The sequence below is a fragment of the Anoplopoma fimbria genome, chromosome 20 (assembly GCF_027596085.1).
Source record: "Anoplopoma fimbria isolate UVic2021 breed Golden Eagle Sablefish chromosome 20, Afim_UVic_2022, whole genome shotgun sequence".
Lineage (NCBI taxonomy): Eukaryota > Metazoa > Chordata > Actinopteri > Perciformes > Anoplopomatidae > Anoplopoma > Anoplopoma fimbria.
This window is the reverse complement of record NC_072468.1, coordinates 3455619-3599797: the sequence shown is the minus strand read 5'-3', so window position 1 is coordinate 3599797 and position 144179 is coordinate 3455619. Positions and strand designations below refer to the sequence as shown.

General features: G+C 39.0%; 7 protein-coding genes and 1 long non-coding RNA gene across 12 annotated transcripts in view; 2 read left to right on the top strand and 6 right to left on the bottom strand.

The window, feature by feature from the left end:
- LOC129109784 (transcription factor E2F3-like) overlaps positions 1 to 6153 on the bottom strand; it is a 13379-nt gene extending 7226 nt beyond the window's left edge. Inside the window, exons 1-4 of one of the 2 annotated variants that reach the window (XM_054621915.1) lie at positions 5628 to 6153; positions 3197 to 3314; positions 1602 to 1732; positions 1264 to 1352 (exon numbers count right to left, since the gene is read on the bottom strand). In XM_054621915.1, the coding sequence (XP_054477890.1) occupies positions 1264 to 1352; positions 1602 to 1732; positions 3197 to 3314; positions 5628 to 5909 (620 nt within the window). In that variant the 5' untranslated portion in view covers positions 5910 to 6153. The other variant, XM_054621916.1, reaches the window with a different exon arrangement.
- A 4403-nt stretch (positions 6154 to 10556) lies between these two features.
- Positions 10557 to 20649, top strand: mboat1 (membrane bound O-acyltransferase domain containing 1). Its single transcript, XM_054622170.1, has 13 exons — positions 10557 to 10652; positions 11104 to 11249; positions 11701 to 11778; positions 13492 to 13587; positions 15943 to 15998; positions 16215 to 16269; positions 17164 to 17356; positions 18393 to 18585; positions 18715 to 18818; positions 18960 to 19024; positions 19138 to 19270; positions 19585 to 19736; positions 20459 to 20649. Exons 1-13 carry the CDS (start codon positions 10557 to 10559, stop codon positions 20634 to 20636), a joined length of 1545 nt encoding a protein of 514 aa, XP_054478145.1. The 3' UTR covers positions 20637 to 20649.
- Positions 20650 to 26349: 5700 nt separating this feature from the next.
- LOC129109823 (transmembrane protein 65-like) lies at positions 26350 to 56472 on the bottom strand. The gene is made up of 8 exons (XM_054621964.1): positions 56334 to 56472; positions 55788 to 56087; positions 42906 to 42950; positions 39370 to 39437; positions 38149 to 38203; positions 34469 to 34511; positions 29165 to 29270; positions 26350 to 28503 (listed from the first exon to the last, which is right to left on the bottom strand). Exons 2-8 carry the CDS (start codon positions 56065 to 56067, stop codon positions 28354 to 28356), a joined length of 747 nt encoding a protein of 248 aa, XP_054477939.1. The 5' UTR covers positions 56068 to 56087; positions 56334 to 56472; the 3' UTR covers positions 26350 to 28353.
- Positions 56473 to 58746: 2274 nt separating this feature from the next.
- LOC129109120 (protein MTSS 1-like) lies at positions 58747 to 112308 on the bottom strand. 4 transcript variants are annotated; one of them, XM_054621090.1, is made up of 17 exons: positions 111893 to 112308; positions 109305 to 109366; positions 104031 to 104104; positions 77753 to 77837; positions 76260 to 76351; positions 75899 to 75973; positions 74855 to 74866; positions 69607 to 69764; positions 69217 to 69324; positions 68941 to 69038; positions 67230 to 67494; positions 65435 to 65548; positions 64764 to 65018; positions 64327 to 64551; positions 63439 to 63598; positions 63088 to 63345; positions 58747 to 62761 (listed from the first exon to the last, which is right to left on the bottom strand). In XM_054621090.1, exons 1-17 carry the CDS (start codon positions 111962 to 111964, stop codon positions 62217 to 62219), a joined length of 2658 nt encoding a protein of 885 aa, XP_054477065.1. In that variant the 5' UTR covers positions 111965 to 112308; the 3' UTR covers positions 58747 to 62216. The 4 variants fall into 4 exon arrangements, with proteins under 4 accessions (XP_054477065.1, XP_054477068.1, XP_054477067.1 ...); XM_054621093.1 differs by having other exon boundaries at positions 67230 to 67359; XM_054621092.1 differs by lacking the exon at positions 74855 to 74866.
- Positions 112309 to 115841: 3533 nt separating this feature from the next.
- Positions 115842 to 121920, bottom strand: mal2 (mal, T cell differentiation protein 2). Its single transcript, XM_054621191.1, has 4 exons — positions 121572 to 121920; positions 119329 to 119499; positions 117385 to 117585; positions 115842 to 116767 (listed from the first exon to the last, which is right to left on the bottom strand). The coding sequence occupies exons 1-4, from the start codon at positions 121905 to 121907 to the stop codon at positions 116696 to 116698; spliced, it is 780 nt and encodes a 259-aa protein (XP_054477166.1). The 5' UTR covers positions 121908 to 121920; the 3' UTR covers positions 115842 to 116695.
- LOC129109186 (uncharacterized) lies at positions 121841 to 131770 on the top strand. Its single transcript, XR_008531971.1, has 3 exons — positions 121841 to 121925; positions 130840 to 130934; positions 131692 to 131770. It is a non-coding gene; the product is annotated as an uncharacterized LOC129109186 (long non-coding RNA).
- Positions 123614 to 125890, bottom strand: LOC129109185 (CD209 antigen-like protein C). The gene is made up of 4 exons (XM_054621192.1): positions 125765 to 125890; positions 125473 to 125547; positions 125101 to 125319; positions 123614 to 124357 (listed from the first exon to the last, which is right to left on the bottom strand). Exons 1-4 carry the CDS (start codon positions 125868 to 125870, stop codon positions 123981 to 123983), a joined length of 777 nt encoding a protein of 258 aa, XP_054477167.1. The 5' UTR covers positions 125871 to 125890; the 3' UTR covers positions 123614 to 123980.
- colec10 (collectin sub-family member 10 (C-type lectin)) lies at positions 126795 to 139749 on the bottom strand. Its single transcript, XM_054621190.1, has 7 exons — positions 139494 to 139749; positions 137489 to 137560; positions 131677 to 131748; positions 129852 to 129905; positions 128842 to 128937; positions 127778 to 127989; positions 126795 to 127626 (listed from the first exon to the last, which is right to left on the bottom strand). The coding sequence occupies exons 1-7, from the start codon at positions 139591 to 139593 to the stop codon at positions 127411 to 127413; spliced, it is 822 nt and encodes a 273-aa protein (XP_054477165.1). The 5' UTR covers positions 139594 to 139749; the 3' UTR covers positions 126795 to 127410.
- Positions 139750 to 144179: the final 4430 nt, after the last annotated feature.

Here is a 144179-nt window from a genome sequence, read left to right as displayed (position 1 = left end):
CTCAGGCGGTTCACTTGCCCGTATATTAATGAATAGTATTGTGTATAATCAGATTTTTCTTTAATCGTTATCTTTGATGGAGTCAGGATACCACAGATTTGTGTTTCAAAGATATCTTCCCTGTGAGCAGATATTGCAGAGGATATTATTTACAAGTAGAGGTTTGTATTTTCCACAGGGAAAAATATCACAGCAATGAAGAATGTCATAGTTAAATAGCAGCAAATTAAACTTTTAGAGAAGCCCTGATAATTTTTTTTGTTAATTAGCCATATATAGCAGGTGGTGTAGACTATTGGGATATTTGTTCATTGGGTAGGAGCTTGTTTTTCTGTTTTGGTACCTTTTGGGAAATGCTTCTCATTCGATAACAAATAAAAATACAAACAATACAGAAGAATAACGGAATCCTTACTAAATGAATTCCTTTGATTAAACTGATAGACAAGTGTGGCAGCGATGTGCCGTCCATGTCAGCTGAGAACAGAGCAGCGTCTGGCTGAGTCCTTCCCGAGCCATGGCGTTGACGCGAGCCGTCCCAGAGCCCTCGCCGCCGTTGCTCGAGTCGGAGCACAACCCATGTGGGGCCCCAGGCAAAGTGCTGAGTGGAAGCCTCTGGAGGCTGCACTACGCACAGGCTTGCAGCCGGGCACTGACGATGAGCGCAATGCCAGAGACAGCAGCCTCAAAACTACACATTTTATGGATACGGTGTGTAAAACGTTCAAGTACTTCTACATTGGCAAACACAGAGGGGCAAGGAGTGGAGACACTGAACGCAGGTATAACATGAGGCGTAAAAAAAACATCATAGAGTCATCATGACAAAATCTTGTTCAAAAGACATGAGTGGGGTAAGACTCTTGAGTGAGTGACAGGAAATATACTGCTTCAATGAGTCTGTGCTGCCTACTACGGAGAGGTCAAAGCGCTCCTTCGGTCACGGCTGTTAGAGTCAGTGCTGCCAACAATCCTAGCTCCTTCTTGCCAATTTCAACACAGATTTGTTGTTCACAACGAAGCATTATCAGGGATCGGTGACTAGAAAGCAGTAATGCCAATATCCTGATGTACATTTTAACTGAATATTGGCAGATAATCAGCAGTAAAACTTGATTTCATAATATGTTGGTTAGACTGTGCAATTAATCTTTAGTAAACATGCATGCGGAACCGATGAGTTTGCGCCTCAGGTCAAAACGTTCTCTTAAAAAATATGAAAACCAATTATTTGAATGATAAAGTGGCAAAGTGAGCACTTACATCCACTGAATGTTGTTCTTTGATTTCTTCTTGATGAGGTGAATGCCTTCTAGTACATTGGTGATATCATACAGCCGCCTTTTCTGTACCTGAATGTAGAGGATACAGGTCTCAGTTACCCATTTACTGGTTAATTTAACTGCGTAAATTTCAAATCATAGCAAAAAAACAATCCCTAACACAAACATCCAAAACGTTTTCAATGATTTATTTTTGGCTTAGAATTGTTCAACAGTATCAGAAGCATCACTAAAAAGCTTGAAATACGACTATAAAGTAAGTTTTCGGTATTTTTCTTACTGTCTTATACGCCTTTTTCTGTTAGGATCAGAAATTACCTGTAAGGTTTCAGCAGCGAGGTTGAGGTCCAAGACACCATCAGAAGACTGAGCAAGAAGGTCCACAAACTTCTTTGTCAATAAGCCCAGAGAGGTGTCGTACCGAGTCTTCTCTGGTGGAGACTTGGGTGCTATGGTAGAGAAAAAGTAAGGGAAAAGGACAATGTATATCATTATTTGGCTCGACGTTGAATATTTGCAGGAAAGTAAAACACAAAACTTCCTAACAACGGTTAAACTTGGTAGAACAAAGCCCAAGTAAATTGTGTGTTCATCATAATGTGAAAAAAAAGGCAGTTGAAAAGTGTGATCGTTTTGGGAAACTGGTGCGTTTTGTACTGGACTACATCATTGGTTTAATTTAGGTGCAATGCAATAATGTGAGAACTGAAACGGAGTTGAATTTTTTCCCAGGCAGGAAATGCTGGAAGCAAATGACTCAATCAGTCATAATCAGCTGGGAATGGGAGATTTACATGAAGAGGGAGTCATGAGCTACACTACAGGCCACGGAACAAGTTTAAGTTTACTTGAACTTTAATAAATCAGCAGCTGGAAACGTTTATGAAAAGCACAGAGTTAGATATTTGCCAGCTGGACTTGAATATCAATATCAACGGCTCTGTGTTGATAGCATCAGTTCCACTCATCAGAGGGTTTCAGCATCTAAAGAGCACAGGGCCACAACGTGTCATCTCTCTCACCCTCCAACACATCCTGTGGCTGGAATCAACAAGATAGTACACCGAAGCAGTGGAAGTAAAACAACAACTGAGATACAGATTTTTGTTACTTTGAAAGCTCCAATTATATTACAGTCCAGTAGGCGTTACAGGACACACAGGCAGGGACTTAACAGAAAATCGAGGGCCATAATGAGAGGGTATCTTATTGTATTTTTTCCAAAGATAAAGCCCAGTCATATCATATTATTACTAATTGAAAAAGACAGGTAGCAATAGGACTAAAGTAAGGTTTTGTAGTGTTTGTATGCAGGACACACATGCAAAGAACTAAAGCAACGTCTTCGTGTTTTTAATGTTTGTGCATTCTGCATTTCAACTCCACTATGTTTTTCAGTGAAACTCAAGGGATCACAATTAAAATGATTTTGTGGTATGACATGTCACTTAGACAACACAGTGGCAATAAATCTACATACGATATAATTCATTTAAAATCTACTATTAAACCAAAACATTATGAACCACAAGGTTTTCCTAAAAACAGTAAGTGTTGATGCTGCTACAAAGAAGTGCAGAGTGCTATGGCATTTAGATGGATTTGGATGTTGTGTGAAATGAAAATGAAAATTGAATACTTTTGAATTATGTTGAGTGCCTGTTATTCCAATACATCAACTGTGAAATGATCCTGGTCAAGGGCTGGGTTCAAATCTATTGCACTTAGAGGGAGAATTGTGTGATATTTTTAAACCGTTGATGAGAATGTCTAGAGCATCAGTGTACAATGTGTCTGACAGCTGCATGAACTAGCTGGATAGAGGCTGTTCCTGTATTAAACTTGGTGTGGACGACCTCTCACGCAGAACCTATGTACTGTCAAATTCTAGGTAACATGTTTAAGCTTCTTACTTCTGGGTGTCTTTAGCCGTGCCCCATTGGCCACCGATGCCGCTCTGCCTCTTGGAGTCCTGGCTGGTTCCGACTGGTACTGGTGGTCAGAGTCATCGAGCGCCAACCGCCTTTTTGCCTAGGGGGACAAAAGTATACTGTTAAGAGCACATAAGACTGTTTTGGATATTCGGCAGGCATCTCAGCTTTGAAGCCACCAGAAGTTACTAGCCGGGATGCTAAATGCATCATTACTTTTATCTCATGTGACTTCAGCGTCAGAGTTCTAAACCATTTAAAATGTTAATTAACAAAAGTAATGACAAAGTTTATAGATTTCAAAGTTTAGATTCTTTTTGGTCATTGAATCTGTGAGGTCATCATTATTCTGCCTGTTTTTCCATTTAACTTTTGACAAAAAGAGCCTGCTCTATTTCATAATTGTTGTGGTGGAGAAGTCAAACATCAGTCATTTCATAGTGATGATGCCAAGATGTTTTATTGTAAAAAAAAATTCCAGCATATCATGTTGGAACTACGAAGTTTCGCAAATTCAGTGTGATTTCTTCTTTTCTGAATGCATTGGCCACGACAAACCCGAATAGCTGAGTGAGTCACACCTATGAGTTTAATCACATTGCTGCACAGTAATGCCAGAGAAATGTGGTATACTTACAGAGACCAGAAAGGCCCATAAATTAACCCAGGCACTTTAAATATTTCAAATAGGATATCCCAACCTACTGTCCAAAATTTTAAATAAATCAAATAATTTCCTGTACCCTTTACACAATTATTCTAATCCAAATTTGAATGGCCTCCCCAAACAGCAGTTTTGGGAGAATATTGTCCATTTAGATATAGTCCAGCATTTTCAGCACCTATGTTCACATTCATCTTAACGCCAAAGTTGCAGTTTGTCAACGTCCAATCTGTCAATCAATTGATTATATAGTAGTGCTGGTGTATCTCGAGAAAGGTGAGGCATGTTCGTTATATATGGTGGCAGCAATAGTAGGCATCTTAAATGTCGGCCTGATGTACTGGACATGTTAAAGTTTTCAACATCCCAGGTCATTTTAAACACCAAAAGTTTAATTGTGTGTGTGCCTAATAACCATATCTGAAATACAATTTACTGTTTCTTCAGTGAAAGACTAATTACTTTTTCTTTCACCAGCCTAAACTAGCTTTTGGGTCATCACTACGGTTAAACTTGGCATGGTGGATAAGTGAAAAGTCCCTTCAACCTGGGGACCCTTGTAACTTCTGTGTTGGCCAGAATTATACCCATTTTAGTGTATGAGCAACACACCAGTACCAGGGTGCTGGTGTGTTGCATTTCCCTCTAAACCCCATGTAGGGGGATTATGTCCATTAGCCTTCACTAGATACATAACATATTTTAAGTAAAGTAAACCCCATAACTTATACTTTCTTGCTTTAACAAGCCCAAGTCTGAGAAAGAATAATTGCCCTCTGTTGACAGTCAAAATGTCAGCCATTTTATATCAGCAAGCAGCTCCCCTCACCCCCTGCCTGGTCATGGCTACAGCCTGAGATAGAGAAGCTGGTTTAGTTTAGTTCATGAAAGACTAAATAGCCATGAACAAACCAACACCCTGAATGCTGCTCTAACTATTTGGTGTGGTTTGTGCACGTTGAGAACACAGGAAACGTGCAATCAAACTCCAGTTTCACTTTACTTGTCATGAAAGGCATCATAACGTTACACTTTATTTAAAAAAACACAAAAAGAGGACATTAAAAACACTGAGATTAAGACCGAGGCCGCCAACGAGTAACGTTGCCCCTCAATCAACACTGCTAACGTTACTAGCCTTGAAAGCTAACACATTGTCGAGCTTTCATCCAAGTTGGTTTGCATCTTCAGAAATGTCTGTCGAGTAGTTTCACAACTGAAGTGCAGCTTCAGCTACGTGTGCATTTGCAGGTTTAGCCACTCTTGTGTGTGTTAGAAAGCTAAAAAAAAAAAAAAAGACAACTTAAGAGACAAGAAGCTCAACAACCCCCCTCTCCACCACCCCCAAATTTGGGCACCAAAAGCAGCCACTAGGCCACCGCTAACGATACTCATCTCTCACCAATACTTCCATCTGAGGGTGAAGCAGACTCAAAAAGCACCGAGAAGTTAGCATAGCACGTTGTTAGATGTCATATCTACGTTCCTGTGAAAGCAAAACTAACTTAAACTCGACGTGTGGGCCCCTCACAGACAGCATGTCACCCCAACCAGCCCACTTGGGTAACTCAGCTAGCGGTGGGTAGTTAGCCGCCGAGCTAGGTTGAGGTATTGCCCGGGCTAAGCAGCTAGCATTAGCTGCCCGAACAACAAGCTCGGCTAGCCTAGCAAGCTAACATTTTGTTGTCGTGTTTGAGGCTAGTTGTAGCCGAGCCAAAACATGTTCAAACTATCTGTGTGGGTTATTACCGGCGGTCTCCCCAGTGTGGGTCGTTGTCCGGCTCCGTTTGCAGCAGCTTGTTGTGGAGTTGTGTAAATGTTGTTTATCTGCGGCTCAGACAGACACACATTTGATGTCTGTGTAACGTTGCAAGGCGGTGGGGTGGTTATTATTTGGAAATACGTAGCGTTGGTTTGACCCGGGTTTAACCGATCCGTGAGAGTGGTTAGGATGATATTGTTGTCCAGAGGAGAGCCCCCGACCCCTGCTAAAATGACTTTGTCCGGAGCCGAGGAGATCCCTCTTCTCATCTTGCGTATTCGGGGTAACCCCTTTCTCGTCTCTGTACTTTCGAGCCCGTATGGCTGCTAATCCGCCGCAATAATTACACAAATAATCAAACCGAAGTAAAGATGACAGTCTGATGCATCGACTTCGGTAAAGTATTTGTCCTTAAGAAAGCGCATTTAGGCAGATGCAACGGATTAAAAAGTAGCGCAACTCTCGTTTCCCCCGTCTAGAAATGGCTTCAGGAAACGGCCTGATGAATGAAGGGATACGGTTTACGCGCTCAAGAGCCCTCCCGCGAAACTCAGATTTCCCGGGAAATTTTCAAATGGAATCTACATACCGCACGCCATTGGTCGCTCGGTGACGAGTCCCCGCCTCTATTTCAGCCGTGTCAGCCAATGACAGTCCACGATTTGGGGCGACACGTGTTCATTGGCAGTTGTAAACAGGACGCTAAGCGGCGCAAAGTGACTGATTACTGGAGATAAATGTTCAGCCCTCCAGTTTATGTTTCTGTATATCAGAATGACAAAATGATGTTCATCATTCTTTACAATGGGTTGCTGTGATTGCAGATTTAGTGGGTAGATGCTGTCAGCAGACCACATGACAATAATAACATGACAATAAAAACCTGTGCAATACATTACACATTACACTGTGCAATAATAGTTAGAATAGTTAAAAAAGTTAAAAATAGTTGTTTTTTTCTCTGTCTGTAAATATAATATTTCAGTTATTGTTGTTTTTTCTACTGTTTTTTTTTTATTGCTTATTTATAATACTTGTCTTATTTTATTTTTATTTTTCATTTTTTATTTTTTATTTTTAGCTTGTCTTCTTCTACTATGTCTCTTGTGTGCACTTTACTCTACGCTGTTGTAAGTCTGCAAATTTCCCCGCTGCGGGACTAATAATAATAATAATTATATTATTATTATTATTATTATTATTAATTATATTATTCTTATTCTGCAAATTTCTAGGGACTAATAAAGGATTATCTTATCTTATCTTATCTTATCTTATCTTATCTTATCTTAGATCCAGTTGAGTGAAAAATGGTGATACTAACAACTTTAAAAATACATAAATTAATCCTCCACTCTTTTCCTCCTGAAATATGGTTTAATTTGAAAGTTTAAATAGTCTCACATTATGGGTTTTTTTTGCACAGCTCCCTTGGGGGTTCTGTGTATTCCTTTGCCACTTTCTTGCAGAGCATGTTTTTTTTAAACATTTGAATTTTTTAATGTTCTTTATTGTTTCTAGTCAGTGCTTCTAATTTTCAATATCTGTGCATTGATGACATCAAAGAAAGTCTAACCTGTGCTGTGCCTGAGCATAATGCTAGAAATTAACTAATCAGAAGGGCAGCTTAACCATTGTGTTTAAATCAAATATATGTTTTACATTGCAAGAGTATGCCTCCAGTGACCAGGTCAAACTGCAGAGCAGCCCCACGGATGGCAAAATACATGAGCATCTGCATTTCCATCAACTAAAAGCTGAATATGTTTGCTTAGATATGTCATTGTATTTACCCACCTCCACATGTTTTAAAGCTTTTCCAAAGTTAGCATACATGCAGCTGACATAACATATTCTATAATATCCATCGATTGCATACAGTCGGCCTGTTTAGGCATGTATGCCTGTATCTTTACAAATAAAGGTTTTCATTCAGTGGTGGATAGGCATAACTTAGTGCATTCTATACAGCACTGTGAAGTGGCAATCATTAAAAAGTCAGTCCTGGTTGATTAAGAATTCATATTTGAATAAAAGCGATGGAATAATTGTGCTCAGTGATTAGCAGTTTGGAGTCTTGGGAATCTTGAAATTTCGTATCAACATGCCCTTTTTCCAAATTGCTTGCATAGCTCCATTTATTTTGTGTGCAATTCTGGAATTCTGATGTATTTTTACTCGATTTGATTATTTCCATTTTATGCTACTTTATACTTCCACTCCACTGAATTTCAGAGGGAAATATTATACTTTTTACGTCATAACATTTATTTGACAGTTTTATAGTTGAGAAAAGCTTACATTTTAGCTTTAATTATGCAACAGTATTGCTTAAAAGAATAACCGTAACATTAAATGTGGTGGACGCATAAATACATATATATTAGGCTAATAATAAAAGGCTAATAATAATAATTAGAAGAACAATAATGACAATACAAATACATTCTGTGTAACAAGTTACTTTACTTTTGATACCTGCTAGTAATACCACTTGGCATGTTGCATATCAGTAACTCACATGACCAATAGGTCAGAATGCACTGTATACCCTCTAAATAGATTCTGAATGTTAGAAGTATTATGACACACAGATTGAACAGACATCCTTTCAGTTTAAGGATCCTTGAGCTCCAACATGGACCTTTGACCTGAAAGACTTTCCTATCAAAAGATACTTAATCTCTATCAGGCTGTTATTGTGTAGCTGTTCCTGACCTCACCCAACCACAGAGTGTCTTAAAAGAGTGAAGAAAGTTCCCTCGCCGGAATCTGTTATATATCACATTAATTGTTTATTGTAAGGAAAGTCCAACATTCTCAGCCGAATTCATAGCCAGTGCCTCATTTTAAATATCCCCCTTGGACTCACACTGTGCCAAAAAAATTCTCATATTTCCAGGGAATCACTGACAAAACCTGACATCTGGGCCTTAATTATAACAAGGAGTAATAACCGCACAATAATTAACAAATAATGATTCCCATATGTCTCTCAGCCATGCAAGTCATTCATGACTTTTCTTCACACACTCTGCAACACATACACTACGCAGGAGGCGTTATCATTTTTCATTCACAAATTGACAGTGTCACCTGTGGTAATCACCCTTACACTACTATGTTTATATAGTTTATATTTATGTTTGTATAGTATGTGTATTTATTGTCTGTGTAGTTGTATAGTATGTGTATTTATTGTCTGTGTAGTTGTATAGTATGTGTATTTATTGTCTGTGTATGTGTAGTATAGTATGTGTATTTATTGTCTGTGTGTGTATTGTATTTATTGTCTGTGTAGTTGTATAGTATGTGTATTTATTGTCTGTGTAGTTGTATAGTATGTGTATTTATTGTCTGTGTAGTTGTATAGTATGTGTATTTATTGTCTGTGTAGTTGTATAGTATGTGTATTTATTGTCTGTGTAGTTGTATAGTATGTGTATTTATTGTCTGTGTAGTTGTATAGTATGTGTATTTATTGTCTGTGTAGTTTGTCTGTGTAGTTGTATTGTATAGTATGTGTATTTATTGTCTGTGTAGTTGTATAGTATGTGTATTTATTGTCTGTGTAGTTGTATAGTATGTGTATTTATTGTCTGTGTAGTTGTATAGTATGTGTATTTATTGTCTGTGTCTGTGTAGTTGAGCTGCTGCAACACTTGAATTTCCCCCATGGGGATCAATAAAAGGAATATAATATAATGTTTACACAGGATACCACACACACCAACTGTGATTGCTTTGGTCTTAACCTATTCAAACACATTCTGTTCATATTTTTTTGATCTGTTTAATGTGTGTAGAGTATTTTTGATAAAACACTCAAACAGGAGCAGGGTAAAAGCCAGTGGTCCCAGTTTGTCATCAGATTTTCCGCCAAGTTTGCTAGAGTGTACTAATTACACCGGAAGCAACATGAAATGGCTTTCATATGTTTTTTTTTTAAATATATGTCGTAGTTACACTTTCCAGACACTCGTACGTTTCTCCTTAACAGTTAACTTCACTCTTGCTGCAGTTTAATTGTTTTTCACATACAAGCACAAGCTACACCACCACTTTTGAAAGCGAGGTATATGTACATAAAATCAAAATGTGTGAATGATTGTAGGCCAAACTAAAACACGGTGGAAGGCTTGTGAGGTGGGAAGTAAAAAAAAAAGTCTGCAGAACAGGTTACTTCTTACATATAGAACACAATATCATGATTTGCTTTCTTTTTAGTACAGTACTATAAGATCTAATATAGCAGACAAGAAGAAACTCAACAAGCTTGTCAGGAAGCAGACCACATGACCACATGACAATAATAACATGACAATAAAAACCTGTGCAATACATTACACATTACACTGTGCAATAATAGTTAAAAAAGTTAAAAATAGTTAAAATAGTTGTTTTTTTCTCTGTCTGTAAATATAATATTTCAGTTATTGTTGTTTTTTCTACTGTTTTTTTTATTGCTTATTTATTACTTGTTTTATAATTTTTACTTTTTTTTTTATTTTTATTTTTTTTCTTCTTCTACTATGTCTCTTGTGTGCACTTTACTCTACGCTGTTGTAAGTCTGCAAAAGACTAATAAAGGATTATCTTATCTTATCTTATCTTATAGCGCCTTCGTCTTTTATTTTGAAAGCAATAACCAGAAACGCTATGTATTTTCTTTCTGACTTGACTGGTGCTGAGTCTGAGGAGCATAGAGGAGGAGAGAGAGAGAGAGAGAGAGAGAGAGAGAGAGAGAGAGAGAGAGAGAGAGAGAGAGACATGCCTATTTTGACATTCCCTGGACTGGCTTGACTTGTCATGAGTCTTTCGCCCTAACAATGTTTTACCGTCTCAGTTAAAAAAAATACAAAATAAACAAGGATAAACTCGGGAAGACTCGTCACCACAGAAAAAACAAACGCAGGATGGGTGAGCCGGTGGACGCGGCGTTCAGCGTTAAAACCACTGGATCCGAGTGGCTGCTGCCTGTCAGTGAATACCTGGGCTTTCCTCTGGATCAGGTAGGAGTAGCTTATCCCACCATGAATCATAAGACAACCATCATATTTCAGAGTACAGCATTTCCTAAACTACGTTGACTGTCACTTGCAGTTCTTCCCTCATCGGTCATCGACGCCCACAGTGTAGTTCCTCATCTTAATGGTGTAGTAAGATTAAAAGATTTCAGTGATTATGTCTTTCCCAAATTTGCAACTGAAGACTTGTACTGCGAAGTTGTAAAACTATGCTTTTTAACGTTTATTCTACTTTTCAAATATCACAGCAAGACTAAACATCCTATTATAATATATGATATAACATCACTGAGGATGATTGATGAAACAAGTGGGGAAATCAATTATAATCCCACATCATGCTTTCACAATATTTCCCCTCAGGAGTTGTTGTTTTTTCATGTGATAAAAAGCAGATATTGTGTAAACACTCCTCATCTCTAACTGTCCCACACAGGTGAATTTTTTGGCGTGCCAGCTGTTTGGCCTGGCTGCGGCCTTCTGGTTTCGTCTCTACCTCAGTCCTAGCCATGCCAATCCCCTGGTCAGGCACGCTGTGGCCGCCCTCCTTGGCGTTGCCTTTCTCATCTTCTGCTTCGGATGGTACTGTACAACACTGTCAGAGATAAGCTCCCACAGTACTTCATTAAATCCCCCTCTAATATGCTGCACATCCTCATGTTCTCTTCGCTGAGTCAGTAACACGCCTTGATTACCAATATCATTTTGAGTGAAAATATGTGGTAGTTCTACTAACTGTCTTTCTGACAAATAAACAGTGCTGATGCTCGGTGTGCAGGGCCACAGGCGAATACTAGTAGGAGGACAATGAGGCTGTAGGCAACAAAGAGAAAGAAAAGGAGATGCACAGGAGAAATGTTTATGATGGCATTTGATCATGAGTAAGAAGTTTCAGGGAAACTAGGCCGCACTGACACACACTGCATCATATCACAGACATACAGCTCAAACCCATTTTAAACAAAGAACGCTGTATTATTCAAATAGCAGAAATGATGCACATGTTTCAGATTGTGTTTGTCCTTGTCTGCAGGTACTCAGCTCACATCCTGACAGTGGTGCTCGCAAGCTACTTGATCATCATCAATGCTGACATCAACAATGTACACAGGTTAGTGTTGTTATTTATACTTCAAAGGGAAATCCAAACAAAAGTCCATTATAAAGCTAAGTTATGGAGACAAAATGTTGGACATGAAATGTTGTAACATGTAAACATATCAAATATTAGGTGTAATTAGGTAAAGCCGTTACTATATACTTTTGGCCATAGCAACCGTTTGGTTGCCTGGTTGGTTTGGTTATGGACAAACATCAATCTGTTCTGATGTAAAGAAGTAGCTACAAGTGTTGTTTCTTGACCAAACTGACCTGCATGTCTGTCACCATGCCGACAGGTGGATGACGGAACTGCTACACCTCATTTCTAAGATAACGTTGCAATGCTACTTGCTGTTGTCTTCTAGGAAGACTAGTCAGACCAGATCAGCCTGGAGACTTTACGTCATAGGAGTATGTTTGGTGGAGTAGGCAAAATTGCTAAATCTGGATTATGGTTATTGTACTGATAATTGATTCGTTGTAGTAAGGTCGTTTTTGACATTTCAATTTGAAGAAAAAAAAGATTTACTTTTGTAATCTACTCCTTCCCACAAATTCCAACACAGACTATAGTGCAGTGCATCCAATGTGGCCTGACCTAAAATACTGTTGTTGAAAGGAACTAATGTAAACTACATCAGATAAAAGGCACCCAGACATGCCAGCTGGACAAGTCTGTTTGGAGACATCCAGACTGTGCTTGTGGGTGTATATTTAAACACATATTTCTCTCTTTGCAGTTTATATTATATTTGTGTATGTTTCATCATGTGTGGTTGTGTCTTATTTTTAAAACAACTTTGCTCAAGTGTGTTCAGGTTTTTTTTTTCTTTGTATGAATAGAACGACATAAAATAGATTTGGTTATGTGGCCCCAGTATTCACGTGTGGAGGCATTACCTACAGGGACATGTTGATCAAACTGGTATCATTCGTTACATCTACAAGCAAAATAAATCAGTCTCTCCACGGCTTGTTAAACAAACATACCATAATACACACCTCTTTATCACTGGCACAGGGTGATAGGAGGTAACTTTGAACGAATCAAGGCATTTGTGAACATTTACCAGTACAGATACATATTCAATATGTAAAAAATGTTCTGTGTTGTCACTCACACATTTTAAAGTCACCTATTTCCCTTTTAACAAATACATTTCTTCATTCTGACCCATTTCTAATTTGCAAGTGCACACCAACAAGGTTTGCAAACACAGCAAATAATAAGTAAAATTATGTTCTGATGAAGACATAGTTAAGGACAATTGATAACAGGTAATAACTTGGTACTATTCCTAGCATCTTACTTTTGAAGAAAAGTTGTTACTCGATCATATACAATTAACATCCATGAATTGATTCAATCCGAGCTCATCTGAATTTCACCACACGTTTGTCTCGTGTTTGTCTATGCAAAGAAAACATCAATAGCCCTTCAATTACTCTAGATGTTACATTAGCATAACAATTAGTAACTGGATGTGAAAACTAATTGAAAAATTTGGCAAATCCTGCCAATGTGCGACAAATTGCGTAATCTCTTCTAATAGCTAGAGTAGTAAAAAAAAAAAAAATCTTTATCAGCCAACACTTTAACTGATTAGTAATTTACCAAGAGGTGGCAGCTCTGCTTTTAAATATTTACATGTACTGCATTTGTCACCAGAACATCCCAATTATCCTTTGTCTGATTTAGTTTTGCTCATTGCTCCACATGCAGGTATTCCATGTTGACGGCTATGGGCTACCTGACAGCGTGCCAAGTGAGCAGAGTCTTCATCTATAACTATGGAGTTCCGTCCACTGACTTCTCTGGGTGAGGAAAAAACGTGGTAGTCTCGCCTCTTTTCTTCTTCTCTCTTTGCCGCACCCTCTGGGTAGAGCACATTAGTCACTTCAGTTCTCATGTTATCAGTTTCCCAAACTGTGTTGTACCTGCTTGCACATTCGCCAGTGCCACAACCTTGTGTAAATACAACACCACTGATTAACAATCAGAAGTGTGGATTGTTCACTGTTCACAGTTGACGTTGTTGGGCCAGGTAGAGTTAAGACACTTGCTGCCTCCTGGCAACTGGGACTTTGTTGCTTTTAAAGCTGTGGGCAGTTAACTCTTTAGCGTGTTTCTCTTTATGAGAAGGTTTTCTTTTCAATTCAACATTACATTTGGATTTTATAAGAATCTTAAAGAAGTGCTAAAAGGGGGGAACTTAACAAAGCAAAGAGGGGATTTCCTTTGAAACAAGATGGGCGGGGACTCTTTTGTCATTGCTCATTATTTCATAAATGAAGGATTGCATCATCACAAATTATTGTTTTGAAATCGAAACTCTTCCCACATGTACTAACTGCAACCATAGCTACTTTCACAATGATAGCATGTGCTTGCTTTGATAAAGAGGGTTATGATCCATTCAAAAAATGTCTATTGGGCCTCTCCCTTTCACAAAAAGACAGACAAATATTTAATTAAACATGGTGCTGCAAATACATGTGCTTTGTCACGATACTGCCTGAGGTGGTACCTGTTATTTTGCTGGAACAGTTCCTACCAGATAAAACAAGTACTATAGTTTTATCGGTGCAGTTGTTCATTAAAACGTGAGTGATGAATTTGCTAGTTCCTGTATTCAGCAACTGTTTTGCCCGGTTCTGGGGTGGATGGATTTGCTGGCAGCCTCACTTGAACTCCGCGTGACGTTGGCAATGATCAGCCGGGCCTGTGAGTCAGCCTTTGTTAGGGTCATATATTGAATTAGAGATGCAGCTTCTTTAAGCTTTCATATTGGTAATATGAATGGTTGGGAATCACAGATGGTGTCCATATGTGTAGCTACTTACACAGGACGAGGTGCTACAATCCTGGGCCAAAGCTAATCCTTCAAAATTTAAGGTTATCTGACTCAGTGTTTTGTTTTTTTTGCTAGTACAACACCATTCATTTAACTCTCTGTGTTCTACTGTTGTCCTCATAATCACCTTGATGTGTTGTGTTGCTTTCTCTGTTGGAAGATGCCAATGTCTCTAAAGTCTGGTTGATATTCTCCCATTTTTCATTGAGCATTTCCATAAGCAGTTTTTTCCTGATTTTGTCAAAGCAGCAGAAATTAAATTGAACTTGGTCAAAACAAAATCTTGTTCACGTTGCCAACTTTAGAGTCTATGTGGAAAAACAGAGTGTGTGTGCTGCAGTGGTGGAGAGTTGCACACACTGGCTGGCACCCTGAAAATGTTTCTCTCAAGCCAACTAGCTGGCACTGCCAGCCGCTCCGTCCCTCTCTGCCTCAGTTTTCCATGCTGTCCACACAATGCAGCCGACTCACACACGGGAACCAGTGTGTGTATGTGTGAGCCAGAGGGAGTTTATGTGTGCATTTGTGCACACACATTCACATTCTTGGGTCAGAGAGGTCTCTATCTGTGACTAAAACTAGGAGAGGGGGTGTGAAACTAGACTTTTCAGACCAACTGTACAGAACCACCGTCGCCTCACTTCCAGCACTATTTGGTATCCATAAGTGGCGAATTTACTGACACTAAACTTAAGCTACGTAAAGGAAACGTGACACTGCCATGAGTTATTGTTCACATAAGATATGTTCTCAAGTCCCTGTTTACATTGTTATGCTGCATCTTGTATTGTTGTTCTCGACGACAGCGTATCAATCTTAAAAGTGCAAGCAAATTCTAACATTTGACTGTTAATCGCATTGCAAATAAGTGTAAAAACCTACAGATGGATGAAATCTTCATACTAACATTATTGTTTTGTCGTAAGCATCTTTATAAAACATCCATTTCTTTGGATCACTGTGAACTTGAGCTTATATGCCTACTGGTTTGTGATAGTTAAGAGAGTTGAATGAATTGCATTGGATTGATACATGAACTGACACTGACACTGCTTAAATCTGACAACTGACACTGCTTAAATCAATTAAGTGATTCACAGAGGTAATTACATTCTGTAGCCTCCTCCAGATGTTCAGGCATTTGCTTTGTTCCAAGTCAGTCATTTAATAAATTAACAAACATGCTGCGTATGACTTTTAAATCATTTAAAAACAGGATGACTGTATTCTTTTTCGGATATATTTATTTTTTCCCCTCAGAATCTCCACAAAGTCAGTATCTAACATTAGTTACCATTATTTCTTTTTTTTCTGCACAGGCCTTTGATGATAGTAACCCAGAAGATAACCATACTGGCTTTCCAGCTCCATGACGGTAAGGCAGAGGAGGAGATGTGGGGCAAGCACAGGTTTAACATTAACAACGGCTCCCATCTATTCAAATGCATTGTGAACCATGATGACAGTGCGACAGTGAAACCTAAGCACCTAAATGTTATTCATCCATCATTCATTTTATTATTTGGTAAAAAAAGTGGCAAAATGAAAGTTTCCAGAAAGGTAATTGATGACATCATTCGTTGTTTTTCAGGTATGTGTAAGAAATCCGAACAACTGACTTCTGAGCAGAAGCCTCTGGCTATGAAGTAAGTTTATACTGAGCTAATTACTCACAACTTCAATCTGTTTTATACAGAGGTAATTCTATGGTGCAGTGTGAAACATCAGGGGATAGACTTTTTCAGAACACTGTGTCTTGTAAATAACGATACTCTTCTTTTTTACCTCCTGAATTTAGCTGATGTTCTTTTATATCTGACCTTTGAGGTGCGCATAGTTTACACTGTTGGGTTGATATGGATCTGGACCCAATGTCGTTGTTAAAGTATGTTTGCACAAAAGGTTTCATCTGGATTAACACCGTATTTAAATAATTAATAACTTTTTCTTTTCCTTTAGCCACAAAGGACAATGACAAGGAGATGCAATCATGGTGAATAGCTTGTCTATGTAAAAAGCATGCTGGGAACTTAGAAAAAGAGGCGTCATTTTGCATGAAAAATACATATTTTTTATGCATGCGAATCAAATAAAACCACAGTCATCTTAAAAACAAAAATGAAGTACAGTTTAACAATGTAAGAAAAAAAGTGAAAAGTATGCAGCTTTAAATTCAGTTATTGTCTCATGTTTGTTAGCTTACTTTACTGGGCTCCCTGGGCTGCTGTAATCTGTGAACTAAAGGACCCATATCATAAATTGATCAGTAACATTTGGATTGTCTTGTGTGATGTTTTAAAAAGTCACTTTTTGTCATCCACAGAATGTTTACTTTTATGTAACATTTCATCTATCTAAGCAATAATACAGCTTTACAGAGCTTAAAATACACGGCGTGCTATTTTTTCCAACCAACTTGGACGAACAAATAGCAATATCACTGTTACATTTCACATGAAGTGATCATTGTTCCATCATACTGAAAATAAAGGGGTGATCTGTTTTGTTTAAAATGATTTACCCTACTGTTCTTTCTGCAGTGTGAGGCCTTCTCTCATCGAGTACCTGAGTTACAATCTGAACTTCCTGAGTGTCTTCGTGGGACCATGCAGTAACTATAAAGAATACATAGACTTCATAGAGGGCAGACACATCAGCGGGAGGCTTAGGCAGCACACTGGGACGTGTAACGGTCAGAACGGCTATGATAAGACACCGGACCCATCACCTCTGGTAAAGTCATGATGCATACCTGGTTGCTACCTCTTATGATTTTACTTAATGACATAGCATAACCCTGGACTGTAGTATAAGGCAGTAGGACTAGTTTTTCCACCTAGTTGTACTGCCAAACATTGTCTTTGTTTCTGATTTTGGTGTGACTTAATTAATTGGTCATCGTGTCCTTTCGTGATCTGTGTTTCCATCACTTCTCAGCAGTTATTTTATTATCATATGTGGATGATGTACTTTTACTTGGTGAACAGTAAAAAGATCTGCAGATTATGCTGAACATTGCTGCGTAGTGGTGCAAGAAATGGAGACTAGTGGTAAATCAAGACAAAATAGGAATAGAAAATTTTAGACAAAAATCATTAGAGATAAGTTTTTTTAAAACTGGTTCAACAGTGCTATCATACTCTGAACAGTAAAAATATCATGGCATTACTCTCGACAAGCACATGACATTTAAAGAAGCTGTGAATGTCCTAGCTCAGTCAGTGGGAAGATTGCTGGGATCGGTACTAAACAAACCAACAATGTGGTAATCTAGGATTCTATACTTATACACAACTGTGAGATGCACAACGAGGTGCTGTTTTACTGTCCTAAGTCATAAGTCAAAGTCATAAGGGATGTCCTCTTTAGTAAAGTGACTTCCATTTATGTTGATTTCTTTTGGCTGGATGACTATGACAAACTTGAGTTGTGCTTCAGGAAATGAACCTTTTTTTCTGGCAGATTATATATTTCCCAGGCCTGGGAGAGAAGGTAGAATTTTTTGTTGAAGATCAAGCAGTCTAGTAACCTGTACTTTTGTTATTGAATAAAACTTAATGAAATTTGTGTCTCATGAGGGTTGGGCACGTTATGTGCATGACATGAAAATAAAGATATCTATCTATCTATCTATCTATCTATCTATCTATCTATCTATCTATCTATCTATCTATCTATCTATCTATCTATCTATCTATCTATCTATCTATCTATCTATCTATCTATCTATCTATCTATCTATCTATCTATCTATCTGTTTTATCTGCAGAATGCTGTCTGTCAGAAATTGCTGGTCTGCAGCGGATGTATGCTGTTCTTCCTCACTGTGACTCGGTCCTTGCCGGTAATTTACAACGTGGACCCTCATTTCGTCAGCCAAGCCCCCTTCCTCACAAGGCTCACCTACGCCTTCTTCTCTATACAAGCAGCAAGGCCCAAATTCTACTTTGCCTGGACACTAGGTGAACAGTGTGTGTGTGTACGTTTTAGTTGTAGATTGGGCCAGTTGTCAGGAGGGAATATGATAAGACCATGAGCTACATCATTATTGCCATGGAAGTCATGTGATTTTAATCTTTCTGTCCTGCCAGCTGATGCAGTCAACAACGCTGCTGGTTATGGTTTCTTGGGAATGGATAAAAATGGAAAGCCATGTTGGGACCTCATGTGCAACCTCAACATCTTAAAAATTGAGGTATCCTCAATGTTTCATAGGTTTTAAAACAAAGAACAACTCTATACTGTGGGAAGTTCAATGCTTGTACATGTTGATCAAATTACTTTCTTAACAAAGTTACTATTAAGTGGTCATTTTATTTCATTTATCTTTTTTCAGACCGCAACCAGCTTCAAGACATTCATAGACAATTGGAATATTCAAACAGGAATTTGGCTCAAAGCGTAAGTGCTGCCAATGTGAACTTCAAAACTCATGCATGTAGTCAGAAAACATTTACTCAGCTTTCCATTTCACAAACTCCTCTGAATATGTTTGATTCCTCTCATCTCCTCAGGGTGTGTTATGACCGAGCCCCTAAGCACCGGTTGGCGTTGACCTTTATCCTGTCTGCACTGTGGCACGGTGTTTATCCGGGGTACTATTTCACCTTCATCACTGCCATCCCCATCACCATGGCAGCACGAGCTGTGAGTACTCAACCACCTGGAAATTCAAATTAATACTCCAGTGGTCAACTGAAAGAACATTTTGCAATTTTGATAGCTTTATTAATTTTCATAACAACTGTTGGCGGACCTTTCAATTGAATATTGTGACGTACTAAGATGATGGAGCAAGTCGTAAGAGAGAAGATAGTGAAGCTCTGGGTAGTAATAAATTCTTGTCATGTAACTTAATTGGGTTAGTTTACTTACGTCAACAGCATAGCTTAAATACACCGAACCTATCATAAAAAAATAGCTATATATCCCTTTCTGTTCATCTGTCTATTCTCCACCAGGTACGTAGGTCTGTTCGCCACTACTTTCTGGGCTTCAGAGGCTTGAAGCTGGGTTACGACATCTTAACTTGGGCAGCCACCCAGCTGGCCATCTGCTACACTGTTATGCCTTTTCTTCTTCTTGCAGTAGAGCCCACTTTGGTTTATTACAGGTATGTAATACTTTCTAAAACTACTTTTCCTCTTAAGCCCAATCCATGCTTGCTGCATTTGTATAATCGGTAAGTGTTAGACAGAAACTTGTCATCTTCTTGCCATCATGTTGTACAGTATGCCTGAAAAGAGTGTGTTTACAAATGCAGACGCCCGGTTGTAGAGTGTATAGAAGTGCATACGCATCAACCGTGCACATGGAAGACCGCAGCAAAACAGTATTTTTAGCAAAGTTTAAACAAACCTTTACGTAAGCAGATAGAAACAGTGAGATGTGGAAATAAGAAATGAGTACCAGTGCACCTGCGTTCAGTTAATCTCTGAACCAACTTTTCTAACTATTTAGCGTTAAACATGAGTGTACAGGTGGATTGCCAAATTTGTCTGCGGCATTTTTCTGTGGATCCATCCAACAAACTACAAAATTGTCATACTTACAATTTTTTCCACCACAGAGTTTAAGTCTAAATGATTAAAGAGAAAGGGTATGTTAATTACGGCTGCAACTGACACTTAATTTCATTCTCAAATTGTCAATTATTTTCACGACTGATAAATCTGAATGTCAGAAAATTGGGGAATTAACCAATACAATTTCCGAAACACCACAACATCATTTTTGTGGCCTGCTTTATTTTGTTAAATCATTTTTCCCTACTGATCAATATCTCCACTTAACAGTACATTAATGACAAAAGTTATTCTCTCTTTTTCTTTCTAGTTCCATGTACTTCTACGTTCACATCATCAGCATTCTGGCTGCGATCGCCCTGCATTGGAAACACAAACCCATTGAACCCTCTGTCAGTACCAAAACGTTTTCCTCCTCCTCCTCCTCGTCTCTGTGCTCAGCACAGTGCCAGCCTGTTCACTCCAACAACAATGACAAAGTAGACTGAAAATCCCCTCTTCACGCTCTTTTACCAGGCTCTCAGTCGAGGGTTTTCTCTCAAGTGAATATCACTAAAGGGGACTCAACCAGTTCAAAACGAGTAAACATTATTTATTTTTTTGGGACAATACAGATACACATCCGATGGCAGTTGATGTACATGGGGAGAGCTTTTCTGCCATAGTATAAGATTAACACGATCAGAACCTGATTCTGATTCTGAAGACAACACATCAAACATAAGCACAGCGTGCACTCTGGCAAGACAAACATTAGTTGAGGGAACATCTGCGCTACCACCAACAGGACGCCGGCCTCCACCTGCCCCCACTCTCATCCACTTTCCTCCCTCCAGGCCCATCACAACACCAGTCTGCCTGCTCCAACAACAATGCAACAGTGTGAAGAGAGAAAGGAGGCTCACTTTATTTCTTGTCCCCTATCTACGCTGCCCTGCCGATTGGTGGGATCTTAGCCAGCACAGTGGGAGAGCAGCTCATAAACAGGGCACAAATACCAGGACACACACAAACAAACAGAGACTAGGACACAAATATGCTCATAGTCTCTCTTAGACTCACTCGTACTTGGTCACACTCTACATACAAAGGCTGCTCTTGTGTCGCCACCACAAAAGAGCATACCAAGAGGAGAGAGAGCCCTGGTTCGTATGTGTGTGTAATGGTTTTACTCTGTGTTATGTCCCACTAACCTTTGTCACTGACCCTGTGTGAGTGTGTGTGTGTGTGTGTGTGTGTGTGTGTGTGTGTGTGTGTGTGTGTGTGTGTGTGTGTGTGTGTGTGTGTGTGTGTGTGTGTGTGTGTGTGTGGACCCTGTGATAAAAAAATGTGGACTGTGTTGGGGCTTCTCCAACTGTTAGTTTGTACCGACTGAGTGGATTGACACTTGAAATACCAATTAGACCATGCAGCTCTCAAACTGTCCTGTGAAACTACTACTAATGAAGTATTTTAAGGGCAGGCTTGCAGCTCCTCCAGGTGAGGAGACCAGTTAATTCTTTAGAACAAAGAAACACGTTGTTATAGTTTCTATGGATAATCCCAGGCTTTAGGGATACCATTTTAGACATAAAAGGAAAAGCTAGCAAATATGTTTAAATAATTATAAGTGTGCCATCACAACAGAAAGCTTCTGCATATGTTGTTTTGCATTGCAAAATTGTAAAAAAGTGGTGAAATGGTGAACAAATTGATGTTAACAGTTGAAAGCAAAAGCATACGATGTTCAATGATTTAATGAGCGTCCTCACTCCACTTTCCCTCAGAGATCTCTTTTGTGCTGAAGCAGTAGGGAATTTAACAGTGACATAGCTCTTAATGTGTTAGTACTTTACCATGTGAACGGTGCTGGTTACCTGTTATCATGATGTCGGGTATCTAAACAAAAAACTGTTGAAACTGAGATGAAATACTATTTTATTTTTATTTTTGTGAGGTAAATTTTGCAAACATTTTATTTTGTGAGGTAAAAATTGCATACTCTTAAATAGAAATTTAAAAATCAAATGTATTTCTTCTCAGTAAGAGCAAGGTGCTGTTTCAGTTATGTGGTTCTTTGTGAGAAAGGCCACATTTGAAGACTGTAGGTTTACCAGAGCCTATCAGCAGCTGCAAGCTGATTTAACAGAGACATCTGCTGGCTGTTTGTTCTCTCTGAACTATGCTGAATTAAGCAATGAAAGGTAAGCCTGACTGCCATGCTGCAGCATCTCCCAATGCATCTTCATACAACTCTGAGCAGAACGCTTTTTTTTTTTTAATATTATAATTTCTCATTCACAATTCTTGCCTTCAGTTTCTTTTACTTTAGCACAATCAAAGTTGATGAATCAGAAGGGGATGTTTAGGATTCGAGAGGAGCTCAGCATGGTGAAAATAAAGTTTCATTCACTTTTGGCACAATGACTTAAAGGTGCTACCTGCTGTGAGCTAAAATGTTAGCTTCTGGCTACATTTATGGGTCGGTTATAATTAATTATAAGGATGCTAACAAATTGCAATGCAAGAATTTTATTCGGGGTTGTGTAAGAAAACATTTCACTTGAAATACCAGGCTATCCATTTAATTGCATTATATGATTAGGCTAATGAAAATGCTATTTATTTATTTGAGTATAGCATGTTAACAGCACGTTTATCGGTTTAATCATGTTGGAAACACAATCTTTATTAGCTGCTTTGGAATTTAGTCTTAACCTTTTGACTACAGAAAAAAATTGTATTTCGGATTTGCCTTTTTTGGCACAGTTTACATATTGACTCAGCCATCTGATTTTAATATATATAAAGCCTCAGAGTAGAGCATGTTTATAAAATAAATAAATATAAAAAAAGATGTTTATACCAGGACAGAAATGACTTATGTGTCACATGAAAATCACACTTCTTAGCTTTGCTGTGACAAGAAGGACCCAGTTCACAGTTAAGTGTTGACATAAGAGGGGTAGCATGCATTGAATTTACATTAATTATTAAATAAATACCAAATTCTTCAAGATTTTAAAGGAAAGAAGAAGTGAAGAACTCCCAAATTCAACTAATGGTAACTGGCTTATTAGAACAATCTCTTTCCAATTAGGTCATTCATATCTGGAGTCATTTTTTATAAAGATGGCAAAAAATGTTTTTGTTGTTGATTATTTTAATGTTTAACTGCACATTAGTACCTCTCAGAGTTAGTTAAGTGTCAGTTATTACTGCTATGGGGACCTGTAGACTTTAAAAGAAGCCTACAGCTATAATCATTTAGATCTGTAAAAACCACACCTAAATGATGACGGTAATAAAGTTCATCCTCATGAGAGCCACTGTCAAAGGCTGACTGCACCTAAACTCCTCAAGAGGTGTGTAGTCTAAACACTCTTCACAAGTATGGCTTCACTATGACATAAAATAGACTTTCTGAAAAAAAAAAAAGCCTTTATTAACTGATATGGAATTAGCTGCAACCTTTAACTGTTTTTTGTTAATCATTAAAATGTTCACGCCACTGTATAGTTTGCATGTTTGTAATGTGTTTTTAGTGCAGGAAAATGAGCGACAAGTGGCACAAATAATGGCTGTGTTGTCAGAATGAGCAGCTATTTGAATGACTTAATACTGATTATGAAGATATGTTTTGTATGTTTTTTTTGCAGATGTATTCATGATGAAATATACTGACTGTGAGAGTGTGTGTTACTCCATTTTAGTATTGTTTGTATGGAAGAAAGAGTGAGTGATATAGAAAAGATTTGAGTAACAAATAAAGCTTCAGTGAAACACATTTTTACTTATCAAAGTTTTAATTGAATAAGTTGGTATATAGTAATGTGGAATTCTAAACCATTATGAGGACAAACGATTCATTTTTTTTATTCTGACTGTCTTTTAGGAGCAAGTACAATCTTTATTTAATAACTCCAGTGAGTCCCATTTGTTTTTTATCTGTTAGTGTGAACACTAACTACTCTGCCTTTCAGGTACAGCCTCATATCAAACCCTCTCTATGAGGATCTAAATTCAGCTCACAGACAGCCAATAACAACCAGGGGGAAGAAAAAGATGGGACTAAGATGACAACAAGCAACAACAAATATACTTAAATCCCCGCAATGTTAACGTGTTTCATTCTAGATCTTCAGTGTTCATCTAAAATATTTTTTTCTCATTATGAGACTCGTTGTCCTGTCTATGCATAAAATAATATAAATAAAAAACTATGTTAAGAAATACCAGAGGTCATAAAGCCCTCAGAATAGTTTCTACACAACCAATTGAACTTTGTGTGAAATAACTTAAAACCTAATTTGTGATGCTGGAAGCTCACCCACATTTCATCCCAATAGGTCTTTTCACTTAATCTGCCTAATTAGACTTCCTCCCAGTGTGTGTGTGTGTGTACATACTGCGCTTGATTGACTCTCCTGATGCACCTGTTCAGGTGGGATAATTTCATGCCCTCGCACAATTCACAGGTCTGGTAAACTTCAACCTGTGCAAAAACAAATGTCCAGGGAGCCATGAGATGGATACTGAATAATTAGACATTTTGCATCACCAGGTCCAAGCAAATATCAAATCAGTTTGGTTCAAAACCGATGTATCCAATGTGACACAGTATTCAATACAGATGTGTGGAATATCTCAACTGCCTCAGTCTGTATAGTAAGTTGTTGTTCAAGCATTTATTTGACGTAAAAGATCCATTGTTACTACTTTGAATCAAGCTTACACATAAACAGATAAACAAACAAATCCATTTAAAAAGATAAATTGCATGGGCCATAAATTAAAATGTATAATGTGATAATGCAGAATGCACTGGTAAAGTCTTCACCAGGCAAGATGTTTGCAGCCAGCTGATAAATAAAATGAAAACTTCACAGCAAAAGAGACTCTTATTCCCACTTTCAAGCTTTAAAACCAGTCCAACACCCAGTGAGTAAACTCAAATGAAAAACAAGACCTTATTTCTTAGTTCCTGCAAAGTTGAAGCTTGGAGGTTTTGATGCAACAGCAGCTGTTCATTGCTCTATAGAAGCGGCAAAGGAAATTTTGGCCACTACAGATGCTGCTCACACCACACTAGAGGAAAATGCCATAGGAGATCACCAATGTCGGTGGGCTTCATCCATCCAAGGCAATCCATCTTATAATTGTCCAGGACCCACCCGTAAAATAAATTAAAATTCTCGGCTAAATAAAAATTAAATAGATCAAATATGCAATAGTTATATATAGAGATATTTAAGTCTGGACCAAAGTTGATCAGCTGATCACCAACATACAAGCATGTATACAAATACAATATACACAATACACTGTGTCAACTAAGATGGACAATATTGTATCCAAATACTTAGGGCAGTAATATCTACATAATGTAGACTGAAATGCCTCTAGTTTATGACTCCTGCTTGCCAAATCTTCAACTAGTAAAGCCTCGAAATCTTCTGAAACCAAAGCTGCATGCAAACAAGGAAAGCACACCTGATTTCAAAATAAGTTCAATTTTCATCACTTGCATTTGTGTCAACTAAATGAATATAGGCAGCAAGCTTAAAAAGTACAAAAGTTTTAGCGGATAAATAAGGTCCTTAACTCCAGACCTATATAGGCTACTGTATTTCACACACCAAGGAGGCAACCCATGAAGAATAACTTTATGTAATTTTCCAGTCATCTATAATTTAACATTCCCCCATTTAAAAAAAAATAAAATACATAAATTCAAGATAATATATCAGCTCTGAGCTTTCATAAACTGTAGATCTTTTTTGTTTTCCTCCCAGTAACACTAATAAGTTCAGTGATGCAGTGCAAAGTGAAGATAATAGCCCCCAAATTAGTGTTTTGACAGTGAGATTATATTTTCTTACCATGACGCTAAAGCACTGAGACAGGCAATTTAAATTGCTTCTATTACTGGAAACTATTACTGTCATCACATGTTGCCCACCAAGCAGTTTTCTCATAATACTCTGCTCCATACACTGTCCAAATCTCCAAACTCTTAAATTCCCTGCACACAAAAACAGACCTAGTTTTAATTGTCCTATTTTGAACTATGGCTTTGTAACTGTTTAGACAGCCATAACATACATATTTTTATATGCAGTCAAAACATTTTTAATTTGCATGTTAATCAAGTCTCTTGTTTTTTATCAGCTTCATCATTTTGTTATGATTCTTACACAGTAAACATGTACAATAGGGTTCGTTTTATTAGCAGTGCATGCAAGGTGGAAATCAAGCAATCAGATCAAAAATCCTAACTACATAAATATGTTCAATTATTTCCTTCATTGTTATCACTGTTACCCAAATAATAAATAATTAGAACAACCTCATACAGGGTAAGTCTTCAGCGCATGTTTAGTATAAGTTTAGTCATAGGCTGTAACAGAGCGATCGGTTGCAAAGTCATTCCTGTTGGAAAAAGGTGTTTTGGTGCTCACAAATATGTTTTACTGTCCTTGGAGATAAAGAGAATAAACAGTGAGAACATACATGAACAAATCTGTATATCATAACAAAAATAAATACATTTTCTGCAAAAAATTCCATTCAGTGACACACGGCTGCTTATTTTCATTTCAACTTCTAAACAGTTTCAACGGCATAAACAACAGTCCTCAGTTCTGCTGATGAGATGAGAAAAACTCTTCAAAAGACAAATTAGGAAATCAGTGACGGCTGAATTAAGACTTAAATGGACTGGATGGGTGGATAGACCTGGCCTTCATGTTTAATGGTTGACTTATGCTGCAGATTACTTTGTTTTAAAAAAAATTAAATAAGAAAAATGGTTAAGAACAATAATTACAGTGATAAAGGGGGGTTTGAATACTAAAAAGTAAAAGTAGATGGCTGATGATTTACACTGAAAGAAACTTGCAACTTCCTCTGAATATCAGCCAGCAGAGGGCAGTAGAGCAGAGGCAATATAATATACAAATGGTTATAGGAGAAAAATGTAGTAGTGTGTTAGTGTTAAAAAGCTGTAACATGTTTTTTTTACAGAATGGAAACAATAGGTAACAAGTCAAATTGAAACCATCCACTTGGCTGTAGTTGTAAGTAAGGCTCCATAACAGAAACTGGACTAGAGTCCTGGTCTCAGGTCTCTCAGTGTTGCTGTTGCTTAACTATGACCCACAGCTCCTTCCTCCCTCTTCTTTACTTTACCTCTCTGTAATTCTCTCCTTCCTGCTCAATACTTCAGTAAAAAGTAACAAACTTCTCTTTAAAACATTAGATTTCTTAAACTGTGCATACCTGGTTACATCCAGTATACATGGGAGACATTGGGGGCATGATACCACTTTGGCTGATCATCACGCAGCATATTATTCTAAGTGAACTCACCAACAAAAAACAAACAAACATAAAAATCTAAAGAAGTAAAGAAGCAGCTAGCAGGTGTTACATATTTAACAGCCTGCATTATCACCAACAGCGGCTGACTGGTTGTCATGAAATGTGAATAAGACTAAGTGGGACTTTTTAAGACTTTGACATCATCAAAAAGCGACGTGCTCGTAAATCTTAAGGGTAATGTACTCGATGTGGAAGGGTGCTTCTTAATATGCAAAAGTGACCATCTTTCCTTGGCTCACCCCTCAAAACAAAAAAAAAGAATTAGTTTAACACTGATGAATCAAGCTTTTAGATTGCCTCTTTGTTCAGTCGTCCTCCATTAATTACCAGGATTTTCTGACTGTTTTTTTTTCTCTTGCATTGGTACTTAAGTTTGTTGTTATTTAAGAGAGACCTCAGACTGTTTATTACCCTTACCTGCTCCCATCTAACCATCTGGAGTCAGACATTTATATATTCTACAAACTTCGGAGCAGAGGAGAGAAAGAGGCCACTGCAGTGTGTTTTAGATAAATGAGTTTCAGCTCGTGTTACTCAGTCAAGACAAAGTGAGGTTACGGTGCAATAGTTGGAGTAGCAGCAGTCGAATGAGTCAACCATTTCTTGTCACTTCAAGAGACGGTCAGGTCCCTGTGCTTAAGTTCAAAGTCTACAATCAAATAATATTTAAAATCCTCTTCAGAATACCTTTGATAGTTTGACTGGGCCACCAGACGATGACTAGATTGTAACAGGTTCAGTAACATTTCCATACACTCCAGTCCACCAGACAACCCAATCAGTTCCAGTTTAAGGTATTCTAATTGACTCCAAATAGACTTTGTGTCTGACGGGATGAAAGTTTCAGTTTTCGCTGCTCTCTGTTGGAGCAGGTGGTGGTTGTGTTTTCTCCTTGTCCTCCATCTGGCCTTCTTTCTTCTCATCATCGTCCTTGATGAAAAAAAGAGGAAACATGCCGAGGATACAGCCGATGCCAACACCAATGGCTTTGCCCTGCAAAGAGGAAAATGGAAGCAAGAAGATATTACTGATAAGATACATCTTGAAATAATCCATACAAAAACATTAAATGAACCTCTTACATTTGATTTACATTTTTTATTTTATTATATTTTGGTTTGTTTTGTATCAAGTATTATAACAAGTTTGGTCTAAATATATCAATAAACCAAGGAAGATTTATCATCATTTTATTGCACATTTTATTCATGGCAAAACCTGGACTGTAAGATTGAGCATGAAAATATGACAGGCATTCCCCAACATGCGAGGACAATTGCCATGACCTTTCATTCACTATCAGCAAAGAGCCTTTCAGAGCTTGACTAATCACTCAACCTAATTACAGATAATTACATTTCACACTTTGGCGGACACGGCGTATTAAAAATCAGTCGGGATTAACGCACAATGAAAGAGTGATTGAAGGGGCACATAACAGAGACTTGTGTTCCTGTTGTCACTGTACAAACACCTTGACCTGGTTTGATGTTTACCATTAATTACACAACAAATGTAATCCCTCAAATGCTGATTGGGACATATTCATTAATATTTACTCTAAGGACTGTTTATGTTGGGTGTTTATTAGTCTGATAGGCTCTTGTTTTTCCTTCACACACACACACACACAGTAAAAGGTGATGATACTTACTGCGTGAGAGCTGACTCTGGTCTGCCACATGTCAGCCTGTTTTGGGCTTAAGTCAGGAATCTGCATTCCCAGCCGATACGCCAAGGCCTCCACGTAACCTGCCAGCCTAAAGAGAGGAAGAGACAGACAGAAGAGAGGGGACTCTGATCAGTGACCCATGAAGGTGCTCTGATAATGAAATATCCTATCATTTTGTCAAATGAACAATTTGGACCCGTCACAAGATGGAAAGCCTGCGCAGAGACGTAGTAGACATAAAGGTCAGTAAAAGAATCATGTGAATCAGTTTGAGCTTTGAGAGACTCAAAATCTTAGTCAGTGTGTCAAGGCATGTGCACAATGCAAAATATAAACACTGTATACATACAGTAGTTAAGTCCATGGCTCTAAGCTTCATGTTTTATTCAAAAGTGGATAAAAAGAGAGTCAAAAGACACGTTATTAACATGCTGTTAACGTTGACAGCAATTACTACGATAATAACGAAAAAAACTAAGTAAATCAGCTGATGATTGTCCCAGACTAAGCCTTGTGGATTCCATCTGTCACAAAACCAGCAAGATGTCAACTATCATCTCTAAACTCCAGTGTGTATAAATGAAAGAAGTGCTATACACAGATGACGGAACAAAGACAGATTGCAGCAGATAAACAATAGTGTTCACCAAGCAACAGAGATAGGAACTCATCAATCATGCAAACATTTTATATTTCAATTGTAAAGTTGTCAGTTTTGTCTGATATGGGACCCTGACACGGTATAGATGTTAAAATGGTGAGTTCAGTGTAACTGAATAATAGTCACTGAGCCACAATTACATTTAAGTCCCTTATACAGTTTTCACACAAACTCTTGCCCACTTAACACAGCACCAGTGTTGTGACCGTAATAATAACTGAAACTGAAAGTGTTTGGAGCTCTGCTGTACCTTACTGTCATATGTCCAGTGGGAGCAAAGAAAAATAAGAGAGCATGTCAAGCAGTTACAGCGTGAGAAAATAAATTCAAGTCAATATTTTGAGCCAGGTCTGGTTCAATCACTGGCACTAATGGATCCTCAGTTCACTGCACACCACAAATAAGCTGCAGCTGGAACTGCCGGGTCCGGGGAGAGATATGTAGCAAGTAGCATATTTGAGAGAGAGACAAGGAGAGGAAGCCGGTGTGTGTGTGTGTGTGTGTGTGTGTGTGTGTGTGTGTGTGTGTGTGTGTGTGTGTGTGTGTGTGTGTGTGTGTGTGTGTGTGTGTGTGTGTGTGTGTGTGTGTGTGTGTGTTGAGGTGCATATGTGTGTGCCTGATGGTAATAGCCTTTCATCAGTAAAACAGACATTTTAAAAGTTATTTAGGAGAGATATTTTAAATTTTTATCATTAAAGGTAAATCTAAACAAATCAGGCGGACATAATATACAGACAATCATATCATAGAATTATTGCATGTTATTCTTCTAATCATCAATCCAAACACTGACTCTCATATTCATACGAAAAATTTAAATTTGTCATACCTTGATGAAACAATAATACAGACACCTCCCATTGAGACAGAACCAGTCCAAATATTTCACATATTTGCAACAGAAGACGGCAAAATAATAACCGGCAGCATCAGAAAAAAAGTTTTCAAAACACTGTAATGATTAAATTTACTTTTATCGAGGGTCTTGGATCATTTCTGAGCCCCAGACTCAGTGTGTGAGAAGCAGGCATAGGGCTGAAACTCAGCCTGGCTGCACCAGAAGCAATAAAAAACCTTCCCGGCACAACAAGAGAATCTATTAACATCATCAGGGGGCAATAACAAACCGTGTTGGATTTAAATAGTTGATGCTCTCATATTTCGGAGTTTTCTAGGAAACAGTTGGATTCAGAGAGCAGTGGTGCCATCGGTAGGCATGTGAATTTAAATGAGTGAGGAAGAACTATCAGGAGCAAAACAGTTACAATGAGAAATGAGCTACAATAAATGATAAATATGGTGTGTTTCCAAATAGGTGGTTAGATTGTTACTGGAGTGTCATTACAGGAATCCTCCTTCGACATTAAACTATGGGAATGCCACCATTTAAACAAGTATCTGCCCTACTGAGCAATCCTGGAGAAGTCCCTTCTTCTGCAACAAATACTGGGCTTGAAACCTCCTTGGAGAAAGGCAAACAAACTAGGCGTTCCCTAAGGAGATGGATGAAGTAGCACCCTCTGTTAATCCTCCTGGCACACTTATAAGGAAAAAAAACTAACACATTTAACTATCAATCATCCATTCATTCATTAATTGCCTTTATCTGCTTTTTTATGATACAAGGTCGTGGAGTATGCTATAACCCAACACGCTATTGTTATAAGACAGAAATATAGATATGACATCAGGGGGTTACGCGTGACAGTTAAGTACGACCATTCAAATTTGGGACCCCATTTTTTTATATTTCCTAGAGCCCACTTCTATATGCTCTCTAAGTTTTTTGTCCTGTTTTCTAACTTGGCTGTATGAATGCTTTATTGCCTGTCTTGTCTGCCCCGGAAAGCCAATAATGCATTATGTCCATAAGGAACAAAAACAGAAGCTCAGACTAAGCTGTGCAGGAGGAGCGTCCGCAGGCTGAATGGTCAGAATGACTCATGAGCTAAATTATGGAAAATCAACGAGGTTGAGCTGGTTCATCTGTCAAAACACACACATACACACACACACGGAGGAAAATCTTACAAATCCACCCTACCCATGAAAAATATACACACTTAAACGCATATGTGGATACAGTTGCACAGATTGCTCACCACAGGCACCGACTCTCACACTGGATATTTTATACAAGAGCAGGGAATCAGAGCAGCAGAGCTCAGCCACTGTCTCTTAAGGTTAAGGAAGACAGACGTTGAGTGGGTGGTTTACAAACGATCATTGCAATGTAATCACTGCAATGGTGACCCAAGAGACTCCAGAGGAACAAGCTGTATTGACAGCTACATTTATTAGTGCTGTTTGACTACCTGACTGAGAAAATCACTCTAGCGGAGAAGCTGGTTCCTTTGACTTTCACTGGGAGCCCTTGAGGATCAGCTGGCTAATGTGCTAATGAACCTGTCCTACATCCTCTCCTACTAGTCATCCCTACACTCACCATTTCTTTGAATCTTTCCAGCAAATGTGAACCAAAGGAAGCTGAGCACATTTCATTTGAATCAATCTCTAGAGCTAGAGCTTTTAATTTGGCTCGTTTAGTGGGACGGGAACAATTTTAACTGCACATAATTTCACCCAGACTGCCTGTAAATGTTGATCCTCTTCCAAGTGAATTGACGTGTGTTTTGTTAGGAGTGTAAACCAAGCCAACTGCAGGAAACAAAATAATGCTAATTTATGGTACATGGACAGACTCATAATTCTATTTTTATTTTTTATTATTACATGTGCTGTTAGCAAAGACACTGAAAAGGTTGAGCTGCAATGTCTAGTCTATTAATGGAAATGTCCATCATCAGAAAACATTCAAAGAAATCAGAAAACATTTTAATAATCTGTTATTTGATAAATTGTTTTTTTAAACAAAAAGGCCAAGAATTAGCTGGCTTCACCGTATCAAAATGTTAAATTAGCTTGTCCTCCTATTGCATATCTTTGGGGTTTGGACTGTTGCTGCAATAATAATAAGTTGCAGCAACAGCTCATTTGCTCAAGCCATTCATGCTGAGCAAAACTTAACTGTATCTATGCTCGGGGAGTAACAGTCAGGTCCAAAAAGCCATTCAGTGTTGAAATGGTTCACTTGCAAATGGGCACTGTGGATCCGAGCAAAGCAAAAGAAAATGCAACAAGTTTACAGTAAAGAGGCATCCGGAGTCTCCTCATCTGTCAGCTTCTGACAAAAGTCCCTACAGTCTACTGCGCCTCCTCTTCAGCTCTCAACTGCTACTAAAGTGCCACTGACTCTGACAATGAAATAAACATGAACTGTGATGCAAATGTTGCAGTGATGCGAGGACTCCTTCAGGAGCAGACAAACAGCCTTCACACTCAATGGTTTAAATCCATCAAAATAGAAAAAAGCATCTCTTGTCTGGTCTAATCGTGCCTTACCTTGACAAACTGGCCACAGGGGCTCTACTTCCTCATCATGATTGAGTGGCTCACACAGATGCTCACACAGAGCCACAGCTGCATGTGTGTAAGTGTCCACTGAGAGCGTTTGCAAAGGCCAGAACAACTTAGCTAATCTATCACAGTAAAACAGTGCAAAGGCAACAGCACAGTCTCTATAGATGTCTTTCTACTGTCGGCCTATTTATTACCTCGTCTGTTTTGCTGACTTTCTCTGTATTTTTAAATGAGAGAGTACTATTTTCTGTTATACCCCTAATAATCATTAAAATATAACCAATAGGTTGTGGTGACACGTGGTTGGAGGCCTCTCTATTACTGTTGGCACTCTTGACTGCTTACAGACCTTAAATAAATAATGTTAAATATTTCCCACTCTTTGTACAACAACATCAAATGCAATCCCAGTATGATTAAGTAAATGAGCAACTTAGTGCACATTAAATGTTATTTAATGAATGTATACATTTTTTATAGATTCAAATTACTTTATTGAACAATTTTTTTCATGACTGCTTTTAAGTGCATCAAACTGAAGTAAGTGTCCTCAACATTGGTCGATTTTATATTAGTATAGTCTACTGTACTTCTTTTTGTGCAGCTGTAAACTCACATGATTCACTGTTAAGTGGAGTTGCTTACTCCTCTCCTCATTTACACATTTATTAGACTGTCTGATACATTTAAATTAATTGGCTTTGCTTATTCATAGTAATAACTCTATTTGTTGCTGTCCTCAGAGGGACTCAAACCTCTGTTGACTGTGATTCTTTTTCTCCCTTGCTGCTTGTGATTATCTTCCTCTGGGCTTATTCAATAATTAATGTTTAATGTTGAGCACTTTAATGACTTAGCCTTCACCAAAGGGAGTGGAGTGAGATGGTAAACCTTCATTCTCTCTGTATATCATAATTTGTGTATGACTGGGTGGATCAAAAACACAGTGTTGGTGTAATAATCTGTGTAATGGGATATCACACAGCATAGCACCATAGCTTTTCTTAACATTTCATCATCTGAGTGAATGAGGGTAATGACTCTAAATCCTCCTTCAACTTTCCATGATTTGCAGAAACTTTAAGGGTAAAAGCTGCCTGTCTGTGTGATGCGTGTGTGTGTGTGTGTGTGTGTGTGTGTGTGTGTGTGTGTGTGTGTGTGTGTGTGTGTGTGTGTGTGTGTGTGTGACTGTGTGCAATTCTCACCCTAGTCCTGCCAGATCAGACACCAGGTTGCCGAGGGCAGCAGCTGTAGAAAAAGCGAGAAAAGGAAGAGACACGTTAATAAAATGAGGAAATTGAGGTTTGTATGGAGGACAGCTAAAAGGCACATGAACACAGAATCCAATCATCTGCAGTTTTACAGCATATAAAACACAAAAAGGAACACACTTTTCCCTGCACCACTCAGAGGCATGTACCTGGAGTCATCTGGTAAATTCATTCCCCTCATTAGCAATATAAATAAGGCTTTATGTTAGGCGGAAGGTGTGCTTAATATAATAGTGTAGTAACATCACATTTGCATTAGAAACACAAATAGAGTATGCACAGTATTTAGCCCCATAATTACCCATAAAGCCTCATCATCTTTTCTAAATATAAAACACTGAAAAAATATGGGTCATAATGTTTTTTTCTAAAACCCACACTGCTTATTTTGACCATGTTGGGTTTTTGCACAGGATATGATGGACAACCCCATTGCATTCTGGGCTCATTAAGGAGGCAGTTGCATTGCTGAAGCCCACAGCGCTGAGCCTAATAACTTCCCATGAATAATCGAAGCAGTGTCGGAGGATGATGGCATGCTGACATGACTAATGAGCAAGTGTGTGTCATTATCCTTGAGTGGGGAGATGTTGCGTTAAAGAATCTGCTTGACTGTAGCCTGAACGTTACTGCAGTAGAGGCTCCTAAAAGAGAATTTAGTCTGTGCTTGGCTCAGGTGCTCTCTGTTGTCCATGACCCTGAGTTCAGAGTATTGCTATAGCTGTCGGAGCAACACGGACATCCTCAGGGGAATAGAAACGAAGCATCAGTAGTGCCATTTCTGCTAAGGAATAATCTCCATCCAACTCTGGGAGGAGGTCTTGAGTGCTTCAACCCAATGCAGTGACTCTCTTCCTACTAACAATCTGTAGTTGTACATCTGAACAAATTACCCGCAGGACCTGCATCCACATCAATAGGCACAGAGGAATTCAGATAAAACTTTAAAGAGCCACAGTCTAATTAGTGAAGTCATTATGTGATGAGATTTAGGAGAGAGTTGTTTGCTGTGAGTCTCAGCAGGCTGATGACCCTGACCTTGTTGAAAAGGGACTCGCCTGCCTGCTGGTACAAAGCATCAGCTGTTAATACGCTGCTCCAATTTGGCTCCAATCAAGCATGTTAGCTTGTTGCTCTTTGAGACGCTCTTTGGATGATTTTATCACTACTTCAGAGTTAAAGGAGGAGGGCAGAGCAAGAGGAGGGAAAATGTTAAAGTTTCTTATCAGACAAAAGACACACAAAGTAAGTCGGTGCTAAATGGGGAGATTGTTCTGGCAATTTCAACAGAAAAGATGGTTTGCACTGGGCACAATCCCAGTTTGAGTGTAACTCATTGCAGCGAATAAGAACGCAATAAATAGTCTCTGTGAAGTTTTTTTAGAATATAGGATTTTGTTGAAATTAAAGATGAAGTCTAGTTCATGTCTTATTGCTCCTTAAATATTGATTTAAGAGCGATACTTTTTTATTATAATGTCCTTTATTTTAATGACTTCTTCAGATGGTGATATTAAAAAAAACTGAGCTGTGTTTTAGAAAGTTCATCTTTTTTGTGCCATATTATATTTGTAAAGCTGTGTATTTAGTTATATTCATATCCAACAAATGTTGCATCACTGTAACAGTATTATTTGCCAAACTATATAATGAACTATCCACCAGTGGATTAAATGGGCTGTGAAACAATGTGAAACAAAAGTGGGAGGCTGTGGTGATGTCTTATTGTTGTCTCCTGCTTTTACCTGCAAGGCTCACTCACCAGCTGTAGGTCACGATGAAAGCTGCATATGAGCAACACCTATCTAAAGCTGGAGGCTTTCTACAGCAACAATAACACACACCTACACATACACAACTGTCATCACCCGAAGGTGGGTGTGTATTTATTGTACGTGTGCCTACAAGTGTGTTTGTATGCGGTTCAAGCTATTGATAGGTTTCAGGTAAGGCAGGTGAGTGTGGAAGTTGGTCTTAGAACAAACCAGTTAACCAGAAATGAAAAAGACAGATGTGAAGAAAACACAGTCTGTTATGTTAATGCAGGATGTTATTAAAAGCTGTATTAAAATCACATTCATGCACTATAAATATGATTTCCTAAACATGTTCCAACTAGTTGTAATTTGTAATACATTTTGTGATGAAGGTTTTTTCACATTATTATCTCTGTTTTAAGTATGTAACTATGACCCAAATCAGCAGAAAACCACTTTGAAATGGTGATTCAGCGTCCGTCTTCATTGAGCCAACAGAGCCACATTTGCCTCCTGTAGAAAATGTGAGATTAGTGGAACTGACTGCAGACTTGACACTAGCATTTAATCACCCTGGAATGGGTTCGACTGCAGCCTCTTGATTTGCAGACCGCCACATGTTCCAAATCTAGCAAGAACGAGAAACACTGCCACTGCTGTGATAAAGAAGTCTGAGTGATAGAAACGAGGTTGAGGCTGTGCTTGTGGAAAGAACAGAAGCTATTTCTGTTCTTTCTTTCTTTTAGTCTTTATGCAGCTGTGTGGTAGCAAACTGTTGTCACCAACATCAGCAACAAAAGAAGCAGAAGAGGAAGGCAGAGTAGATGCGGGACTGCCAGCTGACTTTATAATATATTTTTTGTTATTATAGACAAAAACAAAGAAATAGGAATAAATAAATTGGGATTTCGCTGGGTTCATTAGCTTAGCGCCAATGCTGACTGAGTGATGCCGGTTGTTATGTTTTGCCAGCAGCTATTCATAATGGTTGTTTGTTCATCACTATTAAAAATGTTAATAGGGACAGTCCTTCTGCTTCAGTTACATCTCCTCTTCTCAAAGCTGCGGTCTGCATGCGAAAAAGATTTATGTGACTTAACCTCAGAGTCTCTCCCAGATGCGCTGAATAGAAACAAGTGATAACATTGAAATGTACCTCTTGGAGCTAAATTGATATTACACCCATTCAATCTGCTCACGCAGTATCATCATATGTATTATAGTCTCTCTCTCTCTCTGTTTCCTTTCTCTAATGTTATCTCACTTCCTTTTTTGGGATTAATGTCACAGCAGTGTTCAAATTGTGACTTCATCATTAAAACTTCATTATAGGACTGAAATTGAAAATGCCTCCTTCTATCTTTATTTTAAAGAGTTGGAGTCTGTTATGATTTGGAACACCATCACTCTAATTAGGAAGCAGACAGGGAGTATGACTCGCAGTCTGGGTCGGCGAAATGTATATGTACCAAGTCCAAGGAAATTGTTCGTTTTACCAAAATCTTGCTGAAACGTGAGCAATTAAATTATAAATGTTATATTAATGATTGTGTATGCATATATTCTAGAAAGAAAACCAGATGGATTATTAAAAGGTTTGTTCAATAAACTGATCAAAGTTGGCTTTGCAGCAAGCAACATTTATGTTTCTCTTGTTGTCAGTGCAGGTATGACTTTGTATAATGAAAACCATTCATAAATTATAATCACAGATTTTTTTAAAAGCTTAGATAAAAACAGAATAGTGAAATATACTGCTTCATTGGTTGCAGGGAAGAAAAAAACGTCAACATCTCTCTGCCTCAGACACAAGCTTTTAAAAGCCTTCTGGACTGTAGGATCATGAGATTCTCTTACCAGCCATAGTTGAAATCCCGAGGACCACGCCGATGGATAACTCAATATGTGTGCCCTGGGAGAAACACACACACACGCACACGCACACACGCACACACACACACACACACACACACACACACACACACACACACACACAAACATTATGGTTAATTTGTAAGACAGGGAAGCTTTCAATTTATTTCTGTCATTCTATAATGTAAACCATCAGTGCAAGCTAATGTATGACATGAAATGCATGTTTATGTTCTTTCCCAATGATATTCAGGGAGGAATACAGATATTATTTATCTAACGGAGGCGCACTTTGTGTCATCATAAGAGGCTAATACAGGTCCATGATGCCAGTATGTTTTTTTTTTTTTTTTAACCTCTAGAAGGGACAACTTCCTCGGTTTTTTTCAAAATGGCTGCTATAGCATTTAAGCTTTTAGAAAATCGTAAAAACCTACTTTATTGGAAGCTACCATTGGCCATTTAAAAGGTCAAAATGGCCACGGATAGCTTCCAATATAAGTCTTCTTGAAGCTTTTCAGATTTTCTAGAAGCTTTTCGTTTTTCAGTTCATTGTCTCCTGGCTTTAGTGCAGAGCTCTTATGGAAATCAGCCTGAGATCTCCAGGCAGGGTGTATCAGGTTATCTCACAGTTTGTCAGACCTCTACACTCACTTCCATTAAAAAATACCATTTATCAAAAGCACATTTCACAGGCAAATCGAATCAAGACCAAAAATGGGATTACTTATTGATGTCAGTTTTCATACTTTTGCAGTGTACTTTATGAAGAGAGAAAGCAAAAAAAACAAAATATAGTTTGTATAATACCTGCATCTTCTTAGTTTACTTTTTGTAAAATGTTATTATGCTCAATTTATTATTTCGGTTTATCTCTTTTGTTTTATTTTATTATATTTTTTCACTGTCCTTTTGTGTTTCCATGTCTTTGTAGAGGCCTCCAATAATTCATTGTCTCTGTGTTAAAAGAAACTTGCTGTGAAGGAAATATACAGAGATATAAATACAGCAGTGTCAAACAAAACAATATTTATTTAACTCCTTTTCCCCCGATGTTTCCATCTAAAGAAAGCTTCGGTAACATATTCTGTGTGCACAGGTTCCCACAGGTTCCCCCTGTGGAAACCAAACTCCCAACACTGAGTAAATCTTTATACCCACTGAGCTGCAGCAGAGCACAAAGCTGCATGCCGCTGACAGACTTACAGCAACAATCATGATGCAGTTGTCCAGGAATCCAAATCCAACGAATGGGATTGCATTGTGCAGCAGAACTGTAAAATAACAAACAAACAATCAATCAATCACTAATAGACAAAACAGAAAGTATGCAGATTGTGTTTATGTCTGCATTAATAAATAACATAATTGAGCCTTGCGGAGCAGAACTGTAACCAAATGAACACATAGAAGATACAATAAAATTTTATTACTAGATACAAGATAATTCTGTGCTGAAAAGAAAATTAAAACTATCAAGCTCCTGTGGAGAGATGCTCCAAATAAACTGAAGATGAACCAGAAATCTAGTTATTTATTCATGAATGTTTTTAATATGTTGCTGTTACAGATTGAATTGTGGAAGAAAACTACAAAAACAGATCCAGTGTGCAGAGCTGTTTTAATCCATATTCTATATACATGTGACAGAAAAGGTATTATTAACCCCTTGATATTATTGAAAGTGGGCATATCGTCTTATCTGATTACTGTTGCATAGTCATGGCCATTGGTAGCATTGGCCATCTCACAGTACAGCAGCAAAACAATAAAGTATTTTTCTAAACTGGAATAGGTTTCATCTTTAAAAAGAACCTTCATTCAACCTTGACCTTTTGTGCAAATAGAGTCATAAATATCAAGCAGCTCCACTTCCAGACCAAAAAGGTTATCAGAATGTACATATTTATACAGAGAATAATGTATTCGTTCCTTTACATGCACAAACAGATTCAGTGTGTGTGTGTTGTGTGTGTAGATGAGATATACCGTCTAATATACAGTTGGTGCAGTGAAAGTAAATTTGAATGTCACCAACTGCCTTAGGAAGGTTTAGTCTATTCTAGTGAAGTGTCTTGTCTGAGTTGTTCAAGTGAAGTTCAGTCTAGTTCAAGTCGTTGATCTGCAGATAAGTGTTTGCTTAAAGCACTATTGCTGCTGAATACCAGTCATTTCTTTTCATATCTTAAACACAGACTCTACTTTTAATGCAACACCAGTGGCAACTTTTGACTGAATTTTGACGAGCACTGCATCAAAAAACAAACTAAGAGTGAAGTCTTTTAAACAGCAGAGGGTGAGCTCTGTGCAGAGAAATAAGACATTTTGCCTCGTGGCTTTCTAGTATCCTTTCATATAAAGATTAATTGACTATACAATTGATTGACGACAGGTCACATGACTGCGTTTCAAACATCCAGCACAGATTTGCGAGCTGACCATGAATTAAACTTCAAACTAACCACACAGCGGTGATGACGACAGGGCTCTCCACGGTCTCAAAATTCAAATTTTCCAATGAGAACCTCTTATCTACCCCGGACTTATCTGGAAATGAAAAGTGGACTCCACTGGCTATAGTAGTTCCAGTTACTGCACTTTTTTGTTGTACTTGGGAATAAATTATGCAGAGCTGTTGAGGAACATGTTTCAGTATTGGTGCAGAAATTGTGACCAAATAAGAGAACCTATAACAGATATTGTTAGTTTTTGTTTTGTAGGAAAACTAGGCCTGCTTTTACCTTTTTATGATGCTTCACAACTGATTTTAGTCCACTGGTGATCTTTACCCTGATGCTTTACCCTCAGGCCAGATTTTGCTAATGTGGTATAGATATTCTGTCCTTTGCTGTACAGCTGCCTTGCCAGAGGTCAGCTCCCTGTGCTCTCCTGTTAATTTAACATTTCGATCACATCACATCCAGCCGACTGTACCTAATCTTATTTAATGGCAAAGGAAAATTCGGAGCTCTAGAGATCGAAGTCTAAAAGCTGCAGATGCACTTATCGAACTTCAGAGGTCTCGAACTTAAAAGGGGTATCATTTTATACCAATATAGGCATTAAAATGTATGTGAAGTAAAAACTGCAATCATAATCTTTTTTTAATTCGGTGGAACAAATGGGACCAATTTCCTTGGCCATCTTCAGCTCCAAATAGTATTCACACTCACTGAGTCTGCAGAACGGAAAAAGCTTTACAGCAGGTCACAGTTATCCGGTTTATTTCATGATTTTTAGGTCTGAGTGACTGACTAAATGGTAAATGGATCAGTCTTTATAGTTATAGTTACTCTCAAAACACTCAAAGCAGCAGAAAAGCAAAGCAACAATACACACACCACTAATGAGTTACTGTCTCGAGGAAAATCTCGAGTGCTGTGTTCGATGCTGACAGTCGGCTTAGTTGATGCTTCTTTAAAAGCTTCGCTCGGCTGTGTTATCTTTGGTGTAGAGCCAAAGAAGGAAAAACAGCAATTCAGCACCAGAGAAACACCGAGCTTTAGAGGAGAGATTTCTCACATGATGTCTCTGTTTTTGCTGGTACTGTAATATATTTTTTTCAAACAAAAGCGAACATGAACTATATTTGGTTAACCAGCAGGCTTTTCCAACCTCTCAGCGAGAGGAGAGAAATCTGAGGTCAGGGCAGTATAAAGTATGCCTGCATAAGCTTTTAGTAGTGTGTGCAGGTGGATAACCTATGTGTGAGTGTCATGAGAAATACATTCTATGGATCATAACCAACTCACACCAAATACAAAGAGCTTCATATTGCAAGTGAAATTCATTTTTGGAATTATGGCCGGAATTAAATATCTAAGATGGATATATCTTCTTTTGGGCGTGTCTTTCATTCCCTCTCTCTGCTATCAGTCGTGTTGGAAACTAACTTATGTAGTTTTCTTTTTTCAGCATTTTTACATTTTGCATTTTCCTTTTAAAAAATCTGTTAATGTTCTTTTATGAGCGTTTCACTGACCCAAACAAGACTTTCAGTGGAAGCAAATGGGGATCTTATATACGATAAACATGACTCAATAAATGTACTATATATAAAAGGCCATTAGCTGTCTAGACAGTGCATGTTACTGTGCAGCATTTCGAGTACAAGGTATTTGTTTAAAGTCAGGAGTTAATGTCTGGCCTGTTTGTTGTCTTGCTTTTCTTTAACAGTAAGTGTTTGTGCTGTGCTCTGCTAACTGTGGTGGAAACAGTAAGCACACGGCCCAGCATTACACAGCAGCTAAATAATGTGTCCTTTTAAGTGTCAGCACTATAATTTTGCAGCTTGTCATCTTCTCTCATTTTTCTCTGCATCAAAAAACTTTGTCTCCCCTTACATTCAGATTAAACCATTTTCTGTTACTGATATCCTCAGGTACCAATTTGTTTGGGACATCAGGGGCGATAGCTAATGTGTAATCTGTTTAACAAATAACCCTATTAGCCAGGTTCAGCCAGGAGTATGATTTTCCTTTCCTTTGGGGAGACCATGGAAGCAAAGTACGAACCACAATAAACTGCTCATTAATAAAGACTGATCTTCATTAATCTTCCTGGTTGATTGACGGTGAGGGATGTTAATTCAGGAGGTCATGCTACAAGATTGATCATCATTTTTCACACCAGTGTACTCCTTCATGGTCCTGGTACATGAAAAAAATGGTAAAATACACAGAGAAACACATAAAGAGTCACTGAAAACATCCACCAGGATAAGGAAAAATGAAACTGCTTACCGTATCTTAACTCTGCTGAAGTAGGTGGTGCAACTTCCAGCTGCCCTGAAAAAGAAGAGAAGAGAAGAAAAAAAATAAGTATTACAAAGCATTTGCATCTCCTGTGGCCTGCTTTTCTATTGGGGGGGTGAAGGTCAGGATAAATGTCAGCAGTTCTTAAATGGCAAGGCCTATCAGTCAGGACCTTTTAGACACAGAGGGAACAAGTAGGGAGATGGGAGAGAGAGGGGGACATTTTAGCAATGTGTCAGAGGAGATGAAAGGGAGCGAGGGAGAGGAGCAAAGAGCACCTCCCTCGTCGCCAGAATCCGATGAGGGCAAAAGTGACGTCAGCGAGTGATAATTCTGCTGCCAATCAGGCCTCACTGGAGGCTCGCTGGCACACTGATGATAATTGGTGTGTGTTTGATTTTGTGTGTGGTGACTGAACAGACACAGAAAAAGGGAGAAAGAGGCTGAATGTGTAAGAGACCTTTGTTTCCTGCCTTCATGTCTACAGATTTAAACTGTGACATCATCCGACACAAGCTGGATGAAAATAAAATCACAAGTGAGATCTGACCACTTTTTTTCTACATTTTGACACTAAAGTCAAAGGAGAACCGTGGAGGTAAAGAGCTGTAACATCCATCGAGTTGTCGAGAGTTTGTAGAATAAAATAAGTGTCACAGCGGATGTGTCACATTAACACTGAACTGTGATGTAAAAAAAAGACCTGCTGTAAAACAAGAGATAATTACTTACGAGATAATCAGTTACGAACCTGAAGACAGGGAAGCTAATTTCATTAGCAGGTTCTGTGAAATTGGATTTGTTTTACTGAATGACTCAACATAAGAAGTCTGTTCCATCTCTTGCAGGCGTTATTGCACCACTTCAAGGTACACCAGTCTGGAACAGATTTTGCCAAACACAATCTGTCTCCAACACCCAGAAATACAAACATGCACACTTGCAATCCCCTTTAAACTAATCCCACTGAGTTGCTGCAAGTGAAAGTACTGACTTTGGGAAATGACCAACTATTAAAAATGCCTTGTTTCCCTTTTTTAATCTTTTTTACACTACAAGGAACTCTTATTTTGTGTTAAATGTGTGGCCCCTGTGGATGAAAGTGAAAGTGTGTCCGAGCACCAGCATCTCTTCAGAAAACCTTATCTTCTACTGCAACAGGGGTCTGACAGTCTAGCCTGCTCAGTCCTGGTTCTCTTTCTCCCATGCATCTCTTCAGTCCAGCAGGCCCAGCAATAATGCCCTCACAGTACACTTTACCGGTAAATTTGTGTTGAAAACGGGCAAAATTATCTACCTTATAATATTAAAATGTCAAAGAACAAAAAACAATAACATCTGCCTGCATCCTGTTCCCACCCATTTCCATCTCCTTCTCACTTCCTCCTTTCCTTTCAGGACTCAGTGTCGCATTACAAGCTTCGCTACAGTCTTCAGTTCAACCCTCCTCTCATATTGCTGCCGGTCAACTGCTCAGCCCTTTCATCAGCAAGAGAGTAAAAACACTGATGAGAATGATGCTTCACAATGATGCACACAAACATATGCTCACCATCAGTGCTTACACATAGCCTCCAGCCTATCTTATTTCACAGGTTTAGGAAAATCTCTCAGCCACAAAAGCATAAACTATCAAACTACAAGACAGGAAAAACCTGCTATAGAGGAATATCTTACCCGCAGAAGATGGATGGCTTCTGCAATTCATTACCAGAGCACATTTATTTCCATTTATTACTCATCCACGGGTTGTTCTACGATTTAATTAGAGGCTTTCAATGATCCTCCTGTGCTTATCTGTGAGCAGACACTGGCAGTGTACTGCTGCATTAACCCCAACACTCACTAAAACCTGATGCAGAATTGTTCTCAGCAGTTTTATGATGTAACCCTTCATAAACAGGATTTTTTGTCATTAAAAGGAATCATTTTACTCATCTTGACTCTCTTTTTCTTCTTGTGTGGTCTGCTGTGAATATTAGCCTGATAAACCACAACCAGTCTTTAAGTTTTGGCTAAGGTGTTTAACAGCTGTAGAACAATCCTAAAATACAGGCCTGTGATCAGTCTAATACATTGTTCTAATCTGTCCCATCTTGATATGATAGAAATAATGCAATACATCATTGTGGCCCAAGTCAGAAGCCTGTTCCTGCTACATTTTCAATCCCTTAAAAAGAATGAGGTCAAATGGAAATGCAGCTGTGTCACCGACTCATCACTAGTCACATGAAACTTCCCATTATCGAGATTTCGAATCGCTTGAAGATTTTTCTCTCCCAGTCCACTGGGCTCCATCCAGCTTTATATTAGAACTGCGATAGCTTCCATGGCTGTCTATATCCACCAAAACTCCTCTGGTATAAAGTATTGATTGCATGGTACCTTTAATCCCCCAGCGCTGCTGTCTCCAGTGAATTCAATTCCAGCAGACACGAGCGGTGAAAACATCTAATGGGCTGTGATAAGCAGCTAACCAAGAGGAAGATTAAATACCAAAGCAGCCATGTTTCATTCTTATCTTGTATCCTCTGCAGGATCACCTGTGTTGCCAGAATTATGCTCATTTCAAAGTGTTGCTGTGGGGTGAATTATATGTCCGCTGGTTGGGTGGAACTATTTTGAATGCAAATTATATGAATATTAAAATATCAAAATAAAAATCAATATTTTAAATTAAACAATTTTTTATCAAATCCTAAGAAACTGACTCCAGATCAGCATGCCTATCGACACGTCACAAACAATGGGCCTAATATTTTCTGCCCGCCTCTCGATTGTATGTATATTATTAAAATGTTCTGAATTAACAGGATAAAGTGTATCCGTTTAAATACGGTAACCAAAAATGCTAACAAGATACATAAGCTATCAAGACATAAGCAAATGATAAAACTAAATTTAAGCAACATGATGAGGTCTTTCAGTAGAAATAAGTTACTACTATAAATACAGTAAATGCCTATGAAGTAAAACAGTCATGTTGTCCAGGGGGAAGTGGGAAAAAGTTAGTTTGTGTGTCAGTGAATTGGTCTACATGGTCACAGAGATATATTTTATTAATGATAATATGCTGTATCTAATTACACAAAGCCATTAAGGACCTCTGTGAAAGAACTGTTTCGGGAAAACTGCTTTTATTGCTGGCACACTAAACATTTATGGTGTTACTTTGTAGATATTACAATACATTTGGCAATTATAGCGATGCTGCTGGACTTTAAAAAGCACTGTATATGGGTCGGCAGGGAGATATTTTTGAATTCTGTTTTTGGGCTAGTTTTATTGGCTGTTGTCATTCGGCTACTCTGCCAGTACAGCGCACATCTGGCATCTGATATAGACTGTGTGTACAGAAAACAGAAAACACAATATCTGGGCTCAGATCTTAACTGTTCATTGCCAAGTCAAATACAGCAGTTCTCTGAAGCATTAAATATGCACAGGCTATGAATTATTTATGACTATAAAAAGACTTAACTGATAATCAAATGTCTTTTAACAAGCTGATGATGAAGGAAAAACATTCAAAACAGTCTATCGACAGCATTTTCACATAAATGAACCTGAGGCTACAGCGTGCTAGCAGCTCTGTCAGGCTCTACAGTGGTGTGTTGAGCTTAATGCTAGCGTCAACGTGCTAACATGCTCACAATGACAATGCTAACATGCTAGTGTTAAGCAAGTGTTTAACATATTGACCATGTTAGCATGCTAACTAACGTATTCAGCACTTAACACTGATGGGAACCTCAATAGTTTTGCAGGTATTTGGACATAAACCAAAATATTGTACTAATTAAAATAAGATGATGGCGCTAGATGAAAAGTCAGGGGATCACCAAATCTATCATTAATGTGCATTCAGTATGTTACATTCCTACTGGTGAAACTCCTATTCAGCCAGCCAGATGGCATTAACTCTAAAGGGCTCACATTGAGGTGCTCACATCCATCTCCCAACATTTATATATTTGTGTGGTGGTTTTGCCGCAGGACTTTTAGTTTTCACTTGGATTTTTTTTATTGCTTCCTCAGCTGCTTGCTGCTCAGAAATGTCTGTTGGCAGCAGCAAACACAAGCACCTAAGTCCTCTTTAGCTGTGATTGTTTAAAGGCGAGGTAAAAGTCACACTTTCCTGTCTTTGTTTTGCCATGACAAATGGCTTATGCCACACTTTGTCTCTTGGTGCCAGTACAGCATGGAATTGAAGTGTGAACAAAGTTTTGGAAATTGGAGATAAGTCTGTAACAGAACTGAAAAGACAAGTTCTCTCTTATGATGAATAAATGTCTGTCGGTCCATTCAGTCGCCCCAATGGAAGTGATATATAGAGGCAATAAGATTTTCTGCAAATTCAGGTGTTGGTATTACAGTGGTAGGAATAAGAATATTTACAGGGACATTTTTCATCACTGTTCAGCAGTACAATGCAGTTTGTGTGTAGGTGTGTGTGGTGTGTGTGTGTGTGTGTGTGTGTGTGTGTGTGTGTGTGTGTGTGTGTGTGTGTGTGTGTGTGTGTGTGTGTGTGTGTGTGTCTTGGGCTTTTTCTAGCAAATGTAGACTAAGAAACCTCATTGTTTTCCCCTGAGGATTGTATTGATTTTTGAGTTGCACTCACACGGAGAAGGGATTCTCATGATCAGAGTGTGGTTTGATACAACACCGACTGTTGTGTGAAAAATAGAAGGCTATAGCTATTCATCAACTGCACTGCACCATGCTATTCTCCTATGATTTATGAGTTAGGAAGGAGCAAATGTCACAACACACAGGATATGGGTCAAGATGACAGGGACAGTCATTAATATTGAAATGGGAAATTGTGCGGGGATTTCTTTCTTTTTTCGTAGCAGCAATTTTTGAAAGTTCGAGGTCGAAATTCATTTGTTCTAGAATGGGTGAAAAATCTCTCAGAAATATTCAAGAAATTAATTTAATAAGCAGTCAATGAAATGTTTCTGTATCTAACTTTCTTAGTAAGGTAATGTAGCTTAGACAAAATGACTAAGTTTACCTTAAGCTTGTGATTTGCATATAAACGCTGATTTTGAGGAAAGCCTATTTTATTTCTGTTTGTTTGCTGACCTTTACCAACCACATACATACTACTGCTACTGGAGGACACATCACAACCTAAAATACTCTTTCTGCTGAGGGGAAAATAATAAGTATGCTCCCAATAAATGCAGAATTAACCAGTCAGTATATACTGTACCTGTGAGTGGAAAATACACAGCATTGGGGCATGAAACCACACAAACTGAAGCCTTAAGTACTTTTTTCCCCCCTTTGAGTTCAGTGAACTCTATATGGCAGGTTGACAAATATATACACACACATCTATTCCCCCAGTGCCAATTAAAGCAGCTGTGGAGGCCTGAAACAAAACACATAAAACAGACCACGGATCCTTGAAAATATCCCCCTGACAACTGGCAAACCACAGGCCCTAGGAGTAAAAGAAGAAAATATCTTAATTTCCTCTCCATCTCTAAGTCGGCACCCAGCCAGAAGGAGCAAAGGACAAAGCAAAGACGACAATAAGAGCAACATTTTTAATTGAGCAATGGGCTGCCTAAAATACCTCACACTAAAAGGTAGCTTACAATGACGTCCCCTGCGGTTTCTGGTAACACACACAGATATAGTTCCTGGGAGACCATGCATTTTACATCCCATGATGATGGTGACACAGAACGACAGATTCCACCTATATTACAGTAAATGCTCACCACATTTGTGTTGCGAGTGGACCCAAATCCCACCGCAGCCTTCTTGTTCACAGTAATGATCTCAATTCTGGCAACAAAAGCCAATCTGGTTTTCTATCATGCATGTAAGTTGCAGTTAACTGCATACACCTGGCCTCATAGATGTTTATTAATCTTTGATCAGATTGCTAGAATTAAAACCCCTACTCACCAACGGTACAAACAGACACATGCACAGGTGTTTTCACTTATTTTTGCAAATGAGAAGCACTGCGTAAGTGTGTACAGACATCTTCCGGACTCTTTCTATTGCTTCGGTTTAGTGTGGGACAACTATACATTTTTATGATCCATTTGGCCGTTCCGGCATGCTGCATGTTACTTCATATCAGCAAGTGCAAGGGAAATGTCTTAAACAGTGCGACATTGACACAAATATATTGATTTACAAACTATTTGAGAAAGCTGCTTATTGATGGCCAGTTTTACAAAATTAAGCTACATCTTTCAGCTTATGCTCAATAAAACAGTAATATTTCCATCTCCATTGTTTACCATTCTGCTGGTAAACTACACGTTGTACTGTACTTGCTGCATTTATAAGTTCAGTTGGAGCCAACTTACTCTTATATGGAGTTGACCACAGCAAACTCTAAGCACGACTCCCCTACATTCAAACCTGAAAATGGTCGGATCAGCATTATAAAAAAAGGACTGTACACTTCATCCCCAGCATCAAACTGCAAAGACAAAAGGTTAGTAGCTAACTTGTAAACAAAATGGAGCATTTCATTTTGGCAAATAGTGGAGAGCAAACCGGAGCAGCAGTAGAGTGATATTTGACTCAGTAACTGCTGGTTGTGTAAATAAGAATCTGTTTGCAGTTACATGCTGCTAACAAGAAAAAACATGTACTATTATAAATCCTTCCTATGCAACTTTAATATCTCTGAGGCAGGCCGGTCAAAGAAGCAGCAAGAAAAGTAAATTCAGCAGCAAGGCAAGCCACTTAGTATTTTCCTGAGTTAAACCTACAAAGCAGTAAATGCAGGCCTTGAAAGGAATATAGACCTTAATATCTTCTATAAAGTGCTTACTTAAGTCTTGTGGGACCGCAGTGAAATCAGCAGCCATGGCGACTGCGTTGCAAGGTCAGTTACAGAGAGCCTCTGGGGGGCCCAGGTACAAACCAAGGTGCACAATGATGTGGTAGTGTGTTCTGGTACATCTCATAGAAGTGTGAAAGGGAGGGACAGAATAAGAGCGGGCGAGAGAAGAGGAATAAGCCAGGGAGTGAGGAGGCGACAGAGCAAAAGAAATGTAAGAAACAACTGTTTGGAGGTAACAAAAAAGTGAATGTGTATGTGGCTTTAGAGGTCACATTGTCTCATGAAAAAAGCAAAAAGTGATCCATCCCTGTCTTTTACGCTCTCAAGATCATGACCTCGTGATTGAATGGACAGGATGACAAAAACAAACACCACCTTGAATATCAAACACATCCTGCTGTGCATAATATTATTACCTTGGCTTCTGTGGTGCCTGTGTAATTTTATTCATGTCTTGATCCATCTGTCTAGGTTTCACAAGAAAGAAGAGCCATATGCTACTGTTTCATTCTATATCTTTCTTCTATCATAAAAGTCTAATTGTAGCCAGATGGACAACTAGAGGACAATCTCACATAGAGATGCAATGTAGTCGCGCCCACTCCGGAGAGGAAAACACTTCATCACTCTCCATTGACTTTGCATTGCGTGAAGTTGCCTCCTTGTCACTTTCATCTGCTAGCAAACAAAAGAAAAAATCCTAAAAACTGCTGTATGGTGATACACAAACAGGGTAGAGAACCCACAACTAAGCTTTTCTAAGCTGCCAAAATGAAAAAACAGAGCCTTCAAGAAGACAATACTGAGGCGTCAACAGGACGACGGTGAAAACTTGGGAATCTCAGCATGCCTATATTTTTTTTTATATACTTTATGTCTGTAAATTAATCTAAAGCCTTTTGACAGTATGCAATTTGTGTTGATAAATCAGAAAGCTACGCAGTATTATGTTTGCGAGTGCCTTAGCTAACTACAGGAGCTTGCTAACGCATAGCATTAGCTCGCTAACAAATGACATGTCCCATCATTATTAGATTTTTTCACATGCACCTCTGGTAGTGCTAAAATAGTCTTTTGACATGCTAATATGTAATGTTTTTTGCTAGCTATAGGCATTTTGTTACTATTCAGTTCTCGGTTGCACATGGAGTGCTGCAGTGGTGATCAATTTGACAAATGACGTTTATGTTTTGTCTGTCCCAATCCCGGCTCAGCTCATTACTACACCTGCCAGTCATCTGCTCATCAGCTTGCAGTATATCTACCCAGCTTTTCAACCGCTCCTCGCCAGATTGTTGTTTCAACTTTAGTGGTAGCTACGCTTCAAGGCCAACTCAGTAGATATTCTTAGTGATTCTGCTTCATCGTCTTTCGTATAACTACCCTGTTTCTCCCGTGTCTGTGTCTAGCTGTCTGTCCTCCTGCCAGCTATCAACTAGCTTCAAAGCTACCCCTGCTTGCCACGCTTCTCCTCATTCCCGCTCACGCCATCATCTCTGTTCCTTCCCGCTGGCAACGGACTCCAGTTCCCAGTCATCAGGCTTTTATCCAGATCCTCTGTTACAATAAAAAACTCTCTTCTTTCCGCTGTCACTCTATCCATGTCCTGGGTCCAACGTGTGTTCATAACAAAGTATCCTTGAAAGTAAAAAAACCTACTCATCAACATCACTTCAAGCATCAGCGACTGCAGGTATCGCTTAATGTTTTGGGGTTTACCACCCACTGCAGTTGAGGTAAGTTTCCAATGAAGAACCACTCAATCTGAATCTCCTTGGCACACTTTGACTGATTAGTTATTAATGGCTGACACTCTGTTGTTGGCAGTGGATGTCACTGAGTCACTCAGTAGCTGATGATCACAGAGGGCCAGATGGAACAGAAGGATCTCTGGTTGTTCATTCATTCATGAATCTGCTGCATCTCCATCTCCCCTTTCCTTTTCCCCTTAATCTTTGCTTTTTTTCTCTTTAAGGATTACTCCTGTATTTTTGTAAATTGAACAAGATACTTTAATATACAATAATAGCCTACTTTATGTGCCTGGTGTGAGAGGTCTGTGAGAAATAGGTTTTCCTGTTTCCACAAAAACACCAGTATAGATCAGCATTTACTACTGGTTCTAGATCAATTATGCCTCAAAATGTAAAAGAAAAATAAATTTTTTGACCAGGTTTATAGGTTTCATGATAAAGTTGGTCCTTCAGGCATTCTTATCATTCAAACTAATAATGAATAAATAATGAGGTAAATATGTTAACTAAATAAATATATTCAGGTGAATATGATTTATTTAGGGGTTTATGAAGGAATCTGGATATAAGATCCTCATCGTCATAGCTACAGGGAGGGCCTTTTATTCAATGTCTCTATCTCTATCATTATTATATCCTCACAATGACAATCACTAGAGCATTTTCTGATGTCTCCTAAGTTAAAAAATAATAACATCTTAGTTTTATATGAATATCCCAGTCCCAATATGAGTTGGTTAGTTATTTCAAATATTTTTTATTTCAGCGCCATGTAAAGACCTGTGGAATAATCACTTAGAAAAAACTGTCCTAGAAGAATAAAAATTGGTATCGACGTATGAGTCACTTATTTAGTCGAGGACTGCCCAGTACAAAGACATGTCAGGGAGCTTAATTCTCAGGCAGACATCCAGTTTTCCTCACCATTCAGTAAACCTGCATATAAACATCAGGAAAATAAGGGCTTGGCTTCAGGTGTCTTGCAGCCTCTGGCTAGAATGATGATGGATGTTGAAGAGCCTGTCTTACAAAATCAATCTCTCAGCCTGCACGTCAGTGAGAGAGTGAGTCGACCGGTCCAGCAATCCCTGATTCAGCGGGTCTGCAGCCCGGCACATACAGTAGGTAAGACAATCCCCGAGGGTTTTCATAGCGTGAAGGTGAGGATGTCAGCAAGCTCCAGCCATGCAGGCCCCATAGTTGAGAACCGAGGGAAGGAGCTGTCCTCTATACTCACCTTAGTCCACTGGCAAACATTATTCTCTAAAATGCAGTTGAGAATATATGATGGTTTTTGAATACTACAAAATATGAAGTTGTGCGTCAATCTGGCTGGGGTTGACACAAAAACCTCACTTACTGTGAGGCCTCTGGTGCATTTCACAGGAGGGGAGGGAAGCTCAAAATCTGGCTAAAGATTACGTAACATCTCTCCATTTTCATGCCACGCTATCTGCTTTTTAAAGAAGCATAACTTTTTCCAATATTTCACAAGAATATCATGCTCTTGAGGGATTTAGCGCTGTTGATATTGCACAAGGAAGGCTCCCAGCATGTTGTCAGGATGCAATCGTCCACATCCGACAGGAAAATAATAATGTACTATTAGGAGCACGGGGCATGGATAATCTTATTGAAATGTCTCGTAATGATGGCCGGCTGCAGTTCTCTCTGTCACTTCCCCAGAGTCTAGATAAACAGTGGAAATGAGGCTGTTTTTCTTTTTTTCTTGACAAGTTAATATCCTGCAATGGGGGAAAGAATTTAGTTTCAATCGAACAGGGTTCAAATCTCATCGGCAATAATTATCACTAAAGGTGTGAACGCTAGACAACATATGATGGTCTGTCAATAAAATGGCTGTGTTTATCTGTTTAGCGATATGACCTTCCAAGCTCCACAATCGTGGAATCGTTGTTTTCACTGCCATCTCAATTACCCAATCAATCATGATTAGAATCAATACCTTCACAAACTGTAGCAGACAGCAGCATGCATCCCCCCCCTCAGTTATTATTATGTTTTTCAGGCAGGATCGTATACAGTGAATTATGAGACTCACACAAAAAATGTAGGAGCATTTCTTTGTGTTTTTCCTCCCAAAATCCTCCTTTGGTAAAGTAAAATAGTGACATAGCAGAACAACTAAATCTGAATCCTTATATAATCAAAGACACTTTAGGCTGCGTGTCATTGCAGATTCGTATTCAGATCTGGGGAGAAACCACACACACATGACATATTCATAGCAACTGATGCATGTACGTTCAACATTCAGCAGTCTGATGCTATATGGTTTAATGGGGCCTAGTATACAATGTACTGAGAGTCCAGCAGTACGTTATCTTAGTCAAGTAACAGGAAGAAGAGTACTCATACAATAAGAACAACCACATTGCTGGCGCATTGTAGGGATTATTCTGATTTATAATCTTGTGATGCCAGAGATATATGAGGCTACCCTGCAGGGTGTTCTACAAGATAGGAATCATTTGTCCATCATGAGACACTACAGTAAACAAAGCCCCACTGAAAACTCCTCCAACTCCCCAGAATCTCTACAGGAATTTATCCACAGTTCTAGAGCTCTGATATCAATATCATTTTTTTCACTGACAAAGTCAAAGGAGCATTGACTGTGTTTCCAGGATATATATATATATATATATTTCAATAGCTGCTGAGTTGTATTATACATTCAAATCCAATATCAAACAATTTGGCATGAAACTTAGAGTCATTATAAAAATTTACGGGAGTCTATTTTTAGGCTGCGATGACGTGAGCTCCGTGCACCAGAGAGAACCTCGTGTTCGCAGAGCATCTCCATCATCACTCATGTCTTTCCTCTTTCCCTCCCTCTATTATCTGCTCTCCCTATGTATTGATCGTCCCACTTCCTTCTTTTACTCTGCGTAAGTGGGACATCCTCCATGAACCTCCACTAGTCTAATAATGTCATTCTTATGTTTCATGAAACCAAACAAATTCTTTACTTTTGTAAAAAAATTACTGTGTTTTAACATCTGAATGTCCATACAAGTCATCTGAAAGCCACAACCACAGGCTTAGGTACTGAGTGGTACTGTAGTCGACTCCCTACTGACATACTGTGTGAGTGACACTTGATGTGGAAATAAGAGTTACAGATATGGCGACACACTCTATTGATCCCTGCCAATAGATTGTCTTTTCTCTCAGGGAGGTCAGAGGTCAGAGATCAGGGTCAGGCTGCATATCAGCACACAGGGATTAGCTGTCCGTGTCCGTGGAACTATGGTGTGATGTTTTAGAAAAAATAGCCTTCACCCGGAGTCTTCCAACTTCTTTAGACTTCCATTCCCCATCAGGAAATTAAAAACAAATGTTGATGTTATCAACATTATACTCTTAACTACACTACAGGTTACTTCACCGTATTACAGCCTGTCCCCTGATACTGGAGCCTGGAGCTGTAGCTCAAGTCAATATTGATTACACTGTCTGTGAATATCTACCCAAAAGTTAACAGCTTGTCATTACATGCAGTGTCCAGTGGTTAACACTAGTTTTAACTAGGACTTCCATTTGATGACTGTGATGCAAAAAACATCATCCATCAGTAATACACTATTTCAATAAGGCACATTATGCTCGAGAATATGATGTCCTATGTTTTATATTAACCTTGTGTGCCTTAAAAACTGAAAATCTGTATTGCATGGAAATTACAAGTCGATAATATACGTTTTAGACAGGTGGACGGCCAAAAAAACAAAGAAAAATATTAACATCAACAAGCTCAAAAACTTAATTCTGGGTTTCCAGTAACATCTAGGAAGTATTGTCATCTTTGCTCTGTGGAAATCTGTTCGCAGGACGTTTGTGGTGCATCCCCCTGTATACACTATGGTTTTAAGTCACGCCGAGATGATACGTTTGTTTTTTTACATCCCTCATCATCCCTTCTTTTGCTGCCATTTATCCTATTGAACCTTTGTATTACACTAAATATAAAGGAAACCCGTTTAAAATATCTATATAAAAAATGGATTTCTATGCTAAAATGACTTTGGAAACCCCAGGTCAGATTAGTCCAGACTAGTTTTAACTAGGACTTCCATTTGATGACTGTGATGCAAAAAACATCATCCATCAGTAATACACTATTTCAATAAGGCCTATTATGCTCGAGAATATGATGTCCTATGTTTTATATTAACCTTGTGTGCCTTAAAAACTGAAAATCTGTATTGCCATTGATCTTCCTCCAATATGCCAGTAAATATGAAAACATATTGGCACATCACTTACCTTGAGCTATGGCTATGGACTCGAACTTGTGCAGTTCTCGCAGCAGACAGGTCCTCTCAGTGGGATGGAGAGTGTAGATGAACTCCTTGGCTCCCCGGGGAGAGTTGAGGGGCTCTACGGGCTCCTTCAGAGGGTGTGTGCCCAGGTGACACCGCTGCACCACCAGCATGGAGGGAGGAGGCTGAGAAGCTTGGTGGTTGCCGAGTCCGGCTTTGGCCAACCCTGTCCCGGCTCTCAGAGAGAGGGCGGGCCGCAGGACTCTCCGCAGGCAGGGCAGCATCGCTGGGATACACCGGGGACCTGGTGGAGGACAATGGAGGACAGTACAGGCCTAGTTAGTCACTTTGAACCAGCACTCAAAGCTCATTTCTGAAATAGTTTGCTCCATAACACCCTCCACATCCCCAAACGGGCCTCAAAATGACTATTACTCATTCATTTAACAACATAATAATCCAAGACTTTTCTCACAAGCCTTTAAAGTAGGAGAAGCTTTCCACAGCTTTCAGAATAATCAAACTGAAACTTGACTTTTATCGGACGCACCTCAGTCGATGCTCCGGCTGTCCCGTCCAACAACCAACAACCTCCCCGAGAAAAGACGCGAAAAACACGGACGCTGCTCCGGCTGCTCCGGTGTCTTGAATCCACCAGAGCTGTGAAACTGTCACGATAGTCGCACGAAAACGTCCAAACAGATACCTGAACGATGTATTTGTATATATATAAAAAGAAAAATGTATATTACATATTTGCGAGCGTCATCCCGGCTGTTGTAACCTCTGGCTGACAGGATGGAGTGAGGCGGATGGGAGTATCATCCAATAGCAGCGCTGCTTTCCTCCGTGCGTAACTCTGACGGCACCGTACGTCGATGCCGCACACAGGGACGACGATGCATAACAGTGGGTTGTATTCGTGTAATACTACAGTACGTCTGCCATTAGACAAAAAGAAAGAATAAGAATGTGGTGATGACATGAGCTCCGTGCACCAGAGAGAACCTCCTGTTCGGCAGAGCATCTCCATCTCCATCTCCATCATCACTCATGTCTCTCCTCTTTCCCTCCCTCTATTATCTGCTCTCCCTATGTATTGATCGTCCCACATCCTCCATGAACCTCCACTAGTCTAATAATGTCATTCTTATGTTTCATGAAACCAAACAAATTCTTTACTTTTGTAAAAAAAAAATACTGTGTTTTAACATCTGAATGTCCATACAAGTCATCTGAAAGCCACATTACATTACATTACATTACATTACAGTCATTTAGCAGACGCTTTTATCCAAAGCGACTTACAGGAAGTGTATTCAACATAGGTATTCAAGAGAACTACTAGTCACCAGAAGTCATAAGTGCATCTCCTTTCTTAAACAAGCATCTCAAAGCATAAACCAGAGCAAAAGTATAGTGCAGAGGCAAATTACTACGAAAACAATAATTGCAACAGACTAATCCGAATATAGTAAGTGCTACAAACTACTACGAATAGGATAAGTGCAGTAAACAAATACAAATTCAATAAGTGCCACAACCACAGGCTTAGGTACTGAGTGGTACTGTAGTCGACTCCCTACTGACATACTGTGTGAGTGGAAATAAGAGTTACAGATATGGCGACACACTCTATTGATGCCAATATATTGTATTTTCTCTCAGGGAGGTCAGAGGTCAGAGATCAGGGTCAGGCTGCATATCAGCACACAGGGATTAGCTGTCCGTGTCCGTGGAACTATGGTGTGATGTTTTAGAAAAAATAGCCTTCACCCGGAGTCTTCCAACTTCTTTAGACTTCCATTCCCCATCAGGAGGACGACGATGCATAACAGTCGGTTGTATTCGTGTAATACTACAGCACGTCTGCCATTAGAAAAAGAAAAGAATAAGAATGTGGTCCTGCATATTTAAGTTGGTGAAATGAATGGTCTCGGTTATATTTATATCAGCAGAGACTGATCCATAATAGTTTTAATCCAGTACTAAAGGCGGTTCTTTTAGTAAAAGGGCTTATTGTCTGTTGGGTGTGTGCACATCTCTCCCTCTCTTATTATGCATGTGGGGAATGTGAGACTACAGTCCACACCCAAGGAAAACATGACACCATGTGGAAGTTATTTGTGTCAGGAAGGAAACCTGGACTTGAGGAGAAGAGGAAAAAGCGTTTGACATACTCAAAATCTTATTCTTTGTTAATGCATGATTTATTTTAAGGCCCTATTTGCAAATATGGTAGATTGGTTGTTTGACTGACTGTCCTTTTTATTTATTAGACGAGTGTTTCCAGGCCGCTATGGTTGGGAGGAGTGATGCTTTGTCCAAGTAGAAGCTATAAACCAGGTTTGGTTGTTAAAAGAAGTTCAGACAATAGCGCCCCCTGGTGGCCAGAACCAAGCACATCATCTGTTTACAACCTACTCGGAGGTAGTGACGGCTTTATCAGGTAAATCCGTTTGATCCTGCTGTTCAGTTACTTTTGCACCTGTACATGAGAATATTTCACAAACACTATCCAAGTTTACAGACTGGCTAGAGCTCTGTCACAAGGAGCAAAACGGGTACACAGCTCAATGTATTTAGTTACTACATGAGAGATCAATGTGCAAAAAAACTATTTTCAATTGCTGCTTTTAAGGTTAGAAATGAACTGTCAATCTGAACTTTCAAATCAAAACAGATTTAAAGTCCTAGATGTGCTCCGAAAGATTGATCATAGATTTTCATGGCAACCAAGCTAATGCAATCTGCAGATAAAGGCGGTGTGATCCAGTAGAAAACTCCAGAACAGCTAATAAATGGACGTTGTAGTGTGATTATCTTAAAGTTCAGGAATATCCATGAGATTAAATTGATCCGTTTAAGATGTTTTAGGCCTTTTCGGTCTATTGTTGATACTCTTGATCCACACAGAGGTTGCCCGCTTGCACATTCAAGAAGTCAGTGAGACAAAGCAAAATTTATATTTTATTATATTGCTAAAGCTGTCATTACACAAAAATAACAACCTTTTACTTCCTGAAACAAACTGCATTATAGCCTGTTGAACTGTACAGGGAGAGACAGAGAGCTCAACTCTCCTCGGGGGGAATAATAAGCTAAAAACTAAACTAGAAACAGGGATTATTGTACTTTCTAACCCTCACAAACTATAAACGTCTTAATCACAGGATATACTGGCATTTGGCAACTCTGATATAATATATATTTATGCTAGCAATTTAAATATGGAAATTACAAGTCGATAATATACGTTTTAGACAGGTGGACGGCCAAAAAAACAAAGAAAAATATTAACATCATCAACAAGCTCAAAAACTTAATTCTGGGTTTCCAGTAACATCTAGGAAGTATTGTCATCTTTGCTCTGTGGAAATCTGTTCGCAGGACGTTTGTGGTGCATCCCCCTGTATACACTATGGTTTTAATTCACGCCGAGATGATACGTTTGTTTTTTTACATCCCTCATCATCCCTTCTTTTGCTGCCATTTATCCTATTGAACCTTTGTATTACACTAAATATAAAGGAAACCCGTTTAAAATATCTATATAAAAAATGGATTTCTATGCTAAAATGACTTTGGAAACCCCAGGTCAGATTAGTCCAGACATTGTAGACAGTGTGTCATTTGTTTAAACCTAATTATATTTGATGCCAATCAGATTAACAGTTCAATAACATTGTGCATGAAATCAATTGTAAATAACTGGGGTACACACACATTTAAATCATCTTTAGGGAACAGTTAAACATTTGCATGTCACCGTGTGTTCAAGCAAACTTCATATCAGGGCTGTTATCAGTGAGCTCTTAGCTCAGTTGCTCCAAAATATGTGTTAAACAGAAACATATTCATTCTTGACTTAACTCAAACTGGTCTGGAATCAGCTCTCCATCATGCAAATAACATTTGTCCCAAAAATGTGAACCCATAATACTGATGCAGGCGTCACCATTATAAAACAAAAACTATTTTAAAACATGTTTCTGACTTCTGGAAGTCAGAGGAACACTCTTTGTTGTAGCTACTGTTCATTTTGAAACCAGCCGGCATTCATGACATTTTCAAAATGAAGTGCAATTATGCATGTGTGAAATATGGGACTTCAAAGAATCGTAGTAGGACGCATGGACATTTTCATTGATGGAACAATACCTCATCAGATAGTACATGCACGGATAAAGGAAACAACTCATTACTCTGATATTTTATATACGTATAAAAATAGGTTGAGAAAAAAAAAAAAAAGACTGAGCGGAAGAAAATAAATAATGTGAGTTCTTGGACTAACCTGTAAAGCTCAAATGGCATTTACAGTTTCATACATCTTGTAGTAGCAATGAGTTCACAGTGCTTGAACTGAAATGCAAATCAAAATACAGGCTATGACTCAGGGATACTAACTGGTTTCAGCCTATAGTCTTACAACGCTGCAGTCGGAGGACAGGCCTCATATCTCCCAAACATCTTATTGTACCTATAGTGATGGATTTCTCACATTGCACAATGCATTTTGATGTGATCACCTAGTTTTTAGTGTAACAAAATCTATACATATGTACTTGCCACCTTAGATGCTACTGTAAAAAAAATCATAACACTAGAATTGGAGTTGACAGATGCAAAAGTAAAAACCTAATGAATCAAAAGGACATGAGCATGCACGCCGCATGAGTTTCAAAGCAGACAACAAACAGTTTGATATAACAGCAACTAGACAGAGCAGTAAAACTGGTACGGCATTACCAATTATAGCTTTCTACCCATAACTTTCAAAACATCCCAAAATATTTGTCCTGAAAAAAAAAAATGTCCTATAAAATGTGTAATAATATATACAAATTTGATTTAATGTTGAGTTTTGACATGCCACATCTGTACTTTGACATTTATTAGTTATGTTATGAGCAATCAATGGGCAGTGGGTAGTAATATGGCTAAAAACTGCTACAAAAAACAAGGGGCTAATATATAAGGGCTAATATATAAACACAAACTACTGAGGAGTTCTACAAAGCTCAGCATGTAGATATTGCAGATTAAATGAGATTCATACTAGATTCTTAAATGCTCAAAATAAAATGAATTCCTGCCCAAAGGTAGCAAGGTTTGATGAAAATTATATGGAACCAATAACTAACCTGTTTAAAGATTTGAAACTTATTGATTGTGACACTGTGGAGGAGCAGAAGGAAATACACAGAGTAAGAAGCACCAACACACTCCTTAGCAACAGAGACATGCAAAACTATTTACAAATCATGTAAATACTCAAACAACTAAAACAAGGACGTAACTCGTAGTGTCTATTTATGTCAAGGCATCAAACCATGTGACGCCTTAGTCACACTGTAGTCTCTCCCAACTTTGACTTGGAAGTTCCTTTGCTTCTCGAGGAGCTCTCCGTGTTGCTCATACCTCTGTTCCTTGTTGGCTATGTGGATATCTCAAGTATTAACTGTTCGAACAGTGAGTGGACGACAACGCAGCAGCTTCCTACAGCCATCAGGGAGCGTCCCTCCAAGTATTCAGTCAATGCAATACAGAAGATGTCAAATGGTTGAATCCAAAGCCGACCACTGGAGCCTCTACTTTCTAGGTCATCTGAATATCGCTCTTATGATGCTGGGAAGTGCTTGCATTGGTTATTTGGCTCCTTCTGCCAGGTCACGAGGCAGTTAGAATGATTATCTGTCCCACGATGGTACAATGCTCCCAAACCAATGAGAGTTCATACAGATTATACACAGTGGTTTTTTTTACACTGAGAAGAAGCAGACATATTGTCCTTGTCCAACCCTCTGCTTCAGGAGGAATACTGGATGCATGTGGGTAAAATATGCCTTTACTGTCTTCTTAACGAAATGAACATACTGTAGTGTAATGCTACTCTGTCCTTCTCTAGACATTCATCAACAAAGATCATCCTCATACAGTTTTACACTGTCATCAGACAACTGTTGGCTCGGATTTGCAAAAACATTTTAGTGCTTGGGTCAAAGTCCTTTATTAGAGGACCTAATGTTTAGGTCCTATCCTTGTGCTTGTATAATTACTTGACTAACGAGGACTAACAAGGACTTACCAAAAGTGGGCCTGTGTTCCACTTTAGGTCCAAACCAATATTTTAACAAACTTGGCTTTACATTATTTCTGAGGCATCACATTCAGAAAACATGAATCTGAACAATAGCATATCTATGTATTTTCTATATTGAATCATAGAGGGCTTCTGCAGTGAGAGACTCTCACAGGGGAAAATTTACAGAATGAGACACGTTACATGTCGGACAGGTGTAACACATTTCTCATACTAGCAAAAGAAGCCTTTTGATTCTGCACATTTTTTTTTTCCAAAAGCCTTTCACCTCATTTACATCCACAATGAGGCAGGAGCCTGAGCTCACGCGGTTCTTGTGTTGTGTCATCATGGGATTCGTGGTGCGGAGCGGTCGTTGGTGAGGGTTCTCTTGAGCTTGACCCCCTTACGGATGGCCACCAGCATGTTACCTTCTAACTCTTCTCCCGCCTCCTCACCTCCTCCTTCCTGCCTTATCTCACTGTGTAGGTGCTGCTGGTTGGGCAGGGGTACAGTGGGAGGATTGGTTGTAGCCTGACCACTCCAGGACATCACAGGCAGCGTGCCAGCATCCTCCCTTCCTGCAAATGTTGGAGAATCTAGGTTTACTTCTCCTCTTCCTCCTCCCGCCTCCTCTACACTCCTGCTCCCATTAACCGCTCCGGACATATTGGGTACTGTAGGGATTTTTACTGGGATGACAGGCGTACGGATAGGAATGGGGCCTGTGCCCCCGACTGAGCCTGACCGGCGGGCGGAGGGTTTTGAAGAGGGGGTGCGGCGGATGGTGGCAACCCCAGGGGTGACAATAACAGGACCGTGGCCGGTAGAATACGAGCCAGAGGCACTATGGGAGCTGGATCCAGAAAAATATCCCTGACCTGAAGATGTTCCTGCAATGATAAACACAAATGATAATTTTACCATTACCAAAATGCACTTAAATAATATTTAAGTATGTTTCAGTATATTATACAGAAGCATTTTATAATTTAAGTTAACAAGAATGAGAATATAATGAAGGACATGAAGAGCAAGAAGGAAAAAAAACAGACATGAACTATCCTTCTGATGAAGTATTACATTTAGTAAGTATGTCTAAAAGGGAGTTATTGACATAAACCAACACAACACCTTACACACATACAACATCAAGCAAGTGAAAATGGAAAGATTGGAGTGTACTCATCCAATTGTGGCACTATTAGTGCCTCTGTACCTGTAGGGGTTGAAGGATAAGCCCCAGTGTGGACAGGTGTGGGGGGGTAGGGCCCTGCATGGTAGGCCCCCTGTCCATGGTACGGAGTGTGTGTGCTGGGCAGGCCGGCTGTGGAGGCCGGCCGTTTGCTCTGGAACATGAGTCTGTAGGACTGACTGATGTCACTGTTTCTGGGGATGGTGGAGGACTTGTCAAAGTCAGAATGCTGCTGCTCAGGCTCCTGATCCCCGGCCATTGAGAAATAGTCATAGTCTGACACTAGAAAGAACAAATAGAGATGTTAACAATGAACTGATCCAATATATTGTATGTTATGGTTGACCATCTGATTCTAGATTCAAGACCTGTTACCTTGGGAAGGTATTGTGTCTTCAGAGCAGCAGGGTGTGTTGGTCTGCGTGCTGTAGCCGCTGGAACACTGGATGGAGTCCCTACTGGACCTCTGGGTGTCTAGCTCCAGACCTCTGGATAAGGCCAGAGCCAATTCCTCATGGGCCTCAATGTCAACAGCCTGGAAAAGAAAAAAAATTGGTAGTGCCTGAGAGTCTTACTGTTTGGATACAGCCAGACACAATTATTTTAAGTCATTAAAAGCAAAAGGTACATGAAAGTCATTAAATGGAAACATTAAATGGTGAGAGGTCCATTTATGTGCTCTAAATGCAATGACTGCAGACACATCAGCCTGCTGGAAATTGAATGTAAGGTCGGAAACTTAAGCAACACAGATCGCATTAAATGTAGACTGAACTATGTTAATGTGCTTCTCTCAGTACTGGCAGAATTATGAGGTAATTGCAGCACTGAACTAATGCTATATTTTAGTGGCAAAATACTACTGTTTTCAAGCACAAAGACATGAGACTGTCTGATATCATAAAGAGCTCTTTCCATCTAACAACAGAAACCAGCAAAATATATGTCAGAATAATCAAAAATGAATGGAGGCCATGTAGTTGTACTATGGTTGACAGCAAATTTCTCAAAAGGGGGTATTAAGAATAGTGACTTATGAACAATACCAAAGTCTATGTTTGGCTCTAGAGCCTGAATGGAGAATAGAAAGGTAATAATACAGACAAAGTTAAAAAAAAAAAAAAAAAAGAAAAAAACTGTAAATGAGTAGGCACAACACAAAAGTCAATATGTGCAATAAATAACAGGGAAATTAATACCTGGCAGAAAACGAGATTGGCTTACTGAAGGCTGTATTAGTACGACACGGGGACTAAAACTGACCTTGAGAGGTGCAGCCACAGTTCTGTTCTTCTCCTCCAATGATGCCGGTGTTTGTAGTGCAGCCAGAGCTTGTGCTGAGGCCGACATTAAGGCCGGGCCTGAGGAACGGCTGCTATCATTACTGGCACTACCATTACTGTCCACTAAAGCTGGGGTCTCCTTGCCTTTCTTCCTCCTCAGTGTGTTGACCATGGGCTGGTCATAGGGGCCTGGCTTAGCCCAGTCCTGTAAAGAAAGACACGTCAGTGTTTCTCTGATGGGCTTTTGACGAGCATCTAAAAATATTTCTCACTTACTTCCAGCTGCAAATTTAACCAAAATATAAAAGAAGCAAAACGATGAACCACAACAACAACAGTAAAGAATTAGCAAGGCTTGCATGTGGACATAGGGGGATGGGAATAAGTGGAACATCGAGACTGAGGTGATGAACAAACCTTCCAGCTGGGAACTCGTGATGAAGGCACCATGGGGGAGCCCAGCGTGCAGTTGGGAGGTTGTTCTGGCAGCAAGGCCGAGGCAGGACGTGACCATGAACGAGTGGGGCACGAGGAGGAGGTGGTGGTGGAGTAGGATGGGGAGGAAGGAGGGAAGAAGGGAAAGGCAGTGCCTGACCCTGAGCCCAAACTGCCCCCGTTGCTATGCATATAAGGGGAATTGGCAGGACTGTAGTGGTCAAAGCCATTGGACAACTGGATGTGTGTGCGTCGTTGGGAGGAGGGATGAGAACAGAAACGGAAAAAATAGAACAAACACACAATGGGGTAAATTATTGAAATGATAAACAGTTGAAAATAAAAACAAAGCAGACCACATAACTGAGGAGAAATCACACAAATGAACACAAAATAATAAGGAATCAATATTCATCACATCAACACAGAACAAAGGAAATGGTCACGAATGCTGAACTGAATGAAAACTGGAGAAACTGAGGCACATGCCTCGGGAGTTTGGAGGATCCTTTAACATTTCTGTGATAAAGTCGATGCAATGTACAGCCACGTTTAAAGTTAAGTGTGACGAAGTTGTGGCCGTGTAATGCCGGTACCACACAGACATTAATGTGAAAGAGGAGTAAGGTTTATGGTGGATGAGTGTGCTTCACCTGGTCAGTAGCGTGCTGAGGTGCACTAGCAGCAGCTAGAGGAGAGGGGGGGCTGCAGTCACTGTGGAGCTGCCCAGTCTCTGATACCTCAGAGGAACTGGAACTGGGACACGGCTGGGACAGCGAGAGCAGCAGCAAGAAAGCAGTGGGGTCGAGACCAGAGGGAGAGAGGGTGAGCAGGAGGGGGAGGGGGGAGAAATTGAGACAGACAGTGGGGAAGAATTGCAAAGACGGACATGTCAGCAGGTAGACGGAGAGAAGCAGAGAGAAGCAGTTTTTTGTTTTTAGACAGCACAGGCAACTTTCCACAGTTCTCAGCAGTTAGTGAGGAGTACAGCCAAGTGACAACCGTAGGGAAGGTGCACTGGGAGTTATACCAGAATTAATTGCATGGACATCAGCGGTGTTGCAGCTTTGTTAAAGGGAAGCACAGGCAGAGTTGTTCTTCTTCAGGACATTGAAAGTATCCCCACAAACTCAACACGTGGGACATCTATTAGCCCTGGTTATTTTATTAACGCTAAAAAGGCACAATGAGTAGGATTTGTCAGTTGCGGGTTTGTAAACACAACTTCAAAGTTGGCCCCTTCTCCTCGGCTCAAAGAGGGTTGAATTCTTACCAGCAGGTGAAAGCCAACCCCGGATTTACTCTTGTTCTGGAGTGAGCTTTGTCTGCTTGGATTTTCGGCAGGCTAGATTTTTTCAGAGATGTCTACCATTTTAGTCGAAACCTCCTGGATGCACACTGTTTTTTTTAAAGGAAAATCCTACTCATTATGCCTTTCATAATATGTCTATAGGGAAAAAATCTTTTATATGCTGCCCTCCATAAAAGCATAAGGAGTTTGGGCCAGTTACAGAACTACACCCTCCATAGAAGTCAGTGCTGAAAATGGATGGAAATGAAAGAGATCCACGTTAAGTGTTAGCCATGGCCCGTCCCTATTGACCCTTGTTTAAGGAGTAAGCCCATGTAAGCCCTGTTTAGCCATTAGACTGTTCTCTTTCAAACATAAACTACTGTAACTACACCAAGAGTGAGGCAACAAAGAGGGCTGATTCCTAGGATTGTACAGTAAATGGGTCAGGTATGGACTTGCCAAACCACCTTCTTTACATCATAAAAAGTTGGAGTCTAACTATACCAATGTGTTCTGGACAGGGGAACTCTGGTTGCTGGCGTGCAGACAGAATGTCAACTTGTGCAGCCGCTTCTCATGGTTGATCTCAAACCTCAAACCCCAAGCAGATAATCCTCTGGATGACCACACTGATGATTATCTGAACCCTTGTGTCAGATGGTTGGATAAAACTGACAGAATGAGACCTGCTGATAGAGACACACTCTCGAGGACTTTGAAATATACCGTTGACACTGTAACATGTTATTTTACTGTGATATATTTAATGAAAATACAACACACAGTATGCTAAAGCCAAACCACAGTCTGTCACAGCAGTCAGCTCTTTAATAGCAGGATGAGGCTGACCTGTTTTGCCCTGGGATAGAATGGAGGCAGACTAATTTCCTTGGCATTTATGCTATAATAATAGCAGTAAAATGACTTCACCATGATCACATACACGTACTGCTGCCAGCTAACAGCCTCACATAGCGGCTAGGAAGATGTGTGAGAACAGAGTTGTGTGGATTGCTGGTTTGGGGTTCTTTCTCTGTCTCTGACTACAGTGACTTGAAAATCATAGGTCATATGTGGTTTTATAGTCTCAACTATGTGTTGATTCTTAAAGGCAAAATGATGAAAAAGTGTGGATATCTGAGGGTTTTTCTTACCTTTGTTTCAGCTGCCATGGGCGAGGATGATTTGGACGTTGTGTATTGGTCGTGTGATGAGGAAATGAAGCCCGAGTCATGGGAGGAGATGCTGGAGAGCCGGGCTGGGGCCTGCTGGGGTAGCGTGGAGCTACGGTACCGATTGCGGGGTTGATGGTGGTGGAAGAGGCGGTGTGAGGAAGAGGAGGAAGAAGAGGAGGAAGGAGAATGAGAGTGAGAGCCACTGGATCCCCTGGAGTCACTACTGTTAACGCTGTTCAGACTACTGTGAAAGGGGAAGGAGTGATGGAGGACCAGAGAAGGAGAAGTTTGGCAGTGACAGGCGGGGTAAAGAGAATCAAGTGCACCCAAAGACATGGATTGAAGAAGGAAGGTTGGATAAGAAAGATAAAAGGAATAAAAAAAAGAGGGGGATGAAGGCAGGGGATTGGGGAGAGACAGGGTGGGAAACAATTAACACAGCACACCAAGATGCAGCAGGCAGTGACTGAGGCCGAGCCAGTCAAAACAACAAACCAACATAAGAGGCGTGAAACCATAATGACGATAATTACAGGCAGGAAATCACAGGATTTCGTGCCTTTGAGAATAATCACACAGAGCACTTGTGAAAAGCAAAAACAGCATAAACACTGGGTCTAATTACTGCGTGTGAATTGTGACTTGAAAGTAACTATTTGAATATCTGAAGCAGATGGTATATTAAAATGTGTGTATTATAAAAATACATACAATATGTACCAATATGTGTCATGATGTTATGTGAATTCCAAAGTCACCCTAAGTCATCAAGAAAAAAATGACTTGTGGTGGACAGTAACTATTAAATTGATCCTCTACAGCGGGTTTAAAATGTTTTAAGAGCCTTAGAGGCCTTGAAACATTCCCATCACGACATAACAGGTAATCCAAGTTTTGATTAAATCACAGAAATTCCACAACCCCAAGATTGACAATAGCAAAGCAATACACAACCTGGGATTAACATAACATTTCTTTCTTTAGAGCAGGACAGTTCAGGAAAATATATCATTGGGAGACACACAAAAAGCAGGGAAGACAGACGGTAGTAGACACGGTCTGAACAGCTAGTAAACAAAAGTATGTTTTTTTGTCAATTCTTTTAAAGTTCTCTAACCATTTTTCCTTAGTTTTTAATTAATTTATCTGTGTGCCTTTCCTTTGACAAAGTAGGTAAATTAATTAATTCAGAATTAATTTACAACTATCACTAACAAAGAGGAGAGGAAGCAGAGATATACAAAGAAACCTGGATTATATTTTGCAAACTGTTCCATATTGACCACTGGGTGGCAGACAGAGATTGGACAACAAAAAAAGAGTTTCTTTATGTCCATGTTCCTGACTGTATCACACTGATGTAAACTGTCTCTATACCAATTTATTGGGTCTACAGGACAGATTAGCAGATTTCAGTGGTAGGAGTAGTAGTGTGTATACATGTCACGCTATCATATAATCTCTAACATGACCTCATAATACTTTGTATGCTGGTTCATCTCCTCATTCCACTGTTTTGGAAAATTGGTAATCAAAATAACTTCAGTGAATTCATTTTCTATTCAACATCATTTTGACACACTGGATCACCAAAAGCTTTTATGGGTACAGTAGGTAAATGTGTACTTGAAAAAAGTTGAGATTCAGTTATTCATGACTACGAGTCTTGTGATCGGCTGTAGCAGCCTACCTGCACATGCTAGACTTCCGGGACATAGTGGTGCTGGGGGATGAGGGCGGTGTTTGATATGACCACCCGTAGTCTGAGCCTTTGAGGTCCATGATCACCTGAGAGGGAGGGAAATATTAGTCACACGTCATACTTGTGAAGAGGAACAGCTCTAAACACAGCTATATTTAATCCCAGAGTCGTAACCAATGACGAATCAAACAGGACCAAAAGGGATGGCATTGTGACTGTGAGAGGACGGTTGGTTGTGTAACCAAGGACTGCTTCATGCCTCACCTGTTCACTAGCAGGGGGAAGCTTGTGCGGGTCAGAAGTCAGAGCTTTGAGGTCATCAGAGATAGCCTGAAGATGGGTGACTTCTCCCAACATAGAAATCTCCTCATCCTAAAAGAATAAAACAGCAGAAAGAGAGCAGAGTGGTATAAAAGAGCTCTCATTCTACAGTTTACATAACAGAGGGAAAAAAAATCCTCTTTAGAGCAGTGGTTGTTAAAAAAAGGCCAGAAATGATGGCCTGGAGAAAGAATATACATGTATCAGTAAAGGACATGAAAATGCACCTTTCCAGTTGGTGGGATTAACACAAAAAACGAAAACACTGGAGTGAGGTGACTTTTTTGTGCTTTCTGGAGGCCGATTTCTCTCTCTCTGCCCCACTGTACTCACCACTACAGGCCGCAGCATGGCTACGAAACAGCAGAACCTCTGCCTGTCCTCTATAAGAGCCTTCCTCAGGGCCTGTTTCTCTGTCTCTTCCAGCAGAATGTATTTATCACTGACATCCTGCATGGCACTGTCCAACTGGGGCTGGATATCACCACGACCTAGGAAACAAAATAGACACACAGAAATAATATATACATCACTACAGGAATAATAAAGTTAACAACTCACATGAAACACCCGATTGGTCTGTTTACTATTTCACAATGTTTAAAAATCAAGTAACTGAGATACAATAACCACTAAACCGGAGGGATCACATCTTTTTAGTGTTGGCTGAGACGGTTACTACTGCTCTACTTGTTAATCATTTCATTGTGGACACTGATATCTTCAGTGCTACTATTTGAATAGTCACCACTACTTTTTCACCACCGCATGAAGGGCCACTCTTGTCATGGAGTGTTTCCTGTATCTTGCTATCTACTTTAGGCTAACCTATTGCTTGTTTTGGACTTCAATTTAGTATGCCGAGACAGCCAAAGGTGTAAACTTTTTATCTCTCCGTTACTCTTTGACAAACACTGTTTATAGACAGGGTGAAGATAATCTTTCTGTGCTTTCACGAATGACAGGTGTGTGCAAGGTATCTCCAAGACCACCTGGTCCTCATGCTGTCTATACGTGTGTTTGAATATGCATATGTAAGTCCAGGAAGGTCTCAGGGCAATTACAGTCCCAAGGGGATTCTGTTGTTCGGCACCGTGTGCGTCTTTGTGCCGCGTGTCATGTGTGTAGGTGTGCTTCTATGGTTGCATGAATGTCTGTGATATCGTATTTTTAAGAGAGGATACCCTGAAGCAGAATCAAACCCTCTTGAGTTCTCTAAGGAGGCAGGCAGGCTGGCGACTTCCTAAGATTACCCCCATATGGAATCTTGGGCAGTGGTTAGATAAGGCCTTTGAGGCAGCACTTGAACTACACTTACACACAGACATATATACACACACAGACACGGTCTTGACTTTGATACATCAAGGTTAACCCACAGTGAACAACTATGTGGCCTGGTCTGTCTGTCTGCTATTGCATGTGGGCAAAGATAACAAACTGGCGTCTTTTGTCGACGTTTGACGTGCGGCTCTCTATCATGCAAATCAGTAGTGAAGAAATGCTGATAGAAATACACAGGCAAATCACGACTACAAAAATGTAAAACTAAGCATGTGTGCTTTGCCCTCTCTGACGTGTCAGTGCAGTCCATCAGTATGTATGATAAACAGCGTGTGGTAAGCTCTGTTTCCACAACTTTATCTCTCCATCAGTCGACTACACCACAATGAAAATGAAAATTAACATTGACTTCAAGCACAGACACAAATAATATGTTAATGGAAAAGCACCAAATAGAATCAGTTACCGTCATTATGCCCCCACTAGCACAACAGCTGACATTACTGAGAAGTGACTACATGTTTGAATCACTTAAGTGCAGTGTGATGTTGATATCAGATGAAGGATATCTCTTAACTTCTTACTGTGGTGGATTTAAGACAATGTTTGGACCCAAAGTAAGAAGAATGTGCAATAACACTGGACTGTGTTGTTTTTCCATTATTTTACTGAGTTTCCAAATGGAGGGAATCCATTTACAATGTTGGTTTGGTGACTGTAACACTGAGAGGAATGTGAGTTGTGTGTGTGTTTACTATATTACTTTACTGTGGCGACCATGATGAAGTAGATGGACCGTAGAAAGTCCAAATTGCAGTATATATTTTCAGTCTCATATAGATCCAACGACCACTTTCTGAGCAGACAAGTATACAATTACATTGTACAAGGTTTTGTGGAGAACCGGTAGTATGACTGAGTCTGAGAGGGCTAGACAGGCCTCAGTCATTAGTCTGGTATCCACTTCAGGACCAAACTCATTATTATTCACTTCCCTCCAGGACAAATTAGTCTTTCTCTTACTTGTTGCCAAGGAAACAATTTGTAAGCAGGGCTGACAGTTCAAATAATGTATGATCACTAATTATAAACAGCTGGTCAATGATTATTGAAAGGTAATACAATCATGGATCTATCAAGTGCATCTATAAAGTAAAACTGCGAACAGGTAAAACTGCATAACTTCAACGCAATACCTGACATGACAGCAAAATATGCTTCTAGTGAATGCAGGCACTGTTGAAATGCTCAGATTACATGTTGCGTGAAAAATATGCCTGTTACATCACAGCCCCTCTCCCATTAACTCTGTTAAAGATGAATAAAAACTTGTTTAAACTTAAGGCCTCAGTTGGCCTCAATATAGAAAAGAAGCTTTTCAAGTCCCTAAACCAGTGATGCTGTGGCTCCTCCTTGGCAAAGAGTAAAACGAGGGATCAAACTGAATTCTGGTTTTCTCCCACTAGTTTAAGTCTTGGCAGACTGTATTCTCAACATAACCACCGTAGGTTTGGAAAGACACTAATGTAAACTGAGGCACTTTGTCTGAGACGGATGGAAAGCCAAATATTTTCTTTGACCCTGTTTTGTTATTGTCCATAAGTTACTTGAGCAGTGTATAACATTATCACAATCAGTGTCCCATTAGCTCCTCATATACTTCTGTTAAAGGTTGACCGATCAAGATGCACATTATCACTTCACTCATTAAATTACATTTAAAAAAAGTGTGAATCTTTTCTGCAAATTCAAGCAAACTAACTTTATTGAGGCTAACTCAGTAATATTTGAGTTTATTCTTTAAGGGAAATCACAAGGTCAACAGTTCTAATAATGGATACGCTCATGGTATATCTCATGTGGAAACTGACCATAGTGTTATTATTGTAAACTACTTTCAACTAACCGCAGATAGACTGAAAAATATCTTTAATATTCAACTAAAAGCCTTTGTCATTACTCAATCAGCTTGAGGCAGACTTTAGTGTTGATGTAAAAGTAGTAATTTCAAGGATGGAGGTGGTTGAGACACACACACACACTGCAGACAATGAAGGCCCATCGTGGCATGAGATGTCTACTTGTGGTGAGCAGAGGGTTTATTAGTGCTGAATTGAACACATTCCCTGTGTCTGTGCCATAACTTGTGCATCTGTGCTGACAGGCAAGGCACTAATTGCTACTTCCTCTTTCCGTTCAACCACAGACAAACACTCAAGTTCATTGACGGTCAAAGAGCACTGACTCCATCGAAAACAAATCCATCCTGAAAAGTATTTCACAAGCACCTTCAGTGTTCAATTATTGACAACTAGTGCCTGTGACACGCAGTTCAGAATTTTTGGATTCACACCCAAAAGATAACTAAGCGATAATAAACTGTAGATGTCTGTGAATCGAAACAACATCGTAATGCTTTTTACCCAATCAATTTACTGTAGGTAAGCCTCATCACTTTATTAGATAGATTTCGTATGTCAGTGTGACCAGTTAGCTAATTTGCTCATCAACACTACAGCCAGGTAAGAGAAGCTCTGAGATGTGTGGGAAAGAAAAGGAGACTCCTTTAAAGTGATTAACATAGACAAATGATGTGATGTACACAAAACACAGCACAGCACATGTTATGTAGATGAGAGGTAAGATGTTCTTTTCATCAGCTTTGCTGTGTTGTACAATCTATGATTTATCAAAAAGTTTTAGGTTAAAAACATAAAATCTACCTGAAGTGTCAAAAATCTTACTGATATTCTATAGATGTTTTTTCCAAACTCAACTTGCCAGAAATTCAGTGACTAATCCAGGATGAATATGTATGGGGCCCGCACAGCCTACACACATGTATGTATATGTGCATGCACACGAAAATGAGATTAGCTTCTTCAGCTTTCACATGATCAATGATTCCATTACATTAAGTTGCAGTCACAGGCTCTTACTTAGCAAGGCAGGGGTCTTAGGTCAGAAAAACACCCTCACAAGACACGCATCAACAACATCAGATTTACACAAGCAGAAAGACTCTGCTTCTGTGCATGAAAGGAGTGCTTTTCCTTTAAAGAATGACTAAAACTAGTAGCCTATACCTGAACTTGATTTAAATATGTATGTGTATTTCTGTGATACAGTAATCACAGAGTTTACAGAAGTTTTAGATGGAACCGCTGCAGGTAGGTTAAGTTAGGTTATTTTTCAGATCTGGGGGGAAATCCCTAAAATGGGTGAATAAATGATGGCTGCCAAACAAAATGAAATTCATTTCCAATTTATAGGAAACAAGGGAAGTAGTGTATTTTTATTTCCTACCTGTCAGAAATTATATATACTGCAATTTACAAAAATATGATGTCACAGTGGTTGCTACAGGGTAAACTATGGGGTGGAACCCTTCCCTGCCTACAATTTTAAAATGCCTATAAAAGGTAATTAAGATGTAAAGTCACTGAATCATCTGCTTTTAATTACTTTTAATCTACAGATTGAAGAATGAATATCCAAAAGCATTTAACGCACTACAAAGCATAACAATTTATTACAGAGTTAGTATTTTGTTCTGGCAACACTGCCTTCTTATTGGTTTTGTAACTAGGTGGCTCGTTGAACATGAGACAAAATGCGTGTGTGTGAGCAGAGCAAAATAACAGAAACCAGCCTGCACGGACCTGTCTTAAGGTGGACACCACAGATAAAAAGATAGACAATTGTAGAAACCTCTTTTGTAGAAACCTCCTTTGCTCTCTTTCTTCTTCCGACCACAACATGTTTTTATGCTTACTGCGATACTGATTCAGTGAGAAAATTATCTTTTCTATCTCAACCGTCAAGTGGGTAAGAGCAAAGGCTCAGTTATGGAGCACACCTTGATTTCTTGGTCAACTTCCTTTTCAAGAACACTTCACAGGCCCTTTAGGTGCTTAACAACATGGGCCTCTGACCATGAACTACAGACAATGAATGAGAGGAGCCATAAAAAAACTAATGAGAAGGTAGACGAGGCAGCAGTTAAAAGGATGGGCCATGGATTTCTTTACCCTTAAGTAAAAACCTATAAGGGACCACAGCTTCACAAACTATAAATCTACACATCTGTGCCAATATGGAGTAGCAAGGATTACATGTAAACTGACTGTAAACGATAACTGATATATGCCAATATTTAGCAGCATCCACTCATATTAAATCTTTGTATAAAACTATCAATGGGAGCTTCTCCCCAATGCAACCAATATGCTTGGTTATGCATTATAGAGTAAAAAACACAACCTGGACAGTGTGTCTATTCCACAAACTGACTTACCCAGATTATCAGCTGCAGTGCAGCATAAGGAGGAGGATGGCATCAGAACCACAGGGGACAGGGAGAGGAGAAAAAGATCCAAGTCAACTGAGAGAGTGCCAGCACTTAACAATAATGCATCACCTAAAGGTGCAGTCTAATGTGTCTAGCTGCCAAAACAATGCACCAATACGATTTTAAAGCAATATCAATATCAAGTGTTTCCGAACCCAGTATCAGATGATACCGATAGATTTGAATTTCTTCATGCCATTGTAAATAATCCCCCCCCAAAAAAAATAGTTGACTTCAGTATTAGTAATGATCGCTATGTGCAGCATCAGTTATATATTAAGCAGTTAAAAGTTATATCTACTGCATAGTAGGAATAAGAAGAACCATTTATCTTTTCTGTGTTTTTTTCCCCCAATACTGGTTTCTTGTACATCCCCTTTTTCATACCTAAACTATCAACATCCTGTTACATACACTGGAAGCATATTAAACTAATTCCTTAATAGTGTAGGGTATTTTTTCTCTAGGAAGTTGAATGGATATGAGGAACGGGAGCCAAGAGAACTGCAGGAAGAAAAAGGCCCTGCCCTCTCAGAGAGTGCTTACCAAGTAAGGTAATGTTTATCCTTACTTGATCTGCACAAGGCTGATCAGTAAGGGCAAACTTCTTCCATACACATCACCGCTGTCTAATGAAAACCTCATAATCACGATTTGGGCTTTTTCCCATTTTTCTATTTGAGCATTTTATGCTATTTAGCTTATCTTTTGAGTAATAGACTGTAGTTTAATTTTTTCTGAATAAGTTACAAACTAGTAGAGGATAAGTAAAGCAACAAATTCTCTGAAACTAGTCTCATTCCCAGGGCTTCAAATACCGACATTTTGTCAAAGCCCTCAGCGTCTGATACCATCTGATAGCTTTAGTACAAGATTGTTGATACAAGCTCTGTCTCCCTCACTATTAGACCACCTGCACTTAGCAGTGATATTTTTGTTAAATCAAATAAGCAAAAATCAAATGTGCTTTTTTTCTTTTTTTTTTTTTACCTTTCTTGGCTTTCTTCTGAAGTTTCAGTGTGTCAGAGGACTTCTTCTTAATGTCCTGCCGGGCTCTTTTATACTCTGGTTCAGATGGACATAGTAAAAAATTTAACTGTGTAAAATTTTGTGTCAAGGTACAATTTTTCATACACTTCTTATATACTGTGGGACAGAAGAATGAACAAAAATGTAATGATAACCTGCATGTCAAACTATGTTTTAAGTCATAATAAAATGAAATAACCACATTATCATTGGGCCTTTACATTGCTGCATTTGTTGAAGATGTATCCTCATGTCCAAGTAATTTCTGGATCAGCCTGTTGTGTTATTTTCTTGTGTGTGAGGTTACATTCGTTTGTCCTACCTTTAGCATGGTCCTTGTCCAAAGTGTTGACTCCTCGTTTCCACTCCTCCATCTGGTCTTGTAGAGGATTGATCAGACCCTCCAGGAAAGCCCTGTGAGAACACAAGGATACTTATTTCTAATCTGAGGTCATCTTAACCAGTTAAACCATTCAAGACTAACCTTTTTAAATTCTAAAATGTCACAATTGGAATTCATCTGAAACACGAACTGCTTTGGTTTACAGTTTTCATAAAGGATGTGTATCCCCAAAAAGTCTTATTGGCCAATCATAGAGACTAACAACCAATTTATAAGACGTAATATAGCAAATTTGTCATTATAACTGTCACCTGATTGTAAAGCAGGAGAGAGACCGCCAGACATATAAAGCCATTAGGTCTGGTTTGCCTCTCTGTCTATACACTGTATGAGCCTGTCTGTCAATCATTAACAGGCAGAAAGAAAGGGAAGAAAAACAGACTGAGAGAAAAAAAAAGTCTGCCGATGTCTGACTGTGTGTCACAGGAGGAAATAAGAAGCTTGTGCAGTTATGTCTGTCAATCATTACCATACTGTGTCCGTAGTGTATTCGAGATGTATTTATGAGTGCGTTGAAGAGGCTGTGAGTGTGAGAGGTAGGCAGCTGCAGGCTTACTGCATGAAACTAAAATTAGACCTGCAGACATTTCTCCCAAGAGCGTGTGTTAGTGGGTGGGTGGTGACCACGGCCCCCCTGTGTACAGCCCCTGCTATGGAGATCCGAGTGGAATCTCTACTGAAATGCCAACCGAAATTAGAGAGACCCTTGTGTAGTGTGTGTGTGTGTGTGTGTGTGAGTGAGTGAGGGGGAGAGAGAGAGAGAGAGAGAGAGAGAGAGAGAGAGATGTGGTGTGTGTGTGTGACTATACTGAAACATTACAGAAGCTTGTGTTGCCAGACAAATCGTCTCTTGACCAGCATTCCACGACAAGGGGCATTCTCATCCACACACACACAAAATGTCAAGACATGGAGGATGTGGTGAGATACGAATTTGAAAGCAGACCATTTTATTGGAGTTGCAATGCTAGGGGAAACAGTTTGGGTAAAAGTAAACTAACCGTTACTAATAATGGAAACGCTGCAAAATTAAATTACTACAACCTCAAAGTTACATAATTTTACTGTAATGCTGTCCATAAGACCAGTAAAATATTCCACTTATCCCATATTACGATATCCAGAATCTAAGACAATATCTAGTATCATAGCACATTTTTATATAATTGATATATTGCCCAGCCCTACTTTAACCCAATGAGATGTTAATCTAGTGCTTGTAACTTTTTGTGAAAACTAAAAATTCACATTATAAGCAAGTGGTGTATCACCTGAAAGTGGAAGAGCCAATTCACCATAATTGCACAAGGGATAAATGATATATGATCCCTTAGATTGGGAAATGTCAATAATGTTGTACTGTGTAGTTGAGGAGAGAAACACACAAATACAGTTTGTGTAACGTTGCTTACATGGAGAACTGTTTGAGTTTAGCCTCTATGCTGCGATGTCTCATACACATCCTTGTCAATGATGATCCAATGTCTTTGGTCCCACCTGAAAGACATAAAAAATACAAAAAATATAAATAATTACATGAGCTATCCTAAGTGACACAGATTTCCATGAGAGTGAAAATAAACAGAGTATATCACATTAGCTTTAGACACAGCCTGTTTTTAGGATTAATTGTCGAAATTGAACCACCAGCGAAAAGTTTGACATTTGCAACCAACTGTTTTCTTTAGGGCTGCCGCTGAATCATTTAGCAGAACCTCTTAATATGTAAGTAACTGGAGAGAATTGTTTAACACAGCGCTAAAATACAGACATTGGATATGAAAAACAATAAAAAAAATATTCAAATATAAACAGGTATTTATAATGTGAAAAAGATGCGAATGAACGACATTGAGCGCAATTCCTGCTGCCTCTTGTATATTGAAGTACAGTATACAGTAGTATTATGTTGTTAATTAATCAACTTCATACTAGAATGAGAGTGACTTTGCTGGTGGAAAAAAATGTCTGGACATTGTTATCAGTTGGAAACACTAAACTATGAACTGCAAACGTATTCAGGTCAAGAGGAGCTTTGTGAATGTGCTTGAGGCTGGTGTCAGTTTCCTTCACACAGGATAACTAGCTGTCCACTGGAAGGCCTCAGGCACTACAGCTAAGCAGGGACTTGACGTTGATTGACAGAACTATTGTCTGTCAGCTCAGTATGACTAGTCTGTGTCTCTGTGGGGTTGAAGCACTACTGTGTGTGTGTGTGTGTGTGTGTGTGTGTGTGTGTGTGTGTGTGTGTGTGTGTGTGTGTGTGTGTGTGTGTGTGTGTGTGTGTGTGTGTGTGTGTGTGTGTGCATGAGAGAGAGAGACAAGATGGGGGCACAGATATCTTGTATGAAACTGTGTGGAGTTCTTGTGACATTCTGTTCAGTTTATCTGAAGCAGAGTTATACTCTCTCAGTTGTGTGTGCATGCTTTGTGTGTGTGTGTGTGTGTGTGTGTGTGTGTGTGTGTGTGTGTGTGTGTGTGTGTGTGTGCGTGTGTGTGTGTGTGTGTTAGAGACAGTTTGGTTGTGATGATCTGATGTGAAGTGTGAATTCCCTCCAACAGAGCAAGCCATTCTGCTGTCAGCACAGTCCTTGCTGCATGCAGAGACACACACACAGAGCTGTCACTCACTCACACTCAGATTTACAACACACACAAAATTGTCTTTTACTCCGTCAGAATCTGGACAAAACAAATGCAAGAAGCTGCTGATTTGGCCTACAACACTCATGATGATTTGGTTGATACAAAAGAAGAAAATAAATCCTCTAAACAGGAAATTCTTACAAAACAGGAGAAAAATGGTAAATTGAGAAAAATGTGATCAGAGCCAAACAAAATCATGTTTACAAGGACAATTGTTACATTTTCAACTGTATTTCAGACTCTTTTTTTAAGCTACCTTGTTCAACAGTGTATTTTAGGCTGAGCTGGAGTGGGGGAAAGATGGGTGCCGAGTTCACAGCATATGTTCCAAATTAGTGCTGAATGTCTAAATTCCACAGAATCTGGTGTGAAGAAATGTTAAGAGGACAATGTATGTGCGTACATATTTCTTAATCAAAACAAGTTTAATAGATATTTGGAGCCGTCAAGTTGGCACAAAAAGAAAAGTTTTGTGTTGAATCTACTCTGCTTTTGTCTCTTTGGTTGAGCTGTGTATGTCTGCCAGACTGAACCAAATTCATGAGGGTGAAAAAATGATCTATCCTTTTTCTAAACTCCAAAACCTAACCATTGGAACAACATCTGTAGTTTTGGGACTCAATCACTGTGTGATTATGAACTGGTTTCCAGACAATCTGCATCCGTCCTGCTCTTCTTAAAGACCAGAATTAGCTCAATGTGCTTTTGACTGCTCAGTCAAAGGACGACAAGACAGAGACAAACTTTAACACAGACTTAAGTGATCCTAGATGGCAAATTACAACTTTTCACTAAGACATCATTTAAGTCAGTCCCATTGAGCCCATTATGCCCTTAACATTTTTCCTCTATCCATTCATTCATCCATTCCTTTTTTTTTGTACCCCATATGCTTGTTATTGCAGAGGGTGTGGCTACTACATGCCATAAAAGACCTTTCTGTTATACAGCACCATAATGTTCATTCATTCCTGCGTTGACTTGTTTAGTCATCCAATCCATCCATCCATCTGCCCATCTCACCCTCACTATGACTGCTTGTTATTCAAGAGGGTGTGGCGGAAAGATACCACATTGCCACGAGGAGGCCACACGGCAGAAGAAGTAGGATTTAGTGCTGGCAAACATTATTCTTTAAAAGGTTACTGTAGAATTGTAGCATACGCCGTCAAGAAAAGAGCTTGGTTTCAGGTGATTATTCATTTGTCCCGCCCACACTCCTGGATTTGATATGAGGCATATAAGATAACCAAAATGTGCTCTTGGCTATAGGCACAGGTGTGCCATTATGGCTGTGATAGATAGTGTATACTCTAGTTCACACTCAAGCCACATACTCCCTGTGTGAAAGAGACTTGAGTCTCTCCCTCTCACAGCAGGAAGCTAGTCAATGTGGCCTCTGCCATGACTACCAGTTACTGTGGAAACAGTGTATGGATGATTGTGTATTGTGTGTGCCTGATACAATCCTACTTGGGCTCAAACAGTTGCGAGGTTAGGACCCTTTTGTTTTGTGTCATGTATAAAGTCACTTATATGTCGCACTCTTTGTGAAGCATATAACACACATAGCCAACAGATGCAGTCTGATTTAATCCACAGTACTGCTGCATGTGGGAGGACAAAGTCAATATTTTGTTAGCAACTCATGATTGTATAAATTAGGGAAGTTGTTTTGTGCGTATGACAGAGATTTGCCTGATGTAAATTTTGCCATATTGTGATAGTGATATTGTGAAAACTAGTAATCTTATTATGATATTGATTGCAACCATATCTATACGAGCTCATAAAGCACATGTGGTCAGAAGTGCTAAAGGTTAGGATGCTTGCCAAAAGTGGATATCAGGCCAATCTGCCCTGTTTGTGGAAAGTTGTTGTGATAAAGAGGCTGCTAACACACATCATCTACTCTGTCTAGTACCGACTGACCCCTGGATACAAATAGCTCCACTGGGAGCTCCAGTTGTCTACCCCACACACACATGAGCGTGTGTGTGTGTGTGTGTGTGTGTGTGTGTGTGTGTGTGTGTGTGTGTGTGTGTGTGTGTGTGTGTGTGTGTGTGTGTGTGTGTGTGTGTGTGTGTGTGTGTGTGTGTGTGTGTAGTGTAGCATAGCTGGCTGTCAATAGAAATAGCTGCTGTGTGACATGGTTGTTTCAGAGGCTTGTAATTATCCCTGAACCACCAATACTTAAACAGTCGAGAACACACACATAAACTTATAGACTATAAGCTTGGCTCTTTGGTGCATCCGTGTACAAATTATGCTACACTGGTGTATTTTTTGTTGTTTAAAACCCAGTGAGCAAGTAGATGGCACTAGCAACTTGAATGTTTGGGTAGCTTTTTTCAAAAACACCAACCATCCAAGGCCTAGGAAATGAACAATGTTCCACAGGGACAAAAGCTGTTTAATAATTCTCTGTGTGTCAGGTTGTAATACTAATACTTGTAAGAAACCACTACTTTTAATATAGCTCTTACAAAGCTTTGTCTCTTGGTCTGTGATATTTCAGCGTTATGTAACTTTTGTCTCAATGGTTTTGGGACATTTGTGACAGAGGGGATAGTTTTCTGTCTGTCTGTGTCTATGAGTGTCAGACAGTGAAAGAGAGTGTCGCAATTTGATGTTGAGCTGCCAAGTCTGTCTCTGTCCTCAACCCCCTTCCGGACTGTTCCTTGGAATGTCACACCGTGCCGACACAGAGGGCGCATGTCTGTATGTGTGTATATTTTGTAAAAAAGCAGAAAAGCAACTTGAAAGGACAGTAGATTAAAAGATTGATGTATCAACGCATTTAAAATATACTGCAAAAAATGTATCCATTATTTCCTCTCATTGTGATACGTAGCCTCTATAATTCTATAGTATAAACACCCAGTGTGAGTGACCACTGTTTATTTTTGGCTAGTCTTGCAATTAACTCACTTTCTAAATACGTTTGCTAGACAATTTTCCCTTCAGGCAGCAGGCTATGCAACTCATTCTCTCCACAGGATTACATAAAGGTGGACGGACAAAGTGCCTTCCTTTGTCTTTATACAACAGGAGTACCTTTGTAGTTGCTATAAGAACCCTAAATCATTTGATAAAATCCAAGAACGTCAATAATAAAGGCATCAATGCAGCAGGAATCAATAAGACCCCTGTATGACCCTATCCTCTGCGCAGAATAACAAAGCTAGACCTAGGACTGTTTTTTGTTTCAGTCGTCAATGATAAAACAAGTGTCAACAGAACACCCCAGCATCAATGGCAAAAATGCATATGATGTAAATGATAACTTATGCTCATAGCTTAAAGTCAAAAACACTATTCTACTTTATGATACTGTATACTAATATTAATACTTATTAAACTACAAGACCCCTCGTTGTGTATCGCCCCAAATCCCAAAAGCAACGGTTGGCCCTTTTTGGAAATGACCCATGGTTCATTTCTGTTTAATCAGCTAATGAAAGTGTGGAACACACTAAGCCAGTCTGCATCTTTACACAGATCTCAGCCTGTCATCAGAGGATAGAGGGAAAGCTGAATGATTTAAGGAGGAGGAGAGATGAAGGAAGGGAGGAAATGATTGGAAAGGTATACGTTAAATATCTATAGTATACATTCATATAAAAAATTAAAAACAGAACAGTGAGGGAAGGAGGGTAAAGACTTAAGTGCAAAATTGTAGGAGAAAAAAAGGAGAAAGAGAGAGTGGTGTGGCTGGGGTACTTCAGACATGAGGATCAGAGAGGCCTGCTAGCTAAAACCATCTACGTATGGGCACCAGATGGTCGCTGTTAACTACGGGCCAGTGGTTACACTGATAAGAGACTGGAGACCGTACAGCTGGATACACACACCCACACCAGCACACACACACACATGCTCTCACCCAGCTGGACAGAGGGGATCTGTTTACTAGCTAATTAGAGAGCTGGAGAAACATTAAGGCTATATCCACACTAAGCCGGCTAAATTGAAGAACATATATATTCCTCTTCATGTTGGCCTCCAATCGGACACTGCTGGGGGGTTTTCACACTGAGGCCATGTCCACACTAACCCGTTTTCAAATGAATCCACATATCTTTTTCTGCGTTTGCACCGAGCGTCCACACTACGCAGCGTTTTAGGGCACCGAAAACGAATAAGTTTGAAAACTCTCTCGAGGACGGAGAAGTTTGAAAACGGTGCGTTTTCATGATAGTGTGGATGACGGAAAACGAAGAAGTCCGAAAACGATGACGTAGGCACCGGCGTTCGCTACTTGATTGGTTCTTAGCAGTTATGACGTGTCATTCCCTGATTCGTCACCCCCTTACCACGTGACCCTTTTCCGGAAGAGAACAATAACAACAGCCTTGATACCGATCGCCTACCAGGTTAATTCAACATGGATAATGTGGTATTTGTTACAAATGTTTGTACATAGACGTTCAAACATGTAGGGACTTAGTACCCAGGGGAGCACAGGTGACCCATGGCAACCCGGAGGGGGTTAGCGGTCTTTGGCTTCAGCTGGAATCAGCTGATATGGAGCTATTAGAGGGGCGTGTCCAGTGACGTCATCAGCCCTACAGAACGGACTTCTGATGGACTTGTGTTGACCAAATGTATGGACCCATAATCTAGTAAACTTCGTTTAATAACTGTTCATTTAAAGTACATGTGCTGTCTGTGTGGGAGAGATAGAGTTAGACCTGCAGTGTTGTAACTAAGCTTGAAAAATAAAACTTCTAAAAACTTCCACGAAATGTGTCTGTTTGAGTTCATGGAGGAAGATTTTAGAGGAAGTTCTTGAGTATCAAGCACGACGAGTATCAAGAGTAGTGTAATCGTATTATCTGTAACCAAGCAACCAATGTACTTCCTGTTTACACCGGCATGCGCATGCCCAGTGTACGTGAATAGTCACGTGATATTCGTTTTCAGGGGAGCAAGTCTGACGCACATAATTTCGAAAACGATGCTGAAACGATGTGTGGACGGAGATCTTAAAACCCCGTTTTCATTTGCAAACGAGTGAAAACGGGTTAATGTGGACATGGCCTAAAAAAAGGGCAGAGACAAGATTTCAAAATGATAATGTACGTTACATGGACCTATCTTGACTCATTTCAGAGACTGTTCATATCCTCAAAGTATGATGTCTTTGAAAACACACACACACACACACACACACACACACACACACACACACACACACACACACACACACACACACACACACACACACACACACACACACACACACACACACACACACACACACACACACACACACACACACACACAATTAGCTGAGCAGTTGGCATGCCCAGATGGAGCCACCCACAAAGCACAGATACAGGCTAGTATTTCATTCATTGATTTATATTTCGGTCAGTCTGGTAACCTACTCTAAGTCTACAATTTCATATATGAATAACCGATAAACTTAGTGGCTGATTGTTAGAGGTTTTAATAATTCTGGGACATGAGGGCGTTGTAAAACAATAAATGAAGGAAGTAGTGAATGGTTAAAAACTATCAATCAAAAAATGATCTTTAACAAAAGTATTATACTATATGTACTAGGTTAAGGGAGGATATTTGTGGGGATTCACATATGCAAGGTCTCCAAGGTCAAGGGCTGATAATAGTCTGCTCTAATAGTCTTCATTCATCAATAGCTACTGACAGAAAGTTAGCTTCCCCTGTCTACCCACACACAAATACGCTCGACAGTCAGTAAGTCTAGCCTCAATGGCCACCGACACATGCTTGTGTGTGGACAAGCGAACACACACGCACCTGCTGCAGTGTGACCATTGCTGCTGACACACAAAAACTCTGGACTGTCTGACTTCAGCTCCCACCAGCTGTCACGCAAAGACAGGATGAACGGTAAAGAAGGACAGAGGGTTAGAGGAGGAGAAGATGAGCAGAGAACAGAGGTGTGGAAAGAAAAGATGAGCGGGAGAGAAAATGAAATAATGAGGTCTTTTTCACATGCTGTAAAATGATGTCAGAAAAGGTTTTCCTGTACTGAGACATGCCTTGGTTGATGGGTGTGATAGAGCTGTGTAGTCATATTATTGGGGCTAAATTGATTTTGCTCTTTATGAATGTCTCTAAACTGCAGACTTTTATGTTGAAATCTCAATGTACTCTGCATTGTCGATATCTGTATAACAATCAGATGAGCAACTTGTTTTACTAAGAAATGTAGATAGTCTAAATACCAGTGTTAAGCAGAAACTAAAACATTCACATTGGTGAAAATGTGCTGACATTAACCAAAGAATGACATCAAAAGAACCAGTACTGACATTTGCAACATCAGCACAGGTAAAGTAGAACAGAATTTTACACACTCAGCCTTTAAACTACCGCCATGAACATACAGTAGATTGTAAAAGAACATTAACACTAACGAGGACTGTTAACTTCCTATCATTACACATCTTATCAGCCCTTTCTCTGGCTAAATAGCACCATTTTCACTGAATACTGACAGAGGAGATAAGAGAAAGGCAGAGGGGAGGGCAGATCATTAGCCGGGTTTAAACTGATGATGACGTTTTGTTTGTCGATGGTTTGCATCATAGTCAAACAAGGCACCAAAAAGACTACAGCTGACGCCTGTATGTCTTTATGTAGATAGTGAATGAAAGCTGGGTGTGTAGCTTAGTGACACATATTGACAATGGACAACACAATATAGCAGAATGTAGTACACACTGAAGTTTATTCTACAAAAATATTCACTACATTTATTTTTTGAAATAACCAAAAATAAATAGACTCAATGTAAACTGTAGTTGTGAATGTGTGTCAGTGTGCCACTGCAATGCAGTGAAATGCATCCTGGAAAGTGATGCATGAGACTCCCCCGGTCTTGCCCTTCTCTCCTTTACGTTGCTCTCCTCTCCTGAAGGCTGTATCTGCCCTCCTTCCTCCTTGTGTGCTTCTCTTTTTCCCTCCTTTTCTGCCCTGATCTTATTTCTTCTTTTTCTCTCCGTTTGCCCTCCCAATTTCCTCTGCTATTCTCATCCCATCCCTTCCTTCTCCGTCTTCCAACACTCTCTCGTTTCTCCCTTTTTTTTTTTTTTTTTTTACTACCTTCCTGCACTCCTCCCCTCCATTCTGTCATCTCACCATTGATGTGGAAAGTACACGCAGCATAAAGTCTCATTACAGTGACAAATAAAAAGTATACAGAGATGTTTTAGAGATGTAGTGCTTTCAAAGAAACCCAGTAGTTTTGGACTGATGTACACTAAACAGAGCTGTTGTCGGTTACAGTAAGTGTGTCAGTGTGTCACCGTAGAGCTGCAGCCTGTATACCAATGAACTCTGTACAAAATTTAAGCAAAAGTTTACACTGTTGACATAAGGCTTTTTGCAAAATAAAGAAAAATGTGTCATGAGTGGGAGAGGAGGGCTGCAGAGAAAGGGGATCATGGGAAACCAAACATATGTTGATTTTCATTGTTAAGATAAGGGGGAGGAGAGAGAGTATAGATGACAGACAGTGGTAGTTTGGGTGTGACAGTATGTCACCTCTGTGTGGTTCTGTAGTGTGAATGCTAACGAGGTCTCAAGGCTGCAGATAAACAAGAAAAGATAGCTGACAAATGCACTCATTGCTCTGCGTCTCTTTCTCTTTCTCACTGGATGCTTACCAAGCTACTGTATCTCCACATCCCTCCTCCTTTATTCTTCTCCTCTTTCCCCATCTGTCTCACAGCACTGTGGTATGAATGGATACTAGAGCAATGGATGGGAACCAATTAAGATAAGAAGAATGCATTGCTGCCGTCTACAAAATGCCACCATCCTTTTTCCTGTCACACTCTTTGGTGTGCTTTGTGAGAGATCTCTCATCTTGCACAGTTGCTGCATATTCTGTTTTTATTCATAGAGAATGCTGATTTCCATTTGCCCAATGCATCATCATTAAAAATATTGATATCCTGCCACTGAGATCTCCCACTGGATCAATGATATATGCAATACATCAAGTATGTCTTGGAGTCCCACTCCTTAGCAAAAATGCTTATAAAGAATTTCTCTTAACGTGCGTTTGACTACTATTGGCTCTCTGACATTCAAGTTTTGTTGTCAAAGTTTCGTCACAGCTTTTATTAAAAATAGAGTTGAAAAGTACATTTTAGGTTAAGAATGGCTAATAAGGGCCTACAGTGCAGGAAGAATATGTGTGAGTTTTAAGAGTTTGTGAGGATGTTAATACTCCCCTTTACAGACATATAGACAGATTTTTAGGACTATGCAGGAGGACAATCATCCTGAACATACAGCAAACAGCTGCAATAAGAAGTATTTTATGGCCAAACAGTGGAATGTTCATGATCGATCAAGTAAGTCACCTGACCTCAAAACTACCACCTACTCAGTTGTTTAACTAAAGACTAAATGAAGCTGGATTCAGCACAGGCCTTGCAGAGTATCACCATGGATGTCAGAGGTCTGATGATGTCTACTGTATGGGTTGCAGTCTTCAGTCTGTCATCAAATGAATGAAGCAAATATTCTTGTCAGAGAAATGAAACAGCATGGCACTTCTGCAATGAGACAATCTGTTAAGCAGAAGAGTTCTGTATGGTAATGTGATCTCTGGAATTCACATGCTGCACAGGAGTAGAGAGTATGAGAGAAAAAGAGAAATGACTGACAATGAGTACAAGGGAAAAGTATCAGGGTGGTCCCTTTACAGAAATCCTATGCAAGCAAACAGTCTCCAGGCAGACTTGACATGGTAATTTATGCTGCTGGCTTACTGTACTCTTACAGTGCTATGTCATAACTGCACATGTCGGCTTCAGCTGCAGATTGCAATGCAAATGTAGGTCATGGAGGAGTTTCATACCGCCCCTCTCCCCTTTATTCTACTGTATTCCTTTGATTTATTCTTTTAAGGTGTTTGCGCTCTGATCTAGTTGTTCTCTATAGTACACACCAGTCTTTCTGTGCTCAGTTCAGTTTTCTCTCTTTTTGGTTTCTTTCTGCACTGGCTCAGTCATCAGCTCTCGGCCCTCGTCTCTGATGTCTCTGTGAATGTAGTACCATAATGTTAACACTGTGTCTGAGTTAATCCAGTCTGTAAGCAGTTGGCCAGTTCAATGAACGGTCAAAGTGAGGGCAGAAATAAATGATTAGAGAAGTGGAGAATGTAGATGATAGATATGCATTTTGGCACATCCCTGCAAAATTCTAACTCTAAGTGAAGAGTGAGAAATGTGTTAAAAAGAAAATACTTGCAACAAATAGAATTAAAGCAACATTTTAAATGGCAACCATTACTTATCCTTACAATAAAAACCTCACACAGTCACTGTTATCTTAGTGTTTCCCACATAAACGTACAGTACAGTAGCAGCTGCTTACCATCGGATCATTGCTATGTATTAAGAGTTGTATGTTTAGGGACACAATCCGTTCTTGAATCTTAGGTGGAATGATGGACAGTGTTTATTTAGGCAAAATGCACAACTTCTGGTATGGAGGGGTACAAATACACATGCTATTGATGTTAAAATTGATGCTAAATCTAGGGCCATCACCACCATCAAATTTCTGCCACATCAGGCACCCAACATCAAATGGGGTGCGAACAAATAACCTCTTAAAGCACAAAAACATCAATTGTTGAAATAGAGCTGGCAATACGGTGCTTCATTCACTGGGAGCCAGTGCTTGCATATTATTCTACACAGCATGTATCAGCTCAACAGCAGCTGTAAGTCCGCTGCCCAGAATCTGACCAATCAAAGTTTAAGCGTGTCATAAGATGTCCAGAGAGAGAGAGAGAGACAGAGAGAGAAAGAGGACGAGAGAGAGAGAATAGATTACCCCAGAGCCCGCTCTTGCTCTTTTCCGGGCTCTGGTGCCCCACTTTCTCTCTAATCTTCCTTTCTGGTCTGACACACATTCCACAGACAGATAGACGGAAAGGATTTACTAGGACCTCTAAATGCATTGCCTTTTTGGTTAGAGTATTGCCATCCTTATTTGGGGTTTGCAGAACTGAGAATAACTTAAAACAGTCATGAAACCCAATTAACTTAAAAGCCAACAACATTTTTTTTTTTTAAATGTATTGGACAAATGAGACACTGTGTGTTCAGAAGCGTGAACCAGCATCACATCAGCATATGGTCGGAACGTGCAAAAAGTCAGATGTCACCGTTAATCATTTGCAGTGCAGAGGACAGAGGTTCATATTTCCACTGCAATAACTGAACGCAATAACAATTGAATAGAATGATGTCTGAGTCATGGGGTCTGAGTCACATACGTCTGGTTTGCAAGACTTAAGTCATAGCTAAAGTTGCCTGCATTACGCTCACATTCATTTTAAATTGCAATTCTGTAAATCATTACATAGTCAACATGGTAGAGATATTCAAGTCAGGTTTTAGGTACAAATATAACAATAACAATAAAGTACAATAAACCAAATGTACCTTTAGAAAAATTCCAGCAAACAAAACTTTGTTTTAACATGCATGGTGTAATCATACACAGAAAAACTGGTACAAAAAGTAAGGAGTTTGGAGAGGCTATACTTAAAACATACAAAGAATTAAGACCATGTAGACACATTATCCTAAAAAAGCTCTTAAAAAAGCCCGGAGATTAGCTTTAGTGTTCAGTAATGTCAGAGGGGTTTGAACCACCAACCTTGTGGTTACCCCTTTTGCAAGAGGTTTATTAGGGAGCAACATTTTTCAACATATTTCCACAGAAGTCATAATACAGTTTTGGGTGTGCACAAGGAGCGGCACTGTATTATTCTCTCTTGCGTATAAGCCCAAGGCAATGTGTGAAATGCTTAACTGAAGATTAAATGCCAATGTAAAAATACAATTCTTAATGAATTGCTGTTAATAGCTGTAATACTGTAAAAGCAAACACTATCTGGTATAAAAAGGAGGTGCACATGTACATGCACGTAGACAATGTGCATTCACATTGACCATTTAAATCAATATACTAAATATACACTGCAAGTTCCCCTTTACCATCGCAAAAGTCAATACTTGCCTTGATTTATATCATACAGTTACAATCGAGCTATAGACTTACATGAACCTTTGTGGATGGCCAGAACTTCCTACTGTTACAGTATGAGGGCCCCAAATTTCCCATGACATCAAAGCAATTAAGAGAAAAACATAAAAAGTTGACCTTTAACAAATTGTAAGAAGATTTTTAATGAAAGGGACTTTTAAAAGTGTGAAGAATGATGAAACTTTGGTTGCTGAGGAGAAATCCCTGAAACACAATTTGCACAGGCTATCCTTGTTATTTCAAGAGTACAGAGTATATCGAGAATAACAAGTTTTTCTCTAACAAAGTTAGGAAACAATACAGACAGCAGTCTGAGGTAAAATGAACAGAAACATGGAAGCGACTTGCCATCTACCAAACGGGGTATCAAATGTGTACGTGAATGTGTATGTGAATGTGTATGTGAATGTGTATGTGAATGTGTACGTGTACGTGTGTGAATGTGAATGTGTACGTGTATGTGTATGTGTACGTGTATGTGTATGTGAATGTGAATGTGTATGTGTACGTGTATGTGAATGTGTACGTGTATGTGAATGTGTATGTGAATGTGTACGTGTGAATGTGTATGTGTATGTGTATGTGTATGTGAATGTGTATGTGTATGTGTACGTGTATGTGAATGTGTATGTGAATGTGTATGTGTATGTGTATGTGTATGTGTATGTGTATGTGTGTGTATGTGAATGTGTATGTGAATGTGAATGTGAATGTGTATGTGTATGTGAATGTGTATGTGTATGTGTATGTGAATGTGTATGTGAATGTGTATGTGTATGTGAATGTGTATGTGTATGTGTATGTGTATGTGTATGTGTATGTGAATGTGTGTATGTGTATGTGAATGTGTGAATGTGAATGTGTATGTGTATGTGTATGTGAATGTGTATGTGTATGTGTATGTGTATGTGTATGTGTATGTGTATGTATGTGTATGTGTATGTGTATGTGTACGTGTACGTGAATGTGAATGTGTATGTGTATGTGAATGTGAATGTGTATGTGTATGTGTATGTGTATGTGTATGTGTATGTGTATGTGTACGTGTATGTGTATGTGTATGTGAATGTGTATGTGTATGTGCCTGTGGCCTTCCCTTTCCCTGTAGGAAGCGAGAGTGGGAGGCCTCTAGTCTGGGAGATACTGGTGATAATTTAAACCAGACACACACTGGAGAGACTGAACTGTTTGTCAGTACAACACAACACCGCCTTGTTTGCAATAATGACCACCAGATTACATCTACCATGTGTGTGTCTGAGCCTTTGCATGCATTATATGTGTGCACGTGTGTGCTTGTGTATGTGTAAGAGCCCTCTATACTGTCAAAGAGTTCGTGAGGGGACATTCTCCATCCGAATGTCACCCCACATCCATCTAGCCGCCCCCGCACACACACAGACACCCGCCGGCCTGCACTCTTCATACAAACACATCATTCATTCAGAGTGTTTTATGATGTGTCTATGGGACGAAAGGGAACAATCCAGACACTGAAAGCTCACTGAGTCAACTCACTGAATGAGTAACTTGAATGGACTTAACTTAACCATTACTTATCCATCTATCAACCAATACAATGACTATGTTATCTCAGACACTCAATGATAAACTCGTACCTATTAGATCTATTTAAAGAACAGCGAACATGCTTGTTCAGCACATTTTACAACACATTCACTGAAATCATTATTTCCCTAAATACAAAAAAACGTTAGCTTAAAATGATTATATACAGAAATATAAGACACAATTTATGCACAGTACAAGTAACCTTGACTGAATGAGGTAACACTTCATCCAAGTTCACCTTAATGGTCATTGTGCAGCAGATGGCTAACCTGCCCAGTCACACTGCAAGAAGCTGATGACGGTATCCCACTGTGCATGCATGTTTCGGTCTTGGAGTGTTAAGGCAAATTGTGTAGCTGTTAGAGGTCGACCGATTTTTAAAAGGCCAATAAAAAAACAATAGTGTGGAGAAAAAAAAGCTGATTAATCGGCTTATACCGATCAAGAGCTGATAGTGTTGCGTTATATATCTGAGATATAACTTTTGTGGGGAGAAATAAACTAAAAACGTGGCAGATATGACACAAATACCACTTGTTAGTTTGATGTATTCACTCAATGTAATTAAAGCTTTAGCCCACATTTTCTAACCCTATCCCTATATATAAAGTAAAAAAAAAATTCTGAAAAAAATATCTTAGACAACCTAAATAATAGATATCTACAATATAATTTATATTCTGTAGTGCAGCTATGGCTGTAGCGCACTGAATGCCATTAATCGGCCAAACCAATTTATCGGTCAACCGTTGTAGCTGTGGCACTCTAAACTCAAGTATGACACATCACTGGAAAATCTGAGCACAGTAACACACCTTTTATTTCTGTCACTTCCCACCTAGCTCTTACTCTCCTCTGTCTCCACCCCCCCTCTATCTTCCCATCTTTCTCTCTGTCCTTGAGGGGAGTTTCAACTAAGTAAAAAAGTTCCTGATGATAAACAGAAAATGGGTCAATGTTGCTGTCACAGAACGGCTGTGTGTGCACCTGGTCTCGACAGCCTGGACACAGACAGGAGGTGAGGGTGTAGATACAGAGGAGAGGAGGACGTGGAGAGGAAACTAAATAAGAAAAACATTGAAGGTGAGAAAGTAAGAAAGAATGTTTAGCAAGAAGGAAGGGTCAGAGGATAGTCAACATTAAAAGACTTTACTTCTTGAAAAAGTAATCAAATTCGTATCTAAGGGGAAATGGGTAACATTAACATAATCATCATAATCGTCATAATTGCGTCTACACTGCAGAGGCTGGCAGAGAGAAGTCTTTGTCAGAATCAAAAACAGTGCATTTAGAGTTGAAGTTTCCTGACACAAAGTTCTCATTAGGCCTGATTAATATTCCTCTGATGCAACGAAGGCCTTGTAGGGCAGCACTAGGATTGTAAGCTTAACCATCTCTATGAAGTCCAGTGAGCCGAGAAGTAAGAGCATGGAGGTATAGAACAAGAGCAGACTGTGTTGGGTCACAGCCTGGCTGCTGGGAAGTGGTCTTGTGTTAATGTGTTCAACTTTCACAGGGAGAAAAACCTAAAATTAGCGCACACAGTCACAACAAACATACTTGTGAGGTAGACACGCATAGGCCGGTGCTTTGAGCTAAACAAATTAGAATACGCACACGCAGTCAGCAGACAGATGCAATTTCACGCACACACTTACGTGTGTGTTTGAGGGAAACTTAATATAAGCTCAGTTTCTCACGAACAGAGACGCACACGCACTCAAACCAGACATAGGCAGACAAACCAAATGTTATCAGCCCAGGGATATCTTTGCAGTTTATGTAAGTGGTAAATATTTAGGAAAGGTTAGTAATTGAGAATAAAATCAAAAATTGAACAATGACAAATATTTTTTTTTTTGCAAAGCCAACAATGTCAACTATCACACGTTTTCCAATTGGTTAAGGCTAAATGCAAATAAAACAACAGAAGAAAATGAAACTCTCCCAGAGAAAAAAAAAAATCAAACATGAGTAAAGTCCATCAATGCATTTCCCCCCCAGAAAGGAATATCAATTTGGCAACTTGGTTAATAAATGCCTATCAAACCACTGCAGAAAGTAATTACGCTGAAGTTCATTTGCCGAAGACATGTGTTATGAATTTGGCTTTGCATGCATGTCAGATGTTCCAAATCCAAAGCTCACTGGTCTAACCGGGTTTATGTTTAAACAAAAACAGAGAGCAAACAGTGCTAACATCCACAAAACACTTGTGTAGACACACATTGCATGCACGCATAGTCAAGTGCACGGAGGATTCTTTTCTGGGTCAAACGCTCAAAGGTGTTTGGCCTACTCTTCTCTGTGTCTTGAAAAACAGACAGAGTGTCCTGTGTCTTATCCTTCATACACAGAAAAACATACACTCACACATTTGTGTCCCATAACTCCATGACGAGGGTAATTTGGAGCCCAAGTCTGAATTTGCAATTTCAGTTGGCAGATGTTTGTATTAAAGCAGATGGTTTCGGCTGCATTTTTCAAAGACAGTTCCTTTTATTTTCTCTGTTAATGTGTTTTAAAGTCTACCATGAAACGTGCCAAAAAACAGGTTGACCCATAAATTTATCAAACACAGAAATCAAAGACGGCACTAAATCATCCTGAGGAATCTATATTGTGTTGAGTCTACGAGGGGGGCAAAAATGATTTTGTGCATTTCAGTCTATATGATTGAGTCTCTAATTATGACGATATCTGTGCTTGAATTGTAATGTGAGTTCATACGTTAGTCTGTGTATTTGACCCATTAACTGATTTAATTGCTGGTTCCAGTGATCTTTAAGAGTCCCAGAATGGGGTCAGAAGAGAACAGAGGGTGGATTGAGAGCCACGGAGCTAGTTCAGGGGATGGGATTTAGGTCTGAGCTGGACAGAGGACAGGAAATGTACACAGCTAGGCTGAATCTGTTAGTGAGGACAGAGCGCTGTCAGAGAGGGCATGAGACAGTGGGTTAGTTTAGGATGTAAGGCTGCTCTGTAACAGAGGGCAAGCCATGGGGAGGCAAAGAGGAAACTGACTGCTTGATTTTTTTTTTGGTGAAGCTCTATTGGGGCTCTGTCCATGGCAGAGCACACAGAGCCTGCTCAGAGAAATGAGCAAATGGCCGACATAATTAGACTGAAGTCTGTTCCGAAAAAATCGTAGGTTCAATGCATTCCAAGTTTGGTTAAGAAAGCCAAAGTGTGCATGATAATTTAACAGGAAATGTTACTTTTGTCTTTGAGCCTATCAAGTAAAAGTACATCTGCATTCAGATCAAATTTGATAGTTTATCAAGAGTTACTGTGAGCAGCTCAAAAGAAAAAAGTGTCAACTGATATCAGACGGAATCCCTTCTTTACCTTAACTATAGGCTGGATGTGCGCTGGTTCCCAGTAATTATATGGCCCAGTATAAGTGAGTAAAAGGGGACGAGAGAGGGAGAACAGAGGCCTCATTGAGAAACAACCAGGGCAGGCATATGCACACACTCACACACACGAATATGTGAAGCATGTGCTTGTCTATATGCACCCGCAAGCTCAAATCCCTGCACACACACAAGACAATCAACAGATACTTGATTTCTCACTCCCCTGGGACTCATTCAGATTCAAAGATTAGATTACGGAGATCTACAGTATCTAGTTCATGTATACACTAATTACTAACTCTTTTATCTCCCGTTTAGACTTTTTGGAACCCAATGTTTCACCTCCAAACTAAATCAAACAATGCATCAACTGAAAAACTGAAAAGTTAAAAAGAGTGATATGTGAATATGTCATCTATGCCTGTAATAGTGACAGGCATACATAACAGATAACAGTTGTGACAGCTTCTACCAGAGGCCCCAAGTGAATTACCAGATGACTGGAAATAGTAGAAGGTAAATCTTTAGGGACATCTGGGGTTTACAACCCCACTTACCCTTGGTACCTGCTACCACAAAAACACCTCATGGACAACTCTTTATAACATATGCATGTAATCTGCTGTTGGGGAGTTTTACTTTGTCCTTTTTTTCTGTTTCAGAGACATGTTGCTTCAAATGTTTTAACAAATATACTGCATATAGTTCAAAATTTAGAACATACGCACCTCTGAAGTGAAAGTTATTTTCGGGTGCCGAACTCATTGTAGGAACTCAAGGGCCTCAGCGGAACTAAGCTATTCCATAAGGAGGGGCGGCACTGATGTTAATGGGAGAGGTTATACAATGGGCTGAAGCTAGGCAGTGTATAGAGGTCAGAAAGATGTAGCACAGCTACTTTGTCCCATCTAGAAGCAAGATGGAAAATATAATGCTATGAGAGAGCGTGGCAAGGGCATCTCAACCAGTGTACCAGTATGGTAAAAACACCTCTGGACTATTTTTACTGGTTCAATACTTTATTCCCAGTATACACCATTAGACTTTTGTAATGAGAAAATTAAAACTTTATACTGAAGGATTTAAACTCGGATTTAGCATCACACCCACTACTTCAACACAACAAATGCATCTCTATTCCGTTACCCCCATTCTCTGCGCCTCCATGTCCACAGAGAGACAAGTCATTAAAGTTGTATAAAGGCTGCAGCTGACCCTGACATACTGGGATGCTTCTAGTCAACATATTGGTGAGGTTTATGTTTGGTTGATGTTTTGTTTTTCTCCACTGGTCCAAGTGAAACAGGTGGCTGCCAAGGTCTTATTGTAATACTGGCAAATTACAAAATCAGGTCCAGTCAGATAGGGAGGGACAGACATTGGGGTAACAAAGTATAGCCAGATAACAGCAAGTAGCATCTGACAACAGGACTGCAGTTAGGACAACAATAGCCATCATTTTGCCCAACAGAATGTATTGGGTCTCTTAGCCTATTGGATGTGCTAAAACAGCTCATTGTTGAAAGAATAATTTATTGTTCATCTTTTATGTTATCGGTTTGTCAAGGCAAAACCAAAAATATACAGTTCATTGTTCACACAGGGGAACTTTTTGAACAGCAAACTGAAAATAATATCTGACCATGTATTTACAGTTCTAGTGATATGGAGCTGTTGAAGGGGATTTAATGTTCTGTTTATGATATTTTCTTTCCTTGCTCAAAGCAGTCTCAATAACTGGAAAGGTGACTTGAGAGTTCAAGTAATTATCGTCTCTAAAAACATGTTTATAAAACTTAATAATCCTTTCAGGTCCAATTACATCTAACAGGCTTCTACATGCTGGCTCTGTGGCAGGTGTCCATTTCATCTCTACAGAGTCAGACGTGTCCAAACAGACTCAACACTAGCTGCTGACAGAGTCACCGGGAATAATATACTATACACAGGCACACGTACGCATACAGTAGACACACTGTGACATACTAACACACTGTGTATGAACATACACAAATACGCACTCTACATGCTCAGACAGTTTCCTGACAGCTGCCAACCAACATGCGACACAGGCTTGGTTATTTTTATATCCTTGAACAAACTATTATGCTATGGGGTGGTGTGAGAAATTCAGTGTTGCGTGCGTGTCTATGTGAATATGTACTTGAACATGTTATAACCAAGAACAACAGTTTTAAAGATCAGACTCTGGGATTTCAAACAAGCCATCTAATTAAGTCTCAAAACTGGTAAAACTTGCTCTACGTATACCTAGCGAGACTATTAGGACGGTAGGCTCTCTGTCCACAATGGGTTGTCCGTATACGAGCAACATACTTTTGTCTAGTAACCTCGGGTAGGTCATACCTGCCTTCAACTTTATCAAAGTTAACAGCCCTTGAGAATATGCTCTTCTATAATTGCCTGTTTCTAGTCCCACAATATGCACTTCTTGGAAAGGGTCAACATTGCATTGCTGTGTTATTTTTAACATCTGCTCTCCTTGTCTGGTCTGTTGTGTGGAATGACCTCATCTCCCTGTGCAGCCTGGTGGCCGTCAGCTGTTTCACCGTGGCTGACTCGAAAGAAATCTCACTACCAAGCCACTCAGTCACTCTCACACTCACTTGGTGAATGGAATACCACAAAGAGGTAGCACTGGTGTGAACACCGAAACACACACACACACACACACACACACACACACACACACACACACACACACACACACACACACACACACACACACACACACACACACACACACACACACACACACACACACACACACACACACACACACACACACACACACACAAACCCACACACACAGAGAGAAACACAAGCTAAAAAAAAGATGCATACACAAGCACGTAGAAACAGACACATACGCAAACCCATTATACGCAGGAAGAAACTATGACAAAAGTATAATGTGGTGCAGAGCAGAGGGAAAGAGGGGATCTACATGGAAAATGAAACAGTACTTCATGAAACAAGAGAAAGGATTCTTCTTCTGCCGTCTCTGTTCTTCTGCGTCTGTTCTCTCTTTACAGATTCAATAGGGCTTTGTCTCATTCTTCACCAATGACGAGTGCAGTTTCAAGTTTTCAGAGGGAGATGATATGGTTCAGACTGCCGGGTTTTGTCCCAGCCAACAGCCGAAAAAGAGCTGAAATGAAGATCGCGAAATTCCAAGGAGTCTTATTATTTATAGTTTGATTTTTGCTTGTAAAATGAATTATTTAAATTGACTTGCCTGTCTTCTTGTTACATTTTTTGTATTAAATAAAAGGGTTGCTTTAACCATTAGGCACAGGATACGTATTATACCTTGCAAAAAAAAAAAAAAAGGGTTAGGGTGATTACTTTAGCATGCCGGTTATGTAGCATATAAAGTTGTACCCTGCACTTGCTTTGAATTGGTCCATCTTCAGTGTTTTTATAAACTGATTGGTTATCTAGAAGGGGTGGGAAAAATAATTGGATCTTAGAAACATTATGATTCTCTCTTAAAACACCGATACAAAAAACTACTTAATTAGAAATTCATAGGGCTCTAAACGGACGGCTACTTTTATATACTGCAGTGGCGGGACATTTGGGGGAGGTGATAATAAGGTAAGGAGATTATTGACAGAATGTGATGTGACTCAATGTGAGCTGTGAGCTGCTCATTTACCTTGATTCTTTTAACCAAACTTGATTTACCAAGTGCCAAAAACTGTTTATTTATACACTGCTGAAAAAAGCTTTATCATGTGCACCATGAATAAAGGCTATGTTATGAAATGCTCAGATTATGCTTATAAAATGTGAAACAACAAGATAAATACATCACTTCCAACTATGTTGTTTCCATTTTTAGAATCAAACCCTAAGCAGGGTGGTCATGTGAGTGTGGAGCAAGAATAGTTTTGGGATCAAATCATAGCACCTTCATCTGAAAGCTAATCGAATTGTGAGCTAACTAAATATTCCTTGTCCTCTTGCCTGGAGAATCACATTTTTTCCTTTCAGTAAATTTACAGACACTCTTGGTAATGTCTTGTTTGTCAGTCTCCTGGAGACTGACAAACACGTGGCCTGATGTCTGAGTACCTCTATCAAGTCAGACCCAAAATATGTTTAATCACATGACTTTAAATCAAATAGAACCATTAGACCTATTACAGCAAATACGGTCACACTGCTTCAAGGCAAGCAACTCTGTGGGTGCGTGATGGGACCGCCCAGGTGTGTGTTTGTGCCAACAGTACATGGATACAGGCGTATGTCTTATGTAATGGTTTTCAGCTTAGTGGACAGGTTCAAGGTTAGAAAAATAGATACAGCAGATACAGAAACAGAGTAGGGAGTAAGGAAAGGTGACCCATAGAAAGTAGGGAGAGAGGAAGGAGCTGCAAAAAGTGGCAAAGGAAACATGTGTTTGTTGATATGGAATATTTTGTTGTTAATATGACACAGTGACACGCAACACTAAGCAGAACTCTTCTACCAAGAGCTCTTGAATGCTTTCCAATTACATTGAGTTTTTAAAAGGTGATATTTTGGTTTGTCCCATTTCAGTGCAACTGTTGGTTTCCCAGCTTCACAGCACAAAGTAAATTCAGAGGCTTGAAACTGATGTTGTAAACTTTCTTAAATGATTAACCGGTGTTGAGAGTGTGCCAGGTTGCCTTCTGAGAAACTTGCTATTGACAGACAAAGCAAGCCAATCTGTGTTTTAGACCAAACTAAAAAAAGGAAGTCAAAGTGGAGCTGTCAGGGCTCATCATCTAGAGCTAAAATAAACAAAGCTGAAAAGACAAAAGAGGAAGAAAAACAACTGGAAGACTAAATGCCCACAGGGATATGTTATAATGACATAAATCATGAAAAGAGCAGCTTTATTTTAAAGGATGAATATGTACAGTAAACCCTGACATACTAAATATTTACCTGAAATCTTATTTATAAAGGCAACATATGAATAATAAAAAACATGCAGAACACAGCTGGAAAAAAGTCAAAAAAGAAGGCAATGGGGAGATGCCCAACGCACACTTCATTGCACTTCATCAGAATAAGACAACAAAGAAAAGTGAGCCCTTTGTGCAGGGAGAAAGTCCAAATCCAAACAGACCACAACAAAGCACAGCCAAACAGGTGGTTTCAGCTAATCCTGTCTGTGCGTGTGGCCACGAATGTACATGTCTTTGTCCGAACACCTTTAAATATGCACCTGTAAGCATCTATGGTTATGAGTGCGTAGCTCTCTGTCCTCTGTGTGTGTGTGTGTATATATATATATATATATTCCATACCCTATACATATATTGTTTCGTGTCTGTGTTCACTGTAAGCTCCAATAGACTCTGAATAAAAGAGCACAACAGTGGAAAGAAAGGGCTTTGTCTGGAAACTTAAGTATTTCTTTCTTTCTTTCATTCAAATTCTTCCACTTGGCATTCCGGTTATTTTATTTCACTCAACTGTAAACTGGTAAGCCGTACTTTACCTTTACAAATCTTGGCAATGAAAAGAAGCATACACACTCAGAGTTTATTTTGGTAATACAAATTAATCCTTGCATCTTAATCCTCATCTCTTTTCCAACCCTAACAATGCTTTAATTGGGTATTTTCAACCTGGTCCATGTAATGCAACAGACCGGCCCAGCATCCCAAGTATTTTTCGTCGCTGTTCATCTTTATGTATACATCTGGTTTTCATGAATCAGTTCAAATAAATCACTTAAACAAATGCAGAAACACAAACAGCATGCAACAGCTGATAATTATATGAAGCTACAGACTTTTGCTGGACCGTTTCCAAAACTCAGTCAAAAGGTTTTAACAACAACAACATAGCGATTAATCAAATAAATCAAATAAAAGCATATTTTAATCCATTTTATTTTTGTTATTGTTTAGATTATGAAGACTGTGTTGTGTTGTATTTGGTTTATTGGCTATTAAACAAGGAAGAGTGAAAAGAGAAAATACTCACTATTATACATTTTACACTATTTATTAGGTCTAATGCATCAGCTGTATTCACTTGAATCAACAGATGACTTACACTTCAATACTAACATTGTAATAAGGACACAACAATATTTGAATATAACTTATACAGCTGCTGAGCAGGCATGAGGGAGCACATCCAAAAACCTGTCAACACTGATAGTGACAGTTCAATAAGTTACATTCTAATGGAAATAATTATTCTTGCATGGAAGATATGAAAAAAAGCCACAATAGGCCATAGCTGTTGCAATCATGAATATTTTTAAAAATCCTAGATAAATCTTGGGCAAAGTTTCAGCTTCTTTGAATAAGGTGTCTTCCTGTTACTTTATAGCCTGAGCTTAATCAAATCATTGAGGTATTTCGGAAGACATTGATTCCACCTTTCATTAATTACAAATGGAAACAAAGCATTTTGTATTTAGTAGGTATACAGGACTGGAAATGTATTGAAGGGCCTGAGTTTGAACATCTTATGCATCGTCTGCAATTCCGGTCTTGCTCGGGGTTACCTGTGTCATTTTGCAAAAATAACGTTTAATTCGTAGTTATTCCAGGTTTAATCCACATTAGGAACTGAGCAAAATGAAAATGGACTGGTCCTTAAATGGAGGCTTATAAAATGGTTTGTATGCACATTTAACATTTATATAGTTACAAAGATGCATATGAGAACACACCATTGCCTTCCAGGTTCAAGTTTAGGAAAGACTTCTGTTAACGTGTCTTTCAAGCTTCTAATCAGGCCGCTTCGGTGATAACACTGATAAGAGGGTACCTAAGGTACTTTCATCTCAACACCTATAAACTTAACTACTGTCACACATCAAAGTCTGCAGAGTCAAGTGATCAACCGTTACATTTTTATGAGCTACCATCACTGCCAGTATCTGCAAGGCTCTGCAATAGTGAAACCGTTTACAAAAGGGCGGCCAAAAGCCTTGTTCACCTGTTTAAGAGACTAAAGAACCTTTAACAGGTGCACCGTCAAATCTCAGGTTACTTTTATGTTTGTGCGCCTTTATTCTATTACTATTATTATTATTATTATAGCAGAACATTAACAGTCTGTATGGTGTGGTGGTAGGGAGATAAAGGGCTGTGTCCTTTTTTACCATAGCCCCTTTAACACACACACACACACACACACACACACACACACACACACACACACACACACACACACACACACACACACACACACACACACACACACACACACACACACACACACACACACACACACACACACACACACACACGATTTCCATGCCGTTACCATGGTGATGACTGCAGGAAGCAGGTTAGGACTTGGAGACACACAGAAGGAACAAGAAGCAAGAAGATGGAGAAGATAGAAACTATGAAGGAAAGAAGTCATCATCTTTGTGTAATGTGGCCTCAGCAGCCTCTGGCTAATCATGATGAGCAAACAGAGAGTGGTGTGTCTGTCAGTACTAGCCTTTATCTGATCTAGACACAAAACCATGCAGATGCTCTTTAACATCAAACCTATTGACGCAAGCACACACACACACACACACACACACACACACACACACACACACGCACACACGCACACGAGCCGAGATGCTCCTCTGCTACGTAGGTGAACAATAGAGTAAGCTAATATCTTCACAAGGTCGAGGAGGCTACCCGTGGCACCTCTAGAGGTCCATTACATTATGATTACTGTAAGATCTTTTATAAGTTTCTATTATAACAGTCGGCCAAATCTGTATTTTCACCAGATATTTGAGCTTCAGCAAAGAATGAATCAAGCTGAAGGGTGTTATGAGCACCGAGCTAGTCTACAGAGGATTACATATACAGTATTATATGTACAGTTACATATAAAGATAAGAATAACACAGATAGAGATACACATATTAAAAGCTTTTTGCTATATTATGGTGTCAAAGCGTTCATAAGCTCATGCTAAATATGATAAGCAAAAGAAAGGCTTAAAGGCTTAACTAGTGGAAAAACATTTGCCGCCCTTACGGTGTACAGCACCAGTCTGAAGTGTAGGGTTTAATACAAACATTTTAGGAATGTGCAAAGATAAACAACTGGAGGCCAAAAATGAAACTATAAACTGTAGTCCAGGTAATAAAGACTCATTTTAATACCCTGGTACGATTATCTGGTGGACAGGTAATCCATCTCTGATACAGACAGCAGTGTGTCAGCCATCAGTGCATTATAACACATTATCAATGCTTGCCTCTATGCTGAGGAGCTCAGGTGTAGAGCTAACGGTGTAATGCAATACTGCTTACCTAACATATGTAGGGAGCATGGTGAGAGAGAGTGATAGAAGAGCAGATGAAAGATGACGCTCTTCAGCCGAGTGAATATGACTCCTTCACAGTAAACATTCATACTGTGTGCGTAAGACAGAGAAGGAGGGAGCAAGAGAATTATGACATGCTGTACTCCCCCATCTCTCTCCCCCCTGGTTTTCACTGCAGTAGGTGAGGTGATGAATGTGTGTGCCTGTCTCTGTTCCTATTAATAGTATTAATAGTAGGAACCAGGGTCTGAGGTGTCAAAGCTAGGGAGGGATAAGATCTTTCTCTCTCTCTTTCTCTTTCATACGGATAACAGAGTTGAAGCAGACTCCACGGGACAGTCCAGATGTAGCAGAGGTTGGGGGTGGGGGGCAGAAAGCAGGGGAACGGGGGCAGAGGTCGAAGACAAAAGCCAGCAGCAGAGCTTCAAAACAGCATAGTGACGGATTTACTACCCATACGATAAAGCAAACAGCCCACAGAACTTCTCAGCACAGTGGGGTGAAAGACTGGACTTGCACAGCGGGGCTACACAGACAAACACACTGACACATAGGTGCCCAGACACACATAGTGTTTAACAGGGAGTTCAATTATTTAACCCTTTCAGCACTGTGCCACACTGGGACTATCAAGAGTGAAAATGACACTGATTCCTTTAAGCGATCATGGATAGTTTTGCAGAAGAAGACCACTAGTCATACAATCAAGATTATGAATCTGTGCGCATATTCCTACCTCGGGAGTTGGTAGCCAGGTCGGCCACTTTCTGAAAGGCATCGAGGAAAGCCGCCACAGCAACCACGGTCGCCCTGGGAGAAAAGAGTAAAAACGGAGGGTTTAGTATGGAAGTAAATACCTCACACTTTACTGAGGAGAAACAATATATGGCACCATGTTTTATAAAACTGTACACAAAAAAAAAAGAAGAAAACCAAAGTACAATAATGAGGGCAGAAGCAGTACTTTGATTCAGCCAAAGGTAACATAAACACAGGTGGCTGATCAACGGCAGCAATTACATGCAAGTGTGCACATGTATGCTACATTTTAGATTATGAAGCTTGCATCAACCTCGATCATTTGATATTTTAAGTATGTATGAGTGTCTGTATTTACTGTGAGCGTGTGAGTAAATTCAATCTGAAACGTGCCCTGCTGTGTGCGGAATGTCTCAGTCTACCGCTGGAATCTGTCCGGCTCAGCAGAACAGCTCTTACAGGTCAATGAAAGGATCAATGTGGGATCTGCCCTGTTGATCTAAAAAGGAAAACCAGATCTTCTGTCATCTTGTATGGTTTACCAAGTATTTACAAATTGCAGAATAATATAGTGTTTATACATATCAGACTGAAGAAAGGGCAAAATTCAACCTCTCATGAAAAAAAAAAGGAGTGGAAGATTGGCGTCGGATTACTTTCTGTTTTACTCATTATAGATATCTATCTTGCTGGCATCCCGACTGATTGCCTGTCTGGCTGCTTAACTGACCAGTTACTTTGCCAGCTCATTGTTCAACTGGCAAATACTAACTCACCTACTTCAGAAACAACAGGGCTCTCATGATTAAGATCAGAGGTATGGAGATGACGCTCTTTGTGTCTGTAAGTATGCGTGTGCACGTGCATTTGTGGTATCTGATCTCCACAACAGAGACAATGCAACAGTCATGCATTCAAAAAAAAAAAAAAAAGAAACAAAAATATTCCACACCAAAAGAGCATGTTTGTTCTTACCCTGAGGACCTTCATTTGTAAACACTTGTTATATTCCAAGTGCCAACAGTTCAAATGGGCCAACAGAAAACCATCATTACACAACTCGTGAATTTCCATAAACCTTACCGGTTTCCATAAACCTTACAGGTAGCTTTCACAACAGGGCAAAACAATAGCTGAATACAGCTTGGTGCCGTTTCTAAAGTGTGATTTGCACATGGAACAACAGCTTTTTTAATCCCTAATATTCTAAAACCATAACACATATATTTCTATGTGTTTAAGGAGTACTTCTTTTTTTACTTTGTGTGTATCTTAAGACACTTGCAAGGCACTGGCAGTAGTGCTCCTGATGCATGGCCTCTGGGGTGGGGTGATATCCTTATCGGGGAAGTGTATCAGTTTTACACATCAAAGTCTGTTTACAGTTCTCGGGGAGTACTACTGCATATGTGAGATGTCAAGGCAACATCGGTCAGGGTTGAACACTACAAGTTTGAAAAAGAAACTCGGTGTGAGCAACCTTGGGTTCCAACCCAGAACCAGTGCTGACCACTGAGTTGTGACCTCACAAAATGACTTACAAGATTTAAAATAGACTGAAGGTTTATTGTGCTTTCAATGTGTTCCTAATGCTGAGTTGCAAAGTATTTTTTCTCAAGACTGCTTATGCGGTTATTTGCTTAATTGAGTTACAGTTAACATCTCAGAAGGGCCTCCTACGAAAGAAAGGTAAAACATCAGAACGCAATTGATAAACAAACCTGATCCAAAATTTAGTTTCAAGCCTAAATATTCTTCTACATTAAAGTGACAGCCAAGTCTTAGCATTCCGTCAATAATCAAACTTTCTTCATCCCTCAAAAACGTAGTATGATTGGTTGTTAAGAGCTGTGTTGTTGTAGAGCTGACCAGATGATCTAAGGGTGTGTCTTGCAAATGGAAAAAGAAACATGCACACAGGCACACACAGATTCCTTTCTATTTAAAGCCCAGTCCAGCCACCAAAGCAACCTTCAACTGATATCTTTCTCCGCTAATATAAACCAAGTACACACTGGTCGGTGGATTATATTTTACATGCACTAGCAGCAGAGTCTTGTTCAGTCAAGCTTAATTCATTAAACTGAAACAGGTTTGTGTGGGAAGCGGTTTTAACAGAAGCAAACGTTTAGTATTAGTGGCTCCGGCCCACTGAAGCACAATGTGCAGAAGTTTACAATTACAAACCATAATCATCTGCTGTAATCTACTCCATTCTTTTACAATGCCAAACTATTAAACTGGTTCAACACTTTCAACTCCTATCTTCAGTACAACCGTGGAAAGGTTGTCCGCTTAAGATGGAAAAATCATAGTTTTTAAACATTTAAATCCTTTTTACATTTTCTGGCTCAATTGACAATGAAATTAGGTAACCTCTCAACAGATAAATGAATACTAAGTTGATCCCAAAGGCAGAATAATCAGGTTTCATTTCAGCTGACAGTCAGCCGAAAACCCCCAAGACTTCTGTGGCTGTGAAATAAAACCCATTGCTGCTACAAGCCTTCAACTCTGCACAGTGCTCCAACAATGACCTGCCTGCTACCATTGGCCTTAAAATCTGCAAACGCCCTGTCCTGGAGTCAAGACAAATGACTTTTACATCTATTCCGCAAGGCCTTGGCCGAGCCAATCTAAACTCCCCGTAGACCCTGGCGTAATATAGCAGATTGCTCTTTCTGACAATGATATATTCAGCACTGCTGCCCCCATCTATTCTTAGATCAACAGAACCTGGAATGTGACTGTAGTAATTCTGAATCATAGAAATGCAGTTGTCTTAAACTCCACTTGTATGACACAATATACAAAAACTCATGACAGATAAGGTGCTTTGAGACGGTTTAATATGGGGTTTTTTTTACCGTCAAAACTTTTAGGACTTCTAGTTGAGTCCAAATAAGTTGTATAACAATACAGTTCATAAGCTGAATGTAAAGTTTTGAGGTGGTCTGTTTTTGACAAAATGTTCTTCTTCTGAAGCAGAGGGAGAGAGGCCTCTATGTACGCCGAGCTCTGCAGCTGCATCAACCATGATCCACTAAACAGACCAAACACTGACAAGTTAAAAGAGGACTGTGATTAGAAATCAGCTAGCCTATATTCCACCCTGCCCTCTTTCTTCAAAGCTGTTATGCGTGTGTGTGTGATGGTTGCTCAAAACCAGAATGGGCAGAAAAAAAACACCATATTTGGACCAAGAAAATGACTGAACAGGCTCAACACTGTAATTGGTTGATTTCCTATGTTGCTTTGTGAGAGGGGAGCAGAGGGTCTAAATTACAGAGTAGCCTGCTTTAGGACATCATTACACACACAGACTTATGCCGCTACCACTGCTGGATAGTCACTTATCCAGGACGAGGCGGGAAGGTGGGTGTGTTTGTGTTTTACTGTGTGTGTGTGTGTGTGTGTGTGTGTGTGTGTGTGTGTGTGTGTGTGTGTGTGTGTGTGTGTGTGTGTGTGTGTGTGTGTGTCCTTCTATGAAGCCTAGTCCGCAAGCAGATTACAGAGGTCCTTGGGTGTAGGTTATGGTGTAGTTGAAGGGACTAGTTTGGGTGTGAAGGAAGATAGATCTTAGCCACAATGCAAAAAAAAGTAATTAATAATTTACCGTTTGGTTTTGTTGGAACATTGGTAAATGATTAAATTCAACTAAACCAAACGTTGGTAAATTATTATGCTAAATGAATTTTTTGCATCGTGGATACGAGTGTCTGACTGTTCCTTCACACTTTTAATTTTATCTTGGTCGGGACATCTCCAATAACCGCGTGCGTCCATCTCTCTCATCTTGAAGGGGGCTAGTTCAGCCAAATTTTGAGTTGCTGGAAACCGGCTTTAAAGCAGACAGAAAAAAACTAATTTGTAGGTCACCGTGAGCAAGTCCAGATAGCACACTCTTAGCACTACAGCAGCAGGGGCATCGATAGAGCCAACCATATGCCACAACTAATGCAGCATAAACCCTAAAATACTTAAACATGGTTGTCTTTCTCTGAATGACACTCAAATCATCCTGTAAAGAAGGAACTGATCATTTCTGGCAGCAGCATCTGATTAATCCTGATAGAGCAAAAATGTGGTGTCAAAATGGAAGACAAAAAGTTTAAGTAACATAGTCATATATCAGACAGAAGGCAACTTTTTGCGAGCACCTCCATTATCAAGCTGCCACTAACTGACTAAGACTGGGAAAATAGATCTGACTGACATTCTGTAGGTTTAACTGACCTTTCCACCAGTACAATTACTGGTAGATTTGTTCTTTTATCATTGCCCTTGGTGCCCAGACACAGTCATCCTACTGCCAAACAACCAGTCATTAGCAACAAGGCTACAAATACTCCCCTGAGCTTTAGCATGGCAGGGTCACATATTTAACCCCTGAATGATGGAGACACTTGAATAACATATCACCATTAATCAGCCTTAATACTGAGAAAATTGAAGACTTGGACACTGAGTGGCCCCTGGAAAGTATTGTTAAGTCCCTGAGCCTTTGTCCAACTGTCACTATTAGTCTGTCTCAGGACACGTGGACACTTAAATGGCAAGAGAACTGCCATGCATTGTTAATCAAAGGATAATTTAGACCAAAGGACATCCATATTTACAGTACTTGCTGGACAATAAGCTTTTATTTCAGCTGTCATAAAGTGTTTGTCTCCTGACACGTGGCCACTTAAAACCAACTAGGGGAGGCGGCTGGGATTGGCATCCATTGTTAACAGAAGACTTGGAATAATTTTGGCAGGAGGTGTGCAAATTTACAGCATTTGAAATACAAATTAAATCAGGCTTAAAGAAGACTAAATGGGGTGGAGGGACATATAATGCCCCCTGGACAGTATTGTTCAGAGATTAGGCTTTTATGTAGACTGTCATTTCTTGTTAGTCCAAGGACACGTGGAAACTTAAACCATCTTCAGAGAGAAATTGACTGACAACTAAAAGTCCAAATGAAACACAAAATAAGTTGAAAGAACAAGATTTTTTGGTGTATAAGGGGGTCATCATGGTTTATCAAAGATGGTATGAAACAATCACAGTGTTGTTTTCCTAGCCAGTAAAAGTTGTAGTCACGTTTCCATCCAAATTAGCACAAAATTTCACAGAATTTTCAGGAAATCTGCAAAAGACAATGCTAATGTGTGCTACCACCCACTACTGGTATGCAAACATAAAATAGTTTGACTTTGCTTTCAATTAAACATTAAAATCTGTTGTATGTGCACATAAGTCTCACCTGAGCTGGGACTGCAGTTTGCCGGCCTTGGTGATAAAGTCCTCCCAAATAGGGTAGCTGCTCTGTGGGGACAAAGAAACACAAACATGGATGACACAATTGTCAGAACAGATTTCATTATTCCCAGACTTACGTAACAGTTCAATCAACATGACGCCAAACCGATGCCTCACCTCACCTGCAGGGCTAAACAGAATGAATCCAAGGCTGAGGCTTTCCATTACATGTGACCAAGTTTATCAACCAAAAATGATGTGTTTGTCCATCTTGTTGCTAGTAGACATGAGGGAATTAGAAAATATAAGCTATTGGATGAAAAATGGTTTATGTATGCAACTGAAAACCATGATGTTTCGTTATCTGCTGATGGGAGAATAGAATAGAGACTGTTAAGTCCTGCATGTGATGGGTTGTAAAATGGGTCACCGGCCTCTTTTGGAAAAGATCCCCACACAACAAGAGCACTAATTCATGGTATAATGAGCCTGGTTCCCAATGGGACTCTAAATTTACCTAATTCAGGTCCTGGGCTGAAAATAGCTGAAGAGCCTTCAATCGAAACCATCACAGCGAACAAGTGGCCTAATGCATCATCGTTGAGAGACAGCACCAGATAATGTGATGAATATCTCATGAGCACATCATTGTCACTGATGTGCTACTACTTTCAGGGGTCTGAGGAATGTCATGTTTTTCTGTCAAACATTACACCCAACAACCAACTCAACTCTCTCTAGCTACAGTACCTCTTTTTCTCTCCCTCTCTCTCCCATTTACCCCAACCTCACTTTTGTACTTTTCGACCCCTGCCCTCTCTTTGCATGCAGCCATCACTATCAGATATCAAACATTCCAGCCCCATGACAAATGGGCTTTCTCTGCATTTCTCCCATCATTTCTTACTCCTCTTGTTGACAGCTTGGGTTTAGTGAGCTTCACTTTATGTTTGAGTACACACCCCCATCTGTAGCGCTCTAAAATAAAAGGCATCACTGAGAGCGAGCATGACTTATGTGCAGACAAAGCAAATACACTGAGCATTTGCTTACTTTTTAACTGGTTTTCCTGGCAGCATAGTTACCTGACAGTTAAGAGACAGAGGACCATGGCTGCCTGGTCAAGTGAGACATGGGACGCCGAGAAGTGCTGAGTGTCTGAGCAGTATTCATAACAAACTTCATGACTCCAGGAGACCCGATGGCTGCACATTTGACCTACACATGTCAAAGCCTTTTTCTACCCCTGACAGCTACATTCCCAGAATTCCTTCGGTCAAGTAACATTATAACAGCTGTAAAATGTGCTAATTGTCGTCTCATCGACCAATCTGCAACGTTAAGAGATAAGATCTTGCCCTAGTTTTGAGTCTGACGACTGATCTATTCAGGCCTTACCCACTGAGGTCTGCTGCATCCACTTCAAACTGGAACAAATACACGTGCAAAAACACACTGGATTCATTTTTGCATTAGAACGCAGGAAATGGAGAAAAGTGCATTCAGATACAGTACCAGTCAAATGTTTGGACACACCTTCTCATTCAACTACTTTGAAGAATCTAAAATATAAAACATATTCTGGTTTGTTGAGCATTTGTTTGTTTACCACATAATTCCACATGTGTTCCTTCATAGTTTGGATGTCTTCAATATTAATCTACAATGTAGAAAAAAATAAAAATAAAGAAAAAACATTAAATGAGAAGGTGTGTCCAAACTTTTGACTGGTTACTGTATAACAATGCAACGTAACCACAACACACAAACGTACGCAGGTTAATATAGGAGCAGGTAAACTGTGGGCTACTGATGAAGCCATCGTAAACATCAGCTCTAACCTCACTCCATGTTGTTCATCGACTTATTATATTCCTTTATTGATCCCCATGGGGGAAATTCAAGTGTTGCAGCAGCTCAACTACACAGACACAGACAATAAATACACATACTATACAACTACACAGACAATAAATACACATACTATACAACTACACAGACACAGACAATAAATACACATACTATACAACTACACAGACAATAAATACACATACTATACAACTACACAGACAATAAATACACATACTATACAACTACACAGACAATAAATACACATACTATACTATACAACTACACAGACAATAAATACACATACTATACAACTACACAGACAATAAATACACATACTATACAACTACACAGACAATAAATACACATACTATACTATACAACTACACAGACAATAAATACACATACTATACAACTACACAGACAATAAATACACATACTATACAACTACACAGACAATAAATACACATACTATACAACTACACAGACAATAAATACACATACTATACAACTACACAGACAATAAATACACATACTATACAACTAAATAAAGATAGACTTCAGTGTGACGTACATACTGGACCTATCAGGAGTTCTGTCTGACGTCAGATGAACCTACAATAGCTCAACGTTATGAAGCAAACGAGCAGCCAGGTGTTTGGGGAGTTTACCTGGCTGTTACCTGGCTGTTACCTGGCTGTGGTTCGGATAAACATGCGTGTTGATAAAGTTGGCTCTGCTCACCTTCATGTCTCCGATAACAGTCTGAAACAGTCCTCCCAGGGCGCTGCATTCCTTCTCGATAACAGCCTCCATTTTCAGGACCAACTCCGCCGGTCAGTCCCGACTCGGTGAGCCGCTTCCAGTGCAGGAATACCAAACACGTCCTCCCAGAAAACACCAACAAAAACGGACAGACTGGTGTGCAAAGACGCTGTTGTCCCCGGATGAACAACAACTTTTAGTTCAAGTCAAAAGACGCTGCTGGGACGATAGAGACATTTAAACCCCGCTCACACCCATGGCTGGACCGGGAAGATACGCTTTTTTTTTGCAGTTTGCTTAGTCGAAACTGGAAATATTCCCAAAGCAAGGCTTGTGATGTGATTCCCTATCTTGACAGGTAAATGCCGACACTCACGGGTTTCCTGGCTGAACTCCTCCACACTGACTGAGTGGGAGGAACGAGAGTCAAGACAGACGGGATGTAGAAGACAGTGCGTTTCCGGTTGGTTATTTTACACCAGAATAAAACATCAAATTATTATTATTATTATTATTATTATTATTATTATTATTATTATTATTATTATTATTATTATTATTATTATTATTATTATTATTATTATTATTATTATTATTATTATTCCTTTATTGATCCCCATGGGGAAATTCAAGTGTTGCAGCAGCTCAACTACACAGACACAGACAATAAATACACATACTATACAACTACACAGACAATAAATACACATACTATACAACTACACAGACAATAAATACACATACTATACAACTACACAGACAATAAATACACATACTATACAACTACACAGACAATAAATACACATACTATACAACTACACAGACAATAAATACATACTATACAACTACACAGACAATAAATACATACTATACAACTACACAGACAATAAATACACATACTATACAACTACACAGACAATAAATACACATACTATACAACTACACAGACAATAAATACACATACAATAAACTACACATATTATACAACTACACAGACAATAAATACACATACTATACAACTACACAGACAATAAATACACATACTATACAACTACACAGACAATAAATACACATACTATACAACTACACAGACAATAAACTACACAGACAATAAATACACATACTATACAACTACACAGACAATAAATACACATACTATACAACTACACAGACAATAAATACACATACTATACAACTACACAGACACAGACAATAAATACACATACTATACTATACAAATACACATACTATACTATACTATACAACTACACAGACAATAAATACACATACTATACAACTACACAGACAATAAATACACATACTATACTATACAACTACACAGACAATAAATACACATACTATACAACTACACAGACAATAAATACACATACTATACAACTACACAGACACAGACAATAAATACACATACTATACAACTACACAGACAATAAATACACATACTATACAACTACACAGACAATAAATACACATACTATACTATACAACTACACAGACAATAAATACACATACTATACAACTACACAGACAATAAATACACATACTATACAACTACACAGACAATAAATACACATACTATACAACTACACAGACAATAAATACACATACTATACAACTACACAGACAATAAATACACATACTATACAACAAAATAAAGATAGATAATTACGAAGGTGTTAAAGCCACTGTGGGCCATTATCTGTAATATAATTTACATGTAAAACTTGGGAATACGTATTTGGTTTAAGTCAGTGAAACACGTGTTATCATAGTAGGATACTCTCAATGGGGTATCATTTAAAAACAACAACAACAACAAAACATTGGGCCAATGAAATCACAATACACAAACAGAATTGTAAACATGCACATCGGTTGAATGCAAACTAAATCAAACATGCAGTAAAACTTTATTAAGTAAAATTGTTTGACACTAGACGTGTTCTTTTATTGTGAAGGAATACACATATATTCCGGTATTCTTCTGTTTGACTTGACTCCATGGTGGTGGGACATTGAAGGTTAGCAGGGAAAGTGAAGAGGAGGGTTCACAAGTTGATTGATGTTTTTCATTTGGTAGCATTGAACTGCAAAAAAACAGGGATTAAACAATGGATGGATGTTTGAACTAGGGGTCTAAATTAGTAAACAGGACTTTGTAATAATTTAACACAGTCTTTTTTTCCCCCTGCAAGTTTTGTCTGACTTCATTAGTGTTGAGGATGCATGATACAAGCACAATTTTGTAAAACACCACCAACTGTTTTTATTGTTTATGCCAACAGTTTACCATTTATGTATAAACGTTGGATAAACAAAGACATGTTGAGCACTTATAGATAACAGACGACATCTAGTGGCTGAAATAAAAATGAAAATAGAAAATTACTGCGATCAGTTCAAATGTAATATGATAGGATATGAACGTAAATGTTGTCCAAATACAGGAGAAAATTCCCGTTTCTATTGCACAAAGGGCATTAGAAATGATAGCTGAACTGTTACCTGCACGTACAGTACCAGTCAAAAGTTTGGACACACCTTCTCATTCAATGGTTTTTCTTTATTTTTATTTTTTATTTGTTTCTACATTGTAGATTAATATTGAAGACATCCAAACTATGAAGGAACACATATGGAATTATGTGGCAAACAAACAAATGCTCCAGAATATGTTTTATATTTTAGATTCTTCAAAGTAGTTGAATGAGAAGGCGTGCCCAAACTTTAGACTGGTACTGTACCTTTCTGTCAAAGTCTGCCACATTAGCCTTACCAACTTCTGCCTGTAAAACTGGTTAAAGGTGTGTCTAAAATAAATGTACAGTAAGGGCAAGTATTACTTGCTGGAAGGTAAAGTGAATGAAATTACCTGCTGTATCCTCAAGATGCATCAATGTGTATGCCAAGTATCACAGTGAAATTTGACAATATGCTTAAGAATATGTTGAATAACGATTTGATACACAAGCAGAGAACATTTCCTGTATTCAACTGCATGTTGAAAACTGTTGAAATAGGTCAACACATGTGCAATGGACGCAATTGCAAGAAGTTGTATGTTCAGTCTGTGATTTAGTCCCCTTCAGAGTTTCATTCTCTGTTCTTGTCAAAAAAAAAAAACAAAACAGGGCCAACTTTTCACTCACAGATAAACAAAAGGACATTGTTCACTTGGTCAAGTCTGAATTGTACAACCTGAGGAATTCTGTGGGTAACGATACTGCCTGGGACAGGGCTGTAAACCAGAATATCCCTGGACACTTGCTACGTTTGCTATCATAAAGCCCACATGTGTGGGACTTGGAATTTCCGGACTCTGGCGACTCCCAGTGGTAGCATCAAGAAAGACGCTGTGGCAGAAAACAAAGCACCCTTTAATGATACAAAGACAAGAGCTTCTTTTCTTCAACACTTTTATTTCTGTAGTTCTAAAATAAAGACAGGTGTCAAAAAAACAGACAAAAATATTAATTACAATCGATTTTTAAATTAATAACATTTAATAGCCTGATGCGAACAAAATAAACATTAAATACAACTACTAAATCATGTAGCAAGTAAGTCATTGATTTTTTAATTTTATGATGCATCAACACAGTTAAATTAATGACTAGATAATGATCACTGTTTGAAATATAGATGCTGACAAAGGCTTTTTTAGTGATGGTCAGATTAAATGATTAGAACTCAACAGAATGACAGATTTATTAACCAATACCTTGGTCAAATGATATGTATCAGTAAATCACAGTGCAGTTAGCCCCAAAGGAGAGCACTCAGAAAGGCTAAACAGTAGCAGATATTATTATGCGACAAATGTTGACTGGGAATGTACAATGTTGTGAAAAACATGTTATGCCAGATAATACAATTTGACAAAAAGCTCACAAAAAGAAATTACAACTGATAGTTGATCTGATAGTTCAACTTGAATTGAACTATCAGATCAACTTACATTTTAAAATGTGGTCACATAAAAATGTAATAAAAGTAAGTTGTGTTAAATCTAGAGTCAGTTTACAGCTCCTTAGCACCAAGGTAACCAGAGGACAGAGGAAACACTCCTGTTGCCTTTTAGGCTCTTCCAGGCAAATTGCACAATCACATTAATGTTCTTTTGTGCCTAACCCTTTAGCAGCATACATAAGCATATTTTTCTTATACTAGAAATGGGAAATATTCCCTAAAAAGAGGATGTGACTCAGGAAATGGGGCAATATTATGGTCTTAAATCGCACCATCACGTTAATGTTCGGCTGTGAACTACCTACAAGCAGCATACAAAGGCACGCTTTTGTGTTCCAGGAAATGGGGCAATATTTGTACGATTAGATTCGTGGATGGAAAAACGTAACCATAACTCCCACAAGCATCACTCATATCTTGCAAAATCACCCTGTATAGCCGTGTTCATACAAGGTTATTTTGACAACTTATTGCTCTTATTTAACCCTGTCCTCATAATACCTTTAACAGCCCAGACTGCGACTACTTGAACCCAAACCTTTCAATATCAGAGAAGTAGATTTCCTGCAGGAATATAATTGTTCAGAAATCTCCACAACTTGACTGAGACAGAATTTTGACATCTATATTTTTCCTCTGATGATATTAGTTTCCCATCCGGCTATAAAAATGTTTGCAGGGAACTGAACTGAGTAGCAGGACTTTCAATGGAGCTCTTAATGATGTGGCTGATGTTTTAATACATGCTGAGGTTATGAAGCAGTTATAAAACTAGTTTGGTGCTGGGTTTAAAGGTTACATCCTCCACCTCTTGAAGCCCATCACCATACTGCAGCCGTAGCACAGTGTCACCACAAATGCAAATATCTGGGTCAAACACACAAAAGGAGAAAAAGCACAAAAAAAAAAGGTCAGACAAACCAAACCAATTTTACTCTAATTCATTACTAGTGTCAACAGGCTTATCTAAAGACGTCATTCTTTTTTTAATCAGCAGCTAAAAAGACCTTCTGGAACCTCACGTAACCTTATATATCCTACTAAATCTACTGTTTTATAGCCTGACAGTTCTAGCTGATCGAATACACACACTATTCTGTTTATTGAAGGACATTTATACTCTTACTGTTATCAAATGGTCAATGTAAAAATGTAAACCCAAACAAGACAAAAACGGATGTTTAGTGAGCCACTTGAGGTGATTCTCTGACTCATTGAGAGCCTGAAAGAGTAACAAGGCTAATGTCAGATTTAGTTTTACTTTAAAGATTATAATGAATGAAACCTTTAGTAATAACATGAGATCTATTATTATGTTTTACATTTTTAGGAAATTCCCAACCTCAGCAAAAGTCAATAGCAGCTTGATATTGGGCTATATTAATTCAGACATAACTGTGAGTGCATTATAATATTAATTAAAATGGAGAAATGATGCATGCTCTGTGCTACAGACTTCAATTGAAAACATATATAGCACTCACCGTGGCTGCAACATTAATACTGTATTGCTTGTCAGTCAGGACTGTGAATATATTGCCCCGAGGGTAGGTTATACACAAGACGTTTTCAGTGCTGTTGGCCAGTGGCTTGATGTAGGCTCCTCCATTAGCTGCTGTAGTTGCTGCCTCCAACACAAAGGCAGCAAAGTAGAAAAGCAAAGCCATAAAATGGTAAACCACATCCTGAGGGAAACGAAGAGAGAATGCATTAGAAATCAATAACAAAACGTTCATGTACGTGTAGTAGATGTGAACAAAGAATGAGCAGCATGTGTGTGTTATCCCATTAGACAAGTATCAAACACTGCTCTCATCACTGAAGCTACCTGAGCTACCTGGTATACACATAACAAACCAGGCTAATGTGTCAAAGCATCAAGCGTTTACATTAATTACAAATTACAACATGGTAGACACAACAAACACGGCCAAAAAGAACAAGAGGATAAAAAAGTGATTTGGAAACCATCCTATGAAGAAAGAAAATAGAGATGGATTAAAGACACACAGGGACAGAGGGAGTGTCAGAGAGTCTAGAAGGTTAATGAGAGGGTGTGCTGTCCACTGAGCGAGTACAGGCAGGCCATTGTTGCGTTTTGGTGTGAGCTCATCATCCATGTCATTCATTGTTCAGCTGAAAACAAACAACCCCACACGCCTGTCAACTCCTGGGAGCAGGGCCTGGAGCCTGATGCAGGGCTGGCTGTGTCTGAGAGCCCAGGCTTATTATTGTTATATTATTATTTCTTCACTAAAAATATATAATCGTAGTAGTTATTGCACATAGAAAATGCTCTCCAATGAAACAATGAGACTATCTTCTAATAGTGATTTCTTGTTATTTACATTTGATAACAGCAGAGAACAGTAAAACATCTCCAAATCAAAGTTTCTAGAAGCCTGAGGTGATGTCAATAAAGGTCTTGTTTTGACTGCAAACCAAAGAGAATATATGTGCTTTAATGTAAGTCAAGGAAAAGTCTGGAACCATCATAAGGCTCTCATTCATGCTTGAAAAATTACTTTAACTATTAATCAGCTAATAGTCGTCAATACATTTTCTGTTGCTTGGGTAATCAATTAATTGACTAATTGTTTTAGCAAAATGAAATGAAACACAAGAGGCGCTTTCATTTTAGTCCTGCGCTGCATTGACTCAATAATCTTTGGCGCCACAGTTTGAAGTGCCATCTATTTAGAGGTGCTGACATTTTTATGTGTTGAGTTGTAAATGTCTTTCCTTTCATTTTTTTGTTGGCTTAGCTGAAGTTTATTGCCGCCTCAGGTTATTGTTAAGGTTTCTCCAGTCGATCAACTTCCAATTCTTATCAGCCAATATAACATATCGGTGGTCTTTATAAAGGACAATCAGAAGAGCTGGCCAGAGAATGCATCAATTTAGAGTTTTCCATGCTCATTTGCCTGCCTTCTCGCTTGCTCTCTTAAATTTGCTCTGAGAGCGACACAGCTGTGAATGTACATCCGCCCGGCCCTGTCTGAACTGCCCAAAGTTAATATGTGCAGAGAAGGAAGCTTCAGCGTGTTAAAATAACCTACCAACCGACATACGTAACTAAAATATTCTCGATGGTTAACTGATTCACACACACAATGGGTATTGGTGAGTAACACTGAATGTAAACTCATTTTATACTTGTAAATAAATATATTTAGTTTATTTTATTTTTTAAACGCTGCAGAGCCTCTTTAAAATGTCTGTGCTTATTTCAGTTTGGTTATTTTGCATGTTATGTCAACCCTTGACAGAGCTATAGCACGCTAAAAAGGCAGACAGCTAGACAGCTGTGCATAAATATCTAGCTAGATTGATAGATAATGAATGAAAGAATGGAGGGACAGACAGACAGATGGACAGACAAGTAGGCTGACTAATCTGACTGATCAGCTCATGTATCTACATCTCACCAGGAAATTCCAGTTAGTGTTGATGCGGTCAGCCAGGCCAGTGACGAGGAACGCGAGGTAGGCGGAGGAGAGGAAGAAGGTGGTGAGTGACACAAACATCACCCAGCCCTGCAGCAGAGGCACGGGCACGTTGGAGGAAGCGACCAGGATCCATACCAGACCACCAAATAACTGGGGATAGAGTCAAACACTCATACTGGTCATTATTTTACAATGGACACATTTATATAGTTACAAGCTTGTTGTCAACTGTTGACACACTAGGAAGACATCAGGTATTATGACTGTACATATGTAGCCTATGCTGGTAAGGTGTATTGCACCTCTGAATATCAAATCTAAAATCAGTAAACATCACTGACTGGTTACATGGGAATATTGTCAATGTAAGGTGACCAGGAATAGCTGTGGTGCCCCAGCCTCCTGTGACTATTGCATTCGTATTAGTTTGTTGCACTTATTGTTTTCGTAGTAATTTGCCTCTGCACTATACTTTTGCTCTGGTTTATGCTTTTAGATGCTTGTTTAAGAAAGGAGATGCACTTATGACTTCTGGTGACTAGTAGTTCTCTTGAATACCTATGTTGAATACACTTATTGTAAGTCGCTTTGGATAAAAGCGTCTGCTAAATGACTGTAATGTAATGTAATGTAATATCACATCTGATGGTGCATCAATAATTGGGAGGTTTTGCATTATCTTAAAATGTTGCTTCTAATCCACTCTGCTTTTACCACAGTTTTGTCTCCAGCTAAAAGCACCATACTGGTTGACAGATACCAAAGGCAGATTAGCAAATGTTATGTTTAACATGGTTTATTTTGGACATAGGGTGAAAACATGAAGACAACACTGATCCAAAAACTAAAGAGGACCCAACCATTTATACCCATACCTACTGTGGTTAATGACGGTTAATGAAGATTTAACTGTGCCTTACGCTGATAACAGCCACAACTTGGCATTTTAATTACACTCTTTCCATCTGAAGGCCTATTAATGCAGACCCTCAATCCCAAGCAGGCTTATAGATAAGAAGCCAAATAATCATTAGCTTAGATAGCATGTAAAGACACCATTAAACAATCTGATGTTCATTAGGAATAAAGCATTTACAGGCCTACTCTGGTCAATGAAACAGGTGTAGGAGCGATATTTGCCCTTGCTTTGTGACAGTGTAGATCAGTGTGTTGGCAACGTTTAAACACCGACCAGTCTGCACATCACAGAGGAATGTCTGTGTTAATAGCCGACAACATATAAGGTCATCAATTATTAATAGTGACTAGAGGTTCTGCAGAGTAACCTTTTTCTACAACAGCACCGAGGTCACTGATAAGAATATAACATGCAGTTGAATATAAATACTCTCTCTCTCTCTCTCTCTCTCTCTCTCTCTATCTCTATATATATATATATATATTAATATACTATTAATGAATATAAATACTCTCTCTCTCTCTCTCTCTCTCTCTCTATCTATCTATATATATATATATTAATATACTATTAATGAATATAAATATCTCTCTCTATCTATCTATCTATATATATATATATATATATTAATATACTATTAATGAATATAAATACTCTCTCTCTCTCTCTCTCTCTATCTATCTATATATATATATATATTAATATACTATTAATGAATATAAATACTATATATATATATATATATATATATATATTAATATACTATTAATGAATATAAATACTCTCTCTCTCTCTCCTATATATATATATATATATATTAATATATATATATATATATATATATTAATATACTATTAATGAATATAAATAATACTCTCTCTCTCTCTCTCTCTATATATATATATATATATATATATATATATTAATATACTATTAATGAATATAAATACTCTCTCTCTCTCTCTCTCTATATATATATATATATATATATATTAATATACTATTAATGAATATAAATATATATATATATATATATATATATATTAATATACTATTAATGAATATAAATACTCTCTCTCTCTCTCTCTATATATATATATATATATATATATATATATATATATATTAATATACTATTAATGAATATAAATACTCTCTCTCTCTATCTCTCTCTCTCTCTCTCTATATATATATATATATATATATATATATATATCTATTAATGAATATATATATATATATATATATATATATATATATATATATAAAAAAATATATATATAGAGATAAAAAACACACTTACTATTTCTACACAGACGAGGGCTCCAGAGTAAGTTCTCAACACATCCAGCCCCAGAGGTAGAGAAATAGTCGCCGCTGGGAACGAGGTGGCAGCAGGGTTAGTGGCTGGTTCCGACATCTCTATATCTCTCCCTCTCTCTTCTCTCTCTTCTCTCTCTGACTCCCCTTCTCCTCTGGCTCTCACCCTCCGTCTCCCACAGAAGAAAAAGAAGTACTGCGTTGGACAAAGGACTGGAGCAGCGGGGGAAATTCCTCCGGAGTCATGTGTCCCCCGAAACAGGTCGGACAGGTGCAGGTGCCACTCCCTGGAAACCAACGCTGCGTTCAAGGACTTCATGAAAGCTCCTACAGCCAGGTATCCCTTTCATAAATGTCATAGGTCCGTATGAGAAACACTGGCAACGTGGATACTAGAATTTAAGTGGTTCTAATTGCTTGACTACAATAGATGGAGTCGATTCAATTGAACCCACACCCTAGGTAAAGCAGGCTACAAACTAGAGCTACATGTACTTTACTTGAGTACTTCCATTTCTTTGCATTTGTATACTTCTACTCCACTACATCTACTACATTGGTCATTCCCTTCCTATCCAGTGAAAACCCTGTAGCTCCATTTTGATTCGATTTTGTTCTGATAAACTGACCAAGGGTCCCTTCATAGGTAGAAAATATTCTTCTACTTCTTTAAGCTTAATTAACTATTTCTAAGCCTTTTCTAAAGTAGGTCTTTGTAATAATACTTTTACCTAAGAAAAGTTGTGAATGCAGGACTTTTACTTGTTGTGGATTCTTTTCACAGTGGGGTATAAGTACTTTCTCTTAAGGATCTGAATACTTCTTCCACCACTGCTTATATGTGCAACATTGGCAGGATGAAGACGATAAAATGTAATGAGAAACCCTAAAACCAAGATTTTAATTACTTTAGAAGGTATAAGTTGCTTTTAGAGAGGGAGGCTTGAGAAAGCTGTATCCCTTACCCGTAATGAATGACAATCAAATGTGTTTTCATGTCTGTCCAGACCAGCCATTATTGATACAAATATTTATCAAAGGTTAAAACATTCCAATACATTTGATTTTGGCAGAATAAATCAGCTGTCTGCATCAGACATTAAGGTAGTATAACAATTATGTTATAAAAGGCTTTAGGGTGTGTTTGCAATGATGAATCCCCATTGACGGATCACTCCTTTACTCCTTTACTTGTTTTTATGCTCTCCACACCCTAAATGTCAATTCTTAATAACTGCGCAATCATTCACATTATAAAAGGTACATGTTCATCTTGTATTTCTGGTAATTCTAACACCCACTTTGTCAGTGTGAGCATTTACCACCACGCAGCTCAGAAACATTAGTGAGAGGAAAAATCAGAGTTTTGGCTACTGATGACAGTGATTTCACACTGAGGCTGAGAAAAGGTGTATGTACTGGTTAACTTTCACAGTGCATGAGAAACTAAGTTGGAAAGGTAAATATTAGCTTAAAGGTTAGAGTAACAGCTGAGGAGAGAGGAGAACTTATTTCCAAAGGGGCTCAGCAACATTTACCTTGTTTGCACTAAAACATGGAACAGAAACGTTAAGTATTGGAGGGTATTTTTTGGGGGATCCAGTTTTTCTTAATTAAATAGCAACGTGAAATCAGTTGGTGAGAGCAGTTTTTTATAAGCCACATAGAGTTAATGATTAGCTAGGACTTGGTTTATGTGAACCAATGTTGATATAACCTCTTAAAGGGCACTGAGCTTAGTACACTTTAGTGGCTGGCAGTTAGAATCAATACGACTGGTATAAGACCCCTGTAAATGTAACAATGCAATACAAGACAATTGTTTAAAAGACCAGCACTGCTAGATTAGAAATCTTTTTCAAGCATCAAAGAAGTTTTGAGATCACATATTTGTCCCAGTTCTCTGTACATGGAAAGCCATTTAGCCCAGTTAGTCTCTGGAGGTCACACAGACATATATAGAATGACAGGAAGCAAGTTTGAAATAAGGAAATTATGAAATATAGCATGAGTTTATCAATTATTTCATTTTCAGGGTTTTTATTGTTCATTTTAAAATCAGTGGAAGAAACATTAAGAAGAAAACAATGTGCATTACACTTTTCACCTGAATTATTGATAATTACTGAAAGCAGGAACACAATATGAAAAAGTGATGTGTAGATAAAAGAAAATTAATTCAGTGTCTTTTTTAAAAATCGATAAATCATCTTTATTTGTATTTTTGAGCTTTTGATTTCATTAAAGAAAAATTTACTCTGAATTAACAGTATATTTGACACCAATGAAACAGTATTTATTTCCAGACCAGTAAGAGTAATAATAATCAGTTAAAAAAAATGTTGGGGACTTAATGTCATCAGCTAAAATACCAACAAATGCCCACAGGACCTTAATCTTCACAGACCCATGAAAATGTTCTTGCACAAGGCACGTCATTAAATTTCTTAGCTGTACGTGAGACCTCGGCACAGTCCTCGTTGTTATTGTTATTGGGCTCCCCTTTTTGCCAGAATTCGTCACTTAACAGATTAGTCCCATCCACCCACTTCCACTTGTTCTCTTGCTCCTTGTCAGACAGACCGATCCAGGTAATTTCATAAGTTCTGCTGACAAAATCCAGCTCTTCTGTTGTGGTTATGATCACCAGGTCCGCTCTTCTCTCTTTACAGTCTTTTCTGCTGCTTTCCCAGGTTTTAGTCACTCCCGTAGGAGAGAAATAGTAGCACTTGTCTCTGAATGATTTCCATCCTTGGTAGCAAGGTTTATCTAAAGACAGTACACGTGTAGTTTAGTTATTGTGACCTTGAAACTGTTCCGTTTTAAGATAAGATTTGGAGACCAGCAGGGAACAAGTTTTGGGAGAGATCACGAGTTTGGTCAAGAGTTCACATGTGCATTTCTATCGTATGTAGGCTACTGTAACTAGATGTACAGGGAGAAAATTTAGCCTACCAAGTGAAAGTCCTATTCATTTTTGAAACAATAGGTCTTTACATGCAGGTTTGGTTATGAGCGCTCACCAAAGAGAGCGGTAAACACATGGTATCTCAAATAATGCATTTGGCTGGGATTGCTAGAGTGTAAACTTCCCTAAATCCAACAGAGTAGAACAGGATTGCTAATGCTAGCCTTCACTCTGATACAGTAACATCCACGACTGCCTTCCACACAGGAGGTGCAATCATAAATGGCACCTATACCATAATATATATTCTCTACAATGTGGCAACACAAAGATCAAGTTTCATTGTGTTGTAAAGACTCATAGCTCCACTATCATGAAGTGAGCCTTGGTTAAATGATTCCAACTATGCTAAATAATGTAGTTGCAATTAGAATTTGACATTATACAGATTAATCTTTCACTCTTGGTCCAAAAAGCTTGCTGTTTAAAAAATGTTGACTCTGAGAGTTGCTATTTTGGATACAACATTTTTGGGCTTAATAGAGTATGCGAGCATGCATTGTGTCATCCACCCAAGTCTGTTTTCTGCAAGTACATTTCTTACCTGTTCTGCTGAGATTTAACCTGTGGATCTCCTCTTGTAGGTTATCTCGACTCACAGCCATAGCGTTGTATTGGCTCTGCAGCACCTCCATTTCTTTTGTCAGGTTGCTGGAATTAATCTTCAGTTGATCCCGCTCATCTCTCAGAGTATTTCTGTCTATAGTCAGGCTGTAGATCAGGGTTAAACACTTTGAGTCCTGATGGCCGATAGTTCTGGAATCTGCAATGAGTTCATTTAGATTCAACAAATAAACATTAAAATCATCCAATTATCACTTATATACTGTGTGAAACTTCATGATTCATTTCATGTGTTCGACGGAGTTTTTTTGGCTGAGTACTTATGCTCATTGTTGGTCAGTATTGCACTTACTGTGTGCCACCACGCCTAAGATCACAAACAGCAGAAGAAACCCCAGACACACTGCAGCAGCTCCAATCCACCACACTAAATCACAAAATAATCACCATAAGGTAACAAAAAAATCAGGGACAAGCATGCTGATGGGTAATATAGCTGGATGGTTTAATATGCAGTTCTTTGTCCCCATCCACATGTCATTATGCACATAATAACCTTTTTTTAATTACAACAGCTGCTGCTTCTGTTACAGTAAATGTTATGCTGTATATAGGCAGGAATACGGTAAGATGTGTACTCTTACCTGAAATTTGAGATCGCCATCCGTACTTCGATCTATTGTCAGAAGCCATCAGATTCACACTATCTTCTTTAAACACCCCTGACATGCTGCTCAATGTCACTGACATCTCCAAAACCTGTGGTCATGTTTGTGTCAGTTTCTCTTATGGCTCAATGATTTGCTGAGACTGCAGATACAGATTTGTGGGAAGGACATGTCTGGTTTTGAAAACCCCCATGTGTTAGAGTCAGCAGAACTCTGGGATATAAATTATGAGTTGAAATGGATATGTGAAGCCTTTAATTCCATAAATGATAATCATTTGTTAAGATTACTGTGCAGGTTAATTTACATTTACCATGTATACTTCACAGTTGTATGCTTATAACTGTGCATCAGTGAACAGTAGCGATGTATTTTAACCTGCGACTTAGTTTCTGTCTTTTATTTGCATCAGGATTGTGGCTGAGCCTTTAAGGATGGAAAGTTACAGCACAGTCAGCAATTTACTTCCTGTTTAAATAACAGGATCTGATGTGTAAGCCTTAATAGCTTGCCATGTAACCTTGCAGGATGTACAGAGTAGGGCAAAGCAACTTGAAATCTATTGTTCCATATTCAATTTTAAAATTATGGACAGCACCATTTTTCTACAAATAAAGCAACTTGCTGATGTTCAACACCATAACAAACAACAATAATTAATTCTTCATAATGTCTTGGTTCAAGGTCAATAAAATTGAATTTGAATGGCAAGAGTAACAATGTCCTCCCATATTCAATCAATAGCAAATATGTATTAACTAATCGGATACAAGCTAAAACAGGTGCAGCACCTGCAATGACATTCAGTTGGTTTGTCAGTGATATAGGCAGATGAGACACTTATTCCTTGTTTAGTCAACTTGGGCTAAATCTCAAAAAACAAAACAATACAAGAAAAATCATACACATGTAACCACTGCATGTGTATGAAAGTTAACCACTGCATGTGGACGAAAGTTAAATGCTCATAAAAAAGGGTAGGAGATGTTGAATTCCAAAATGTGGTAACGTTTAATGTGCTCAATATGTACAAATATACAGGCAATTAATGGCAGGAAGAAAACAGAAAAGACTTAGATCAGCAGCTACTCTGAGGAATAAATAGTTGCTGATCCAGCAAAAGGCTTTTCTCTATTGTTTGCATTTGTGCTTATAATGAGAATATTAAATTATCTGTCTTTTTTTGCACATGGCTCCCCCCCTACTTTTTCGGCATCATCCAGAGTATCAACAGAAAATTATTCTGAAACAATAACGGTTAAAATGAAATAGTTCTACTTTATCAAATGTTAATATTTGCTGGTTATAAAACAATTCCAAAACAAGCCATTTGAAGGCATAAGCTTGGTCTTGAGGAAACTATGATGAAATTGTGATGTGCATTTTTATCAATCAAACGATCAATCAATTTATCAAGAAATCAATGTGCATATTTATCAACAGTGACTATAAGAGTAAGTTGCTACTAAAATTAAAACTCTTAGGTAGAAAGGACTAGGAATTTAATGCTTATGGTTATATAGATGCCAGTTCTACAAAACATGTATACATATATCTCTTTTGCATGCAAGTCTGAATGTCTCATTGACTCATGATGATGCCGGAGTAGGTGTCCCTCCTCTTCATCCTCCTCCTCTTCTCCTGCTCTTTGGGAACTCACAGATGAAAAACATAGTGGCTTCACACTCCACATGACTCCAAGCCCCAGTTGTGAGCAGCTCCACACAGCTTGAGTTTGTGGTGGGAGATACTTTGGAGTTGAGCTCCTCTTCTTGGCTCCAAGCTGCAAACCCCTGCAGAGGGCTGGAGTCTGCGTAAACATGCGTGCTTGTTCCATTCTGATGACAAAAACAGTGAGAGATAGTTCATCTAAAGGTTTCAGGAGAGTTTAGTTGCAAAAGATGACAAAAAGACCAACATTGGAAACTAAACCTGCTACTGTGTGTGTGTCTGTGTGTACATTAAGAGCATCTGATGGGGACCACTTACTGTGTCCTTGCTTTGAGCCAGCACTCCGATATAAACTCTTGTCAGTCCCGTCTGACTAACATATTCTGCCATTAGACGGTTGGTGTTGCTAGTTTTTGGCATGGCTAGGGTGCCTCCTCTCAACTTGCAGTTCATTGAAGCCTCTCTGAACCTCTTAGGCTCCTTCACCAGCAGGTAGTACCTCTCTTCTGTTTCCTTCAGCCCCAAGACAACTGCACAGGACAGGGTTAAAAGTCTTTATAAGGTAGGTCATTTACTGGATTTACATGGTAATCTACTAAATTGTTTTCTTTATAGAGAATTTGTATGTTTGAAGCAAAAAATAAACTAAACTAAACAGCAATTAGTTTACAGTAAAAAGAAAAAAAGAAATAAAAAAAGGACACAAAAAAGTCAGAAGCCAGTGTGAGGTGCCATTAACCCTTCCTATAGCCGGCTTCAGCTTCATGATTGTTGTGTTATTGACATGGCATTTTGAATGAAAATAAGGAAGTATTTTTATTGTATCTAAATGAAAGCTTCACTATGCTTCTCAGACCAATAAGCACAAGAAAATGGCGGAAAAATGGAGAGAGAAAAGCTGCGTCTCCTTGTCAAAGTTCATCTAATTACATGCCAGGCGTAAACACAGGCGTGAAAAGAACACTACATAATGTAAGTTATTTTTACATAAGAAAAAAGGTAAATCAAGAATGAGTGTTTATACAGTTTCCCAGCCAAATTCAGCCTAAGACACAGAAACAAGTTCTTAGGCTGAAGTACCCAGAATCAGTAAAAATGCTTTGAAAACACAGATTTACTGATGCTGTACATAAAAACAACAACAACGTAAGGGGAGGTAATATAAAGAATAGGGAATAAAAGAAAGACAATATATTGAGTAGCAAAACATTTAGTTTTTTCTTAGATGGATCACAAATTCAAAAATGTAATATCAACTCAATATGGCTTTCCTTTTTATCTTAAGAGCTAGATGGTATGGTTCTCACATTTTTAAGGTTACTGAGCTGGCTCACTCCCACTTAACTTACTGTAGAGTGTGATAAATATGACTCGCCACTCACCATTTTTCACAAACTTGACAGCATTCCTCAGCTTGCCTACGTTGACATCCAGCTGTCCAACCACCTTCCTGTACCTGCCACAGTCACATGTTGTGCCTGGTAGTAAACAAAAGCCAGCACATGTATGATTTGAGTGTGTACAGGATTTAATAGCACATAAGTACCTTCCTGTTTTATGTGACAAAACTGTACCACTTTAAATTGGTGGAAGACTTCACAGTGGAGCACTACTGTGCTTTCTTTGTTGTGTGTTTTCATAGCCATTTGAGAGCCTACAAGTTCCTAGTCATTCTATGCAGGCAAGTCCTGCTGCATGGCAATAAAACGCCTCCTCCACCATAGCCTTGTGTTGTTAGCATTAGGTTTATAGCATTGAAGGATTATTTGCAATGCTATCAAGTACACACATGCGTCTGTGACGATCAGACATCAGCCAACATTTGGTATCTTCCCTGGTTATGCTCTGCTAGGTCTGTACTGCAGCCATCTTCTTCTTGCTTGTTCTAAGGCTGTTTGCATTCAGCCTGGTCTTCAGCAGGTAAAATAAATTATGAGGTGCATTGAGTTTGGACCAATCCAGTGTTTGACCCTAAAAAAAATCCCTTTTTGCTTAGTCTGAATGTGTAGTATAATCCTCACACATTGTCATATTTTTTAGGGAACTACTGTATTTAGAAAAAGTGCTAACACATAATTTGAAGCTAAAAGCTAAACTTCATTGTCATCACTTGATTTCAACTCCAGTGTGCGTGGAGTACACGGCCAAAACAACAAAGAACATCACTGTCCTAATATTTGCACAACTCTATATTTACCAGTTCAAACCCACCTACAAGACTGACTGTTGAGATATCAGGGATACTGACACATTCTCGGTCTAGGCTGTTTATTTATTAAAGTAAAAGTGCTGTTAAATCATCATGTTGATTTGAGAGGAGTTAGTTGGTGGGTATTGGCACATATATGGGATTATTAAAAAAGAGAGGTCCTCATGGTTTAAATTTACTCACCTGGTTTCCCCTTTAGACCAGTGGGCCCGCCCAAACCTGCACCACCTTTGTTACCTACAGAGCAAAATAAATCACATGTGAGACAATTCTTATAATTCTGTGATCCTGGCAATTCACCTTTACTTGTTTTTAATTGCTTAGAATATTAATAAATAACACAGCGCTATCACTGGCTATCAATCTACTAATAATACATACTGACTCTTGTGTTATAATTTGACATTGGGCTGCAGTTACAACAGATTACCACGAGATGGCTGTATCATACATACAACATTTTAAATATCGCTGCACACAGCTACAAATTTACTCAGGTCAAATTTTGACCTATTCTGACTTAGATGTTTTTGCTCAAATAGATCTCAACATGACAACACAAATCATTTTATTAAATATGGAGGTATGGGTAAATTGTAACTCTATGTGTAAATAAAACCAAGAACATACTGTTATGCTTGAGCATTACTTGAAATGAAATGAACAACCATCACAATAGGCTGGTTTTAAATGAGGACCTGTACAAGTGGCTTTTGTCAACACCTCTGGTTTCAGACTTATTATCCTGTTGTCAGTATAGAAGCTCCATGGGTTATTAAGACACATGTCATCTCTGGAGAACAATGTTCAGTTCACCCCAAACATTTCTGCTGCAATCAGATGGTTGGTTCTCCCCATTGCACATGGTTTTATAGATTTAGGTAGTTGTTGTTTTGCCTAAGCAAAATGTAAGCCCTGTAAACTAACTTATAATAGGAAGAGCAATGCATAGAATTATAGCAGATACAAAGAAAATTGCTCATGTATCATGATAATCTTTACTCTTAATCTTTAATGAACCCCTGTTTTTGATTATATAGCCATGTAAATTCAAACTGTTTTCTGTGAGTGATCCTCTAACATGAATTTTAGTAAAAGAGTAGCTGAATTTCAGTTTGTGATTCTGCTAAAGCCGACATTGCCCTAAAAATATGTTATTTTTTTTCTCTAGGTGTTTTATGAGCTACCAGCGGTCAGGATCAAGGAAAATCCAAACCTGTGACCTCACTCCGTTGCCTGAGATGGCTGATGCACAGCCATTTTCCTGTAAGTGTATTAAACATAATGAATACTGAGAAAAATGGATGCCTAAAGAGGTAGGGGAACATGGCTGATCATAAAAATAAAAATAGAAATAAAAAATAGAAATTGTTTCAGCCACCCTGGGCAAAGCAGCCGCATGACCTCATACTGTAGGATTATGTTTTCTTCTATCTTTGGATGTGATCTAAAACATAAAAGAAATGGGAAACATTCCGCCTTGTGTGTATTAGTCTTGGGACTAATTAAGTTTGTTGATTTGTGTAGAAATGTCTGTTCTACTTATTTTAATGTTTTGAGTCTATGATTATGGAGCTGCAGTCTAGGCTGAGGAGGAGTTCAGGGAAACTGTATTTCTTCTTTTAGGCAATTATAAAGTCATTAAAATCCTGCAGAGACCTCACAGCTACATTTTTGCCATTTTTTTAGCCTGTTGTTGACAACTGCAGGCAGGTTGAAAAAGTGTCATGGCACTCGAGCAAGGACAAATTTATACACTCTACGGTTTTAAAGTCCATCAATCATTCTTTTTTTCCCTTTCGTGAATATGATTTTCCACACAGCACTGAGGATATAAGTTTTTCCACTTGATGGACTCTCCTCTTTGATTAAATCCATACGTTTATGCTTATAGTAGTATTATAGTATGGGGTTAAATATAAAGAAATATAAAATAATCGAGAAGGAGAGACAAAGACAGGAACAGTGTTTACATTAAAAGTGCTTATAGAAACACCTTTTATTATACCTTTGTCCCCAACAGGCCCCATCTTTCCTGTGTGGCCCACCTCTCCTCTAAGCCCCTTCTCTCCTAACACTCCTGAGAAAGAAGAGAAAGAAAGACACAATATGAGAAGAGCAGAGAGAGGAGGAAGAATATATAAAGATAATTTAGGGAACACAGCAACGAAATCTCATCATTTCAGTTTGAGATTATGCCTTTCCAACACAGAGTGAATATTATACAGGAAAGGTTAGTATACATGATACACAACATTTTCCAGAATATGGTAGATTTCCCTGTGAAATCAGTTAATTGTATCTTTTATAGCCTCCTTATTGTTAGGCAACCACATTATACAATCCATGCTTGTCCTATTCTTAGTTTTTTATGGCTTTCATCAGTTCTCTTTTGTTTTTTGATTATTTAGTTGTTTTCAATCCTAATCAATATAATTGCATGCTCCCAGAAATTGCATGCCCAGAGGCTTTTTTCCAACAATCTCAGCATAGTTGGTTCCAACTGATGCTGCCATTGCTATTATTATTATGCCAGTAAATAAATTATAGGGAAAATGCTGATTTATTTTGGGCACAGACTTAAGTTTTTTGTGTTGAGAGGCTGCTGGTGGAGTGAAGATCGTCTGTGAGAAAGTGTGCTTTTGTGCAGGTTTAGCTGGTTTAGTCAAAGTGGAAGTCCTCCTTTCAAATGTAATAAACAGAGTAAATCTATGATTTTTTTATTTTTTACTTGTCTAGTTTTGTTACTTTCTGATTTCTTGTTTCCTGTACAAAGTGTGTAATCAACAAGTCTGGTGCACGAGTACGATGAGAGTTGAGTTGATTGAGTTATTTGTAAGCAGCTATAGTGATTATCTGATATTATCTTTGATCTAATGTTGTCACTACAATGATTAAAGTCCTTCTCTGTAATCTGATTACTGTCAACTGTCACTCCACAATCCTATTAAGGCTTCTTTCGTTTATTGTTAAAGAGAATTTCAGAGTGTGAGAGATATTGGGCGTGTAGTGTGTGTGTGTGTGTGTGTGTGTGTGTGTGTGTGTGTGTGTGTGTGTGTGTGTGTGTGTGTGTGTGTGTGTGTGTGTGTGTGTGTGTGTGTGTGTGTGTGTGTGTGTGTGTGTGTGCGCGTGTGTGTGGGGGGAAAACTACAGAGCAGACTTAGGCGTTTTGTGCCAGCACTTGAATGAGTACTTCCTCAGGAAACTATTCAACTGGAAATTGATGGGGTTTGAAATATTAAGTGACACATAAGAGGGATTCGCTACACACGCACACACTCACACCCACACCTACACACACATACACACACACACACAGATATTCTCTACCATTTGTGTTGGCAGAAGGTACGAGGTCTTGAGGATTGTGTTAGAAGTCTGGTAGACTTTGTTAAGCTCTGGCCTATGGGAAACTTTTTCACTGTAATCTGTGTAAATGCCTGAGAAACACCATCTCAAAGTCAATATTTTGTCAGTATGGACATGAGAACTGATTGTGAACCATGATTAAAGGTGCTTGTTTTTTGCTATATGTAGAAATTTAGTCTATTGGTCTCTTGTTATTCCTTCTGTGTCTATAAAAGTTGATAAATGTTGTTTTCGCATGTGATTATGCTTGCCAGTTAAACCGTCTATCTAAACGTCCAGATAACGGCGCTCCCTATCAATGCAGACGCTCTTTATAATGGCCAACCCCTCCAACCGGTTTAACGTCTGGATTCTCCAGCTGCTGGAGGATAAAGGAGGTGAAGGCCACATTTTTCATTCTAATCATAGAGCCTTAAGCTATTTCAAAAAATGCTCAATGGATTAAAACTTTTCAAGGCTTAATATAACAAAAATACAAGAGGTTAAATTGCAAGGCAGATCATTCATTACACTTTGTTTGCTTAAAGATATGAGCAAATTGAATACTGGTATTTCTGCTTACAGAGGACAGAGAGCTGGGTCTCATGAAATAAATAAATAAAGGCTTAAGCTAGATTTTCCATTTGTTGTACATATGGTTCATTGCTAGCTGTCCCAACAGTTTCTTCCCCAGATTTAAGATCCTTACATAACACTTAACTCTAGTCTCTGTAACACTCCTAAACTTTAGCAGCAGTTTTGCAGTAAGTAAAGCACAATTAACAAATGCAGACATCCAGCACCACGGTTTGTTGACGTTAATAAGCTTAGAGCAACAAATTGTTTTTTGTTGCCCACCAGAGCATTACGTCATGTATTCCCTTTTAACATTCCAAAATTAATCAACTGCTTCCTGTAAAATGGCCTAACTTAAGACGGGGAATACATGCGTCATCCGTTGAGCTGTTGGCATACTGCAGTTACAAAGTCATCCCAGGAACCTGCCTTCATCCTACAGTAAGCATACACACAGAAAAACCATAATGATCGGGTTCGCTATACTGTTGAGAAGTTGAAAAGGGTTCACATATATAGACTTTCTTTCTCTTTAGAGTTTTGGAAAAGACTCAAGCAGTCTTGGCATGTGTCTTTCTGTTGTTGTAGAGTGTCTGCGTGTAAGTGTGTGTGTGTGTGTGTGTGTGTGTGTGTGTGTGTGTGTGTGTGTGTGTGTGTGTGTGTGTGTGTGTGTGTGTGTGTGTGTGTGTGTGTGTGTGTGGAGGACCTCTGTGTGAAGTTATTGAAGAAAACAAACATCTGCAAGAAGCAGGAGGGTAGCCGGGAACCAGTGCTTTTATACAGTGTGTGTGCGTGTGTATATACAGTACAATTATGTATTGTGTGTTTGTTCGGGTACGTCTGCCTTCTTGTGTCTACAGGCTTGCTTGCCTTGTGTGCATATAGTTCATTGAATATATTCCCTCAGTGTGTGTGTGTGTGTGTGTGTGCAGAGATATCCAGCCCATTTGGAACACATATGGCAAAGCGGGACGCCACTGCTTTCCTCAGCAGCAATTAACACGTCTGCTTCCTCCACAGACACACAGCAGTGCAGGTCTGTCTGTCTGTCTGTCGCTCACAGAGCAGACCAGGCCTTTGTATGTACTGCGCAGCAAAGGAAAGCAAGCTGTCTTGAGCAGGAAAAAGCAGAAGCTGCTGCCAGGGCGAAGTCACGCAGGCTGTCTGGAAGTTCACAGTACAGAGAGTAAGACGTGATTGTTCGTTCAGGTTACAGCAGAAATGTAAATTATATTTTTGAGCCACAGACGGGTGAAGTCAGACTTTATGCTTCTGTGCAAACATAAGAGAGAAGTGAGGCCTTCTCACCTATTACTTTTGCTGTTTTTATTCCACTTTCAGTTGTCTTTGGCCCTTTTTACACATGTTGCAAGCATGTTAATAAAGACAGAAGCACAGGAAGTAGACTGTATCGTCATATTATATGTTTTCACCATTTTCCATAGAGGACAGTTTGACATATCACACTAGCATAGGCACAGGTATTTTATAAAATGAACAATGGCTGAATTCTATTTACTGTCATGTCCACTATCGTAGCTTAGTGGGACACTTGAATAACACATAGCTATTATTAATCTTAAGAATAACAACTGTGCTTCTCCTATGAAATGTCAAAATGTCTGCTGTGTAAAGGGCCTATTTGAATAAAAAATACCATTCATTTAAATTGTTATTGGTTTAATTCACAATGAGTGGAGAGTATTCACCATATTTCAATACAAATTACTCTTAAGATTTTTCATTAAAAAAGTGGAATTATCTGGAAAATACTGCAGCAACCATTGTTCTCTGTACTGAACTTTGCTAATTTTAGTACAACCACAATTAGCACCCAGCAATGGACACTCACCTACAACTGTGACTGTTTGTTGACTACCGTATTTTCCGCACTATAGGGCGCACTGGATTATAAGGCGCACTGTCAATGAATGGTCTATTTTCGATCTTTTTTCATATATAAAGCGCACCGGACTATAAGGCGCATTAAGCGAAACAAAACAGTCAGTCAGTCAAACTTCCTCCACTTCTTTATTTAATGTTTTATTTTCTTTATTTAATGTTTCATTATCTTTACATTCTCTTTATTTAATGTTTTATTCTCTTTATTTAATGTTTTATATCTTTTTTAATATGTTTTAGTTTCTTTATTTAATGTTTTATTCTCTTTATTTAATGTTTATCATCTTTATTTAATGTTTTATTTCTTTATTTAATGTTTTATTCTCTTTATTTAATGTTTTATTCTCTTTATTTAATGTTTCATTTTCTTTATTTAATGTTTTATTCTCTTTATTTAATGTTTCATTTTCTTTATTTAATGTTTTATTCTCTTTATTTAATGTTTTATTCTCTTTATTTAATGTTTTATTCTCTTTATTTAATGTTTTATTTTCTTTATTTAATGTTTTATTATCTTTATTTAATGTTTCATTATCTTTATTTAATGTTTCATTTTCTTTATTTAATGTTTCATTTTCTTTATTTAATGTTTTATTCTCTTTATTTAATGTTTTATTCTCTTTATTTAATGTTTATTATCTTTATTTAATGTTTTATTTTCTTTATTTAATGTTCGCGGTGCAGTGACTTTATTTAATGTTTTACGGATGTTTCATTTAATGTTTCATCCTTCTTTATTTAATGTTTAATTTTCTTTATTTAATGTTTGTGTTTTCACGGTACCGGTCGTGGACAGTGACGGCTCAACCTCCTCTAGCTAGCAGAGCTAGAGGAGGTTGAGCCGTCCGGGAGCTAGTGGAGCCGTCCCGGTAGAATCCCGGTGACCGGAGCACCCGGATGGAAATAGGTTCGTTCACCGGCGATCACCGGCATTGCATGCCGGGTAGATTTTTAAAAAAATTTTTTTTTTTTTTTTTTTAAATTCAATAACTTTATTGAGACATTTGTTCATACATATAAAACACATTCTCTCGCAGCTGCTCTATTCCCATGTTCTCCTGCGTGACTGACAGCCTTGAGTTTGAAGTCCGCGTCGTAAGCGTGTCTCTTGACCGGAGCCATGTTGGTCCTTATACACACACACTGTAATGTGATGGTGAACCTTATACACACACACTGTAATGTGATGGTGAACCTTATACACACACACTGTAATGTGATGGTGAACCTTATACACACACACTGTAATGTGATGGTGAACCTTATCCACACACACTGTAATGTGATGGTGAACCTGTAATGTGATGGTGAACCTTATACACACACACTGTAATGTGATGGTGAACCTTATACACACACACTGTAATGTGATGGTGAAGCACAGTGTGTATTACTCCGCGACGCTCCTGACTACGGTGGCCGTGATGCTGCTGCGGTTTCTTTGTAGTTTACTAAGTCTACTAAAACATGTTGACAGAGCGCCGTGTACCACACAAAACCGCTTCGAGGTCAGTAAGCACAACCAGAATTAATCCATATATAAAGCGCTCCGGATTATAAGGCGCACTGTCGTTTTTTGAGAAAATGAAAGGCTTTTAAGTGCGCCTTATAGTGCGGAAAATACGGTACATGTTTTCAGGGTTCATGTTTCTACTAATTTTTATTTTCAAGTTGAGTTTGATTATTCTGTTACACACATCAAACCCAGATAGTGTGAGTGACATTAAAACAGACCTGGAGTCAGTGTGATTATGCTAATATTTCCCACAACATCACCTTTATATGGAGTCTGATAACAAACCAAACCTTTTTTTTTATCTGGACTATCTACTAGCCTTGAAGGGGAACTCCGACAATTTCACAGCTCAAAGTCTGTTACAGGTCTTGGGGACTGTTGAAAACAGTTGTATGAAGCCTTTCGTGGTGATGTCACTTGAGTCAGCATCAGTTGGGGTTGAAAACAAGTTTGAAAAAAATATATATATATTTGATACCTGAAAGTCCTGCTGGTCCATTCTTTCCCAGTTTTCCCTGATCTCCCTCCTCTCCAATCTCACCTTGGTCTCCTTGATTAAAAAGGAAAAAGACAGTAAAGAGAATATAAGTGATTAAAGACTGCTTCCTATTATGTTTTATGCATAGCTCTGTTCAGAAGGGGCCTTTCAGAGGCAGCGTAGTAGCTAGCTTGCTTTCCCGGTGTGGCAGGGATTAAAGCTGCATATTCCCACGCACTGCTGGCATGGATGGAATATTGAAACCATCACAGGATGATAATACATTATCAAAACAAACAGTTCAACTTCTACTGTAAGGTTAAATTTAAAACAACTTTGGATGTTTAAAACCATGTTTTGACTCTTCATTTTCCATTATAATTTATGTTCTTCCAAGTCAACATCAGTTTCAAAAGCACTAACTCATTTTAAGTATTAGTGACACAACATCGTTTTTCAGAGTTGAAAGCACATCAAGCTCCGCAAACAGCTCTCGGCAAGAAATCTTGAGAGGTTTCAGTGTCTATGAGAGCTGTAATTTTGTCCCAGCTATTGATGCCAACAGCACTTTATATCTTGTAAGTGCTGGGCTTTGAAATGAAGAACGGTAACAAACTCCCTCTATTAGACTGGAATAGTACTCTAAGAAATGTAGTATTAAATTCTGCAGGCTGTATAAACATTTTCAAGTAGCCTAAATCGTTGCAATTTCAAGTGTTTCTTCCTGCATTCAATTGTTTCCTTTTGTGAACTACTGAACTGAAAACATATACAGTAAAACTACTAACATGCCTTGCTTGTGTGATTAAGGGGTCAAATTATAGAGAGTAAAAGAGATCTCAAAGTTGGTCGTGTAAACTGATGTTTTGACATTCTTATGTCTCGATAAAAAAATGAAATGCCGATAAATCTATTTAGAAATGCTGAAGTCAAAGTTCCAGTAAATGCAATAAAAGTATGTTTGTTGTAAAAGGTAAAATAAATAAGATGTGTGGACATTTTGTCGGGCAATGATACATAGAAAAATGCACGTCCGACACCCACTCAAATACGCAGACGTGAGAATACACACACTCCCAGACTGACTCTGTGGTCAGCAGTGTATCTAGGATGAGTTTTGTACAAATAATCAGTTCAGTTTAGTGGCAGCTGTCTAAATACGTGCTGTCACATCGGGACTTTCTTACTATTACAGAAAACTCAGTGGAAAGCTGACAAAATCACTTCCTGAGTGTTTATGATGTTACTGCTGCCTATTAACTTCAGCCATGCTACCGCTTGACTTTATAGTTCAGTAACTGCTTTTGTATAACAATATTTGTCGACAAGAATAAAATAAATATATAATTTTCTATATTCAGGAACTTTAAATTCAGTTAAAGGTCTCTTTTGCTTTTTCACTGGACATATCTACAATCTCAGTTTCTGTCAACTGCTGCAGTAACACCTCAAGTCATGTTTTTCAGTAGCGTGAATGGAGCTGAAAAACTGGTGTTTAGCTTAAGTGTATTTTATTAGATCTGTCTGTCTGAATCAGCAGGCGAACAAGCTACTGGATGTCATAAAAACGGGGAGGAATTCCCTCCAAAAGACTGAGCAGACTACTAGCTAATAAACTGCAGGACATTAAATGCTTGCTACCTTTATCATAAGTGCTGTAAACCATGAAGAACATTAAGGGTTTTCTCAGAATTATGCATCTGAAGCATATACAGACATTGGCATTTACATTGTATGGACATTTAGTTAACACTCCTATACTATTCTTCACTATAAAGCCATCAACTTAAATTGTCTTAACTACAACAGTAGGAACAAACAACAGTGAAGATTGCTTTCACCCATGAACCCAAACATAATACATAGAACATGATCTGAGAATATATATCAAAGTATATCTATTCCTCTTCCATCACACACTTTTGTGCAATTATTATGATTTTTGACTAAAATGTTTAGTCAGTTAGGTTCAAACACCAACACACATGTATGGGACATGCCTTACCTTTAGCTCCAGGTAGGAGGGTGTTGGTGCAGACCTCTGTAGAGGCAGAGATGTAGTTGAACACGGCTGCAAACACACAGAGCTCCAACAGCACCATCATCTCCCAATCATCACTAACCACTGGAGAAGATCTTGGCTTTTAGATTTGCAGGACAGTACCAGCAGCAGTGTATTGACTGAGTATCTCATGTGCCAGTATGCACCGACTGACTGTTTTAACTTTAAGACCAGGGGATGCAGCACTAATGAGCAAACATACTGCAGAGAGAGTCGAAACTGAGATGTGCTATTGTAGACACACACACACACACACACACACACACACACACACACACACACACACACACACACACACACACACACACACACACACACACACACACACACACACACACACACACACACACACACTTGTTTATAGAGTCTTATCAGTTACTTATCATAACGTCAAACAACACTAAACAGAGAACTGCATTCCTGTATGTCTTCCCCCCTCAGAATTTGAAACTGTGTGTAATTATAAGACCAGTTTTTAACTATATGCACTGTATAGTGCCCTAAAATATTTCAACAGTGGAGAGAAAAAGTGATGTGAATAGCTTGGTCACATTGTGAAATTTCTTTGCTTTTGGATGTTTACATAACAGTTATACAACAGTAAACCAGTCACCACTGATGCGAAGTGATGATGATTCATGAATCTCAGTGTACTACTAACTAAAGAGACACAGAGACATCAAAATAGTCAACGAAATAAAGATGGAAAATGTTAGATTCCTCCTTGAAGCTTGATGAACTTACTGAAGTGACTGGGCTGTATCCTTATCAACAACAAGGGAGTAACACCTCTAGGCCTGCACATTTTTCCTCTCCTCTCTCTTCTCCTTTAACTCGTCCTCCCACCCTTCAGACCACAAACCATTTAGTGGGAGAGGTTTACTCTCACACATGCACACACACAGAAACAAACACACAGATGTATTATTACGTAAATGCACACATAGACATGCCCACAAACACAAGAGACACCAAAAGTGGCCATGCACTAAAACAAAAATGCATGCACACACACACAGATTCTTGTATAATTGCATCCTCTGGTTTGTCACTATGTGATGAAAACATACAGGGATTAGAGGGTTTGGAGGCCTCAGAGGGACAGAGAGAAAGGAGGAAGGGTGATTGGCAGAGAAGGAGAAAAGAGAGAGAGACATGATGTGAAAGAATGAGACATGATTAGAGAAGAAGACACAGAAAGATGAGACAGCAAAAAACAAAAAGGGATAGCACGTAAGGAAGGGAGTGTAGTCATAGCCACAAGTCTTGGCACAAAGAGGGATTTCTTTATTCAAGAGTTATGCTTCCACGGATGTCTTAAGCTCTCCATCATTAAGGCAGGTCATTATAGGCGTTTGTGTGCTCTCTTCTTTGAAGAACAGGGAGGGGCTGATTTTAATAAGACTATTAATTGGGGAAAAAAACAGGGAGATTCATCTTAATCAGACATGGGCTGTTGTTCCCTGAGGGACAGATTTGGCTAATTGTCACTTTGAAAAGCAGCCATTTTTAGGAGAAGAGGTTTGTTAAATGGTTTGTGTCTTTTATTGTGGTTGGCCTCTCATTCTGATATTTGTGTCTACAAAAATCTTTCAAATACAACCAGTATTGGCTGGGACACATTTTTTTGCTTAGAGACACAACTTATTTCAACTGTTGCAGTCTCTGTGCTCTTCAAAGAAACGAATATATAATAAAATGTAGGCCTGTTACACAGTCATAGTCATTAATCAGATCTTGCTGCTGATTGCAGTGTTTGTTTCTTTTGGGTTGTCTTTAAAAAACATTATTAAACCACACACAGACTTGAAAATATTTCATGCCTTACACAATTGATATCAGTCAGTGACAAAGGTTTCTTTTGGCTTCCACCACTATTTGCTCCAAGTTTTGAAGTCTATATCGTTTCTGCTAAGGAATTTGTTGATGTTGAAAGCTGTGTAGTTCGGTATGAGAGCTCTTTTATGGCTTTGACTTTTGGTGTCGCTGACAATAACTGAGAATCAGAGCATTTGATACTGTCAATCACCCCTTGTTATGCAAAGATTATCTTCTTTTTCCATTTCCATTTTAAATATGTTACTATCCATCTTTGTTACTTTGTTTTGTAAGTTCCTTTTTCTCTGAAAAGGGCATTGCTGTAAAAGAGCATGAGTGCTCAAACAATTAACTATGAATATTGGTAAAACAAACAAAAAAAATCGATAAATAATAAAATGAGCATTTACAGTAGTATATAGTGTAGTGTACACTACACTATATACTACTGTAAATGCTCATTTTATGTGTGTGTGCCATCAGCTGTTAATCATCCTTTGAATGTGTGTGGACTTTCTCTGGTAGAACAGTGCAGCATTCCTACTCTAAACGCACACACACACACACACACACACACACACACACACACACACACACACACACACACACACACACACACACACACACACACACACACACACACACACACACACACACACACACACACACACACACACACACACACACACAACCCTGCTATCCTGGAGGCTAATTGTTTACATGTGGTTTCGATTGCATTCTCTAATTAAGAATGTGATTCACACTCCTGGATTGAGGGTTGTCTCCATAGTGGTAACCGCACCACAAAACAGCCCTGTTTTTTGTGCTGCTTCGAAACCCATTTACAAGACTGGAAGTACCATTCGTAGCATAAACTGCCCACATGTGTGTCAGTGACAAATCAGTCAGCAGTAACTTCAGCATATTAAATGTTTACCTAACCTCTGCTCTGAACCACATTAATTAACTTCAGAGTATGAATGTCACAGTTGGCCCAGTTACAGCTGTGGAAGCGACTGCTCCACCAGTGTTTCCTGGTATTTTACTGGTGATTCGGGCCCAGACAAAGCCTTTCCTTGGGAAAGCAGCAATGTTGTGACAGCCAAAGCCACACTGTGATGTGTCTTTCTGTGTCTTTATGATTTCACTTTTCTGAGGATGTGAGTCAGATTATTTTCACCATCATTGGTTGATCCTTTACAGGAAACAAGTAAAGTCAAGTTCAGTCATGTTTGCTTTAGGCCTAAATCTTCAGAGTTCCCTGACGACTTCCCGAGCAGTCAACCATTAACACTGGTGGTCTTGGTAATCAGTAGTGCTGACTCTAAAAAACCTCCAATCAGAAGTTTAATTGATCTAAAACATATATTGTATATTGACAGCAAAAAAAAGGACAATACTGAAATCGATATTAAACAGGCCCAATTATGCTATTTTCCGGGTGCATATTTTTATCTCCAGTTACAGTTACAACATGTTTACATGCGTTAATGCTCATAATCCCCCTTGTTTTTTTCATCCTGGCTGTCCTGCAGCACCTCTTCTCACCCTCTCTCTGAAATGCTCCGTTGTAGCGTTTGCTCCTCCCTCCAGAAAGCAAAGTCTGCCCTGATTGGTCAGCTGGCCCGCTCTGTTGTGATTGGTCAACGTTTCGCATGCGTAGGAAATGTCCCGCCCCTTAAAAACAGAATTCAGCCCCGTCTTCCAGAGTGGTTCAAAACACTGTTGAAGCTGTCCTTGGACAAATGCAGCGAGCACAACATTTAGTTTTCACTGTACTGCTATGGCAAGGTATTAAAAATGAAAAGTAGCCACTTTTTCTTCATTTCATCTGCCTTCGGAAGTCCAAACAAAGGACATTTACCCTCGCAGAGCAGAACACAGCGTCTGCTCGACATGACGGTTGCAAAAAAAGAAACTCTTCCTCCGGAGCTTCAGCTCCATCTCTCTCTTTTGTTGTTTGAGGGCGGGCCAAACTAGCCGGAAGGAGTTTTACGTCACTTCCGGAACATTATGACCTCATAAAGTCACGGAAGTGAAGGAGATAATTCAATTGAGCCATTTCAGGCAGCTCTGGAGCAGTGTTTCTGAGGGGGAGGGTAACTCCTTTTAGGCGTGGACGTCAATAAAAAAAATATATAACACACTTAAGGAGAGGGAAAAAGTGGAAAAGCATAATATGGCCACTTTAACAACAGTTCTAAGTGATATTAATGCCTATTCCACTGGACTTGGGTCACTGAGCATGCTTGCTGGGTGGTGCATAAAATTGATGATTAATGGACGTCCATTCAGAGGTATAAAAAAACGTACCTTAACCATAACCCATATACTGCCATTCTCCGTTTTACTGCATATGATTGGCTCCCCTAGATTTCAGGCTGATGCAGCTAAGTTCCTCGTAAACTCTGACTCTTCTCTAGTGGTTGGTGACATATTAGGCAGATGGAGCCAATCACAGAACACACTGGGCAGGAGGCTAAGTACAGAGATTAGCACAGATTGAAGATTGGTCTATTACACATCCAGAAGAAAAGATATAGGACTCCTCTGACATTCTGGTGACAAAAAACAGCTGGTTATGCTTTTTAAACTGAAAGCATATGTCCTGAGGAACTACTTGCGTCAAGCAGAAACATCTAAACGTTCCTCAGAGAGCAACCAGCGGCTAGCATTAAGAACAGTTCACCCTTTAAAGTAGTCTCAGTTGGTCACGTGCACATGGAGCAAAGCAAAAGTTGTCATGAGTATGTGCTTGTGATGGATCAATTCACATGTTTTGGGCAATCTTACCCGACCGAAATTAAATGT

Coding starts and splice junctions, on each gene's coding strand:
- mboat1 (XM_054622170.1), top strand. CDS start 10,557: ATGGGTGAGCCGGTGGACGCGGCGTTCAGCGTTAAAACCACTGGATCC. Junction 11,250..11,700: donor CTCATCTTCTGCTTCGGATG/GTACTGTACAAC, acceptor CCTTGTCTGCAG/GTACTCAGCTCACATCCTGA. Junction 13,588..15,942: donor CCGTCCACTGACTTCTCTGG/GTGAGGAAAAAA, acceptor TTTTCTGCACAG/GCCTTTGATGATAGTAACCC.
- colec10 (XM_054621190.1), bottom strand. CDS start 139,593: ATGATGGTGCTGTTGGAGCTCTGTGTGTTTGCAGCCGTGTTCAACTAC. Junction 137,561..139,493: donor CCTCCTACCTGGAGCTAAAG/GTAAGGCATGTC, acceptor TTTTTAATCAAG/GAGACCAAGGTGAGATTGGA. Junction 127,627..127,777: donor TGGCTCAAAGCAAGGACACA/GTAAGTGGTCCC, acceptor TTTTGTCATCAG/AATGGAACAAGCACGCATGT.
- LOC129109823 (XM_054621964.1), bottom strand. CDS start 56,067: ATGCTGCCCTGCCTGCGGAGAGTCCTGCGGCCCGCCCTCTCTCTGAGA. Junction 42,951..55,787: donor GTCCATAGCCATAGCTCAAG/GTAAGTGATGTG, acceptor CTTCTTTTTCAG/GGCAGCTGGAAGTTGCACCA. Junction 29,271..34,468: donor TCTGATCTGGCAGGACTAGG/GTGAGAATTGCA, acceptor TCCTCTCTTTAG/GCTGGCAGGTTACGTGGAGG.
- mal2 (XM_054621191.1), bottom strand. CDS start 121,907: ATGAAGTCCTTGAACGCAGCGTTGGTTTCCAGGGAGTGGCACCTGCAC. Junction 117,586..119,328: donor ACACTAACTGGAATTTCCTG/GTGAGATGTAGA, acceptor CGTTTCCCTCAG/GATGTGGTTTACCATTTTAT. Junction 116,768..117,384: donor GTATTAATGTTGCAGCCACG/GTGAGTGCTATA, acceptor TGTTTGACCCAG/ATATTTGCATTTGTGGTGAC.
- LOC129109120 (XM_054621090.1), bottom strand. CDS start 111,964: ATGGAGGCTGTTATCGAGAAGGAATGCAGCGCCCTGGGAGGACTGTTT. Junction 75,974..76,259: donor GGACAAGGACCATGCTAAAG/GTAGGACAAACG, acceptor CATCTGAACCAG/AGTATAAAAGAGCCCGGCAG. Junction 65,549..67,229: donor CCATGGCAGCTGAAACAAAG/GTAAGAAAAACC, acceptor TCGCTGTCCCAG/CCGTGTCCCAGTTCCAGTTC.
- LOC129109185 (XM_054621192.1), bottom strand. CDS start 125,870: ATGTCAGTGACATTGAGCAGCATGTCAGGGGTGTTTAAAGAAGATAGT. Junction 125,548..125,764: donor ATGGCGATCTCAAATTTCAG/GTAAGAGTACAC, acceptor TTTGTGATTTAG/TGTGGTGGATTGGAGCTGCT. Junction 124,358..125,100: donor GTTAAATCTCAGCAGAACAG/GTAAGAAATGTA, acceptor TACTGTCTTTAG/ATAAACCTTGCTACCAAGGA.